The sequence below is a fragment of the Dermacentor albipictus genome, chromosome 2 (assembly GCF_038994185.2).
Source record: "Dermacentor albipictus isolate Rhodes 1998 colony chromosome 2, USDA_Dalb.pri_finalv2, whole genome shotgun sequence".
NCBI classification, from domain to species: domain Eukaryota; kingdom Metazoa; phylum Arthropoda; class Arachnida; order Ixodida; family Ixodidae; genus Dermacentor; species Dermacentor albipictus.
Window position 1 is genome coordinate 48,289,938 of NC_091822.1, and position 144,179 is coordinate 48,434,116.

General features: G+C 44.9%; 1 protein-coding gene and 1 long non-coding RNA gene across 7 annotated transcripts; one reads left to right on the forward strand and one right to left on the reverse strand.

Moving 5' to 3' along the window:
• Positions 1-21,858: 21,858 nt before the first annotated feature.
• LOC135904257 (uncharacterized) lies at positions 21,859-104,218 on the forward strand. Of its 5 annotated transcripts, none has more exons than XM_065434879.2 (4): positions 21,859-22,195; positions 81,726-82,077; positions 101,344-101,581; positions 102,869-104,218. In XM_065434879.2, the coding sequence occupies exons 2-4, from the start codon at positions 81,799-81,801 to the stop codon at positions 102,967-102,969; spliced, it is 618 nt and encodes a 205-aa protein (XP_065290951.1). In that variant the 5' UTR covers positions 21,859-22,195; positions 81,726-81,798; the 3' UTR covers positions 102,970-104,218. The 5 variants fall into 5 exon arrangements, with proteins under 5 accessions (XP_065290951.1, XP_065290950.1, XP_065290952.1 ...); XM_065434878.1 differs by lacking the exon at positions 21,859-22,195 and adding an exon at positions 67,572-67,936; XM_065434880.1 differs by lacking the exon at positions 21,859-22,195 and adding an exon at positions 81,276-81,294.
• Positions 24,194-33,047, reverse strand: LOC135904256 (uncharacterized). 2 transcript variants are annotated; one of them, XR_011511734.1, is made up of 5 exons: positions 32,744-33,047; positions 31,531-31,583; positions 30,280-30,469; positions 28,922-29,206; positions 24,194-24,261 (listed from the first exon to the last, which is right to left on the reverse strand). It is a non-coding gene; the product is annotated as an uncharacterized lncRNA (long non-coding RNA). The 2 variants fall into 2 exon arrangements; XR_010565063.2 differs by lacking the exon at positions 24,194-24,261 and having other exon boundaries at positions 27,363-29,206; positions 32,744-33,044.
• Positions 104,219-144,179: the final 39,961 nt, after the last annotated feature.

The following is a 144,179-nucleotide window of genomic DNA, read 5'->3' on the forward strand; positions in this document are numbered from 1 at the left end:
CTAGGCTGAGTTGCAGTGAACTTTTTTTATATTTTAAAATGCATAATATCAGTAGTATATTATATACTGATACCAGAACTTTTCATGTTTTTCCCTGTTATAGTTTTGATTTTGAAAGGTGGTGCAAAGCAGTAGGAACCTATTGTCATCTGGCAATGTAACGACTATAAAAACTCAAAACTGCAAATGCTCTAGCCGCTGTGCCGAAAGATTTGCTGAGGTCTGCATACCACATAACAAGCTGACTATATCATCTCATTTCGCTGTTACTGAGCTACGCGGTGGCAGCACCATGGAGGCAGTAAACGGAGAACAATTTTGGCTGCTGAAACTACCAGCAACAGTGGGCATGGCGCAACATTTAAAAAACACAAGGAAGCGGCTGGGTCTGGTTGTGGTAAAAAAAAGAGCTTTTTGCATGCAGCAGGATGAGACGTAGATTCTAAGAAAGAAGCCTTTCCTGAAATCGACAACAACTTAGCAGCCTACACCGATGTAAAGCAGTAATGCTCTCTTGTCTTGCAGTGAATTTCAAGCTACTACAGCGAAACGAACTATTTGGAAAGTGTAATGATTGTAATGATATACAACGTCTGTTACAATCCTATGTGCACGATGATACAATGTCACCTGTGCCAATCTTTACCACTGGATGGTCCTTTCCTTTGGTTGCTCACAAGCAAGCCACTACAGGCATTTTAAGTACTTCTAGTATTGAACACGTGGTTAATTAGTGTGGCTGTTTCAACACTTTTGTTGTGCTTGTTCATGTGAAGCATCACAGCACCGGGATGAATGCCTAAAGCTGGCAAGCACTGCATTATTCATTTAGAGAGACACTAAAGAGAAAAAAGATTTTACATGTATTTATTGACAAAATTTCATTCTATAATGCCGAAAATGCCACTCTTGCTCCAAGAAGAGTTTCTGCACCAAAAAATGTGCACAAAGAAAAAATAGGTGGTGAGGTTGCCTTGAAGTTTGCGCACCAGCTTGCCATAACATCGTAAATTTTGACACTGTTAGCTAGGGTCTAGCTAATTTATCAGTAAACGTGGAATACATTCTTCTCTAAAGGAGCCAAACGCTAGAGATCCCCAGTTGGTCAAAATTAATTTGGAGTCCTCCAGTACGGTGTGCCTAGTAATCATATCGTCATTTTGGCATGTGAAACCACAAAATTTAATTTACGGTATTTTACGGATTTTCAGGTACCCTGGCCATCTGTATGATACAGCTGCGAGGGAGCTTGTTCAGCGCTATCCTCAGCTAAGAGATGGCTTTGGTGATGGACATGTTCGTATTGATTCTTTGTCTATGATATTTGCTCGTAAATAACCTTAAATGAACAGATGTGCTTAAGAAGGATATAAATGATGAAACTACCATAAAGCATCGCTAGGAAGATGAATTGGTGTTTTAGTATACACTTTGTGCATAAAAAGTCGATGGCATACAGAAAAGCAGAAAGAGTGCAGTCTACTATATAAGGTAGCAACTAGTTGCCTTGCGTAAACTAAACATTGTTCTCTGTAGTATGTTGTAGATTTTATAGAAAAGGGAGGTTTATAGTATATTGGGTGTTTAAACAACAATGTGCAAGATTCTCAAAACCTCTTCAGTAGTGCTAGAGATAATTTGTTTTTCTTGTAGGCATCAGGAATCAAGTACTAATAATTAAAGGTGCACAAATGCTCAACTTTATGAATACAAGTAATAGTTATCTGTATTAAATTTGCATTCAGTTCTAGTATCCACTATTTAAAGCTATTCAATATTTGTTTGTTTGAGCACAGGCAATTACTGTTAGTCTTGAGTGAGAGAGGTTGGTGCAAGTGAGGACTGTTCCGAATAATGTTGCCACAAGGGAACTGTGGTTCTAGGGCAAAGGCACCAGTTCCTAAGCACATGGACGAGAACAGATAAGTTCTCAATAAATTCCAGTCATTCCATGATGTACAGGCTACATATGAATTTGTTTTGACTTAAAGAAATTTACTTGTTAACTGATCTTATCATATTTGAATTACTTTAAATCAATGTGCAATACTGCTGTATCACATTTTCAATGAAGACAACACTTCACATGCATCCGGCGATGCGTTGTTCCCTTGTTTCATTGTCATGGTGCTCCAGATAACTAAAAGCACTCATTTTTTATTTACAGGCTCCTAGGTTAATCGTAGTTCCAGTTGCAAACAGCATTACATGCATGTATAGAATAATGTAAATAAGTCTCACTATTTTTATCGGACAAACTCAATAACTTTATATTTCACTTTCTTAAAAAAAACATATATTTGATTTGATGTGCAAAGGTCATTCTTCTCAAATCCTACTATCGTATATGTTGATTTTATTGTTAGAACAATGCTACCAGATTTGAATTGATGAATGAATTGAAGATTTTTGGCATAGGCATGCCCTGACCAGGAGTGATTTAAGCTGGCTAGCAATCAAATCAGTGGTATTGGCAGTACAAACATACTAAAGAAGTAAGATGGGTCGCACTCATACTATCTGCATGTTCCTTCTTAACACTATTAAAATGAACCGTTAGCAACCTGCTCAAGCATCAACACTTGCGAGCAATTGCTGTCCATCGATGTGTCAAGTTTGTTGGCCTAAAATCACTTGCACTATTACTGAATATCACAAATAACAGGAATGCTTTTCAGTGATGATAATGATATGCATTGACAAGTTGCTTACTGCGATTGCTGCAGATGTCATGGCAGACAGCATTAAGGTACAAGGGAAAAAACACGCGCAAGAAATTGCCTGCAGGCATTAAAGAAGTGGACGAGCTGCGGGAAAAAGCAAAAAGGCGCAAAGCTTCAAGCACGTGCGAGGAAGACAGCAATACTAAAACGGCCAAGGTCCACGCAAGAAAGGTAACAATACAGTAGAATCTCGATAAACGGAAATCGGTTAAACGGAATCAACGCTTAAACGGAACAAACGCCTCGCAGTTGGTTGGTTTTGTATTAAGGCAATGTAAAAAAAATCCCGTTAATCGGAACTCGAATTTTCAGACCACCGCATAAACGGAACCGAAAATAGACTCGAAACCACAACTTGACGTTCACGCAGAGCCCCATCGTGGTACGCATCACTGTCTCCCCTTCTTTCTCGCACACTGTAACCGCATCGCTTGCTCTCTGTCACGGTGCGCTTGCTGTTGTTAGGCTTCAGCCTTACATCCTCTGTTTAGCGTCGTCTGCGACATTTCGTCGCCAAGTGTTGTAGCAGACATCAGCATTGTAGCTGATGTCTGTCCCCCCCGATGAAAGCGAAGACGACTATGAAGAAGTCGAACACGAGACTGCCGACTCTGATCCTGTGGAGACACCTGCGCAGGCGGAACCGGCAGTCCAAATGCTGAAGAGTTTCTTCCAACGAGAAGAAGGTTCTGAACTGTTTTTGAGCAGCCTGTCTAGTATGAGTGGTGCCATTCAAAGAAAACGGTTGCGAGAGCTCAAACAAGCAAACATAAAGTCCTTTATAACAAGCCAATAAATCGCAGTTCCCACTGATCTCCGCGGAATAAGTGGACTACTGAGATTTTTTTTTTAAATTTTAGTAGTGCTCTGAAAAAAAGTTCATTGCTTACCGCTTTTGTGCAATAAAGTTTGTGCCCATAGCGTACCGTCCTCTTTAATACCTAGATTTTGCATCTGAGATCCGCTTCAGCGGAGACTGCCAATTGCGCGCACGCCTGCCTCGTCGGGACCAAGCAGTCCGGAACGGATTGCGAAATCTTGAACATTCTCTCTCTAAACGAAACTCCTGATAAACGGAACATGTTTTCCCGGTCCCTTGAGGTTCCGTTTAACGAGAGTCCACTGTATTTAAGTTTGTTGCTGTATGTTAATCTTGTAAGACTCTTGGCATAATTTTTGTTCCTTGACTTTGTGCAGACACTCAGTGTCATCTAGCATTTGACAGTGCATGCCTATCATGCAAGTGGCCTGAGCACTGTAGGTTGTGATGAAAAAGAGACAAAGGTCAGCATCAGGATAAAACAAGATGTGCTAAACCTTTACTGTGGACTGCGATCTATTATTCTTTCCCCCATTTCACGTCGCCACAGAGAAGTTTGGTGCTGTCTTTAAGTTAAATCACAATGTATAATGTACCATTACATGTATACAGTATGTCGCTATTATCACGTACTGAGCTTAAAAAAGAAGTATGTGTTATATTATGCTATTAAAACCAAATACGTAGTGTTCACAGCCAAGTTGAGCAGGCGCCAGTAATTACACAACAAAGCTTTCTTTGCAAATCCTCCAGGCCTTTGCTGACCATGGCTACTGCTACTGTCTTGCTGAATAGCTGCATGTATCATGTTGCATAGCATGTGTGAGAGCACATATGTGCAATTTACCAGTTTTAATAGTTAATAGTCAACATTACCTCTGTATTTTGCATCCTACTTCTGTAAAGACACCTCTCCTCACTGTTCTCCCCTCAACAAGTATTGCCTTCATCTTTGTGGAATTGCTGTTGCCTTTTCACAGCATTCACTTACAGGATTGGCTGTTTGAATTTTCGCATAGCTTATGCATGATGTACGGTCCCATTCACTGCTGTATGGAGTGCATGAGCAGATAGCTTCAGTTACATGGTCAACTGGGAGCGGCTACAGAGCTCTGCATAGCCAATGCTTACCCTGCCTAGGGGCTTGCGTTTAAGACACACATGTGTGAGACTGCAAATGTTGCTTTTCAAGAGCGGCGACACTTGATCACCACCTTCATCATGTCAGAACAGGCCACTTGTGTACTCGTGCAACAGTGAACAGTACTGTACAACACATGCATTGTGTGACATTTAAGTTGTGACTTGTGTGGTGCAAAAACAAATGTTTCATGAGATGGCATATTGCATACTATGACAATAACGGAAGTTCTATAAATCGCATTCCATTTTATTGCACTTAACTGCTTTCCGAACGCGTTGCTTCGTATAATTGTAACATGTGCATTGTGTCTGCATGGTGTAAAAAATATTATATTAATGTAGGTAAACATAAATTATTAATTCAGAATTAACCCAATTATGAATGTGTCAATTAAGAAGCTGTTGGCAATTAGAAGTACCATAGAACTATTCGCTTGCTTATTTTTTCTGCTAAGCAAGGACCTGCTACACTTGAAAAATGCCATGTGACTGCACAGCTATCCACGCCAAAAAGCATTGTCCTCAAACATGCTCACATGGAAGGGCTCACAAAAATAAGACGGAGAAATTTCTGTAAGAGCTACCACTTTGTTGCACACTGCATAAACTGCATGGCCTTTTTGTTGGCATGCCATGGAAAGCGTGTGCGCAGTCATCTTTTGGTGTTGTGATACCATTTGCTCAATAACCTGCCTGTAGGCTTGTCTGAAGGTGCTACTTTGTTGGTGCTGGTGGTTGTGCAGCCACATGGTATTCGTGTTCCCCAGGATTTCTTTTCTAGCCAAAAGAAACAAGCAATAAAACAGCATACCTGCTTTACACATCCCATTCAATTTTTTTTAATTGTCTACAACTTCCTGACACCTTCATAACAGGGGATATGTGAAATTTTGCAAGTACACCTTCACATGTATCTCATTTGACCCACACATTATGGAAGTTGTTGCCCTAGATGTGGGATTAAAGCAGGAGCGCACAAGCTGTTGCTACTATCTTATCTGCCATCTCTTTGCTACATCCTTGCTATTTGCAAACCTATCTTTGGCTCAATGGTACCGTAAGCAAGAAGTCAGTCATATGGTTCTTGTCAACCTAAGAGTGTGGAAAATCATACTTTCAGTATTTTGTGTATTTCCTTCAGGACAGTAATTCACATGTTAGATAATTTATCATAAATAAAGAATTCAATGTCGTCAGGTAAATATTTGGGTCGGCTGCTCAACTAGTCTGTCAACAATAAGTACTTGCATTGTTGCACAGACATTGATCCATCTCTTTGAAACCTTAGCACACGAAAGCAGGGACATTCTGCATATTCCCAATTTCCTCATGATTGCATATAGACCGATGATTTTTCAGAAAGTTTAATAAATATATGCTAGGTGTGTATGCCATTAATACCTTTATGTGATGTGTCATGCGTAAGCTGTGCACTTTGCCCATGGAATTTTTCTAATGTTACTTCAGCAGCAATTTGTTAGAACCATATTGTGATTTCAACAAATAACAACATGAAGCAGCTACATTCATTGTGGCAGTTTACTGGTGGCAGCATTTCTTTTCTTGCTTAGGTATCATGTAACCACAAAGCAATTTTAAGATTTAATGGTTTCTGTAAGCAAAGAAATGTGAATACTAGAAGTTTATGTATGCTATAAAGTAAATAAAGCATGCTTTTGCTATCTTGTTGCAAAATGCGCCGAAAGTAGCTGCAGGATGTCACCTACATTCCGTCAGGTTCTCCTTCACTTGTCGACATAGATAATTTCGTATGACATTTATTTTGCGGAGAGGTACCGTATTGTATCAATATTTCCCAGCCTGCCCGCAACTGTTCCCATGTCCAGTGGCTATCACGGTGTCCAGCGGCCGTCACAGTTTTTATCTCTTCAAAATTCACTTGACTATGTTAATGCCACAATCAAACTCACCAATATTAATCTAATTTATTATTGACGAAGCAGATACCGTTTCAATGCCTGTGATGTACTCATGAGTAAAATGAAATCGTGTGCGGCCTGCTCTGTAAGCAGCTATTATTGTTTTGTGGTCCCACAGTATGGCAGAGGCAGCTGCCAGTTGGTTGGCCGGTTGTTATCCCACAGCAAATGCGTTCCCATAGTTCTTGATGTGATGCTGTTTCTGTTTACATGGGCAACTGAAATTTGCATTGTCCATCTCAAGCTAGACCGGCTTGGCACATTTGTTGTGATGTGCCTTTTGAGAGAATTACTACATTTACACGAGATGCAGTATGCTTATGAACATTAATATGATACGCTTCTGTCACATTAGTGTAAACGTGGCTTGTGTAGCTTTGGCTGACAGTTAGGCAGTGCAATCCATATTTCATTGTGTTGTACCTGTTATGTATTTCTTTTTGTGAACCATTATCACTCTGCCATTCATTAGATTGCAATTCATTAGGCTCCTAACATTTCTGTACTGCAAGCAGCATTGCTACACATTTCGTACAGTTCCTTGCAAGAAATGCATGTAAGATATCAGTTGTGCTGCAACAAAGCTGCAAATATACTATTGCAGACAAAAAGATATACTCTAGAAGAATGAATTGTTGGGCTCGTTGGTCTTTCATTGCTGATGATGATGAGGAAAATTAACACAAAGAGACAACTCACACGGGAGGAAAAGATAGAGTAGCACTTGTCTTTGTCTTTTCTTCCTGTGTGAGTGGCCTTTTTGTTGCTGTTAACTTTCTTCTTTGTTATATACAATAGACTTCTGTTATTTTGACTCCAAGTAATTTGACTTTTTGGTTAATTCGATCCCGACTGAAAGTCCCGACTGGTGCCCATATTGATACATGCATATTGCGTTTTTGTGGATGATGCACGCGGGCACCCCGACGAAGACGACAATTGCTCGCTGGCTCTTGCGCTGTTGGCTGAACTGGAAAGTGCTGCAGTTATCCTCTGTAAATATACTTTGTCTCCAATTCCTAATCCTTTGTTCGCGTAACATCTTGGTAAAGGGCGCCGTTCCCTGTCCTCGCCACGGAGCTCCGCAGCGGCTGCACCGTCCTATTTTCTGCCATGGCTCCTGGTGACGAGACCTTGTCTGCTTCTACTCCTGTGACCCCGACAACAATGTATGTTACGGTACCAATTCCCGCGATCCTGGCGATCCTGGCATCCAGTCAAGATAATGTCGACGTTGAGGACCGGCTCAGCCTGTATGAGCGTGTTAGCCAAAACAACCGCTGGGACCCTAACATTATGCTAGCGAATGTCCTCTTCTACTTGTGCGGAACTCCTCATGTCTGGTTCCAGGCACACGAGGACGAGATTTCTAGCTGGGATGCCTTCAAGGAGAGGCTCAGCGACCTCTTTGGAAATCCCACCGGTTGGCAGCTGGCTGCCAGAATAGAGCTTGCTAACCGAGTTCAGTGTTCTACTGAATCGTATCTGTCGTACATACAAGACGTACTCGCTCTTTGCAGGAAAGTGGACGAGAAAATGGCCAAGGTTGACAAAGTCAGCCATGTACTCAAAGGGATCGCGGACGACACATTTAACTTGTTGGTCTTCAACAATGTGTCCACCGTCAAAGTCATTGTCAAGGAATGCCATTGCTTTGAGCACGCCAAAAGCCACCACATCATTCCACAGTTCTTCCTGCTCCCTAACACGGCTGTGATGTAGTCTTCTGTCGACTTTACTGCTTCACCACCCTTAAATGAGCAAGTCACACATATTCTTTGCCGGGAGCTCGAGGCTACAAGTCCTGCACCGTTCCATCCACGGCCACTTGACCCCACCATTGACCTACCAGCCCCAGCAATCTCTCTCATTCAGGCAGTCGTGCAGCAAGAATTTGCAAACCTCAGTTTTCCTGCTGCCTGCTCTGTCTCCCGACCTGACGGCCGACCTGTGCTGACAGCTACGCCTCACAGCGATCTGTTTTCGCCTCCCAGATACCGCAACCCTGCCGAGTGGAGAACTCCGGACGGCAAGCCCATTTGCTTCCGTTGCCTCCGCATTGGCTCCGTCGCTCGCCACTGCCGCATCTCCTGGACATCACCACATTCGAGCTCCTTTTCCCCGTCTCCTTGCCCATATGCCAACCTGCGCCGTTACTCGCCTAGCCGTATGCCTCGTACCTTGGACGTATCCACCGATGACAGTCATCCTGTTTGCTCGCCGTCTCCTCAGTGCCATCGACCCGCATCGCCCAAACCACGCCGCTGTTTGTCGCTGAACAATTATGGGCCCTCCCAGACAGAAACTGGAAAGCTCCTGAGGGTAGTGCTGCATTATCTTCGTCGTGCTAAAATCCTCCATTGATGCACCCAATGAACCAGGACTTGATGTTCACCTCGACGGTGTCCCTTTGACAGCGTTAATAGATACTGGAGCCCAGGTGTCCATAATGAGTTGTAACCTCCGTCATTGACTGAGAAAGCTTCTCACACTTGCTACTACACGAGCCGTACATGTGGCTGATGGCAGCACTAATGACGTCACTGGTATGTGTACTTCCTGTATAAGTATCGCCGACCGCCACGTTCCGGTTATTTTTACAGTGTTGACCAATTGTCCCCATGACCTAATCCTCGGACTCGACTTTCTTACGGCGCATTCAGCTTTAATCGACTGTTCTGCCGGTACCCTTTGCCTTGAACTTCCTCTACTCGCACATATTTGTGCCGAGCTGCCGAACAACTTTAGTACAATTGCCTTCATCCGCCTGCTGCCTTGACTTTCATCTATTTGCTATCATCCTTTCCTGTGCCTGATGGTGATTATGTCACCACGCCTGTTCCTGATGTCCTTTTTATGCGCAATATCACTGTGCCCCACTTCGTCGTCACCGATGCCGATAGCCGGAGATACCTCCCCGTCGTCAATTCCGGCCTGACAAAGGAAGTTCTACTCCAAGGCATATCGGTTGCAGCACTGCGTGCTGTAGCAGATGACCACGTCACAACATTTTCAGTAGACTTCTGCTCAGATTCTTCACCATGCCCACAGGATGCTATATGCCCTGACGCAACATTTTGTCCGATGATTGCTGCGGACCTATTGCCTGAACAAGCAGCAGCTCTGTGTCAGCTTTTGATTTCCTACCATGACATCTTCGACCTCAACAATCGCCAATTGGGCTGGACTTCAATTGTTAAGCATCACATAAATACTGGTGATGCCAGTCCTATTCATCGCCGGCCATATCGAGTTTCTGCTTCAGAGCGTAAGGTTATCCAAGATGAAGTGAACCAGATGCATGCCAAAGGCATTGTTGAACCTTCGTCAAGCACTCGGTCCTAGCCCGTGGTGCTTGTTAAAAAGAAAAATGGCACATGGTGTGTCTGTGTAGATTATCGTCATCTAAACGGCATTACCGAGAAAGACGTCTACCCCTTGCGTCGCATTGACGACGCCCTCGATTGTCTCCACAGTGCCAACTACTTTTCATTTACAGACCTTTGGTCTGGTTATTGGCAAATTTCTGTGGATAAAAAGACCAAGAGAAGACTGCGTTTGTCACCCCTGATGGTCCCTATCAATTCAAGGTTATGCCGTTCGGTCTATGCAATGCCCCAGCAATGTTCGAATGTTGATGGACTCTTTGCGTCAAGGCTTCAAATGGCCAACATGCCTCTGCTACCTAGACGACATTCTCGTATTTTCGGCTACATTTGAGACACATCTTGAGCGCTTATCCACTGTTCTTCAAGTTTTCCAAAATGCTGGGCTCCAACTAAATTCATCGAAGGGTCACTTTGGTCATTGGCAGATTAGAGTGCTGGGCCACTTTGTCGACGGTTCCAGTGTTCAACCAAACCCGGAGAAAATTTGTGCTGTAGTCTTTTCCTGTACCTCAGTCTGTCAAAGACGTCCGAACTTTTGTAGGACTCTGCTCCTACTTCCGACGCTTCGTTAAAGACTTCGCAGCGATTGCCCGACCACTTACTGATCTTCTAAAGAAGGACGTGCCGTTTACATAGGGCCTCGCTCAAACTGCCGCATTTGCCCACCTCGCCAACATTCTCACCACACCACCTATACTGGCCCACTTTGACCTGCCTTCTCCTACAGAGGTGCGTACCGATGCCAAAGGTCACGGTATCGGAGCTGTCTTAGCCCAGCGCTAACAAAGTCAAGATCGTGTTATCGCCTATGCTAGCAACTTTTTCACAGCAGCAGAGCTCAACTATTCGATTACAGATCATGAATGCCTGGCTCTCATCTGGGCGGTTTCCAAATTTCGCCCGTACTTGTACGGCATGCACTTCTCTGTAGTCACAGATAAGTGCATGCACTCTGTCGGCTTTCCTCACTCAAGGATCTTACCGGCCGGCTTGGTCGCTGGGCTCTGTGGCTGAAAGAATATTTTTATGCAGGAAAGTACAAGTCGGGCTGATTACATCAATACGCAGACTGTTTATCACGCTATCTAGTGGACAAACCACCCGCCGACCCTGACCACGATGCCAACACTTGTTTTTTCTCCGTCTCTGAGCTTCTACACATAGCCGATGAGCAATGTGGTGATGCCACCTTGCGCGCCATCGATGGCTTGGAATCTTCACCTTCTGATTCGTCCCTTCACCTGTTTGCTCTTCGGGATGGTGTATTATACCGCCACAATGTACGCCCCCGACGGTCCTGCCCTACTCGTCATTCCTAAGCACCTCCGGTCAGCTGTTCTCCAAGAACTTCACGATTTACCAACGACAGGTCACCGTGGCGTCTCCCGCACCTATGACCGTATTCACTGATGCTTCTTTTGTCCAAGCCTTGCCCGCTCCGTCCGGAAATAAGCTGCGGCGTGTGAGAAATGCCAGCGCCAAAAAACACCATCGGCCCTCCCTGCTGGGTGTCTTCAGCCGCTCAACATCCCTTCAGAGCCATTCTTTCGCGTTGGCTTGGACTTACTAGGCCCTTTCCCTCTATCACATCTGGCAACAAGTGGGTCACTGTGGCGACAGATTACACCGCGAGCTACGCCATCACCAGAGCACTTCCAACAAGCTGCGCCACAGATGTCACTAATTTTCTTTTACGCGACGTGATTCTGCAGTGTGGTGTTCGACACCAACTGCTCTCTGACCGTGGTCGGACATTTCTTTCTAAAGTCATCGCCGACGTCCTGCAGTCCTGCTCAACCAAGCACAAGCTGACTATGTCTTACCATCCACAGACTAATGGTCTCACGGAGCATCTGAATTGCACCCTAACAGACATGCTTGCAAAGTATGTCTCGTCCGACCATACTGATTGGGACCTTGCCCTACCCTATGTCACTTTTGCATATAATTCTTCGCGTCACGACACTGCCGGTTATTCCCCGTTCTTTCTGTTGTTCGGCTGAAAACCCACATTGCCACTGAACGTATTCCTTCCATCCGCCGCAGCAGAGACCAGTGAGTATGCACTTGATGCCATCACCAGGGCAGCCCAGGCACGCGAAATGGCCTGCGCTCACCTCCTGACCTCCCAAGAGAAGCAACAGCGTTAGTACGATTGCCAACACAGAGATTTTCCCCGACGAAGACGAGCGCTCGCTGGCTCTCGAGCTGTCGGCTGAACTGGCGAGCGCTGCAGTTATCCTCTGTAAATGTACTTTATATACAGCCACCAGTTCCTAATCCTTCGTTCGTGTAACAATATATTTCTATGGGACAAATGTTTCAGTGTTCCAATGCTGAAATTAGCCTTTGCTAGATGATTATAACTTGGCTGGTCATCTTCCACGTGTCTGACCCCAATGGACACCACAGTAATAATTCCAACTGTGGAAGCTTCTATCTTGGTGGTGTTTAGGGTACAGCGAATGCGTCTATTATGTGATCTCCTGTCGGAAACACCTATTTTCGGCCTGTCCCAGAAAGATTTTAAAGTGAGAAAGGTAGCTCACAGTAAATTATTACAGTATTACTTGGTTCTATCGTATGCCTCTTTTCTTTTTTTCCACACACGCACACAAAAAGATTTGCTCGAAAATTGCTTGGGCAGTGCAGTCCAATACAAATCCAAACCATGTTCAGAGCAACATGTTAGAGCTAGCCTAGCTTGTGTCATCACCATTGGCATCAGAAAATGGGAAACAGGGATAGTGACAGAGCTGTGAGTTTTTGCATACCATGACGACAAGGACACACTGCTTTCAGTGTTACTACAAAAGCACTATAAAGCGATACATTATTTCACATTTTAAGCTAGTGACAACAATTCGCATGATGTGCTCTTAGCATTTCAGAGAAAGCAAGTGTTGAGAAAGCAAGCAAGCAAAAGAAAATGTGAAATCCCGTGCTTTGGCTGAGCATGGTGCTTCAAGCGGCCATGTAATCAACTGAGGGAAGGCACGTGTTCTTGCCAGGAAAAGAGGGCTATCTCGACGCATTTAACTTGAGTTGCTCATGATTCAGACTAAGCCACACACTCCGAACAGGAGCGATGGCAATCTGCTGTCAGTGTATGCGCACTGCCTGTGTTCAAGACTGCCAAGTTCTGCTGCCACTGCTGCGACTGCCACTGCCAAGTTCAAGACTATTTAAATGAGCTGCTCGAACACCTTTGTTTAACTTGTGAACAAGGCTTTCGTGTGGGAGCCGAAATATCTTTGCTTTTAAATTTTACTTTGGCCCTGGGTTTTGTCTACCTTTTCACCACTCTATAGACCGTATGGCAGACATGTTGTAGTTATTCATAGACAGGGATAAAGTGCTGTCTTGAGATTGATAACAACGGGCATTAAGTAAATAATTTTCCATTCCATGAAGGTGAAGCTTGCTGGTTTCACCTTTATTTTCTTGTCAGAATCAGAGGCATGCTACATTTTTCTTGCTGAAAATAGAACTGTTAGGTGCACAGTTGATTTCTGCTTTGCTTAGGAGCTCAATGCCATATTTAATTTAGTTTTCTGCTTTGAACTCAAAAAGTGGGTGCAAGTTTGATTCAGGGACGTGTTTGAGTCAAGGCAAATACTGCCAAAGAAATTAGCTGTGTATTTTGATTTTTCTTCTGCCTCCTATTTAGTTCAACTTGCCAGATAATTCAACCCATTTCATCTTGTCAGGGTCAAATTTTAAAAAAGTTTACTGTATTATGCATTTTGTATCTTCTGAGCTAAGCTGCCTAAAACGTTAGCACTGGGTTAAGCTAGTATACTAGTCTCGAACAATAGTCCTATTTCATTTGCACCACGTAGCCTGCCCATTGTACATGACTTTCAGTCCAGAATGTATCGCAGGTAAACCAATATAGGTCAACCATTATGTATGGAAATATCCATGTGCTGGTGAGAGAAGCTTCAATGATAACTGGAGAGGTTAGCTGAGTGAAAGGCTTGACATGCTACTGCACGTTTAATATATGATAAGAAATGAAAGAAAGAAGACAGATGTAAAACGCTCAAAAATGCACTTGCACACATTCATAAATGTAGGCAACAGTGAGCAACACAAAATGATCAAGGTGTAGTGGAGCTATGTTGCACTAGGACTAAATATGTTTGCCATTACTGACCCCCTTTCAGTAGCAGTCCACATCCTCAAGTTCTAAAAAAAAACAACTGATAGCTTAGAAACTTGGGTAAATAACTTTTTACATAAAACCACTATGTCATATTTTTGTTCACTATTGCATATTTCACAAAAAAACTCTCTTCCACCCAGCCATTTGCCACAGCTGGGCTACAGCTGGGTGGATGACATTTTCCCTTTCATGAACCTTCCACCTTATGGGCCTCTGAAGGAATGATTTTGCTACAGTGTATTTCAGTTGTGGAGGGACTGCAGTTTCTCTAGAACCATACTGTCAGTCTTTTTCATAATTAGAGGCATTGTTTATTGGAGGGATTTGAAGTTTAATTTCATTTAATGTTGAAGTAGCTAGAGAAAACATTCATATATGCTACTATACAGTACACATATAAAAAGCATGCCAATTTCTATAGCTCATAATTTTAACGTATAAAAAGTTAGGCTGCCATTTCCAGCAGTTTTGCATATCATGATATTTGCTAATGACTGATGTTATGAAAAAACATTGCTGCTACTTTGCAGCATAGGACTTGGCTTACTTTGACATGAATGATTCTTCAAGTGCTATTACCTACTTCTGACTTTGCAGTCTTCTTTCTGGAACGGTGCTTTCAATGAAGGGGAAGACGAGAAGAGCACTGAAGCACATATTGAGATAATGAAGAAGGAGATGCGCGTGGCCGGTGGGAATGCAGACAAAATCCGAGAGTCTATGCATCAGACTTTCCGCAAGCGTAGGATTTTCATAGAAATGGAAAAGCCAGCCGTCACAGATTTGCTCCAGATATACCCAGCATTGAGTCTTGAAAGAGAGGTGATTAAGCATTTACCATACCTTCTAAAGCTGTCATTGTGGAATGGCCCTAGTTCTTCATTGTTATTGGTCTCCCATCAGTGTGCTACTGCTGTGTTCATTAGGAAGGTAAAATACCAATGCTAGATAGGAAGACAATATATTTGTTGTTCAGTGTATGTAGCAATACTTAAAAATACTTAAAGATATCTATAGCGGCTCCACAGCCACCGTAGTCCTCCATAAAGAAAGCAACAAAATGCCTATTAAGAAAGGCGTCAGGCAGGGAGATACGATCTCTCCAATGCTATTCACAGCGTGTTTACAGGAGGTATTCAGAGACCTGGATTGGGAAGAATTGGGGATAAAAGTTAATGGAGAATACCTTAGTAACTTGCGACTCGCTGATGACATTGCCTTGCTTAGTAACTCAGGGGACCAATTGCTATGCATGCTGACTGACCTGGAGAGGCAAAGCAGAAAGGTGGGTCTAAAAATTAATCTGCAAAAACTAAAGTAATGTTTAACAGTCTCTGAAGAGAACAGCAGTTTACGATAGGTAGTGAGGCACTGGAAGTGGTAATTTAATACATCTACTTAGGTTAGGTAGTGTACGCGGATCCGGATCATGAGACTGAAATAATCAAAACAATAAGAATGGGCTGGGGTGCGTTTGGCAGGCATTCTCTGATCATGAACAGCAGATTGCCATTATCTCTCAAGAGTAAAGTGTGTAACAGCTGTGTCTTAGCAGTACTTACCTACGGGACAGAAACCTGGAGGCTTACGAAAAGAGTTCTGCTTAAATTGAGGACAACGCAGCGAGCTATGGAAAGAAGAATGATGGGTGCAACATTAAGGGATAAGAAAAGAGCAGATTGGGTGAGGGAACAAATGCGAGTTAATGACATCTTAGTTGAAATCAAGAAAAAGAAATGGGCATGGGCAGGACGTAATGAGGAGGGAAGATAACCGATGGTCATTAAGGGTTACGGACTGGATTCTAAGGGAAGGGAAGCGTAGCAGAGGGCGGCAGAAAGTTAGGTGGGCGGATGAGATTAAAGAGTTTGCAGGGACAACATGGCCACAATTAGTACATTTTTCTCTTTGTTCTCATAATGTCATACCAACTAGCCCCTCACCGTACGCTTCTAGATTAGTACCTGACCGGAGTTCTTGAAGTATGGGAGAGGCCTTTGCCCTATAGTGGGCATAACCAGGCTGATGATGATGTATGTAGCAAGACCTTTTAATGTGAAGACTATGGATTGATGTATTATAGTAATGGGTGAAACATAAGCAGTCTATACTTCAGGTGTCTTGTTAGTGCTGAAGGGTACTTGCATAGGGCTTAGGGCTAAGCTTTAAAATTGATTGTAGCTTATGTGATGCAGCCTAGTGATAGGTGGGAGTTCCTGATCGAGTCACTATTCATCTGGGCCAATATGGAGGCTTCTCCGACTGCTTGTGGAAAATTTTCAAAAAGTTTATAGATAAAGGCTCGACACAGTTGCAAGTAATGAACAGCACCTAACCTATCCTGGAAAGGAAGATATAATTTCTGCCCATTCTCTGAGAGGGCTGAAACTTTAGAGGTTGGTGAAGGAAGTTGTAAAACAAGCCTAAGTTTGTATGCATCCACTGGAGCATGCATCAACATAAGTTTGGTTGGGCATGTCTGGTTCTTAATTTAGACAAAAAAATTATATTTTGGTAACCAAGGACAACGAAGGCAATCTTGGTCAGAAAAGAAAATGTATCTTCATAAAAATAATATAGAAGCACACAGTCAGTTAAAAAAGCATTCTGCAGATTTTGCCAAATCTGCATTTTAGTTAGCTTTCAAAGATGTGTGGTGGCTACTGCTCTAAAATATTTAGTGATAGACAGCAAGTCAATGGCATTGATTCTAACCAATTACCACGTATCATCGCTATGACAGCGAAAAAGAATTGCAAGAATGCAACATTGCACAATATCAGCCTAAGTGCTATATTTTTTTCATCTACAAAAAGCACTTTTCTAAATTTCTCAGTCTGTTGCCATGAAAATTACTCAAATATGATGTAAATTTTTCTCTTGTTGGCACGAAAAATCTACTGGAAGCACTCGAGTCTGGGTAGTAAATTAGTATTACCTTAAAAAAAATTTAAAGAAAGGGCCATCCTTGATTTTCTGTAATATCTTCCAGATTAAATCAATTTTCTTGAGCTAATACTGTTGTCACTCTTTCTATACCTGTCAAGAAGCTGCGCAATGTAATTATGAAAAAATTGAAAAAGAAATTGCAACAGTGTAGTTCATTCATGGTTGTAGTCCTAAGTATATCTGGTGTTGCAGCTGTTCATATTTTTAAAAATTTTTGCAGCTTCTGAACGAGTTCCATCGGCTGACAGGTTTAAATGCAAAGGAAAGAATAAATGCGTTTGTGGAAAAATATGGCCAGAGAATCTTGGCACTGGCACCCAAGAAAAAACGCCCACTGGAAGAAGACCCGGACGACGCTTGTAAGTTGTACACATAACCTTGATGTTGAGTGGCTGAAACGCAAACAAGTTCACAGCCACTCTCACCTTTTCATTCTATGCTATGTGTTACCCTGCAGTTAATGTACTGACAGACCTGTTGGAAAAGTGTTGCATGCAATAAGCGAGTCTTCAGTCTTGCAGTTTTGCTCTGCTACTTCTAAGAACTCTTGTGTAATGCTAGACATAATCACGGATTCAACAGTAGTAGTGTTTACCAGCACTTGTAGCCTTTTTAACACTGCCAAGTGTTCATGCCACATGCAACCCAGATCATGAAGTTACTTAAATATGGTAGTTGTTTTTCTCCAGCTGTATTTTCTACAGAACAGGGGCTTCATTTTAGATATGTGCAGTAAAGTTCAGGAAGGCAATGATGGTGGGTAGAATTCAAAACAGTTTTAGTTTGCATATAATTCGATGATGATGTAGCAAAAAACATCACATCAGGTTTCCTGCATTTGAACACAGTCACAGCAGCTACATTTTGATAGGGGTGAAATGTGAAAACGTTTACATGTTTGTATTGGTGTGCATGTTAAATATGGTCAAAATTAATCGAGTCCCCCAACCCACTGCAGCATGCCAAATAATTGTAACGTAGTTATGCCACATAAAACCCCAGAATATAATTTTTTACCTGTATTTGAACAAAGTGGACAGAACTATGCTTCATTTTTGAAGCCATTAAAGGCTGCAGTGGCAATAAAATTGTGGAGTGCATAAGAAAAAATATCTACGCATAGAGCAGCATCTGTGAAAAAATTTTCTTTGAAATGTAAGGACAAGTTCAGAAAAATGTACATTTCCAATACCAAAAGTTTTAAAAAAATATACGCTGCTATTACCATTTGCCAGAAAGGATCCAAACCCTGAAATGTTGAGAACCAGCAAGGCACTTGGGTATGACAGTGCATGAAAATGTTCGAAATGATGTTCCACCATCTATCTTGTCTCTATCAACTACCAAGTGTCTGTTATCTATGGACTATTCAGTTTGTCATTAAAAAATAAATTATGCAGATTCAATGCACATGTTGGAATCTATGTGAAGTGAAGCTTCGGTAACTAATGAAGAGTGGTTTGGTTTGGCGAGTTTTATGTAGGAATTGCAGTGGGATGAGCCCATTGTGGAGGATTGGCCAAGAATGGGCATATACAGATTGACTAAATCAAGGAAAATAATGCAAATTAAAGAATTCGTTACAAATAATTCACTGTTCCCGTGACAGATAGGTGTTCTTTAGGATACATGTGGGCTGACATTATATGTTCAGGCTTTATGTAGGAATCGAGTTTCTTGTTGCATAAAACAGCATACTTTTTCACCATGCAAGCATTACATAAGCCATTTGCAGGCACTTTCATACAACCTTTGTATTTGTATCCACAAATATACCCGCCGATATAGCAACCGACCCAACAGCCAGGCAGCTATGCCAAACCTGGGAAAGTAGGCAAAGAAGCTTTGCTTAATGAGAACTACTAGCCCAGATGCATTGATGCAAATTCATAGTGCGGAAACAAGACAAGTACAGGAAAATTATAAATTAACAAGGGCAGCACTTGTTATCATTTACATTCTTGTCGTCTTTGTTTCTGCACAGTGAATTTGCATCATATATCTTAACTACCCAGACCACATAGTGCTTTGTTTGTGCATACTACTAGTCATTCCAAAGTGAAAGTGAAATTTCATTGCAATTGGCCTCTGTGTTGGTTGGTAAGTGGCTGTGGTGATAAAAAAAAAAACAAGTTGACAAGGTGTTCATACTTTCCTACTTTAAAGTGCTCATTAAATGTCAGCCGTGGACTTGAGCTTCTTTGTTACCATGCCTCCAGCATTAATTGGCCACAGATATTTGCATGGTGAAGCCAGTGATATTCGAGCAGTCCTAACAGTTGCTGAACTCAATTAAACAAGTCTTGAATGTCGGATACCTTTGTACCATAAAATAACATTTCGTTTGACGAATTTTACCAGCCTTCTGTAGCTTTGTTTCCTTGCCTTTATGTTCCCTCTTTTTTTCAGATTACTATACTGTATCTGTGCTCATGTCCCTGCCTCGTTTGGCCAAGGAAGACCCCAGTGCCATAATTGCACAGCTGGTAGGCACACACTTTCGTAGACGTCTAGCCTCACTTCAACTATTTCTTCATTCACGTCTAACTTAATATGCTTGTAGGTATTCTCCAGCATTCATTGTTCTGACTAGATCTATTTCTACAAAGCACATTTCCATGAAGTCACTATCCTTACACGTCATTCTTTTTTGAACTTTTATTTTGAAAGTACTATCTTTACCTTGGCCAGAAACAAAACTGCTTTTTACAACATGCTTTTAAATGGTATTTGAGCCAACTAATGTAGAAAGCAAAACCTACATTCACAAAAGCATTCTAAGGTAGTTTATTTTCTTTTCAGTACATATTTTAAATGGCAGCTGTCTTAAAGAGGACATTAAAGCTATAACAGCTCCAGTGTGTTGCACGCCTGACATTTGCATCATGTTGAAATCCTTAAATAATGATTTTAGAACACATGTTGCATTGAAATAATTGAAGTTGCTTTCTGCTAACGCACATGCCCTTAGTAGAAATTTTAGACAAACTAGTTTTAATAATTTCACTGCAAAATCTTGTGGCCAAACAGGATGTTTCATGAAATGAGCCCTCTTCCAGGTTGTTTGACATAATTATTGTTGTCCTTTTAATCTTGGCCTCTGTTCTCACCTTTTATGCCCAGGTGCCTGGGGAAAGCCACATGTACCCGAAGATTTTACACTCTGCAGAGCACCCGGCGACGTCCTCAGCTCTTCTTGTTTCGTTTGAGACATTGCAGCTCACAGCTGTGGACGTGGTAGATGGGTTCGACTTGCTTTTGGCAGTGTTCTGGGCTTTTAATGTCCAGTACACGCCAAAGGGAAGGCGAACTTGTCTTCTGTTGGAGGCCCTGATGGGCCTTGGACCCACCGCTGTTGCACCTAGCATCGTGCAGGTAGCAACCTCAGTCATGCGGGAAGCCAGCTAAGTGCCGTATGGCTCAGTATGGTTCTCATTGTCAGGGAGTGACAAACTTTTTGTCAGGGATTGACAGAAATATTTATTTATTTTTGTTCTGTGTTCTGCAATAAAAGAAATATTTGTGGAAATAAATATGATGTTATTTTAGTCCCACAGTTGTTTGGTATCACTTGTGTTCGATTTGTTTAAATGTTCAAGGGAAACTTATTAAAGTTGAAATGTGTCAAAATCTTGCTTAATCTCGTATCTCTTCTAGCACCATGCATGTAATTTTGGCCCTCAGTAAAAATTTTGCCCTTTTAAAAAATTATTTTATGTAGCGATTCTACCACTGTAGTGCGAAGTACCCCACCAAAGCAAGTGTGCTTGGAACTCATTTGTAAAGGTTTAACTAGGCCGGTTATGCAAATAGTGGGGCTCTTTAATGTAATCAATGTGTGCACTGCTGCGACAAGATACTGGCATTCTGGGAGGAGTAACAGCACTCTGTTAAGAGGAGTGACACCACTCTGTTAGGAGGAGTAACAGCACTCTGTTAGGAGGACTAACAGAACTCTGTTAGGAGGAGTAACACCACTCTGTTTGGGGGAATACAAGTACTCTCGGAGGAATAATAAAACCCTGCCTGGGAAGAGTACCGGTACTCTTTTTGATGGAGTGCTACTACTCTGGAAGAGTACCCAGACTCTCTTTGGTAGAGTACTAGTATTCTTCTTGGTGGAGTACTGATACCCTGCATGGAGTACTGCTACCCCCTTCGGGGGAGTACTAATAGTCTTTTTGATAAGAGTACTGCTACTCTCTTTGGGGGAGCACCAGGGCTCTGTTTAACAGGAGTTCCATCACTCTGTTTAGGAGGAGTACTAATACACTGTCCGGGAGAGTTGCTGCACTCTGTCTGAGAGGGAGGTGTTTTACTCTCGAAAAGAGAGTGAAATATGGGACAAGCGAGTACTCCCTCAAAGGGAGTGCCCGGCACTCTCTTAGTTTTTAGAGTGCATACAAGGAAAAAGATGCAGTTTTTCAAAGGGAAAAACTCTTGAAGGTAGGCATCTGTGATTAGTCAATAAAGAAAAAGAAGAAGAAGAAAAAGCAGAATATCAGAAGAGGACCAGAAAGCACGAGGAGTCGGTGGAAAAAATAAAGAAAAGAGGAAGTTAGAAAATAAGAGCGTCCGAATAAAATGAATACTATATATGAAAGAAGTGCAAAAGTGCACGCGGAGCTAGGTGGCCAAAGGGAAAAAAGACACGTAGCCGAATAGAGCGGCCAAGCTACGCTATGGAATGACGAGGGGCAGAAAGAGCTGGATTCGGTCAGGGCGGATGGACCGTGGAGGCGGCGGAAACCCAGTGGAAGCTGCTCTTCAGGTGCCGCGGCCGCGACTAGAGAGCTGAGTGGGCGCTCCACCGGAGACCGCACAGCTACAGGCTGACGGAGCCGTTTCCCAGACTACCTGCGGCTACAATTCACAGGCTAAGAGGAGTCAACCGGGCGATCCAGGCGCGTCGGTCACCCCACTGCCCTTACTCAGTGAGGCGGTCTACTGTGGGCGGATCGTCGGACACAGCGACTTCGAGTGCACGACGCATCGGCGGGCCCAACGACGTGTCGCCGGGAGCAGCGACAACTAGGCGACGCGGCTACTTCGATGGATTTGATGTAAATATTTTGAACTTCATAACACGTCGTGTGTAAGCACATTAGGCAACATTCTCAATTAGCTCGCGTCGTGGATAGTTTGTCGTGTGTTAGGTTCTTTTGCTATTAGGTTTGTAACGCGTGTTTTCTTGATATATGTATTTTTTATGCTAACTTGTCTAACGGAAACGTTTCTTGCGTCGTGTTTACGAGCATGAGACTTTGACAATGAGCCATTGCTTTGCCCTGCATTGCCGCCGCGATCAGCCCACGATTTTCTATCGCCTGCCCCCCCCCCCCTAGTCGCAGAATATCCTTTGTCTGTCTCGGCGTCAACGGGTCCGACAAGGCTATCGCGCTCCACTCTAAAGGCGAAGCCTAAACGCCCTACAGTGTTTTTGACCGATGATTCCGAGTATTTCTTCACAACTAATTTTCCTCTGGACTTCTCTGACTGAAACGAGGCTCAAACCATGTCACCCTGCACTGCCTAATTTGTGGACTTTCCGCGGGGTCCCAAAGCCAATCGACCTACCGACCTACCGAGCACCGACAAGATTTTTAATTTTAAGCACAATCTACCTAGTGCACGGTGCATTTCGGCCAGCGCTGATTGTGTGGAGCTGAATGAGGACGAAAGAGGCTCTCTGTGGACGCGCCTGTCTCCGCGCTGTCACCTCAGTCCTGCCAAGCAGCACTTCAGCAGCAGCCGAAATGTACATGCACACTATGAACATCTACGGAAGACATGTACATGAATTAGACATTCACATTTTCGGAATAAGCCCCCACCCTCGTTCTCTGGTTCGAATAACTGATATCACACACAGGTGTATCTGCCGCTTATTCCGACGTGTCCAGCGACTAAGGCCTAATGAGCTGGTAAAGGGAAGTGGATTCGAAAGTTGTACACACTAAGAAAAAAAAAGAGTACCTCTTACTCTTTTTGGAGAGTCTGGACTCGCCACGTATACGACACACTTTGTGGGAGACACCCGAACTCTCTTTCGGCAGAGAGTCCCGAGACTATCTGTGCTCAATACAAGGTGTTTGCGTGACTCCGCACACAATAGTCATGCACACTCTGTTGTAATAGTCGCCTATACCCTCTCAAAAGGGTTACAAGACTAGTGCTGAGGGAGTCCGTTAACAATTCTAAATGAGTCGAACGACTCAAGATACAGAGTGACATGACCACTGCTGAAGGATTCGTGTAACTATTCTTGATGAGTCTGATGACTCCAGCAGTGTGTCAAGTTACCCTTTGTGCATGGTGCAGGACTCTTGTAAATGGAGTAAAATAACTAATCCATGTAAGTCGTTTGACTCTCGGATGGCAGTGTCGAGCCGCTTTTCAAAATGTGTCACCAACTTTTGCTGTAAGTACACACGACTACGGCTAGCTCTCAAGATGGCTACTGTGAAAAGACAACATATAAGAACCCATAGCAAACTTGCCAAAAAGGACGTGGCAGGTTAGCAACAAAATGTTAACATTTCATCACCCTTTGTTGTCTTTTGGAAAATTCAAATGTATTAATCAGCCCAGAATCACCATGAAAGCAAGACAGTTCTCATTACTATTAAACTGGAATCAATAGCCAACCAAGCAAAACAGTCTTAAATAAACATCCAATATGTAGCCTGCAGGTGCATATGCATGACCCTGCAATGCAACTCAGAACCATAATGAGACCCCAAAATATTATGTAACTCATGTAGAAGTTCAATTCAGCACTGCACAGGTCTCTAATGTCAAAACATTTATAAGTTAAACCTATTTCACTGCTCTTCAAGACGTGTTTTTATTTAGAACTTACGATTTAACATTTTAAGCAAGTAAGCTACACATAACAAATAAAGAAGGCCGCACTTATGTACAAAGGAGATCCAGATAATCAAGTGCAATAAAAACAATATTCCAACTTAGATTACATAATCTATGCGTTATACTATGCTTGCAGAAAACAACTGGTTGGCAATTGATAATCCAATCTAACAGTAAGAACAGCTGTCTTACCTTATGGTACTCTTGTTGGCACTTTTCCCCCACAACTTGTGCGTGTTAGCGTCAGTTGAAAATTGATCTGAAAAATACCACATTAAAAAGTCGTGCATCAATTTTATTGTCATACAACATGCAACAGTGTATAAAAGCTTCACAACAGATAATATTACAAAAATAAATAGAGCAAAATTTATACTGATTGTTTATTTATGTTGACAAACATACTTTTCAAGACGAAGTATAATAGCTGACAGACAATTTCGCAGATTTCAATAACCACTAATACAAAACTTGCCATAATGCAAACACGCTGACAAAATATGTAGCACAGGTAGCTGTATTTTGTTACGGCAAAGATAGCACATGAATAATGAGGACAAGGGAGGTAGCAGAACACATAAACTATACCCAGCTGCATGCATGCAGCTGTAACAATACACATGGTGCACCAAGGTCCAAAAGAAACAAAGAGGAAGATGTGAGGAAGGCTTCTTTTACTCATCACAAGCTATCCTGTAAGAGCAGACAGATTATGCACTGGCTGTAATGTACCCTCAGCACATACGTAAATAAGTTCCATTAGGTGCCACATTTACAAATCACTCATACAATGTTCTTGTGATTGTCCTTATTCCGATTTTTAACTTGGAAAGCATGACTGAGTTATGCAATGCTTCCCTATGGCTTCGCACATATGCAGAAAGAAGTGTTTCTATAAACACGGGAGATCATGGAAGGATGACTGACACATACTTTTATTTCTTTTGTCTTGGTCTTTATGATTATCTACCACAGTAGTCTTTTGTAGAGTGAAACACATTCAGATAATACACTGTGGGCAACAAAGTGTGAATACCTGTTCTTGATTTCTACCTTTCTCAAGTGTCCCGATAAGGTAAGATTGGTGCAAAAAATTGTCTTCCCAATGTATGCGTTCCCACAAAACAGGAGCAGATGATAAGCCACATTAATGGTGCGTGAAATAAAACATCTGTTCTTAACTTACCACTGCCATTCCAATCTGGTGCGATTTTCTGCTTTGTTGTGTACTCTAGCACAGGTGCTACGCAGTTCACTTGGTGCCCAAAGCAACTCTCACACTATAGCAGGATGTCAATTTTGTTTTTCAAATTCTAAGCGAAACTCAGGTTATGGGGGACAATTGTAAACTTATAGTTTTGCTTTGTATCTTCATAATGTTGTAGAGCAGGGTAGAAAGCAAGAACAGATATTTATAATTTGGGTTCCTATTGTGCATTGCATGGATATGTTTCAATGAATGATAAAACTACTTGGTAGATAAGAGAACTAACTTCGAAGTCTACCATATTAGTAACTGGAAATTTTATGTGTAATTGAAATTTTGTGATTCCCAGTGATGAAGAAACAGTTTTGACAAAATGTGCCAAGGCAACTAAGTCACTCATGCTCACAAAGGAAACAAAATAAAAACAACCAAGATTGCAATAAGTTCCAACTTGCAACCTAAAGTGAGACACCTCACATGACTGACTTATGTATTTACTGAGCATAATTTACATCTAGCGCATAATCTGCTTGTACAAGATGACGAACAATTAGTTACTGTTGCTTTCTCTCTGGGGCATTTGGCTCTTCTGAACACATGCACATTGTGTGGCAAAGCTGCGTGATGTAGCTGGGCACAGCTGTTATTCAGCATCAGTCTGTTTTTATGGTCCTGTACTATTATCATTGTAATTTATAATTAGCAATTAGCCTAACTATTGGGTTGATCAGCTTCATTTTAAACAAAACATACTGACAGATTTCCCTGTTTATTGCTAACAAAGTGATGGGTACATCATTTCAGATTTCAAGAAACAGCTGTGGAACAGAACAAATGCTGAAGACAGAAAATCTACAATGACCAGTACCTTCTTTATTAAATGCCATGTACTAGCTCTTTCTGCAATGAATACCATTATTACCAAAAATTGTAGCCTGAAAAAATAATTGGGAAATATTTACAAAAGTGACAGAGATTAGAACTGTATGTTAATTACAAATGTCTTCTTAAACAAGATCACAATAATTGAAGTTTCATTAATTTTAGCAAAACACTGACATCCCATTATTGGAGCTAGTCAGTGCTGAAGGTATTGTTAGTTTGTAGGAGTCCTCAGACTGGCAGCTCTGAAATATTTGTCACCATACTTGGTGGAACATGCTTTGCTCTTTCGGATATTACTTTGCCAATAAGCCTTCTGTAAGCCTTGTAGGATGATCATTATTTTTTGGGTATATGTATATCAGAACTGGTGCTAGTCTGAGTTCTTACAAAGTAGACGTTATTGAGTACTGTAATTCTAATGCCTGCCACAGCTAAAATTTATGTTAGGGAAAATTGTCGCACTGTCATGAAGCAGTTATGTTCAATAATTAGAGGCAGTCACCGTTGAAACACTCAGTACAAAACACAAATATATGGAGTCAAAGTTTAAATGTCCAACAAAGTCACGTCTCAAGTCTACATTTCACAGAACTGTCTTTTTTTCTGTTAGTGTGCCAATACCAATTGCACATTCACAAACATTTTAGTATTGCACTTCTGGTAAATGCAGGAAAATTCACCGTCTTTAACAGACGCCCTTGGGAAGACAGCCCATATTCGCTTCGACAAGAGGACTTGCCTTAAGCTTTGCATCGCTATGTTGTAGGTCACTGTAGCAAGGGGAACGTTTTGCTGATTGAATATTACTCGAAATATTTTTATTATTTGTACTAGAGGTTTCAAAAGAGAGCCAATTGTAGAGTTCTTCATGCAGATTTCATATATTCCATTAGTTTTTGTTTAGCTGCTTCTTGAGTTATGTCCTATACAACGGCAAAATACATAGTGATATTTGCGGGCACTTTCTTGTGTATTAAATTTTCACAAAAAAGCAGTGTGCTGCAGCTAACTCAGCTCCCTGTAGACTGCAAGGTGCCGATATCTATTCAAACAGCACGTAAAGTTACTAGAAGTATGCAAGATTAGTAGGCAGGCAGGCAGGCCTGCTACTAAAATTATTGAGAATACTTCAATAATTTTTTCTCACAAGAGCATGAGAATAACCTTGTGCTTTATAATTGTCCTATACAAATTAAATTTGGCATACATACTCTTCAAGATAAGCAGAATACCAGTATCTAATTGAAATTTCAATCTAACAATTATTTAAAGTGGCCTAATATTTTTTGCATATTTCTAGTAATTGTACAAGCTGTTTGGATAGGTATCGCCACTTTGCGGTATACACCTAGCTAAATAAGATACAGCATGAAACCATTTGCGAAACTTTTACACACAAGTGCCCATAAAAATATATTGCCACTATGTAGGACATAACTAAACACCAGCTACACAAAAACCAATGACAATTCAAATCTACATAAAACTCCCTATGAATAGCAGTACATTCAAATTTCTAGTACAAATTAAAAAAGTTGTTTCGAGGAGCATTTCCCCTTAATAAGTGGGTGTCAGTGTTTCCACCAAAGGGTTACAAAATGCCTTGAGGCATACCATAGGGAGTTTTATAAATAGCACACGCATGCATCTGTCTAAAAAGTCCCATGCCCTGCTTGCATTCCTTAGACATTTTTCTGCATTCTGTTGTATGTCACCGTTTGCATCCCTTAACACTGAGGGCGCAAAACCGAAAACCAGCCTATTATACACTTCATTTTTAGCCTGTAAAGGGGTTGTATGCGAATGGGGGCAGCCAACTCTAGCATGAGAATAAACAAATATTTGTTCTCGCATTAATGAAACCAGTCAAAATATAATCTCGCAAATCTGGAAATGAATGCACAAAGAACCTTGCTGATTGTTACATTAGTGTCCTGAACAAGATCTTCTGATGTTTATAATTCCTAGTTTTATTCACTTTCCTCTAGTAACTGGGCTTTGACCTAGAATACTCAGTGTAGGAGACTAACCCAGGCCTGGAAGCCAATATTTAAATCTGAAATAGACATTCATCCCCCGACCACATGGCACTGCTACGTCATCAGAAGAAACATGCATCCATGGACATATAGTCGGTAAAATTATTTTTACATGATCTGCAGCGTTACTCTTGCACTAACAAATTCCGAAAATTAGGAAATACATCTGCTATTTAAAGCACTGCTGCAAACCCGTGTGTTTGAGAAATGCAATACTCCAAAGGTGTAACACAACCAATGTGTGCATGAAACCTATGCTGCCTTTGACATTCATCAGTGTGGCAAATAAGCACTGAGAAATGCCAAGGGTATCATAGCTTTCATGTCTCAAGCCTTGTATGCGAGTACCAGTATCTTTGCAGTGAAAGAAGTCACATTATTACCAGACTTATGAGGGCAACGAATGTTTCTCTAGTTCAATAGTTTCTTTCTTGTGCTCCTATATCCTTGAGTTTTTAAAAAATAATGGGTGCTTGTAATAAGTACTCTATATTGCTCTTAAATTTATCCTACACCAGAGCCCGTGTAATGTTACATTTCTTGAACACATTGCAGTGCTGTAGATTATCAAAGGAAGAAAAAATGCCGTAAGTTCGTATTTTAGCCTTCCATACAACAAGAATTAATAACCTATCAATTACATCCACAAGTACGAAAGAATTATGAGAAACGGGGCTTAAAGGCAGGTATACCTTAGAATAGCAGGGGCTGATGGTGAGAATTCTAAGAGAAAGGAACTATTAAAAACTAGATACTAAAGACACATGAATTATAACAGAAATATTTACAAAGAATTTGAAGAGACAAATAGAATGTCTGTTCAAATCACTCCACCCCAACATTCATCCATGGTTCGATAAGTGATCACAGCCGGTGATGCTGTTTGGATAGATGGTAGGTGAGGCACAGCTGTGAAATAGGTAGCACATGTAGAGGGGTCACCAAAGTTTGCACAGCAGGTTGCCTTGATCTCCGGACTCCCTCGACCCTGATGCGTTGAGCCTGGTTATACGTCGTTCGCAAGAGGCCTGGCCCGAGTGTGCGGCATGGCTTGGGTAAAATTTCGAGGCAACCTGAAAAACACAGATTCATATATTTAGCACCAAAATATTCTGTACCATAGGGCAAATCTGAAGTTTACCATCTGCACATAGCAGATGATGAAAACAGACACAAGTCACCAGACTCAAGGTATATAAATGTGCAAAAGTGGAAATGAATGTGAAGAGCTGCTTATAGGATGGAATCCATCAATTTGTCTTTTGTGGATCAATAATAGTATCTTAACATAAAGTCAAGTGTACATGACCTTCCCTATTTGTGTAAGTAGGCTATTCCATACCAGCTGTTCCAACCTGGCACACAACCACTTGGAATTTCTTCTTGAAAACTGAGGGCCTTTCAATATAAAACAAATCTCAATTTCACGCAATACTTAAAGCAAAAAAAATTTTTACTGCCATAAACATTGTCAAATTTCGTGTAATGCACCAAAGTATGCATCATAAAATGGCAGCCAAAAATTTGGTTCTTTCATTAAGAGGGCCAAATTTTTAACAACGAAGAGAGGCCTTACACCAAAAACTTGACTGCTTATTAGCCACTGCTCAGCTTATTATGGCTGATTAAAAATGGACAAAATGGCTTAACTTTATTTTCACAAAAGTGACCTACAGCAAAAGCTGCAAATTTATGCAATCCATGTGTTTAGGACTTGTGCTGTGTGCAAGAATGGTATCAGAAAGATACATTATGCAGCAGTGCACAGAGGAGGATGAACTTGGAAAAGAAGACAGTTTTGGTGTACGTTTATCGGCCTACTTACCATTGAGGCAGCCCTAGTAAATTTATGCAAAATACCATGTACGAGAGTACATTGCATTCTTTTTAAATTGGTAAAGCTTTATCAAAGTAGTTTTTGTGTTAAGCAAAAAAAATTGTGCAAGTGGTCTCTTGCAGTTTGAAAATTTGCATCGCATTTCGTCTAATACACATAGCCTCTTGGCGGCTAAGACAAAATGCATGGACTTGAGCATCCCTGCACAGATAGCAGAGAGTCTAATCTGCTTCGAAGTTACGTCTTTCATCGCTGAGTGACTACAAGCCAGTTCACTCAAAAAGACGTCGCTTAATTACAGGTATTTACCTGAATCTTTCTGTCCGCTGTCAGCCTGCTGGCATCATCACTAAGGCTGCCAACTCCCTAGTGGACATAGTCGGGACATGGTGGCGGCAGGATGCAGTGGCAGAAGCCACCAAAGGCTCCCAACTACCTAGTGGACGTAGTCAGGACAGGGTGGTGGGAGGACACAGGGGTAGGAGCCGCCAGAGTGTACCTGCAACAAATTTGCACAAATGTTCTTAGTCCTACCATGACATGATTTACAATAAAACTGAGCTGTCTGTGTAACATGGCTACCAATACAAATAAAGGTAAACAGTTAGGTCGTACGACACAACTAGAAGCCCGACAAAAAAAGAAACGGTACTTCTGTTTATGAAAATCCAAACAATGAAACAAAAAATGTGTAACCGGTTTGTGCATGGAAGCTCGGTTGAAACCTGAGCTCATACCATCAAGTGATCTGCTAGACAACTGCAAGCCTGCCACCTAAATATTTCATTGTAAATTATTTTTACATGCATTATGTTAAGCTGCATTAATACAAGTTCAAAATCTCTTAATATAAGTAAATCACCAAGCTAATTCAATTAACAAATTCCAGTGGTCGTTAATGCAACAAAGCGCAAGCTCGGAATAAAGCTGGCTAAACTGGGCAATGAAAAATAACAATGTGGTTCTCTACATCTTGTTTTCCTGGCTTTCGCTTTAGCACTGGAATATACAAGAATTTTGACATTCCTCATATTTGACCCTGCTAATTTTTATGCCATAATGCATAATACTTCAGCAAGAGGAATAATGCTTTCTTTCAACCGTAAATAGTGATAGAACAAGAAAATTCATTGGAGCCAACGTTTTGAGAAGAAAAATCTCCTCTTTGTCGAAATATTGGCTCCAGTGGTCCTCGTTCTACGGCTCTTCATCAGTTCAAGTCTCTTGTCTTCCTGTGTACCTCTGTACTTTCAATGTTATGTCAATGAAACTGTAATAACGGATCATTAGTAAATGTAGCTGATGAGGAACTTGGGTTTGTTGGTAGATAACGACAGAGTAACTGCGCAACATAAAGATACGGACAAAGGAGGCTTGTTTGTGTTGTCTCCTCCAGCCATATCTCTCCTTTGGGTGATTACTCTGTCTCAATGTAAAACTGTTACCCTTTGCACAATAATAGTACAATGCATAAAGACAGGAAAGTAGACATAAAAATTACAACAAATAGCATCATATGCTAATGAGATATGCAAAAGTGCCTGCTACGATTTGTCTCACCCATAACGTGCTGGTAAGATGGTGACTTCTCGCTGTTGCCATTTCTTGAATACCTAAAATAAAATACATTTCAAAATTATAAAAATACACAGGACAACAGCAGTAGCCGAGGACATAATGCATTGTTTAGTACAAAAAGGTAAACTAATCTCCGATACACGGCAGACGAAATTTCCTTTATTATGTTAGTAGAAAAATACAACACACTTCATTTCATTCAATACTGTCAGCGTTTCTTGCTACAAGAAAAAAGGTATTTCTGCATGGAAGCAGCAAAATATTAAATGGCCTACTTTTACAAAATATGTTGCAGCGACTAAGCCAACTACAGCTGTATATACTTAAAATTGTTGTATGCACATTACAATAGCCAAGACAGGATAAACTTGGGTTCATATGCAGCTTACTGGAAGGTACAACTTTGCAATCAACTCATTTCTGCTGGGCAAATATACGCACTAACATAAAACTACACATAAAAGGACCTTTTTTTTCATAAACCACCGGACTCAATATAAAAAATCCAGTAGCAACAGTACAATTTCACCACATAACACAGCCAGGTTTTGTAAGCGTAGTAGGATTTACTATATAAATGTTGCAGCATATTCATGCTTTTAAATTTTTACAACCGTGAAAATAAAGATTACGTAAAAATAATACATTATATATAGGCTTAGATTGTGAGCTAATGTGTTTTCTACTTACAGCCAAATGCACAAAAAATTTGTTCTCTTTCAGCGCTTTGAAAGCGCTGTCTGCTCGCTTGTGCATGCAGCCGCTTAACCGCTCTTAAAATATCTGTGCTGCCACATCGCCTGACACTACCATACAGCATTGTAGCGCTTTTATTATTCGCGGCAATATACCTAAAGCACTAGTACATCTTCAGAATGCACAAGCTGCCCTTTCGATTACCTGTCTTCGCCATGCGAAAGTCACACTGGTGCTAGTATTGTATCTACACTTCAAGTTACGCAGTACTTGATATTCTACGGATTTTTCGATGCGACATGCCACTCGTCACTACAGTCGTTAAGAACGGTGTTTCTCCTGAAGCTTCCGTCTGCCAGTAGTATTTCCGCCTACATACGCGCACGCATGCCTAAGAAACGTCTGAACTGCCAAGAGAAACATGGCGCAAAATGTAGCCGTACCGGAAGGGCCGAGTACGCGCCGTTTGTAAACTCGGAACAAAAGCTGATATGCTTACCTGAGACGTTAAGAGAAATATGGCACAGGTCACTCCCCGCTGGTAGTCGGTCGTATGCATCTGGTCGTCTCTGTCCGTTGCGATCTCCCATATCACAATGAAAGATGCAGTGCAAACCGCAGCACTTCGGGCGCTTGTGACGGTCCGGCGATGTCGGCAAAGACGAAATCGGCGATACGCTGCTGCTGGCGGCGGTCCCCGCGTCGCAATCGCACAGCACAGACAGAAGCTCCCACCGTAACTTGCCACAACGCTTGGTTGCAGTCGCCCTTAACGCAGCGATTTCAGAACCACTCAACGACAACGTACTCGCGCGTGATGAAGCACAAGTTCAAAATGGCGTCATGCTATTGACGGCTTCGGCTTTGGATCATTTTGTATCTGCACAACTGGGCAAAACAGTTGCACTAGTTTCGGTTTTGTTTCCTTGCGTTGAAATAAAAACTGTTTTGCTCACTGATAATTTTATGTCACTTAAGTAATGTTTACGAATGAAACAGCCATGAATTTAACACGCGTCTTGAAATACCCGCTACGTTCACTTGGCAGAAGCAAAATTTTCTCGTCCGAGTGTGGTTGTGTTTTAAATATCTATCGCTGGGCTGTCGGAGCGTGCTCGAAGTGTGAAGACGCGGCGTAATTGTCCTTAATTTGCTTAGCTATAACGGTGCGGCTGCCCTTGATTTATGTCGAGTGCAGTTTGCTCTGATGTAAGGTAGAACTACAAAGCTGCCCATGTTACTGAATGATCTAGTGCACCTGAAGCTGCCAGAACTCCGGTATTTCCTCCGCAAGTTCTTGCGACTGTGTGCCGCTGTCACCAAATGCGAGCGTATAGTCATTTGGCGGAGATTTAGCAACACATTTTCTAGAACTATCGTTCACCGCTCTATCACGACATGGCGAAGCAGCGTGGTTCTTCCTTAGTAAAATTTTCTATGTATTGCGAATTTTGCGATAGCAATTATATGGACACAACCGCCGAAATATATCTGTCGGTGTTGCCGTGAGCTTACGTATAAAGTGCGATAAGATCCTATCCTGCTCCGTTAGCTGTGCGCATTAAAGGAAGTGTACGAGGGCGAGCCGAGATGTATAGTGCCTGGATGGGTGCCCCAAGTATCTATAGGTGGTCACGTGATAAAACGCGCGCAAGCCGGGGAAAGGAGGCGCTGGTTTAGCACGCTTCTCCTCTGGCCGTTGCTCTAGCCCGGTCTGGCGCCACTCTCGCTCTGTCTTGGAGATAATTTCCGATGGGTGCAAAGCGGGGAGGGGGGGGGGAGGGGAAAGGCGCTTCTATATCGCCATATCAAGTTTCGGAGACGCTTTGAAGGACGAGGCAGCAGAAGCGTTCTGTCCGCTCTGTTCGCGCCCTTCATCACGCCGACGCTGTGGCAGCGAGTGTTCGCGGTCATTGAGTGAAATCTGTTCATGTTTGCACGTGCGCGCGTGACCCCGTGCTTGCTAATTTACGGAGTAAGCGATTGTTTACTACAGTTTATTCAGGCGATGAAGCTACGAACCTTGGTTCGTGCAGTGGTTCATGCAGCATTGGGGGGAAACTGCTATATTTTTGTTTTTAAATTTCTGGGGGGTTCAAAAGCAGTGCTGCGTACGCTAATGTTTGTTTCTGGTCGCGGAACGCAACGCACTGCGGTAGCCCAGTGGCTTTGGTGTTGCGCTGCTGCGCTCGAGGTCACGGGTCCAATCGCAACCGCAGCAGTCGCATTCCAATGGGGGCAGAATGCGAAAACGCGCGTATACTGTGCATTCCGTGCACGTTAAATAACCCGAGCTGCTGAAAATAAATCTGCAGTTTTCCATTACCGTGCGCCTCATAACAAGATCTTGATTTTGGAACCTAAATCCTCAAAATTTAACTTTACGTAGCGCAATTACATTTACAATCGACACTGTTGAGTGCGCCTACTGAACTTGTTATCTCGTTGCTGTGCTCTCAGTAGCCAATGCTATATTTTTTAGATTTACTTATGGTCAGAATCCATTGTGACAAATCCGGGTCTTCCTTAGCATAGGAAGCCAGCTATCGCTTAAGCGTGTGAGATATTAACAAACATGTTCAAGGAAAATCGATATTTAGAGTTCGATGTAATTGCAGAACATGACAAGCTTGACGAAAAAATGATACACCGCATGTCGGTAACATGTCGGTAACATCATTTCAGCATCAAACAAAACACTCGGTTTTCTAAAACGACACCTTCGTCTTGCCCCACCACATGTTAAATTGCTCGCGTATAAATCACTTATAAGACCCAAATTAGAATATGCATCCCCCATCTGGAGCCCACATCAAGCATATCTAATCACCGCATTGGAAGCTGTGCAGAACGTGCTGCCCGATTTATTCATTCCTCATACTCATATGACGTGAGTGTTTCATCCTTGAAAGCTACATCCGGACTGTCACCCCTCTCTTTTCGTCGTCGCATTGCTAGCCTCACCTTTTATCACAAATTCTTTTATTCTCCTCTCGATCAAGCACGTATATCGCCGCCGCATCACGCATATCTCACCGCACCAGTCATCCCCTTCAAGTTGCCCGCCCACTATCACGTACTACTACGTTTTCAGCTTCGTTAGTTCTTCGAGCAGCCATGGACTGGAACGGCCTACCCCATGACATCGTCGCCATCGCTTCAACACCTGCTTTTCAAGAACGCGTAGCAGATCACCTTCAATGTTAAATCACCATCGCTGTTTGTTTTCTTCACTACAAATGTAATCCCACCCCTTATGTAACACCCCCTGAAATGGGAGCCTTTAAGGAATAAAACTGAACTGAACTGATTACAACCAGGACTAGGAACCCGAGGGCCTGCCTAAAACAGAAGACGTTATCTGGTATTTCTTCTCCTGCATTTTAATCTTTCTCTCGCCAGACTCATCTCGAATATCAGAGGAGTCGCAATCTTGCACGACGACTCTTCGCGTCTTATTAAGAGTCAAACGACCCACACACAAATGTTGACTCTTGTTTTGTGACTCTACCCGCGCGAAAATGGGTCTTCGTAAGAAAAAAAGAGTCAAGTTGCTGTGACTCACTTTTTACTCTCTTTTTTCTTAGAGTGTAGGAAGTGCGAGAAGTTCTGGATCATCGGAGTTCATATTTCATAGGTATCGAATGTCATCACAGAGGGTGACCAGGTGGAATGAGGCGGATGGGCGAAAGCTTAGACGATGGATGATGGATCTGAAGTTTTCATCGCTGAGCTGTTCGTTGCGTATGTAACTCGAGTCCATGGATGAGATATGCCTTCCATGCTACGTCAGCATAATAAGTAAGGCCCACTGCCTGCTTGTGCGTGTCATCTTGCTGACTAATTTTGAATAACTTTTTTTTCTCATTCGCGAAGCGGAACGAGGCTCTAGAAAAAAGTGAAATCAATTTGCTTTAGAAGATCGAGCCAGCTCTACACAGAAGTTGGGCATATGTAAAAAATTCTAGCCACCAATATTTTTGTACAACAAAATTAATGAAATTGTTGGAACGAGAAAAAAAAAGTTGAAATACATAACACAGGCTAATTACATGCTTACTAATTAATATATTTGTTTAGACTAACTACGCGTAACTGTTACGGTGCTCACATATATGATGCAGCAAATACACCGCAAAATTTATCATTATGGCGCAATAAAAACTTCTTAATTTTTTTTGCTTTAGTTCATCGTTACATTGTGTGTACGAGAAAACTGGATTCTCCATAGTTCACATAACCTAGAGAGATATAGATGCGTATTATGAAGCATCAAAACGACTGACACCATCCAAAAGAAGTATTAAAAAAGGATTCAATCTAAAAACATCTTTCGGCTTCCTTATGGTAGCATTGTTCACGATGGGATGAAGGAAGGTTCACGGAAGCTCCGTCCCGCCCAGACTGGCTTCCGTCGAACCCTCCACTTCAGATGTGTATTATGTGCGAATGTTTCGAGCTATTTTAGCATGTCATGGGGGTTTTGTTTGCCTTGATAATAATATTTTGCTAAAGTGAATGAGTAAAGGTTTGAACTGGAATGCGGTTTAGCAATTTTTAAAAAGTCAGCGTTGGTTTCACACCAGCTGTATGACGCAGTGCTTTATGTTGCAGCACACGCATTCGAGTTGGAAGAGTTAGCTTAGCTCTGCCCCATACAAGACTGAGTAATTAACGTGAAATAAGGATAGGGTATAAAAAACGTGTAGTCTGACAGTGAATGGCAAAAAAAAAAATTGAACTTATCCAATATACCGACCGAACTTCATTTCAGTGTAATGGCGCGGTTCAGTTGAGTCCACCTATGACATACCTGTTCGAAAATGAACGCCAAGTATTTTAAGTGAGTATACTACTTCTATGGAAGATTGACCAATTGTCCAAGCATGAGTGAACGTGGCGGTATTATGTGTATAATGTCTGAATTTTGCGAGCTATTCTGACCCGGTATGGGGTTTTTGTGTGCCTTAATAATAATACTTAGCTCAACTCAATTAATTAATGTGTGAACTTACATGCGGTTCAGCCATTTAAAAAATTTAGGGCCAGTACTCATATAATTTTCTTGCACAAGAGCTGGACGTAACAGCTAATTTCAGCCAAACCTGATGCTGTACATACCCTTAGCAAAGGCAGCTAGCCATTGGCAAAGGGGACTTATGAATGAAAAACATTGTGAATTTGGCCTCAGATGTATGTGCGTTGGTTTTACACCAGCTGTAGGACGCAGTGCTTTATTTTGCATCAAATGCATTTTAGTTAGAAGACATAGCAAAGTTCTGCCCCGTAAGAGACAGAGTAATTAGGGTGAGATAAAATATGGTACTATATATGTGTGGCTTCAAAGCTGAAGGCAAAACAATTTGAACTTATCAAATAGCTGACGGATCTTGATGTCTGTGTAATGGCAATCTTTACTCGAGTCCACCCATGACATACCTGTTTAAAAATGGACGCCAAGTGTTTTAACTTTGTCTGCTACTTATATGGAAGATTGACCGATTCTAAATGTGTGAGTCGACGTGGCTGCTTATTTTCCGACTACAAAACAATATTATTTCTTTTGATACACTTAATCTCTAAACCATTATTCTGCTCTAGACCTATATATTTGGGACTCGTTGTAATAATCTTTATATGAATTGGCTGAAGTGTGTCAGTGCGATATACCAAAAGTGTTCTCAGAGTAAATTATGTATTGTGCATCAGGAGTCAACATTTCAATGCCGTTGCTGTAGAAGTAGAAGTTAAAGAGTAGTGGTCCTGAAGTATGTTCTTGTGGTACCCCGGTAAGTATTGACCATAGACAAGATAAATATCATTCGACATACATTGCTTGCCTTTTATTGCCTAAATACTCTTTTGTTAGGGGAAGAAGTATACCACATATACCTCACAATTCAGGCTTAATCAATAAGGTAAACTAGCTCTGGTGGTCAAAGGCCTTGGAAAAGTCAAGGTGTTTATCTCCAACATATTCTTTTTGGATAGCTTGCAGAATTTCCATGCGCCAAAAGTACATGCTCCGTATATTGGCTCTTTCGGAAAGGCAACCGTTTAAGGTGAAATGAGGGAAAGCTCAATTAGAAAATTCTGAATACCTGTGGTCTGTTTTAATGCTTTCGCAAATCCCGGTAGAGTGGAAATTGGATGGTGATCTGTCAAACCATTCTTAAGCATTCCTTTAAATAACACAGTTATTCTCGATATTTTCATCTTGTTTTAAAATGCGCCAATTGAAAGCGCTTGGTTGTAAGTGTTAGCTGAGGAGACATGGCATCACTCAGCAGCTTGATGGACGTTATTTGACTGCCGTCAATGTCACACACAAGATGGTTGTTACATAATACGAATACATTCCAGATCTCACTACACCAAATGAGCTCTAAGTGCCCACTATTCACATTCCTTGGCACTCTTTTCGAAGTCTCAAGGAAGTTAGCTAAGTAAGATTCTTTCCATAACTGTGCAACATGGGCAAGAGCAAAGTAGCCCAGATTGTCCGCTTCCGTGCGCTTTTGCCTTTGTTGCGAGATCTACGTCGTGCCAGAAATATATAAATGATAAAACCAGTCACTGCTTAGTCTCATCTAATGCTGTGTACAAACTATTGACGGTGGTTTGATGATATTATTCAGGTCAACTGCATCTTTTGGCGCTTGAAAGCCCAGAGAAAAGTCATCGAGACGGGCACGTGTTCCGATTTCCCCGTAGCAGATGTCACTACAGCATTAACTTTGGTAGCAGTTCGCGAAATATTCTAAGAGGCTTGACTGCATTATTATTAGAATTTACATTCTAGTACGATCTGGGATGACATTATGCCAAAATCTTTCTCTTGGCATGTCTCGGACCAGGACGTATTTTTCTTCAACTGCGAGGCTTTTCTTTCTAGGAACCCGTTAAGGTTTCCTTTGTAGCGATTTGCTGCCTTTAGGCGGATGCCTGATTTTTCTTTTATTTGTTACTTCTGTCCACCTTCCGTGTTTCTGCAGAACTATTACGTCATGTCTACCGCAGTTTCTCAGAGCTGCGGGTCAAATGCGCATAGAGCTTAACGTATAACGTATCGCAATAAAATTCCACATGCAACGAAAATCTCTATTACCAGATGTAAGTATGGAACGACTACATAAATTGCTGCGCGCTGCAGGGCTATTTGCATGAGCACGTTTAGAAATGAACAGTCCAAAGGCAGCATACGATGACATATCGGCAAGACAACGATTTCCATGTTTGCGCTGCCCTTTCTACACCTGTTCTCGCACAAACTAATATAACTTCAGCTCCTTATTCTGCATCAGTTGGCTTGTTACTTAAGCTATTGAAAATACGAAAAATTCATTGTTGCAGGTGTTGATGGCGTACCAAAACACGCATTTAATTTATTGTATGACCATTTATCACGTATCCGAGCATATTACTTTGCGGGTGCGCGTGTAAAGAAATAATGAGTACTTTTGAGGACAGTGTGAGTGCCTGCGCAAAAGATTGACTGTTGTAAATAAATAAATAAATAAATAAATAAATAAGATCCTGAGGCTTCCGAAGCACCACTCACCTGGCGAAGAAAAGTGATTGGTTTGTGGCCTTGCGCTTGTGGATTGCTGAGGTCACACCTAATGAGATAGGGAAATCCTTGCTGTGTATACCCTAATCAATTAAGAGAGAAAAGCAAGAAAGATATTGCTGAGACAAAATCTGCTGGTAAATATGCAAGTTATTTGCAATGAGTGAAATAATATTTGAGTGTTAGCTCTAATCGGTATTTCTAGACAAATTTCTTTAACTTCTGAATAGAGATTGCATCCAACCATTATTTCCCGCTAATGCAGGAGTGTCTTCCAGTGCACAATTTGAGAGGTCAATATCAGAGGATGACCTTGTTACCTAAAGGCGCATTAGAGCTTCTATTTCACATTGAGACAAAAGCAAATGAAAAGATCTTGTGCTTACATTTTGCAACAAAGCTTCCAAGTTGTTTGATAAGTCCAACATGTGACTTAACGCCTCGTATCCTTTGTATACATGCGCGTGGTCATAGATTTCGTCCATTTCCACCCTCCTTCTGGTCAGCTTGCGTGTGCAAGTAAGGCAAGAGCGCAAATGGTACAATGGCCACTAACAACAGCCCGTACTTATCTACTTATTTAGCGTTGATCAAAGCGTCCGCAAAACAAACCTTCATATGCCTACGCCAGATGTGGCATCCTAAGCTTGATGCTTTACGTGTGATAAGCCTCTGTATATTTGCGATAACGGGACAGGTTTCAGGGGCTGCGGGACTTTTGTTGTGGTTGGGCACTACATAATGAAACAGTTGAATGACTGCGTGTTTGATGTGCCACTCATAATAATTGATTTAAATGCTGCGAATTCTTTTCTGCAGATCCGTAAGTAAAATAAAATTTATTTCCACACTCTTGCGCCTTGCTCCACATAGCACTCAACCTAGGCTCAGGACAGTCGATGACAGCGCCTCCCTTCGACTAAAGTGTCTCCTACGCCTAATAAAATTCCAGAGTAAGGGCTAAGTGAAAATGTGACAAACTGCCCTCGGCGTCTACTAGAGTGTATAACAGTGATGTTGCGCTATTAAAGCAGATCATCATTGCATTGAGCAAATACGCCGGAGTGTTGCTTAATATTGCAGTTTCTTCTTGAGCCATTCTCACCCGAACTGACCTGGAGGCTCAATTAAGCCTCTTCGGCAAGGCCCCGTGCTTGGTGGTGAGCGCTGGAGTCCTGGAATGAGGACCCACCCTCTGGCCCCCATAACCCTATTTTTACTAAGTACTTTGTCTCACTCTTCAAGGGATAGGGTGCGCTGATCTCCACTAGACGGATTACTAGCGTAGATATGTATCTGGCAAATACGTTTTGCGGAAGCCCGCAAGGTGTAGAAAAGTTTACTCTTTCGTTACCGAGCCTATATACATACACTAATTTGATCGACAGTTTTTCTACATGGTGGCGAACATTTCCGTTAGATTATCCCTACTAGCAATACCGTAAACCATATTTAATGACAACTAAACTTTAACTGTTGCTCATATTTCCTTAATTTTGGCATATTACGAAGTCTGAAAAAAGAAACCTCCGACTAAAAGCACCGCCCAAACTAGCCTTCAATCTTAAGAAAAAAAGTGTCTGTATGATTGCTATCGCAATAAAAAGGCTACGCAAAATTTGCACTATGGTCACCTCGGTTGTAAAATGTTTGAAGGACTTCAACAATTTACACACAGAAGGTTCTGTCGGACTGCCTAACTTTTCCGACTGACGTCTAGGCTGTTATAACGCTGATTCACCGCCTGTTCCAGTGCCCATATTGATTAGTGTGCCATATTGTGCAACACTCCACATTAACGTGGAATGTACTGTACAGAATCTGAACAAAACACATAGGTGCTTCAGCGCCACTTGAAGCCGCACTAGACTAGATTGCTTGCACGGAAAAGCCGATCGAACGCATTATGTAATATCATGGCTATTCTGCATGCTCGTTGACGTTAAAGCATTGCTTCGGGTGCGTAAAGACCAGGTGCTTGCTGCAATGAGCCAAAACAAATGGCCCCGGCAAAATAAGAACTTAGGCGTTTTCACACTTGCGAAGGCACTGTTTTCCAGCGTAGCTTACGTATCACTATGGCTATCACTGATGAATATAAATCTGCATATTATTATTTTACGTGGTCAAACTTACAAAGCTGCAAAGTAAGAGCCAAGCGCACATCTGGTAAGCCATTTCTTTTTACTCTCAGTACTTATACTAAAATAGCAAATTATTACTTTCTTTCTGGTTCCTTGAAGTGTTTCGTTGAAGGCGTAAATATGCCGGTCTTTACTGCAGTGCGCAAGCCACATTTTTGCTAGAAATCGAAGGAAACGTACAATTTACGTTGTTTCTTAAATAACGAATTATGGCGCCATTCTGTGTGCCCTGTAGAAGGCTGAAAGGACTACAACTCCGTGTTGCCCACTGTTGGGTCATGACGTACTGAAATCAAGACCCCAAAAAGTGTAGCTGCAGTGACTGTGAGAAAAAAAAATGTGAGGTTGTGCAATTTTACATTTAATATGTGACCTGAAACACCTGCATGTCACCATTGCTTTGTGTACTGTCGAAGGTCCACATGTTTATCCCTATGACTTCGTTTATAACGCCATCATTTCTGCCCTTGTTACTTTATTCTTTTTCACCAGACGCACAGTTGCTAAATGTTGGGTCTTGTACGTAGTGACTTGCATCTTTGCCCTTCTAATATGTGAGGAGCACCCGCGCTAAAGCTTTCTCTTAATGTTTACGGCGTCTGCAAAAGGGCCCTGTTAATTGCTTACCGCTGAGAACAAAAGAAGCCAAGCATTAAACATGGAAATGTTCGGAAACCTTTACAGAGCCAAGGCGTCACCTCCCTTCCCTCCCCCCCCTCCCATATCTGCCCCTGGCCCCTAAAAGAAAAAAAGACGAATTCGTGACGTTGCGCTGACTCACCGGGGCTGTGGTTCGGCGCGAATTAATAAAAAAACTTAGTAAACCTCGACGTTCCTTTCTTCCTCCCATATTCATCCAATTATCGCGAAATTAACTGCAATATAGTGTTGAAAAAGCACAAAAAAGCGGAAACTCATTTAGCGTATCTAGTGTTCCTTTATTGCTACTGCATATCAGTTTTGAGTTGGACTTGCTTACTACGAAATAAGTTGTCTACTAGAAATGAGTTGTCTACTACGAAATCCAATATGATGATAAATTTATTTTTTTTAGAAAAAATGGCTATTTATTTGGTTACAAGTGCTCCGAGTGATGAATATACGAAGATTTTGTTTTATCAGCTAAAATGTTTATCAGTAGCCGACCTATACAAATCTACCTGAATTAATCATTACTTAAAACATGGAGAGGGCAAGCAACACAGTTTTTTAAGACACTTACGTTTCTAACAGAACGACTGCCGTTTTAGTACTACACGAAAAAAAAAAACATTATTGGTCCGTACCACGCATACTCAGAACCTATGGCTGCCACATGCCCAAATGTATATTAGCAACTAACTTAAACAATCTCCACTGCCAACTTTTAACCAGATTCTTAGATCAGGCATGTTATCTTCAAAGGTGATCGGAAAAGTCATTTTTCATGCGTTAGATGCTTCTACCTATAATTCTAAAGCTAAAACATTGCAGCATTACCTGGAAGTGCTGTTATGTTCATTTCGCTCAAAGTTATAGTTAGAATTCAAAGTACTGTAGATATTGCTTGTTAATCAATAAAACTTACTTGATCGCTATGTGGAAATGTGACGCGTCCTTTCCATTCTACTTAATTGTATGTCGCAAAGTGGATGCAAGCATGCGCAAATAAGGCGCAGAGCTCGTCAAGTCTTCATGGGTGTTTCTCTATGCTCCAAGCATATGCCATTTCTGTACGTATGCAGAAATAAATTTAGTTTAACTTGATATGATTTAGTTGTAAGTTGGTTTAAATGGTGCGGGTTTTGTCTTTCGGAATTTATGGTTCACGAGTATGATTTAACATCGGTGGGTTGCACGTGTAGGCCCGCCGACAATTCTTTGGAAATGCAAGGCGCACTCGAAGGCTTCTCGTAGTGGGTCTTGCATTGCTTACTCATATCTGTACACATCACACCGCGATAAGTCAGCATAGATAGTACAGTCTACGTCAAGAGAGCGTTGTACGAGCGGTAAAAGCTTGGCCGCTGCCGCATTGGACAGGTTTGGTAAGAGTTCCGAGTCCTCCGTGGTGTCGAGACCTGTGACGCGAACGGCCTCGAATTGTGGAGTGATAGCGTGGTCATAGAGGGAGGCCCAGTCAGGTTTGTAGATTTGGGAGGGCTAGTAGGAGGAGGCCAAATGTGAAGGATGAAGCTATGGAAGACGTTCTCGAACGCTTCTTTGTCTTAAAGAAATGAGGCGCATGTCTAGGATTACGTGCTTTCGGGCTAAGCTATGGCTGTCGGCATCTTTGAGCTGTTCAGAGGTGTGCGGTAGCCTATAAGTGTTTGCGGGAGGAACCATTTGGTACTGAAGTGGGATTGATAACGTCGGAGAGTTCGCCCACAAAGATATGGGATACGAGCCCGAGGTTATGAAAAAAGAAAAATTCGCCTGATTTTAAGATAAACGTTATGTCCGCATGTCACAATATCGTGTAGACTGCCGGTAATCCAATGCTTCTTGTTGAACATGCCGAGTTATTGACAACCTTGATAATTAATTATGTAGAGGAGATGGTATGATGCACCATTCACTCCCCGTACCACATTGTGCTGGATATTCCAAAGGAAAAGTAGCACTTCAGCATCAGCGATGTCGCCGTCTAAGGATGTCACGCGACCATGGGAACTATCCACATACTATCAGCGGGGTTCAGCAGCAATTCAACGCCGTTTCATCTGTTCCTGTATGGCCCATTTGTCAAGCTTTGTGTTCTGCAGAAGCGTGTGGATAACTTTAGTGGTGTACTGCTTGGTTTAAATCCGATGCATGTGAGTACGTAGGAGTGACTAATCAGGTCTTTGAATTTCTCAGTGCCTGTTCGAGACCATCGCAGCAGGTGTTCCAATTCTGGAAGGTGTTGGTGGAGGGAGGGTTGACTATTGTTGTGGCTTAGGTTGCGCAATTATAGGGATTGACCGTGGAGATTGTGGCTGGCATTGGTGCCTTGGGCACGGTAGTTTAATATCTCTCAATGTAGCGAAGATGGCGGTGATGAAATGCTCGAGTTCTTGCGTGGTTCGATCCCAGCTCGATACTGGCCTCGGCGGCCGCATTTCCATGGCACTGAAATGCAAATAGTACTGGTATACTCAGATATAGGTGCACGTCAAAGAACTACAGCTGGTCAAATTATACCAGAGCCCCCTCTATACCACGTGATAATCAGATCGTCTTTTTAGTACGCAAGAGCCTAGAATTTATATTTAACTCGCTAGCCTAGCATTCATAGAAGATCTATCTATCTATCTATCTATCTATCTATCTATCTATCTATCTATCTATCTATCTATCTATCTATCTATCTATCTATCTATCTATCTATCTATCTATCTATCTATCTATCTATCTATCTATCTATCTATCTATCTATCTATCTATCTATCTATCTATCTATCGTAATGAAGCAGACGCGCCTCTCGTGTTTCCGGTAGCAGCAAGGAGACGACGACGACGGCCCGTGGTGTGATTTGCAAGAGAGCTCGGGGCTCTTCGCTGCTGCTAGCCTGCTGTTTATCTGCTGCTTCTCAGCTTTAATTAAACATCATTACATTTGGTTGGAATCGCTGGAATCCCTAAAGTCACCCTGGAACCCCACAATCGTACGTTACCCACCGACACCATGACTGCTGCGACCTACGTACCGACTGTGCCTATGGCTGCCCCTGTCGCTTGCACCGGCGTTTTCCGTCAGCGCGACCGAGCCGTATTTTGCGGGACCGGAGAAGATGCCGTCGAAGGCTGGCCCTCCTCCTATGAACGTTTAAGCGCTCACAGTCACGCGCACGGCAGACAACAGGCCTACTTGCTTTGCCTGCGGCATTGCTGCTGACGTTGCGCGCTTTTGTAGTTGTAAGATGTCCTCACACCGTGACGCCTTCGACCAGTTTCTTTCCGCGCTACAACATGCCGCCGGGATACACTGCCAAGATGCCGCTGACTCGCCGGTGAAGCACATTGATCGCGACCGTCGTTCAGACAGTCACCGTTTTCCTTCTCCACCTCGACGGTCGCTGTGACCTATGCGTCATCGGCATCCTACTGACGAGGGAAACTGACTAGCGCAGTTCCCTCGAAGCTGCGCTAGTCACTACAGAATGTCACTGACGTACATGTCGAGGGAACATCCGCCCATGCGCTTATCGATACCAGGCCTGCCGTTACCGTCATTCATGAAAATCGTCGTCGCAACCTGAAAAAAGTCACGATTTCTCCATCTGGCATGGTACTCTGCACTGGTAGCGCCCAACGCATTCATCCTACAGCTGTATGCACCGCCCCTGTAGTCAACCAAGACGTTTTGTACATCACCGAACTTTTTGTGTTGCCCTCCTGTTCTCATGCTCTCATCCTCGGGTGGGACTTCTTGTCACGTGATAGTGCCATCACCTTGTTCTCGGGCGCAAGTGGCCCTTTCGCCGCTACGTGACTCGCTATCGGTCGGCGCCGTCCTAAGTGTTCACAAAGTCTTCATTGATCATGATACTGATCTACCTCCGGAGACATCGGTGCTTGTGACCTTGTCGTGAACTGCCGTGCCAGACTCAACTCTGGCGTTTACGGCATCTGACATGCTTGCTCACCGCAAGGGCTTATTTCTTAGGTTCACCGTCCTCACTGTTAGATCTGAATGCGCTTTCATACCCCTCAGTAATCCGCAGTGACCATACTGCGCGGTGAGACCTTAGGATTTGTGCAAGCTGTCACGTGTATTGAAGATTTTGATGCTCACGATGGCGCCTCATTCCGTCTCATCAAAACCGCCTTCAGCAGTTTTCGAGCCCACCATCCCCCCAGACCTTTCGCCGCCTCTCTACTGAACAAATTCGTTTCTTCGTAGGACTGCAACGAACAATCCTTGGGTCACACGACAAGTGTCTCTCATACTATCAACACCGGTTCCCATGCCCCATTGCGACAGCGTGCGTATCGCGTTTCCGCAGAAGAGCACCGAGTTACCATGGAACAAGTGAATGACATGCTGCAGCGCGGTGTCAATCAGCCATCTCAAAGCCTTTGGTCGTCACCTGTCCTTCTAGTGCGCAAAAAAGATTGCACCATTCGGCTTTGTATCGGTTATCGCCGCCTAAACAGGATTACAAGAAAAGACGTCTGTCCACTGCCTTGGATCGACGATGCTCTCGACTGTCTGCAAGGTGCCGAATACTTCTCGGCTTTAGATCTCCACTCTGGCTATTCGCAGATTCCCATGCCTGAGGCTGACCGCCCAAAGACAGCTTTCATCACTCCTGATGGCCTGTACGAGTATAACGCTATGCCTTTCAGGCTTTGCAGTGCTCCCACTACCTTCGAGTGCATGATGAGGCTTGTTTATGCTACGTGGATGTCATCATTGTTTTCTCTAGGATTTTCCGAGACATCTTGCCAGTCTGCAAGACATCCTGACCTGTATCACTTCAGCTGGCCCACAGCTCAATATCGAGAAGTGCCATTTCGTTGCCTGAAAATTAACTGCCTTGGATCATGTAGTCTCGAAAGGCGGAATTCTTCCTGATTCCGACAAGCTCCACGCAGAGGCCGAGTTTCCGAAGCCCACATCTATCAAAGCCCTGCGAAATTTCATAGGTCTGTGCTCTTCGACGCTTCGTGCGGAACTTCACATTTATTATCGCACCCTCGACGAAGCTGCTTACCGCAAGCAAGGGCATTCCCGCATGGTCATCAGCTTGCGATGAAGCCTTTGACAAGTTACGCGAGTCGCTGATTTCCTCGCCGATTCTTCGCCATTGCGACCCAACTGGGCTGACAGAAATTAACACCGACGCCAGTGGTGTCGGCTTTGATGCGGTCTTGGCCCAACGAAAAGCCACGAATGAAGAATACGTGGTGGCTAAGGCCAGCCGTACCTTCAAAAAAGCTGAGATGAATTACTCCGTTACAGAGAAAGAATGCTTAGCCATCACTTGCGCATTGGGCAAGTTTCGTCCTTATCTCTACGGCCGTTCTTTCAGCATCATTACTGATCATCACTGACCGTTTGTTGGCTCTTCTCCTTGAAGAACCGTCGGGCCACCTCGGTCGTAGGGCGCTTCCCCTGCAAGAATATGACATTCGTGTCGTATATCGCTCTGATCGAAAGCATTCCGACCCTGACCTAGTCACACGCTCCCGGATGACACCTGATGTGCCTTCTCTTTCGGTTCCTTCGCCGACATCAGACCCGTCACTACTGACCGCTATTGACATGCCCTCCAAGCAACGCAAGGACACATCGCTTGCCCTGCTGCTCGACTACCTTGCCGCTGCATCGGTCGTTCCTTCAGCGCGGACGCTACGGCGTCAAGCAGCCCACTTTGTCGGGCGAGACAACACCCTCTACTGCCGCAACTATATGCCTGATGGTCGGAAATGGCTTCTGGCTATGCCTCGTAACATGCGATCCGATATGTGAGCGTACTTCCTTGCCCACCCTCAAAGCGCTCAAGCCGGTGCCCTAAATACCTTCACAAGGCTGTGGCAACGTTATTACTGGCGTGGAATGTATCGGTTTGTGCTGCACTAAGTTGCATCGTACACCACCTTCCAACAAAGCAAAACTACCGCACTGCGCCCTACGGGCCCACTACAGCCGCTAAGGTGCCCTGCTTGACCACTCGACCGCGTGAGCATCGACCCTCTATGGGCTGCTCCCGTAAAGCGGATGTGAAAACCACTGTATTAGTGTTAGCATCGATCACCTAAAGCGCTACGCCGAGACCGCGGCTCCTCCGGCCGCCACCGCGCGCGACGTTGCGATGTTCATTCTTCACAACTTTGTCTTTGCGCCTCGGTACTCCTCGAGAACTACTCAGTGATAGGGGTCGCGTCTTCCTGTCAGAAGCGACACAATCTCTCCTTCGCGAGAGCCAGATTATTCACCGGAAGTCGACCACGTAGCACCCCCAAACAAACGGTCTCACGGAGCACTTCAACCGAACACTGGGCGACATCTTGAGTGTGCAAGTCTCGTCCGACCACACCAATCACGACACCGTACTCCTGTTCATTATTTTCGCTTATAATACCGCCGCAGAAGCGATCGCCGGTTTTTCACCTTTTTTCTCTGGTATGGGCATGAGCTTTCGTGTCCTCTGGATACTATCCTGCCCCTACTGACCTGACGCTTCCGAGTGCACAACTATTTCAGAAGTCGCCCGATACGCTGAAGATTGCCGCCAGCTGTTTCTTCGTTGACCAGTGAGGATCAGGAGCGTAAGAAGACGAGACGCGACAGTCAACAGGCCACGCCCATATTCCCTGCTGGTTCCGTGATTTGGATATGCATACCGCCTCACATGCTTGGCCTTTCCTCTAAACTACTTGCGCGGTGCCGCGGTACGTACCGGATCATCAACACCTTCTCTCCTGTGAGCTATATCGTTGTACCCGTCACACAATCACCAGACCTTCGTTATCGAGATCCTGAGACAGTGCATGCTAGCCGTCTAAGCCTTATTTCGACCCCCTCAACTTCTCTGCTAGCTGAATCGCCAGGATAGCTCCGTTTCACACCCGGGGCCAGTGTAATGAGGCAGACGCGCCTCGTGTTTCCGATAGCAGTTCAGAAACAACGCCGACGACCGATGCTGTAATTTGCAAGAGAGCGCGGGCTGTTCTTTGCGGCTAGGGTGATGTTTATCTGCTGCTTCTCACCTTTAAATAAACATCATTACACTGTCTATTCTATCAAAATTATCACTATCATTACACACTAAGGTGCAGCGGCGGCGTAGAGGTAGAGTATCCACCTCGCGTGCAAGAGGACCGTGGTTGCAATCGCGGTGACCCGCAATTTTTCACCGGATTAAAAAAATTAGCGTGTTGATAAAATTGTATAAACAAGCCCGGAGTGCGGCCTGATCCCGGTGACCAGAACCGGTAACGCATTACCTCACCAGAGCTGGATTAGCCACCCTGGTGCAGTACTCGGCCACAACCTCCTATTTGAATACAACAATCAAACACGGGCCCTCAGTCCCCAGCGGCTGCGAAGCAACTTATCATGGCGGCAGTCAGCCTGGTGATGCAGCAGAGGGTGCTGAAAATACGTGGGTCCGAACAGGCCGCCATTGGAATCTGAAGCTGGCAACGTTTAACGCTAGGACCATGCCTAGTGAGGCGAGTTTTGCAGTGCTGTTGGAGGAATTAGAGGGCAGTAAATGGGATATAGTAGGGATCTGTGAAGCTAGGAGGCCAAAAGAAGCATATACAGTGCTAAAAAGCGGACACGTCCTGTGCTACCGGGGCTTAGCGGAGAGACGAGAACTAGGAGTCGGATTCCGGGTTATTAAGGATATAGCTGGTAAAATACAGGAATATTATAGCTTTAACAAGACTGTGGCAGGTTTTGTGAAGCATAATAAGAGGTACAAATTGAAGGTCGTACAGGTCTCAACCCCTACATCCAGGCATGATGACCAGGAAGTCGAAAGCTTCTATAAAGACGTGCAATCGGCGATGGGTAAAAGTCCAAACAAAATACACTATACTGATGGATGACTTCAATGCCAGGGTAGGCAAGAAGCACGCTGGAGACAACTCAGTGGAGGAATATGACATGCTCTAGGAATAGTAGGGGATAGTTATTAGTAGAGTTTGCAGAACAGAATAATACGCGGATAATTAATGCCTTCTTCCGCAAGCGGGATAGCCGAAAGTGGGCATGGAGGAGCCCGAATGGCGAGACTAGAAATGAAATAGACCTGGTACTCTGTTCTAACCCTGGCATCATACAAGATGTGGATGTGCTAGGCAAGGTGCGCTGCAGTGACCATAGGATGGTAAGAACAACAATTAGCCTAGACTTGAGGAGGGAACGGAAGAAACTGGTACATAAGAAGCCGATCACTGTGTTAGCGGTAAGAGGGAAAACAGAGGAATTCCGGATCAAGCTACACAACAGGTATTCGGCTTTCACTCAGGAAGAGGACCTTAGTGTTGAAGCAATGAACGACAATCTTACGGGCATCACTAAGGAGTGTGCAGTAGAAGTCGATGGTAACTCCGTTAGACAGGATACCAGTAAGCTATCGCAGGAGACGAAATATCTGATCACGACACGCCATTGTATGAAAGCCTCTAACCCTACAGCTAGAATATAACTGGCAGAACTTTCGAGGGTTATCAACAAGCATAAGACAGCTGACATGAGAAAGTACAACATGGATAGAATTGAACATGCTCTCAGGAACGGAGGAAGCCTAAAAGCAGTGAAGAAGAAACTAGGAATAGGCAAGAATCAGATTTATACGTTAAGAGACAAAGCCGGCAATGTCATTATTAATATGGATGAGATAGTTCAAGTAGCTGAGGAGATCTATAGAGATTTATACAGTACCAGGGGCACCCACGATGACAATGAAATGGGAAATAGTCCAGAGGAATTTTAAATCCTACAAGTAACGCCGGAAGAAGTAAAGAAAGACTTGGGAGCTATGCATAAGGGGAAGGCAGCTGGGGAGGACCAGGTAACAGCAAATTTGTTGAAGGATGGTGGGCAGGTTGTTCTAGAAAAACTGGCCACCCTGTATACGCAATGCCTCATTACCTCGAGCGTACCGGAATCTTGGAAGAATGCTAACAAATCCTAATCCATAAGAAAGGGGACGGCAAAGACTTGAAAAATTATAGACGGATCAGCTTACTGTCCGTTGCCTACAAAGTGTTTACTAAGGTAATTGTAAATAGAATCAAGGACACTTTAAACTTCTGTCAACCAAAAGACCAGGCGGGATTCCGTTAATGCTACTGAACAATAGACCGTATTCACACTATCAATCAGGTGATAGTGAAATGTGCGGAAGATAACTAGCCCTTATATATAGCTTTCATTGATTATGAGAAAGCGTTTGATTCACTCGAAACCTCAGCAGCCATGAAGGCATTGCGGAATCAGGGTGTCGATGAGCCGTATGCAAAATTAGCGAAATATATCTGTAGCGGCTCCACAGCAACCGTAGTCCTCCATAAAGAAAGGCGTCAGACACGCTGATACGATCTCTCCAACTAAAGTAATGTTTAACCGTCTCGGAAGGGAACAACAGTTTACGATAGGTAGCGAAGCACTGGAAGTGGTATGGGAATGCGTCTACTTAGGGCAGGTAGTGACCACGGAACCGGGTCATGAGACTGCAATAATCAGAAGAATAATAATGGGCTGGTGTGCGTTGGCAGCCATTCTCAAATCATGAACAGCAGGTTGCCACTATCCCTGAAGAGGAAAGTGTATAACAGCTGTGTCTTACCAGTACTCACCTACGGGGCAGAAACCTGGAGGCTTACGAAATGAGTTCTGCTGAAATTGAGGACGACGCAACGAGCTATGGAAATAAGAATGATAGGTGTAACGTTAAGGGATAAGAAAATAGCAGATTGGGTGAGGGAACAAACGCGGGTAAATGACATCTTAGTTGAAATCAAGAAAAAGATATGGGCATGGGCCGGACATGTAATGAGGAGGGAAGATAACCGATGGTCATTAAGTGTGACGGACTGGATCCCAAGGGAAGGGAAGCGTAGTAGGGGGCGGCAGAAAGTTAGATGGGCGGATGACATTAAGACGTTTGCAGGGACAACATGGCGACAATTAGTACATGACCGGGGTAGTTGGAGAAGTATGGGAGAGGCCTTTGCCCTGCAGTGGGCGTAACTAGGCTGATGATGATGATGATGATACGCGAGCGTGTGGTACATAGCCTCGAAGCCCAGCTGTGGCGCGCTGCCGCGGCGAGATGTGAAACGAAAAGTAGACAGCAGTGCCATTCCTTGTATTTCCGGTAGCATTTCATCCAGTTTTACTTTTTTATCACTTTATATTGTTATGGCAGAAAACCGGACATAAGGGTTTTTGCTCGAAACTGACAGAATGATCGTGCTATCGCACCTTCGGGAGTTATCGACAAGAATTGCGATGGTAGCTGAGGCTGCGTTGATGTGTTATATCTGTCTCTCGTGTTCTGTGATTCTGTAAAGGTGCGCCGTACAGATATACAGAGTGTGTTTTTCTTCAACCGCATCAAATCTTTCAGAATTGTCTGTGGCAGATAGGACAACTATAATCCTTGATCTAAATTACTCGATCAGGCGGCCATTACTTCTGCGATAAATCAATATACTAAATAAATAATTACCGCAATTCCTTTAATGGAGCTTTACTTATTAACATTACGGCCACTATTTCTATCAACGAATTATGGTCAATGAGTTCGCAAGGCCTATTCACTGCGAACGAATTCTCAGCACTGCACCAGTTTCGAGATACTCATTTTCAATGTATCCCAGGAAATCCATTGGTGGCCCAGTTACTTTTGTGGTTGAATGAATAAAACACTGTTTCCTTAAAAAGTAGCTGGAACGCAATGCATTTCGCTGGACACATTTAAAATTATTGTTTCGAACCTGGTGCAGTGCGAGAATTGGTTCCTAACTCATCGGCTATTATACATAGATTGAAATAGGGGCCGTAATCATAATTATCAAAGATTTATTGAACGTGATAATGGTAATTATCCATATAAATAATTTGATTTCTCGTAGAAGTAATGGCCGCCTGATCGAGTAATTTAGATCAAGGATTAGAATTGTGCTACCGGCCATAAATAGTTTTTAAAAATTTGGTGCAGCCAAAAAATGCGCTGCATTAAGACCGATCACGAAAGTTCAAAGCGGTCATTTTGCTTATTCCATATAGCAGCACCTTCGATAGGAAGCAGGTTGAATTGCGATAAAATAAAACATAATAAGAGAGTAAGCTACGGTTTAAACCTGCAAGCATGGCAGAGTAAAAAGGCGCTTTTCCACTGCTGTTTAGTAAACATTAAGGCTCTTAGAACACAAATAATATTACGACCTCGCCGGCTCCCTGTCTCTGGATGCAAGAGTAGCTCATGTAATGGACAAACTATTGTACGGTCTATAAGTGAGTGCAAACGAATAATATTAGTGATTATAAAAGGGACAGTTTATGGTACCATTTAACCACGCATCGCTTATGGAAAAGAAATACGCACCCATGTTTTTTAAGATGACCAACAGAGATGCATTGAATAATAAAAGATGTGAGCACTTGTTTTGCTACTAAAAATGTACTCAATGGAGACCACAAGCACAGTTCTTGGCAAGCACCAACATGCCCGACAGAAGATTACCCGACGTCAACTTCTTGTAGTAGTGGTGTCCCTGTAACGGGTCATGTTTCTGATGTACTGTATGAGACACTCCATCCTGGAAGGCAGAGAATCATGTAAAGCTTCAACGATCGCGTTGTCTAACTGTAGACGCACCCATGCATCGTGAATTGCTTCCCAGATTGAATAAGCATCCACGGTACTGAGCCAGCGCCTTGACAAGTTAAACTTCATGAGTCCCCGCACATTCTCACTTATATTGAGATAAGCTCTCATTTGCGGCCATTTAAGCCAGTTGACTCTACAAGCGTCAAGAAGTTTAGACACTCGTCTGGCTTGAAATGAGATTGCGTCCCACACAGTCAGAGCGGTGCTACCAGTTGCTACCACATGCTTGAAATTCTTGTGGCTGTACCGATTGCCCTTAAGTCGCCACGCATTCTTCTGTTGACACATCGAGTTGAGAAGATTCATTCGCCAGAAAACACTACCCTCTTCTAATCGCGGACAGTCCAGCTTCGCTGGTAATTCGCACACCACAGGGGAGCTATCTTGTTTTGGGCTGACAGAAACGGCATTTTGGTGGTGACACGACTGTGCAGACCAACAGAAGTCTTTGTCGGATCGTAGAATAGCTTACACCCAAAGGAATGAACCATCGCAATCTCTTCCCGCTCATGGAGAGCAACTGCTACGGATTTTAAGTCCTCATTTGACGTTGTGGCTCAGGGTTGCCTTCTCTGCGCAGCATCTTTGTTGCGAGCCTTGTTTCGACAGGCTTGAATTACTCTGTTGACAGTTCTAACTGGTATGTGCCGCTTTCAACGAATGACTGTTACGCCAACGCTTTAGCGAGCTGCGCCATGAATGAACGAGTTATGTGCCGCTTTTCAGTGACCCTCTCGCCAACTTGGGCCACTCAGTGCGTGCCACTCAATGTGCGACAAGCGAGAGAATAAACATGTTTATTACATAAACGAAGCTTTGGAGAAGCGCCCTGTTTCGACAACGCCTTGAGCTCGGGCCGCCTCCTAGGTGCTCGCAGTAGCCATTGCTGATCCTCGAGGTAGGAACTGGCAAAAGCTCTCTCCCAAAGATTGTTGGCTTGATAAAGGTTCTGAATATGTAACGGTGCCTATCTGCAACTCCCTACTATGTGCCTGATGTGGGGCATCCGAAAAGGATGTCCCCCATCCGCCACATCCGACCTCCATGGCTCTGACTGGGACTGGCTAATACTCGTAGGGCTAGATATAGTAACCATAAGTACCCCAGTTAGTGGAAGAATTGACAGCCGTCGCCGCAGGAAAGTTGGTTGCGCAACGCACACGCAATGCGGAGTTTGTGGGTTCGCCTCCCATTGGCAACAAGTTGTCTTGTTGTCCATTTTCATTTCCCTTTTCTTGATTATTTTCTACATTCACTTTTAACAACAGTTAATTTCCTCGATGCCATCCATCCATCCTTCGCTTCACTGTCCGTTGTCTGTACGTGGTCCCGATCGTACCAGTTGTGAATGTTGTGACGCTCTTGTGGATCGGGTTGTTTGTTGCAATTTCGCATTCAAGAGGCAGTTGGTCACCTATCCCATTAAATTTCTTTCACTATGCTTGATCATACAAAAGGCGATCGCGTCATTATCGAAAATGTAAAATTGTCTTTTGCAAATACTTGTACGCCTGTCATTGGTAATGTTGAGGTGTCAGGTACTGCCAATGTGCCTTCATCTGATTGCCAGGGTTTCCCAAACACGCCCATCCTTTTGGGTGCATATCTTGGAGCATGTTGACCTAAACAGTGTTCAGATAACTGGCAGCGTACTACAATTGGCCCACGTGACGGTCTTCGAGCATGCAAATGATATCGCTTTGTTTTGCTCAAAGGCAGCATTTGCCATGTTGTATCAGTAGTTGAAAACTATTTTGTACAGAAAGGATAGAAGATAAACCGGGAGAAATGTAGTAGTGTCTGGCTCGGAAATTTGTATGATAAGCCGAAATATTTCATGATATTACTGTGCTCCCGGCTGCCTAGTCAGTACTTTAGACGGCCCCTTCACTGTTATCAAGACACAATGTGGAACGAGCATAGAATATGAGCAAATAAAGAAAGCTAACGGGTGTCAAGTCGGGGTTTGTCTGTGTGGCCAGGTCTGCAATATCTAATATTTTTCTTTTCTCTAAAGTTTCGCACCTAATGAGCATGTTGCATTTATCAGGAGTCAATGTAGAATAACATTTCGGCGTCTTTTCTGTATTTACTTGAGCATCCAGTTGGTACAAAACAAGCTTGTGCAATCTGTTCCGTTAAGGATACGGTACTTGGTCTCTCACATGTTTTGAGATAAGTTCAGTTTTGATTTTTTTTCTTGAAGGTTCAGCAGGACAGATATCTCCTTACTGCGATGCACACACGCTTATGTGTTATTCTCCCAGTGATTGTGGTGTCGTCATGAGGCGCACTGAGTGGTCCTGTCAAAGCATGCCAACTGGCAGTAGTCGTCACCTATCGAATACTGAATGCCCGGTTTTCTATGGTATACTTAAGCACAGTAAATAAAAAGGAGTTCTGCAAGAACATTACTGATACCATGCTTCTTTTACCCATGTATTGCTCAATATGGAGTTGAGGTCAGGGAAAAAATGCACTTACAAGAGTTAAAGTTATGCTAGATATACCATCGATACAATATTTTATTAGCCATATAGTTGCAATCTTTCAAAAAATGGCATTAAGTGAAAGGCTTATTCGTACTTTGGTCGAATGAGTGCTTACATTGAAAGAAACCGGAAGCGGTAGAACATGTTTTGAAAGATTTTTAGGATCCTATTTTTCCTAAGGCATCCTCCAGCGTACCATACAAAACAAGTTGCTTTTAGAGACATATGCAATCAGATATCTACCAGTAGAAAGCACGCGAGGCGTACAATACGACCTCATCATGCTCCTAGGCCTCCACAGTATATTGAAGACGCGTGTGCAAGTGATGCATGCAGATGTCAACGTACGTGCTCTGTGCGAGAACTTCAGCGAGTGTCAGATATGTACGAGAATAAGCTGTTGAGCCAGTGCTGCTAGTCCCAGTGCTTCTTAAAAGTACTTTGTACCAATGGCGGTAGGTAAAGAAGGGCTTCACCGAGCCTTGTTATAGGTATCAAGAGGAGGAACAGGGGCAGAAGAAAGTCGTAGTAGCTTAGCGACTACGAGCATGACCTTCATATAGAAGCCCAACAGACAAGGGCCGAAGCGAAGGATACAAACACTGGCGCTTCACTTTGTCTGTTGGTAATTTCTTCTGAATTCAAATGTGTACCGACATGGTGACGTTTCCGTTTTGTTTTTGCAAGTGTGAGGCATCGCGCCAGGGAGGCAGGGGCAAGATTTCGAAGTGTGTACTTTGAGAGCATCCGTGTTGCGCATTCTTTAAAGAATGTTTTAGGAAGTGTAAGTAGTTGCAAATTTGAGGCCAATTAGTGATGGATGCTGCTACAAAGAATTTTGCTAAAGAAACGCATAAAAATTAGAGCAATAAATTTGAAACTCTTTTCAACGTGCCCATGTGTGCTGCCTCAATTAGATGTAATTGGCAGCAAGGCAACGCTCGAAAAAAGAGGAAAACAAAAAACTAAAATTTGTAGGAGTTTGTAGGAGTTTTTTGTAGGAGTTTTCAATTGACCGTCTCTTACGAGCCAACAAAGTGAAAGGTTGAGCACGTGTGAATACCATTAGAATAGAGCCGAGCTTCATTTATACTTTCGGAGTCGTTATTTGGCAGCGACAGACGTAACCATCGATATCGCCATCATTCCGCTGGCTACGTAGTTTCAATGCTGTGAAAACACGGTGCCCATGAAAACGGTCCTCCGCATTGCGTGCTTCAATAGCCTTTTCTTTTTTTTTGGCAACTATTTCCTTTCGGGGGCGGGAAGCTAAACTTATATTTCTACTTTTGAAGAGAGGGTACGAGATATATCTGAAAATATGGAAGAAATTCACAAACCTGAAATGTAAAACCTGTTTTGATCCACCGAAGAAACTTCCAGCAGAATGACAGCGTACGTCGCTAAAAACGCGAGAGCAAATTAACACACAGTACACATGCGTAAATTTTTTTTCTTTCTTTCTAATTCAGTAAGTCACTTCCTTCCGAATATCAGGGTACAATTTCGCTCACGGGGACAGAAGTTGAAAGGGCATACCACTTTTCTCTTGACACCTTAAACAAATTCAGCTGCAAATAGCAGCACCCTGCTTGTTCGAACAAACGACTTAACCAATTTTTTCTAAAGTTCTCACACACAAAAAAAACTGTCGGAAATTCGTACTTCAGGTAGCGTTACAGTGCCTATGGCTGCGAAACGGGACATTAAAAAGCAAAGATAGTTATAACTACACCTAATGTGACACTTACGCAAATGTCACGGCCATTGCGCTGACTGGCCATGAACCAGCTCCGCGGCTGACGCCGAACGCCTCCATGAAGGAGACGTAGAACAGGCCCGACGTACAAAACATGCCCGCGGCACATAGAATGACAGCGCAGCCAATAACTGCCACACGCCAAGAAGTCTTCGCGTGTTGAGCGTACGCTGTGTCCGGGGTCGGGGCTTATTATTCGTGGGAAGCATCGCATTTCACGGCATTTGTGGTGGTGACACTGCATAGGAAAAGAAAAATCAACACCAATTCTGGTTCTTAAGCGGTATAGAAATAAACGCCTTAATAGTGAGTGGCTGCTCGGTTCTGCGAACGAAACCAAACAAAATTGCTGAACTTAACTGCGCTCAACACGCGCAATGCAAGAGTGCACGGAGAGTCAGAGCACTCAATCTCAATGTAAACAAAGTGCCGAACGAGCACCGTGTTCCACCGTCGGGGCGAGAATTTCCCAACAATGGGGCTCTTTCGCTAAGACTCAGCAGTACCACCTGCCCGACGTTCTCGTGTCTGCAGCTGAATTCCAAACCTTGCGAATGTGCCACGTGCATATCGCACGTCCAACGGTGTGATCGTTGTTTCCGTTTTGCTGCGCCGTACCGCAGACAGAATGCCTGAAGGCGAAGGCAGCTGCCCCAGCATTCAGTCACTGTCAGGGCGAGACGAGACGTGGCATATCGTAAATCCAGCCGCGCACGCTGCCATCGAGCCAGTCTCGCGTCAGCTGTTACAGGAAAATGTCGCCCGAGCGGTCTACAGCGCACGCATGGCGTGTTCTGGACAGCTGTCTTGCTCTCTGTACAACGTATGTTTTGAACGGGTGGGTATTCCGTACGTACGCTTATGAAATGTTGGCACATCCTTCTATTAAACAAATATCAAGTTGTTTAGACTACTTCATTAACAGGAAATATTAAGGATATCATACTTAATACTGAGCAGGGCAGCGCACAGAACGAACAGTAAAAGAAAGGAGGAGACGACACAAACGCTGCACTCACAACTAATATTTATTTTGGAAAACGCAGTCCTAAATAGGTATGACAGCACAAAACCAAGCGATAGAAAGAAAAAAAAAACACTTCATATAAATGGAAAAAAAAGACCTACAAAACCATAGCCTTCCATTTAGGTTCTAATAACGCGTCAAAGTGCATGCAAGCCTTCCAGAAAAGAAAAAGTAGTTATTTATCGTGCACCATGACACAACGCTGGCGTATACAGATGTTCTTATATCCGGCGATGTGAAGGGTCTGGATAACTTCCGTAATTTGCTGATTACTGTGGTGTGGAAGTATTGTGCTGTCATTGAATCACAACAAGCAACCGGACATTGAACTGTGGTCTCTCAATACGGACGCATGCTATTTTGAGGTGACCGCTCGTGTCCCGAAAAACGGGTACTGAGATAACGACCAGTCTGGCCTACGCACACGCGAACACACGTTAGAGTGACCACGGAAAAACTACATTTAAGAAATCGAACCACTGGTTGAATCTGGTTTATTCGACTTTTCTGACAACGGCTTGCTGCCCACCTTTGTACACACACATGAAAGTTCGTTGGGTGCAGAAAAAAAACTCTGATGTCATAACGACCGACTAAATTCTACAATGTGTGTACTTACGGTATTACAGCGCCCTCCTTTATACTGTTTTTCGTTTTGTTTTCCAGTACACTACATATGAAGACCCTTGCGCACCCTGTGAACCAATTTCTGAGTTTTTCTGCGCTGTAGCTGCATTCGTATCCTACAGCTTGTAGCTCGTATTTGCCTGGATTTAAAAATTTGTATTTATTTTTTTTTCTGGACAAGATTAGATCAAAGCAGCGCAAAAAAATCACAATGTTAGGATATCGTTTGATGACTGAGTTGAGCTCCTCGTGCAATAATCCACACTCATATTCCATTGTTACTTCACGATAATAATTGATATTACCGCAATGAAAAATAGACTTGCTTGACGCTAACTTTTTGATGTTATTATTGTTATTCGTACATTTTATGTAGTCTTTATGCCTCATTTTACGCGTACAGCGCAATCTGAGTGCGCAGCATCCTCTTCATTTTGCCCTCACCTCATTTCGTGCGGTTTCATAGGTATTAAACCTGCTATGCCGTGCCTTATGAGGCGTACACCTCCATATGCACCGACATACTTATACCGGCAAATACCAGAAATAGTTTGTGTGGGCTCACGTTTATCCGTGCATATATAGGGTGTCCTAGCTAACTCTAGCTTAAAGATATCTTTATTGATATGCCCAGAGTTGAAGGGTATGCGAATGCCATTTAGCTGGACAGAACCAAGGTAACGTTGTTTGCCGTCACTTGAATGTACTCAAATTATTATTTTCATTATGCCTAATGAAATCATTAGTATTAATTAATCAACTTCTCAAATACAATTACATGAAAAGTTTCAATTAAAGGATCGTAGGGCGACATGAAAAACCCCCATACAGCTTTCTGTTGCTCAATACATGATACATAAAAGTGCTCTCCCAAGCGTGAAAGAAGCCCGTGAATACACGCAAAGTGCCACGAACGGCTATTCGCGGGGCACTTTGGTGATCATTGCATTCGCTATAGACTTTAGAGCAGTAAATTCACTCGTACAAAAAACAGATAAGAAATTGCTAATAAAGAATTTCTCATATAATTTTTAATTACTTTTTAATATAATTTTCAAATGCCGTTTCCAATATTAATTCATTTGACTCGTCCGCCAGCTAGAATGATGTGAAATGAAAGGCAGCAGGGTGAGAGAGACAAATCATCAATTCAACAAATCATAAAACATCAAGTACACGTTCAGGAACTCATTTAAATCGACGCAGCCAACAAGAACAGCAATGTATCAATCCCAGTTAGCTGCAACGCAGAAACACACGCCTGGAATCTTCATTACCAGCACGCACGACGCACGTTCCATCAAAGCTAGAGGCCAAGAAGTATCTACAGAGACGGTGGACGCGGTACCAACAACCCCTCAACAACACCCGGTCATACGGAAGCCCAGAACAACCCGCGCAGCCTCCACGCAAACAGCTATATACTCCAATAACCGGACACAGATACACATGGGTACAAGGACAGACATGGGTGCCTGTCACGAGAAAATAACGCGTAAAAAGACACCACCTGAAGATATTTGCCCCAGAAGACAGCCCGAACCAACCAAAAATGGCTACCACGTACTACGGATGGCCTACGTAACAACAGATCTCGCCCGTTCCTTCAATCCCAAAAAGTCGCCCCCAAACAAATTACAGATTTGCCCTAAAGACTTACACTAGCTGCAATAAGCAGAGTAAAATTCCAAAAAGTCTCCGAGGTAAGGTTAGATGTGCTCTCCGCTCTTTACCCTCCAGGCAATTATTGAAGTGGAATGCTGTCCTAGAAAATCCATTGCTTTCTTTATTTGATATTTTTGAAGAAGACCGCAAGGAACAACTTACGATAATTACTAACAAGCTCCACAGTATAAATTTATCTGAATCGAAAAAAAATACAACTTGGACAATTCGTCAAATATAGGGAAGAAAAATTATTAGATAAATACCAACACAGAAGTATTAGAGCTGCCAATCCAGCCAAGCAAACTAATGTAACCCCTACAGCACATAGCTCCCCCGATAGTGCTACAAGCGAGCATCCGGAGCACTGCCGAAACGCAGTAGATATATTCCAGGGTCTAAGCCTCGATGGAGTTGAATTCCTGAAACGAACTCTAATGTTTTGTCGCAATAACAACACAGTGAACGAATACGAACTCCAGAAAGACGTAAGATAGTTTTCAAGACGCATGCGCATCAGGGAGGTCTATTTAGATGGGCCAAACGTAGTAAAACAGGATAGAAGCTTCCTTAGACCACCTAGCCCATGGATGCCGGAAGCCGAACAGTGGCCAGACGGATTTATATACAATGCTAATGTCAAAGATAGTTCTAGAGCCAGCGCAGCATTGCCGAAAACGCAAAAATTTGTCCCCCGCTCAGCGCCAAATCCTTGAACTCGCGGGAAGAAGTGACATTGTATGAAAACCAGCAGACAAAGGCGGCAGTATCGTAATATAGACTATTGAAAAGCACAAAAATGAGGCCTCCAAACAACTAAGCAACGACACCGCATTTCGGACTTCATCAATATTGCGCAAAGCACAATCGCGCAGCTCCTGTCCAGGGAACAAATCACGCAACCTGAATATCGTTTCATGATGCCCATGACCAAAGAAGCACGTCACTTTTATGTTCTTCCTAAAATACACAAGGTTCTCGTATAAGAAATATTTACAGCCGAAATCCAAGGTACGCCTATGGTATCTAATACAGACACAGCTACCGAGTTACTATCTAAATTCTTAAATCATCACCTGTCCAAACAACCCCGCCACCCTCCCATGTTTTGTTCAAGACACGTCGCACTTCCTTCGAATTATCGACGGCATCAATGCCAACCAAATTCTTTCCTACCGCGATATTCTATTCACTTTGGATGTTCCTGTCCTTAACACTAACATGCCCATGAGTGAAATAATTGGAGCCGTGTCGAAATTCCTTGCAGTCATTGCCAAGGAGCACGCTCCTGAAGTGTACATCCTTAGGTCAGTTTCTGAACTATTTTGAATTCAACTCTCTTCGCTACTTGCAAACTTTCCGCACTAGCATGGGAACACCCTTCGCTACCGCGTACGCAAACATTTTCATGGCATAGCTTAAAGCAGAGCTATTGAAATCCTACCCTTTAAAAACCCACACCTATCTGCGTTACATTGACGACATATTTATAATATGGGAACACGGCATAGGCGCGTTAACCGACTTAATCAGCCATTTCAATCGATTTCATGCGACTATTAAATTTACTGCTCATCACTCTCCTAGTGGAATCAACTTCATCGACACGACGGTCTAGATAGGAAACGGAAAAATTGGAGCACGCTTAAGCTTCACCTTCAAGAGTGGAACGCGATAGCCTTATCGCACCTCGTTCCCACCTCCCACTCATTCACCAATCACGCGGTGAGCTCCGAGCAACGCAGCGTTCGGCGCGGCAACGGAACGTGCGCCTGAGCAAGCGGAACGCACCAAAGAACTCGGTGTCTCGGAGGGAGAAACGATCTACGCGAGTCAAACCTCGTGATTGCACTGACAGCCGGGCCGCTACGCGTCATGAAGGCGGACGCGATCATGGGCTGACGCCGCGATCGGACGGTCCTCTATCTCGCTTTGGAGCACCATGCAGAGGCATGACTCCTCGCCAGCAGCACGGCACACATCGCAAGGGAAGATTTCCCGCCAGACGCGCTACCGCGCGGCGATAACTTCAGAGGCGTCCCGCATCGGACGCTGCACCTGCACCGCAGAGGAGCCGCGTCGCCTAAATATGAGGGTTCGAGTGACGCACGCTGGAAATTGGAAGGGGAGAGAGCGAGAAAACTTAATAAACGCAAGGATATTGGGGCATCCTCGCAGCGGTCCGCGCACGGTACGAATGCGCTCAAACGAGACGAAGGGCAGAAGTAGGCGAGTGGCGCGCCACCTGTCGATGCAGCACCGTACATTGCGAGGAGGAGGTCTTGTGTTTGCCGCAAGATGGTTCTGCGTGTGCGCCAAGCGCAGAAAAAATGTATCGGAAAAGTACTTTGGTACTCGTGTAACGGCGACTTGTGTAATTTACATGCTCATAATTACCGATATACAAAGCAGTATAACTTCCTACGGCACGTTTCTAATGCAACATCGCATTCACTAGAGGCGCTCTTGTCCCTCTTTGAACCATCGAACTCATGGCTGAGTGGTAGCGTCTCCGTCAAACATTCTGGAGACCCTGGTTCGATTCCCACCTAGCCCATCTTGCAAGTTGTTTTTATTTATGAACTGTCTTACGGAATTGCCCTACGGCCAACGCCGCCGACGCCACCGGCTTTTCTGCGGCATAAGCTCCTTAACGCTGTCGCGTTAAAACTGAGAACTACACATTACCAGAAGCCTACAGATAACCAGCAATATTTAGACTACAATAGTCATTACCCGCGATACTGCACGCACAGAATTTCTGTTGGACAAGTGCAACGAATAAGAAGATTCCGCAGCAAAGACAATGATTATCTCCACCACTTAAATTACCTGAAAAGGACGCTAGCAAAAAACTATCCACAAGTTACTCGCGACACAACTTCTGACGTAGCGCCAAGATTGGAGAGACAATCGGAGTTAAATAAGAGAGAGCGTGCACCGGAATCTGAGTGACCGCCAGCCTTTATGAGAAAATATTGTGATGCCTTCGCAAACATAAAAAAATATTCTGCAAAAATACTGCCCAATATTATCAATTAACGATCATCGGTGAAAAATGTTTGCAGATGTACCAAGGGTTATCTATCACCGCTACAGAATCTTTAAAGACGTGCTAGTGCTCACAAAAGTCAGCCGACACCATTCAACCGTAATAAAAGCGTGTTCTCGCCCCAGGTGTAGAAGCTGCAGCACCTTCAAACTGACATTAAAATTAGAAGCACCGCACATGGTTATACACATGAAGTGAAAACGTGCTTTACTTGTACAAGTTTGGATGTGATTTTATGCTTGAATGTTCCTTCTGTAAGCAACAATATGTCAGTGAAACTCCATGATCAATGAGCGTCAGATTAAACGAACATCGCCCGGACATAGCTGAAAAGCTTCCCATAGTCGTCGCTGAGTATATGAACCACCCAGGTCACAACTTTCATGAAACCCGCCGTGGTTGCTCAGTGGCTATGGTGTTGGACTGCTGAGCACGAGGTCGCGGGATTGAATCCCGGCCACGGCGGCCGCATTTCGGTGGTCACGAAATGCGAAAACACCCGTGTACTTAGATTCATGTGCACGTTAAAGAACCTCAAGTTGTCAAAATTTCCGGAGTCCTCCACTACGGCGTACCTCATAATCAGAAAGTGGTTTTGGCACGTAAAGCCCCATGATTTAATTTAAACTTTTATGAACTTAAACTCGAGTTCTTACAGTCAAATTTCCGTTCTGAACGAGACAGAAAGTACAGAGAATCATACGTCATCCATACGTTCAAGACATTGCAACCAATAGACACAAACATTTGAAAGGGAATCTATTCTTTATGCTAAATTTCAAGCTATGGGCAACCACAGTTTTGCTGCTTGGTGGCTTTTTTGTCTCCCTTTCTTTCCTTTTTTGTATTCATATATTTATTCCAATTCAGTAATTTAAAAATTTTTTTCTCACGAACACCCTTTTCTGCCGCTCCTTCTATCATCTCTTTCAGAGACACGATAGCCCACGACTTCCAGCGAAGCAGATAACAGAGATGTGCTGTGCACGCCGTTGACACACGTGACTGACTGTGTGACTAGCCGTGTCGCCAGCGTCGTGCGCAGCACTCCTTTATTCCCAGTTCTATGGCATCGCCGATAAGACATCTGTCTTTCCTGCATCCATCCACCCACCTTGCCCCCGCTCTCCTTCAGAGGAACCCTACATATATATACTGTGCTGCGGAAAGCATATCTCGCCTTGAATAATACAAGTCCACTTGTCGAAACGTTGGCCGCTGCATTTACATTGTTCTCGTTTTGCTCATTGTCTTCAATTTCCATCTACCGCCTTCCCCGTGTTTTCTCAGGTCAGATTTGCTATCTTTTGCAAATGAACTTCAGGAACTACCACACTTGAATACCGGTAGACCTCGAATGAGTAGACTCGGTCCACTTGTATTATTGCATACATTGGTACCATTGTAGGTGCCCTGTTCGAGGCGCTCATAAAAACTAAAACAATTTGACAGGCACTACGTGACAACGTACCGGTAAGAAGCGGCTTCCTAAAATTCAGTAGCGATGAAATCGAAGCAATATTGGCGACATAAATTTGTGACTGGGATTGTCAGTAATTCGATGCAGTGTGAAGGCTCATCCGATAATAACCTTTTCCGTATATATGAACCGCAAGGGACGTGCCCTGGAAATGTAAACCTAGATGCCCCAAATAAAATGGAGTGCAATCAGAACAAACTAATTTTGAAAGAACATAGTGTTCTTTCGAGTGCATATTTAATGTAATGAAATAATAATTACGATAACATCGTCTTGCTTGGCAATCATCACATGAGCAAACTGCCAGTTGACCCAGTTTATTACGCAGAATCAATTGTTGTCTAAATTTCGCTATGTAAAACACAGTGAAATTTGAGTGGCCGCTTGTCAAGTCATGTGACATCAATGGCTAGAAGATTGAGATGCATTGGTGTAGGCGAATTTAGTGAGCCGGGATATTGTGTGCTTCGGGTGACAAGGCGGTATTGTAATTCCATTTCCTTGTCTATTTACCTCTTTGAGATGCGCGCTATATCTATCTATGATTGTGCATACGTGTCATCTGCGATCCCAAAGGGACGCTAAAACAAAAACAAAAAATTAAGTATAGCTATACTAAAATGTTAGACTTCTGCAACAGCGAATTTCCCACTCGTACTAAGAACAGAATGTTTGTAATCGACAAAATGACGGAAATTGGAAATGGATGTGGCGTCACGTATTCCGCATTATGGTATACCTCTCATGTGACGTCAGAACTGGCTGATTCACAGAGAGCGGTATAAGAGAAGGTCACGTTTAGATTACGTAAGCGCGTCCGTTATGGCGCTAGCGGTTCAAGTTGAGAAGAAGCAGCGGGGCCTCCGGCAGCAATTTTTCGCTCAGCAAAGGGACATATTGGCAATCAGACAGCGATGACACGTTTCTAGGCAATTAATTTATTTGTTTCATAACTGCACTATTGGGTCGTCCTTTAAAAAATTACGTGCGCGTCTAGCGAGTAGACAAATTCGAAGGAATTTGAAGCCCGCTCGGAAGGAAGCCCGTTTCTGAAAGCGTACTAGACGCACGTCTCCTCCGCTCCTTCCTAGCCGCATCAGCTTGGCGTGTGGGCTGCGTGCCAGCTGGCGGCCGCGCGCCGCGGCAAAAACGGAACCTCGCAGGCCGCGTCATCAACGTCTGTGCCTGGCTTACGAGCAGCACGCGTGCTGCATGCAACGTCTATAGAGCAGAGCTGCCGACGGCCCGTTGCCTGCCGCGTCGGCTCGGAGATAGCAGCAGGCGAGCAGTGTCGCAAAACACGCGGTGGCGCGCGAGACCGCTAACGCGAAACCTTTGCCATTTTACCATATGCTTCCGGATCAGTGGTCAATTGATTTTGAAATTGTTCGTACGCGGCGCCACGCAAGCAGTTCCGCCCCATATAAGCTGGACGAATGTTAACTATCTTCGGAAATAGATCCTGTATGTTCCAGTAAGGCGCGCTGAAGAGAATGTGCAGCGTCAACGAGTGAGTCCCTGTTGTTGGATTACCCGGAAAGCGCTCGCTATAAGGCAAGGTGAGTATTTATAGCCTCACTTTACTTGTTAGTACTTGCCAGATTGTGGGGATATATGTGACTCTTAAGATATATAATTGGAAATGGAGTTCGGATCCGGGACCTAATACTTGAAATTATTGAAATTTCATATTTTTGTAATTTCCCAATATCTTAAAGTGGCCTTGTTTCACATACTGATAAGATGATGATGTCTGCGGTGCCTGCTGGTTGACCAGCGGATGTAATAGAATGTTCAGTATTTATGTTTGCGATGTGGCACAGGTGGTAGTTTAGCTCTGCAGCACTTATAAAAATCTCTACCAACATTTTTTAGACAGTCTTTAGACTACTGTTACTAAAGGATACCAGCAGTTAATAGAACTTGTTCCAACGGGCTTTAGGCTTCCTAACAAATCCCTAGGAACATCCTAGAAGATATTGTCCACCAACATTATTTTCAATCTTGGTCATAGGCTGTCTGTCAACTTCCTACAAAGTGTCAAGAAGCACTTTCCTTTAGACCTCGTATTAACGTTCATTAAATTGAAGTGTGGTCATAGGCGGCCTGTCAGCTTCGTACCGACTGTTTAGAAACTGTTTTAGTTAGACTTCCTGTTAACATTAATTGACGCATGTTCGCAAATTATCTAGAAACATCCTATCTTTATATTCTTTATATTCTGCTGTTTTAACTTCTTTTGTTTGCATTGTCATGTGTTCACAACTATAGAAAAAGTTATTACACACATATTGAAATCATATGCTGTAAATTTATTCATCAATTGCCCTTAGGCTACCGTATAATTCATTGTCCTTCGCATTTCTTGATGTCATGGACACTACCTGTTGCTGTACACCAATGCTGCCTTGTAGAGGGGGTCATGGGCGTAGTCAAGCTGTCGAAACAGCTTTTAGCTCTTCATCCTTTCCAGGACCCATTATTTGTGGAAAAATTCAATTCAACTCAATTCAATCCTATTGAGAATTTACTAGCCTCTTCTTCAGACACCCTAGCCACATTGCACCAACAATTGGCCACCTACATTGATTAGAAGCATGTTTCTAGACTTTGTCAACATGCTACCAGGCTTCTATTAACAGTCTCTTAGGCCTCATCATGACTCCGTCCTTTATTTAAAACCTCCCACATTCTTCCGAAATTCCGGAAACATTGACCACAATCGGTCACAAAATTTCAGTAAAAACACTCCCTCTCACTCAGCAGCAGCTGTATTTTGCAGCCGTTTGAATGTTAGAGCGGCACCGTTCAGGCACCGTGTTACTCCTAGGTTCGGCTCTTTTTGTTCTTTTTAACAAATATCGTGAGGCAACTGCGCTGACACGTTCTAGCTTAGGGCGTACTATATATATCTCAAAGTGCACTTACCTTATTTTCTTGCTACAAAGCTAATTGGTGGCCTTGCAATATAAGTGCGACTTACCCTGACGGGCCCCTTGGATTCGCCATACAGTTTGGCATAATAGAGCACAACACAAATTATCGTTGTTCACAGGATATTAACAAATAAAGTTCAAGGGTACTCCAAGTGCCCTGGCAATTTCCACACACGTACGCCCACACGTGTACACACACACACACACACACACACGCACGCACGCACGCACGCACGCACACACACACACACACACACACACACACACACACACACACACAAATATATATATATATATACACACGTGTGTGCATACGACTGACCAGCTTAGCCATTCTCCTCGGCGCCTTCAAAGAAGCGCAGGATTGAGGTGCCCAGTGGCTAGTCGCCTTTCCGGTGAGGGAAGCGAGCAGTTTTCCACCATTATCTTACCCCTCCACATTTTAGGCGCTCTCAAAGGCGGCCGAGACGCCTTATATTTAGTCTGATTCACGGCCGGAATGCGCACATGCGATTTCGGAACTACGTGGCCAGAACCGTTTAGAAATCATTCTATATTGAGTTACCTATCGCGATCAGCTAAAGGCATCTATTGCGGACGAATCAAGGACATTTTTTGGGACCTAAGATTCACGAAGCAGGCAGCAGAAATTCTCGAAACGCGCTGCGGAGGCGTGCCAACTGAGATGCATGCGCCACTTTTTATTTCCTCTCATTTTCTTTCTTTTTCCGCACTACATTGAAGTATTGTTCATGTACGCCGAAAATGTATCGTATATCTAGCGGCGTTCATGGCCGCATGCGTACGGGTGATTCCGAAACCACGATGTTGGAACCATTGAGAAACACTACGCCGTGTCAGGTTGGGGATGTGCGATTCCGGAACTACGAGGCCGGATCCGTATAGAAATCGCTCTATCTTGAGATACCCATGGCGATCAGGTAAAGGCATCTCTTGCGGACGAATCAAGGAAATTTTTAGGGACCTAAGATTCACGAAGCAGGCAGCAGAAATTCTCGAAACGCGCTGCGGAGGCGTGCCAACTGAGATGCATGCGCCACTTTTTACTTCCTCTCATTTTCTTTCTTTTTCCGCACTACATTGAAGTAGTGTTCATGTACGCCGAAAATGTATCGTATATCTAGCGGCGTTCATGGCCGCATGCGTACGGGTGATTCCGAAACCACGATGTTGGAACCATTGAGAAACACTACGCCGTGTCAGGTTGGGGATGTGCGATTCCGGAACTACGAGGCCGGATCCGTATAGAAATCGCTCTATCTTGAGATACCCATCGCGATCAGGTAAAGGCATCTCTTGCGGACGAATCAAGGAAATTTTTAGGGACCTAAGATTCACGAAGCAGGCAGCAGAAATTCTCGAAACGCGCTGCGGAGGCGTGCCAACTGAGATGCATGCGCCACTTTTTATTTCCTCTCATTTTCTTTCTTTTTCCGCACTACATTGAAGTATTGTTCATGTACGCCGAAAATGTATCGTATATCTAGCGGCGTTCATGGCCGCATGCGTACGGGTGATTCCGAAACCACGATGTTGGAACCATTGAGAAACACTACGCCGTGTCAGGTTGGGGATGTGCGATTCCGGAACTACGAGGCCGGATCCGTATAGAAATCGCTCTATCTTGAGATACCCATGGCGATCAGGTAAAGGCATCTCTTGCGGACGAATCAAGGAAATTTTTAGGGACCTAAGATTCACGAAGCAGGCAGCAGAAATTCTCGAAACGCGCTGCGGAGGCGTGCCAACTGAGATGCATGCGCCACTTTTTATTTCCTCTCATTTTCTTTCTTTTTCCGCACTACATTGAAGTATTGTTCATGTACGCCGAAAATGTATCGTATATCTAGCGGCGTTCATGGCCGCATGCGTACGGGTGATTCCGAAACCACGATGTTGGAACCATTGAGAAACACTACGCCGTGTCAGGTTGGGGATGTGCGATTCCGGAACTACGAGGCCGGATCCGTATAGAAATCGCTCTATCTTGAGATACCCATCGCGATCAGGTAAAGGCATCTCTTGCGGACGAATCAAGGAAATTTTTAGGGACCTAAGATTCACGAAGCAGGCAGCAGAAATTCTCGAAACGCGCTGCGGAGGCGTGCCAACTGAGATGCATGCGCCACTTTTTATTTCCTCTCATTTTCTTTGTTTTTCCGCACTACATTGAAGTATGGTTCATGTACGCCGAAAATGTATCGTATACCTAGCGGCGTTCATGGCCGCAAGCGTACGGGTGATTCCGAAACCACGATGTTGGAACCATTGAGAAACACTACGCCGTGTCAGGTTGGGGATGTGCGATTCCGGAACTACGAGGCCGGATCCGTATAGAAATCGCTCTATCTTGAGATACCCATGGCGATCAGGTAAATGCATCTCTTGCGGACGAATCAAGGAAATTTTTAGGGACCTAAGATTCACGAAGCAGGCAGCAGAAATTCTCGAAACGCGCTGCGGAGGCGTGCCAACTGAGATGCATGCGCCACTTTTTATTTCCTCTCATTTTCTTTCTTTTTCCGCACTACATTGAAGTATTGTTCATGTACGCCGAAAATGTATCGTATATCTAGCGGCATTCATGGCCGCATGCGTACGGGTGATTCCGAAACCACGATGTTGGAACCATTGAGAAACACTACGCCGTGTCAGGTTGGGGATGTGCGATTCCGGAACTACGAGGCCGGATCCGTATAGAAATCGCTCTATCTTGAGATACCCATCGCGATCAGGTAAAGGCATCTCTTGCGGACGAATCAAGGAAATTTTTAGGGACCTAAGATTCACGAAGCAGGCAGCAGAAATTCTCGAAACGCGCTGCGGAGGCGTGCCAACTGAGATGCATGCGCCACTTTTTATTTCCTCTCATTTTCTTTGTTTTTCCGCACTACATTGAAGTATGGTTCATGTACGCCGAAAATGTATCGTATACCTAGCGGCGTTCATGGCCGCAAGCGTACGGGTGATTCCGAAACCACGATGTTGGAACCATTAAGAAACACTACGCCGTGTCAGGTGGGGATGTGCAATTCCGGAACTACGAGGCCGGATCCGTATAGAAATCGCTCTATCTTGAGATACCCATCGCGATCAGGTAAAGGCATCTCTTGCGGACGAATCAAGGAAATTTTTAGGGACCTAAGATTCACGAAGCACGCAGCAGAAATTCTCGAAACGCGCTGCGGAGGCGTGTCAACTGAGTTGCATGCGCCACTTTTTATTTCCTCTCATTTTCTTTGTTTTTCCGCACTACATTGAAGTATGGTTCATGTACGCCGAAAATGTATCGTATATCTAGCGGCGTTCATGGCCGCAAGCGTACGGGTGATTCCGAAACCACGATGTTGGAACCATTAAGAAACACTACGCCGTGTCAGGTGGGGATGTGCAATTCCGGAACTACGAGGCCGGATCCGTATAGAAATCGCTCTATCTTGAGATACCCATCGCGATCAGGTAAAGGCATCTCTTGCGGACGAATCAAGGAAATTTTTAGGGACCTAAGATTCACGAAGCACGCAGCAGAAATTCTCGAAACGCGCTGCGGAGGCGTGTCAACTGAGTTGCATGCGCCACTTTTTATTTCCTCTCATTTTCTTTGTTTCTCCGCACTACATTGAAGTATCGCTCATGTACGCCGAAAATATATCGTATATCTAGCGGCGTTCATGGCCGCAAGCGTACGCGTGATTCCGAAACCACGATGTTGGAACCATTAAGAAACACTACGCCGTGTCAGGTGGGGATGTGCGATTCCGGAACTACGAAGCCGGATCCGTATAGAAATCGCTCTATCTTGAGATACCCATCGCGATCAGGTAAAGGCATCTCTTGCGGACGAATCAAGGAAATTTTCAGGGACGTAAGATTCACGAAGCAGGCAGCAGGAAGACGAAATACTTCTCTTGCGGATCACATCTCGCCCGTCTCTGTGTTTTTCTGGACTTCTTACTGCACCTATGGGGTCTACCGCCCCCTCCATCGCGGTGATGGATGTACAACACCCCGAGGATCCTCCCGGTTCCCGTTCACCCGGGGACATCGGTTCGAGGAAGCGAGGAAATACGTCGAGTGGTAGCGAGGACACAGAGCTGTACTGCGCATCAGGTGACGAGTCCTCGGAAGACAGCTTTCGACTTGTCCAGTACGGCAAGGCCAAACGAAGAATTATCAACTCATCTTCGGCGTCCAGCTCGAACACTGTGAAAAAAAGTTCCTCAGCGATGGCCTCACTCCATCCTGTTTGTGCCACAGAACGCTACCGACAACCTGCGCGCCCTCAACAGGCAAGCACTCTCCGTGTATCTAGAAAACACCGTGCCAAATGAGATCAAGGATGTTAGGATAAATACTAGGCGAAACATCCTGGCAATCGATGTGATGAACCCGAGTGCACTGACCATACTACAACATGTAACGCAGCGGGGAAACATCAAGGTCCGATCCATCGTGCCAACGAATGGTGCCACAATAACAGGAGTCATCTATGACATTGACAATGAAATATCTAATGCAGACCTCCCAATTCTCATAAAACCAGCAAGTGAACACAACGTGATTGTGCATGTTGGTCGCCTCGGCAACACACGTTGTGTGAGGATAACGTTCAAAGGCGACTGCCTTCCACCCTACGTGAAGGTCGGCCACTTTCGCCACCAGGTTCGACCATTTATTCCAAGACCAATGCAATGCTTCAATTGTCAGAAGATTGGATATGTGAAGGGTGTTTGCAGAAATTCGGCCGTGTGCCCTCGATGTGCCGAACCCCACTCAGAAGACAACTGCAGCGCAATCACGTTCAAGTGTCCTAACTGTCAAGGTGATCACTGCGCCTCTTCCAAAGACTGTCCCCAGATCAAGAAAGAGATCACCATTCTTAAACAAATGGTGAGAGACAGCTCTACCCACAAAGAGGCCGCTGTGAAAGAACGGCGAAGACGACGTCACCGACGAAGGTCTTCACGGCGGAAAACATCAAGCTTTCAGGAAAAGTCCCCTCGTCAAGCATCATCATCAGCGGACGTTTCCAGCACTCCGAACACCAATGTTGGAAGGGAGTAAACTGCCAGATCTCTCTCCACAAAGGAATGGCCGCCACTTCCGCGTACACGACCGCCAGAAGAGCCGCAGAAGAAGCCGCCCCCAGTACAGCAAGGTGCTGTATCCGAGGAGTCGCGGAAAACAGATGAGCAAGTGATAGCACTTATTAGGCCTTTAATGAATGCCATTCGCGTGCTGCTAAGCAACATGCACACACCGTCTGCCAGAAGTGCGCTTCAAGTACTGGACGCTTTGAGTCCGGTGCTTGCAACCCTTGAGTAGATCATGGCTCCACAGCCATGGTCTTTTAGGGAAGAGGTCCGACAAGCAGCTATTTTTCAGTGGAATGCCCGCGGACTCGGAGCGCGCCTTTCGGATTTCCGTCGCTTCGTGTTCGCCAATATGTTTCCCATTATTGTCATTTGCGAGCCGAACTTATCGAACAAAATCAGGCTTTCTGGAAATTAATAATTTATGTCGTCAGTTGTTTATGAAAACAGTAAGGTTTGGTGTTTATTCGCCGTTACCTCACCTACACTCATCAGCCTGTACGACCTAATGGCAGTAATCAATATATATGCCTAAACGAAAGGAAAAAGAATCTGACCTTCACTTTTGTAGGCGCCTACCTATCTCCGTCAAGTCAATTTGATTACAAAAGACTACGAGACATCCTTTCCTCAACTTCCAATCCCTGGGTCATCACTGGAGATTTCAACGCCCATCATACACTCTGGGGAAGTCCGATCATCAACGCAAGAGGCAGAGCTCTGGTATCTTTCGCCTCCAGTAATGAACTTTGGCTGCTGAATGATGGAAGTCCAACGTTCTTACGTGGCTCCACGTACAGCAGCTGTCTTGACTTGGCTTTCGTCTCACGAAGCCTAGTCAGACCTGCAGTGTGGTTTGCAGACATAGAGATGCACGGAAGCGACCATATCCTCACGTACATCAAGATCAGATGATTGACCGCTTCCAAAATACGGGATACGATCCGAAGAGTGGACTGGACTGAATTTCAGTCTATTATGGAAGAACACTGCGACGCGAATCCATCTTTCGACTTGGAAGAGGCAATCAAGAGCGTGGTGCTAGACACTACGCGTACTCCTCGAAACTTAATGATTTTGATGTGGAACTAGAACGACTTCGAGCAATCCGACGACGTGCTGAACGAAGATACCGACGTACGAAAACAATGGACGATCTACGTACCGCCAGGCGCACACAAAAGAAGATACAGCGCCGGTTAGACAAGCTCGAATTGCAACGTTGGGCTGCCTTCTGTGAGTCGCTAGATCCACGCAAGCCTTTATCGCAACTATGGAAAACGGTGCGCGGACTGCGGACACTTCCTGTACAGCGATTCCCATTCAAGGCACTTGCCCTCTCTCAAAAGAGATCGGAGATTGACGTGGCAGATGATTTCTGCGCCAGAATATCCGGCCAACTCACAGCTACCAACATTCCATCGCCTTCGAGCAGCTGTCCGCCACCACGTGATCACCGGTTGGATCTACCATTCTCGATCCACGAACTTAAGGCAGCATTAGCTTTGTGTAACCGCACATCAGTGCCAGGACCTGACGGAATTTCCTACCGAGCTCTGTGTCACCTGGGGGAGCGAGCGAGAGGGGTTCTTCTTGAGGTGTACAATGAATCTTGGAGAAATGGCACGCTACCAACAACCTGGAAGACAAGTCGCCTTGTTCCACTGCTGAAGCCTGGTAAGTCGCCGTTGGAGCTCTCATCATATCGCCCGATCGCTTTGGCGAGCTGTGTGGGCAAAGTAATGGAGAGGATGGTCCTAGGACGCCTGGAGTGGTACTTGGAGTACCACAACACCTACCCAGATGCCATGGCGGGCTTCCGACGCGGTCGATCATCGATGGATAACGTCGTCGACCTGGTGACCTACATTCAACATGAGAAACGCCGTAAGCGTCTCTGCGCATCCTTATTCCTCGACGTTAAAGGGGCGTATGACAACGTTACGCATGAAGCCATCCTCTCTGCTCTCGCAGAGGTAGGAGTGGGTGGTCTGATATTTCAATGGATACGGAGCTATCTATCCATGCGATCCTTCTTTGTAAGCACCGAGGAATGCCATACCTCTCTACATTACAGCTACCGCGGCGTCCCCCAGGGCGGCGTACTTAGCCCCGTGTTATTTAATCTAACACTAATTGCTCTCCTTGAGCACGTGCCAACCACAGTCAGGCTATTAATGTACGCGGATGACATCTGCATATGGACATCTGCAGTAACACGCCTACAGCTGCGAGCGAGAATTCACAAAGCCGCGACACAAACTGCTATCGAGGCCTGGAAATTTCCTCCGAGAAATGCGCACTAGTGCCATTTACGCGCAAACCCATGACAAACTACAGTGTAACGATAAATGGCCAAATAATACGACGGGTCCGATCGTACAAGTTTCTAGGTGTCATAATCGACAGGGACTTGTCATGGAGCCCACACATATCTTACGTGAAAAAACGGTTGACAGGCATCTGCCACCTCTTCAAGTTTTTCGCTGGCAAGACCTGGGGAATGTCGCCTAGTGCCATGTTACAACTGTACAGGGTGCTTTTTCTGGTATTTCTGCGATACAGCTTGCCAGCAATAAACAACACAGGCAAAACGAATCTACGCACAATACAAAGTCTTCAGGGTCATGTGCTCCGGATCTGTCTAGGCCTGCCTCAGAGTGCTTCAACAGTGGCTACGATAGCAATCGCTAGAGACCACCTTGTCAAGACCCACATTGAAATTGAAGTACTCAGGACCCATATAAGGCATCTAGCCAGGACTCCTCGTCAACATTTAGCCTCTCTACCAGCGGACAGGCCACACACATCTTTCAGCCAAACAATAACTGCATATGATGAATCATTGCCAGCTTGTTTCACTCCGGTTGCGAGACCTTCGATCCCTCCATGGTGCCTCGCTCAGCCAAAAATCAACCTCGCAATACCTGGTATCTCGAAATAAGCTGATCTGTCATCACCAGTCCTTAGACAGCTCACGCTACTGTATTTGTACGAGAACTACCGTGACTCTACGCATATTTACACTGATGGATCTGTCCTTCCAAGCAGCTCCGCGGCGGCAATGGTCATACCAGCGAAAGCTACAACAATCAAATTTAAGACGACCCACGCGACAACATCGACGCCAGCAGAGCTCGCAGCGCTCTTTACTGCTCTTCATCACATTGGTGATGAACCGCCACACAAATGGACAATATTCTGCGATTCGAAGGTGGCACTGCAGTCTCTACTGTCACCATTACGGCGCGGACCGCACGAACAACTAATATTCCATATTACAGAGACATTACACCATATAAGTGATGCAGGCCACGAAATAACCTTTCAGTGGCTTCCAAGTCACTGCGGGATTATCGGCAATGAACGGGCGGATCACGCTGCCCGCTCAGCCCATACTGAGGAGCGCCACGTCCCAATTCCTCTTTCTAGAACTGACGCGGCACGGAAGCCCCGCCTACTTGCTCGGCAATGCACTGCGTCGCAATGGAATGAGCCACATTTAAGAAATCCGCGACTGTACTCACTTGATCCAACATTAAGTATTCGAGCGCCATCACAGCTTCGCCGTAGAGAGGCCACGCTTTTATATCGACTTTAGTTGGGCGTAGCCTTTACTAAAAAGCCTATGCCTTCCGCATAGGGATGACCGACACCCCAACCTGTGACCACTGCGGCTATGAAGAATCAATTGGCCATATTTTGTGCACCTGCCCGCAGCACAGTCCACAGAGGGCATGCCTTAGCCACCAACTTGACCAGCTGGACGACCAACCGCTATCCGAAAAAAGAATTCTGCAACATCGAAAGGACCTACCGTCACAGAAGAAGGCCGTGCAAGCGATTTTGCGCTTCTTGCTATCTACCCGCCTTTGTGAACGACTTTAACTGGAACGCCTTTTGTGTGTGTGTCTCCATGTGTGCGCATTCGTTTTTTTGCGTTTTCCTCTCTGTCATCTTTCTAACCCCTATTCCCCATCCCCAGTGTAGGCTAGCAAACCGGAAACTCATATCTGGTTAACCTCCCTGCCTTTCCTCTTCATTCTCTCTCTCTCTCGAAACGCGCTGCGGAGGCGTGCCAACTGAGATGCATGCGCCACTTTTTATTTCCTCTCATTTTCTTTCTTTTTCCACACTACATTGAAGTATTGTTCATGTACGCCGAAAATGTATCGTATATCTAACGGCGTTCATGGCCGCATGCGTACGGGTGATTCCGAAGCCACGATGTTGGAACCATTGAGAAAAACTACGCCGTGTCAGGTGGGGATGTGCGATTCTGGAACTACGAGGCCGGATCCGTTTAGAAATAGCTCTATCTTGGGATACCCATCGCGATCATGTAAAGGCAGCTATTGCGGACGAATCAAGGAAATTTTTAGGGACGTAAGGTTCACGAAGCAGGCAGCAGAAATTCTCGAAACGCGCTGTCGAGGCGTGCCAACTAAGATGCATGCGCCACTTTTTATTTCCTCTCATTTTCTTCTTTTTCCACACTACATTAAAGTATTGTTCAAGTGCGCCGAAAATGTATCGTGCATCTAGCCGCGTTAATGGCCGCATGCATACGGATGATTCCGAAACCATCATGTTGGAACCATTCAGAAATACTACGCCGTGTCAGCTGCGGATGTGAGATTCCGGAACTACGAGGCTGGAACAGTTTAGAGAAGGTGCTCTGTGGGGAGGAAACAGATAGTTTAAATGTGATCACTGAGGCCAGAAATCAGTAAGCCAGTTTAGGCATGAACAGAATAATCGTTTGTGATACCAAATTCTACGACTGTAGCTGTATCACTGGTGATTGTAGAGGGTAGATTAATGTAATTTCAACGCGCAAATGATGAAATAACACTGTTTAATCCTCGACTATTGTAGTAATCAGATAATTCACTTCCAATTTATGTATACTATAATTATAAACGGAAGAGAAATGTAGTTCACATTTTCGAGCAATCTCTCAACCGTAAATTAAGGTATGTCGTTTGTTTGCAGTCGGACGCCTCTAAATTATCACAGTAAATTGAACCAGGCACTAAGTCAGCGTCCGCAGTTAGCTTTCCTCACTTGTCACATTCTCATGCCTACTATTTAGTGCCTAAGTTCACTGTTGGTTCTCCATATGCTTCTCAGACGCTTCTCACTCTCCAGATGTTAATGCTTCCTTGGGTAGCCGTATAACAATGCAGCGTAGCTGACGAGGCACGTCTGTTACGCCCTCGCCCCCCTCCCCCCTCGTATAATGTCCGAAGTACTATTTCCTTTACGCTGCACCCACCCGCCGTGGTTGCTCAGTGACTATGGTGTTGGGCTGCTGAGCACGAGGTCGCGGGATCGAATCCCGGCCACGGCGGCCGCATTTCGATGGGGGCGAAATGCGAAAACACCCGTGTGCTTAGATTTAGGTGCACGTTAAAGAACCCCAGGTGGTCAAAATTTCCGGAGTCCTCCACTACGGCGTGCCTTATAATCAGAAAGTGCTTTTGGCACGTAAAACCCCAAATATTATTATTATTTACGCTGCATGCACGGAGCATGCGCAACGCTTTTCGTGCTGCCATAGAATGAGCTGATAGCACCCGATGTACGTGCTCCCATGTCCACGATGCAAAAGGTCAAGATATTACACGTAGCTCACGAGGTTCGTAGTGAACGAGTAGTCAAGGGTTCAGTTGACCACGACGGCAGTAGTTCGCAGCAAGCTTCAACTCGATATCGCGGTATTCATCACAACAAAGCGCCAGGAAGCGCGGAACATGGAAAAGCAAACAGCGGCTCCGGTGTTGGTCGTCTCTTATACGCTGTTACATTGTTGACGCTTTGGTCTGAAGACTAATTTGCGTGAATTCGCCTAAGTTTCGGTTGTTTTACCGCGTTACCGTCCTTCGCGCATTCCGACAGAAATAGCGCTTGTTGCTTGATGCCTCTGCAAGATATTTCGTTCAGGCTTCAGAAATGTGACTTGGGCACTAACAGCTAAATTTCTGGTTACTTTCGAAGCTCTTTAATGACTGATGCTAGAGGAAGAGATGGGCTTGTTATATGGGAAACGCAGAAAACTCGAGCTAAGCCTCTCTAGCCTTCTGTAGAACGTTTAAATAAGAGAAAAGAGAAGAAAAGGAGCGGAAGGAATGTAAGATGCGCTTGTGATAGTAGCACTACTAAGCCGAGACAACGCAATCGCTGATAGTAGCGCCAAGGTAAATATGCCTGGTAGCGAAGCTTCCCTAGAAGCCCGCACGTTCAAAACATGGTGGTTCATCGGCGGTTCATGGGGCTTAGCGTCATCTGTATGAAGAGGGAACACTTCCGGCGGAAGAAAAAAAACATTGTGAGGTCATATCCGTTAAAAGCAGAAGTGACGTCAATTTGTTATCAAAAACGCGAAATTTCTTTTGGTGGCTTGCCATTAGAGCTGTACATTTAAATATTCCGCAATTCGAATTGATGGGCGTTTCGAGCTTTCAGCGCGGAAAGCGATGCAGAAAAAGGTCGGCCGTACGGGTGTCGAAATCGCACCCCTCAACAGAGCACAGTTTCTTTGGAGGCCGACGAAAGGTTTAGGTGTAGAGTGCCGGTTCTATCGTCGGACACCAAGCCCGTTGGCCCGCGCAGTCGCACTAAAATAAAGTAAGCAATTATTTGGCGGTCATAACACTTCTGAATGAATAGGTTGAGACACGATAAAGCTACCCACGTCACCTAATTCCGACTACCGTCGACAAGCAAAACAGCACAATGTGTGAGAGGGGCGTATGCTAACAGGTGAACTTTACAAGCGCGCCTTTCTGCACACTTCAAAAGCTGCATTGCTCTGCAGGCGATAGCGGCCTCAACACTCCCTCTCACGGTACGCGCTGGACAAAGGTATTTATTGATAATGATAAAATAAAATTTTGGTATTCTTTTCGTTACTCGTCACGCATATAAAGAATGGCTTAGGAATTTCAGTTTCGTTGAATGAATCTAACTGTGCCTCGCTTTATCTAAAAAATCTTTATTCTTTCACAATGTTTGTTCCCTGCAAGTGTAGCCGCGCTTCGATCGCTGCACCCATAACCATCATTGCTGATGTCGGTGGCAATTTGTTCGGAATCGCATTTCGCCCGAAGCTTCGCGTCCTATTTGGATCGACCTTGGTAGCGCGGCTACTATGTTACCTAGACAGACCGCACCACTTCGCCAGCTGACCATGGTTTGTTTGATCAGCGCACGTGTGTTTAGAACTCAGTGTAACGTTCGCCGTCACTTCGGCCACATAAAACAATCCGGGGCTTCTCTGTTGCACCTTTCTGCAGGTACGTGCCAGCTGCGCTAACGAGTGGTCACTGAAGTAGTGCGGGCGCGACGAAGAAGGGGACGGAAACGGTCATGTCGGGGTTTCTGCATTCCGACTGGTGCGAAGTGTACCTATGCAGTACGCCCCTTCAGCAGGGGGCCTCCGTGAATGGCGCTGTCGACGCCCTCTCACTGTTTGCCTCGTCGTCGCGGTCGGTGTGCGGCAACTCCTGGGAGAAGCACTGGCTGCTCGTGTTTGACTACGGCGAAGAGGAGCTGCTCATCTGCGATGCTGACATGGACCATTTGGGAGAGCTCACGGGTCGGACCTCTTGGAAAAAGAGGGCCGCGCTACAAAACTACGAACACAAGGTAAATGTGAGCCGCGAGTATAGTTGAGCTGGAAAGCCACACAATATCATGTCAGAACTGTGTCTTTCTAATAAGAGGGCCAGATACATGGTTGCATGTTTATTAGCACGAACATCATTATTTTGCTTACTCAGCAATGAACCGGAACACTTAAAGTGCCTGTAACCAGGACACATAGAAAATTTCGCTTATGTGCTGGAAGTTGTTACGTGCCCTTTATAGGGAGCCCTCTAGAGCACGAATTTTTCAACCTGGTTCAGTAATAGCCGAGATAGAAATATTTCAGTGCGCCGAACCTATGATTTCAGGAGACGAGCCTAATCGCCAACATAGGCACTCTCTCCACTTGACCCGTCTAGACTCCGCAAGTGAACTTCCTTCCCTGCGTGCTCTCATATCAGAGATCGACGATCGCGTGGCGCATACGTCATGGTTCGCGCCATCTTCATTTTTTTCCTCTCGCTTTTTTGTTGCAGGGTGCACTTTCGCTGACGGTGCCGCGCACAAGCTGTTGCGTTTTGTCTCGTTTCGCGCTGCGCGCGACATTGCGCGCTGTGCACGAGAACATTTGACTAGCGGTATAAGTCACTGCTACGCAAACACTCAGACAGACACACGCGGATAACAGAATATGATTGTGAGCTGGAACATGGTAGAAAATGACATAGTTTCAGTGGTTCCACGCACGACTGCAAAATGTTGGAACAAGCAGACGAAACGGAACTACATCTCTCTTGCTGTGGTGCGAAGGGAAACAAAAACACTTAGACACATTCGGTTTGTGTGTTTAATTATTTCTTTAAACTGTAATTCATCTACTGAAGCAACAGATCACGCAGATATCAGATGTTACCTAGAATACTACTCGAAGTCACTTGACGCTGTTCATAGTGACACGTTATTTCAAGGCACCCGCGAGCGGAAGGGCAAAAGGCATTCGACTTGTGATTTCAGCTCCATCCGCGGCGAGTAGCAATGTAATACTTAGCAGACTCAATCGTTAACGCGCATTGCATGCACTGCGCTTGTCAGCTCAAACTGGTCAGACCTGCAGAAGGACCTTTTATTAGATCAACATTCACCAAAATGTTGAAACAAACATGCTCAAATACGGAAGCCAAGCGCAAAACCAATCACTTCAGTACATACGTATTCTAGTAGCCTTCAGAACAGGTCAAGTTGCAGCGCTTCTTTTTCTTTATTCTGCCACAGTATAAATGATGGAATCATGATTCGGACTGCTTTTTATTGTATACTTAGCGTGTTTAGAATGACAAATATGCTGAATATTTCAACTACATCCTCATGATCATCATCATCAGCCTATATTATGTCCACTGCAGGACGAAAGCCTCTCCCTGCGATCTGCAGTTGCCCCTGTCCTGCGCCAGCCGATTCCAACTATCACCCGCAGATTCCATAATTTCGTCGCACCACCTCGTTTTCTGTCGTCTTCTACTGCGCTTCCCTTCTCTTGATACCCATTCTGTCACCCTAATGGTCCAACGGTTATCTAGTCTACGCATTACATGACCTTACCAGCGGCAATTTTTTTCTCGTCATGTCAATTATACTGTCGTCTTTACGCGTTTGCTCTCTACTCCAAATCGCTCTCTTTCTGTCTCTTAAAGTTATGCCTAGCATTCTTCGTTCCAGCGCTCTTTGCCCAGTCCTCAATTTGTTCTCAAGTGTCGTTGTCAGTCTCCAAGTCTCTGCTCCATAAGTTAGCACCAGTAAAATGCACTGATTGTATACCTTCCTTTTCAATGATAACGGTAAGCTTGCAGTCATGAGCTCGCGATGTCTGTCGTATGCAATCTAACCCATTTTTATTCTTTTGCGAATTTCCTTCTTGTGGTCAGGTTTCCCTGTGATTAGTTGACCTAGGTAAACGCACTTGCGAACATTGTTTAACTGCATGAACAAACGAACCACAAAGACAGCGAGGGACAAGGACGGGCGCAGACTTGCAACTAAAGTTTATTCCACAACGTACACATATAAGTACACACACGACATACACCACTGCGCGTGCGCGAAAAAAGGCAAGGTAAAAGAAAAGTAAAACCTTGTATAAGCGAAACGCGACCTACCTAAGCTGGTCAATAAACCTCATCTCACTGTTATGTAAATAAACTGAGGTGCCACTGACACCTTGTTGTCCCTTCTTTTTAATATGGTACGCCTCGAGTAGCTCTCTGGCTCGGCTATGTCGGCAGCGGCACAAAATCTTTACTTCCTTCATGATCGGCTTGCACGTGCACGCCAGGCAGTGGACAGGCAGGTGCCCATTTGTTTTATTTCTAATAGACAATTCATGGTCACGCAAGCGCACATTCACACACCTTCCTATTTGGCCTATGTAAACTTTGCCGCATGATAGAGGTATCTGATATACTACTCCAACACTGCAATCTACGTGGGAAATGGAGTGCTTAGTTCCGCACCCTTGCAAGTTATTTTTACTTCTTCCTATGCGCGAGCTTAGCCCGGCGAGCTTGCCGGGAGCCGAGAACGCCATCTCAACTCCATACCGTTTCACAACCTTCTTTAAGTTGTGGGAAGTCTTGTGAACATAAGGCACAACTGTCCGTTTCTTATTTTTGCGCTCCCTTGCGTCTTCAGCAACATTGCCTTCCGTCTTTATCTTCTTAAGCACTGCCTCCACTACTGCTGAAATGACTGAATGCGGGAAACCGGCTTCTTCCAGCCTTACAATCTGCTTGTCAAAGCTTTCCTGTATTTTGTGCGTGCAGGACTTCCTTAAGGCTGATATGACGCACTGGGTGGCTATTGCCCGCTTTACCGTTTTTGAATGAGCCGAATCATAGGGCAACAATTTCTTTTGGGATCTTGGGTTATATTTCCAGCACATATGGTCGTCACAGAAGCTTATAGCGTTGTCTAAAAACTGAACATTATTATCCTTTGTTAGCTCAAGGGTGAATGTTAAACCTTTGCCAAGGCGCTGGAAAATGTGTAGTACACCTGCGATGGCGTCGTCATATGTGTAACTGGCTTGCTTTTTTTTGAAAGTACAAGAAAATCGTCAACATAACGGAACACGGTAACAACCAGGTCACGATCGATCCCTTCGTTTACCGCTCTGTCAAATTCCGATAAGTAAATATTGCACAAGATAGGAGCAACGCAAGATCCTATACATATACCTTGTTTCTGCACGTAATAGTCTTCGTTAAACTGAATGAAGGTAGATTGGAGTAAAACTCAAGCAACGCTAAAAACGTATTAACAGTCAAGCCGGTAGAATTCTGAAAAGACACTTCGCCATTAACTTCAAGGTGCCCATTAACTTCAAAGTGCCCATTCGTTTTATTAGAAATAAAACGAATGGGCACCTGCCTGTCCACTGCCTGGCGCGCACGTGCAAGCCGATCATGAAGGAAGTAAAGATTTTGTCCCGCTGCCGAGATAGCCGAGCCAGAGAACTACTCGAGCCGTACCATATTAGAAAGAAGGGACAAGACTGTGTCAGTGACACCTCAGTTTATTTACATAACAGTGAGATGAGGTTTATTGACGAGCGTAGGTAGGTCGCGTTTCGCTTATACAAGGTTTTACTTTTCTTTTACCTTGCCTTTTTTCGCGCACGCGCAGTGGTGTATGTCGGGTGTGTACTTATATGCGTACGTTGTGGAATAAACTTTAGTTGCAAGTCTGCGCCCGTCATTGTCCCTCGCTGTCTTTGTGGTTCGTTTGTTCGCGCAGTTAAACAATGTTCGCTAATATCTACCAACTCGCCCAACAACAAGTTCTAGTAAACGCACTTCTTCACAGACTCTAGAGGCTGACTGGCGATCCTGAATTCTTCTGCCCTTACCCGTTTATTCATCATAATCTTTGTCTTCTGCATAGTAATTTTCAGCACCACTCTTACAGTCTCCGTGTTATGGTCCTCAATCATTTGTTGTAACTCGTCTGCAGTGTTGCTGAATAGAACGATGTCATCGGCAAACTGAAGGCTGCTGAAGTATTTTCCGTCGATTCTTACTCCCATACCTTCCCAATAAGATACCGTGCATATTTCTTCCAAGCACGCAGTGAATAGCATTGAAGAGTTTGTGTCTTCTTGTGTGACTCCTTTATTTATATGTATCTTCCTTGCTACCGTGCATATTAGGAGAGAGCAGGAAATACTTGGCTTTCCGAAGCCTTATATAGTCTCTGAAATGGTTTGGACAAATTTTGTGCATGCGTAGGGCACAGCTGCAAGAAAAAAATTGGCGACGTAATTGAACTGAAGCGTCGCCTATGAAGAGAGCTACGGGCAACTAAAAGTTATCCTCCTCCATAGCCATGATTTTTTCAACTCGTTTGCCGAGTGATCTGGGATAAGCTCCGCCTTCACTGGCTCTGCGTCATCATGTGACGTAGTGTCGTCCACTTCCTGTAGTCTTAGAGCCAACACGCGAAGCTTCTCTAACTTCTGCGCTAGCCGTCTGGCCATTAATCCGCAGCGAGCGCTATCCAAGCAGGTTTCTGTCGCAGCGCCCAGCTTGTCCAGTATTCCGGTGGCCGCAGACGAGTTGGGCGTATAGGCAGGTGGGCTGATCCGTAAACTAAAGCCCCTCCAGATAATCACTACCGCTGTGATGAAGGGGCTTCAGCGTTAACATGAGCGCCTTGCTTGGTGCAGCCCCCTGGTGGTGCAGAGCTTAACCGCCGAAACGCACAGCTCCTATTGCTGTAACCAGGTATAAAACATTTCAAGAATTTAAAAAGACAACGTCTTCCAGATTCGGGACAACCTAAAGATCTCTATTGTTTATTTATTTATTTTAAAAAAATGTCGCTAGCTCCAGCAGGAGTATTGTGTGAGACGGCATTATGCAATGTACATCTACATAAGTGGAAGCATTACCAAAACGAGATAACTAGTACAAGAGAAGTATACTAAGGTACAGAAAACGAGGTGAGGCTACACAGTAGTTACCGGAACGTGATACGCACTATCAAAATAAATGGCGACATACACAATGTAAAGCTGCATCATTTAACACCGTTAAATACTGCAAAAATAATGTAAGGGTACATCTCTTGACATTGCCAAATATAGAAGTTAGCGAGAAGCATGTACATAATTGAAATAAAACTAATGACAGCAACCGGTTACGCAAAAATAGCGATTACTTCGTGACGAAGCTTAACAGGGTCATGAATGTGGACAACATTATCAGGCAGAATATTGCCTATTTCAATTGCTAGTGGAAACGCTGATGAAGGCGTTTGTCTGCCCAAAGATACGTTTCAGGAATTGGTTGTTGCGCAAAACGCGAGACGTTCGTAACGGCTGGGAGAGAGGGAGCGTGGTTTGGTGCTGACGGTTTGTTATTATATGAAATAAGCAGATTAGAGCAATCGTTTTGCGTGATTCTAAGGAGCTTAAGGACAGAGAATATTCAATATTAGTAACACTGCAATGACGGCTGTAGTCCTTGGCGATTAAGCGCACGGCACAATTTTGTACACGTTCAAGAGCGTTGATTATAAACGCTTGATGAGGTGACCTAATTTATGACGCGTATTCAAGTTGAGGACACACAGATGTTAGATATCCAGTGATTTGGTCGAAGTAGGAGTGCCGTCCAGGTTTTGTTTACAGTAGCCGAGAGTGCGTGATGCCTGGGCTCTGATTTTATCTGTGCCAGTTGTGCAAGAAAGTTTGGGTGAAAGATGCACGCCAAGGTACTTGTAAGACGTTGTGCGTACTACGTGGGAGGTATTAAGGATATATTTAGAAGCTGAAGCTGATTTCTTGTGCTTGAAGATCATTAGTTGGCATTTATTGATATTAAGAGATATTTGCCAGGCTGAGCACCAATTAGTCACGATATCCAAGTCTTGGTAGAGAGCAAGATGAGCAGCTGAAGAACAGATTTGACAGTAGATCACGCGATCGTCAGGGAAAAGTCGGATGTTAGAGGAGATACCCACTGGCAGATTATTAATGTAAAATAAGAATAACAATGGACCGAAAACACTACCCTGGGGGACGCCGGAGGTGACGTCTAAGATGAGAAGGAATTAGTAATAGTGTATTTTTTACAGAAAGAAAGAAAATTTTTCATCCAACGTAAAATTAAGGAATCTAAATTAAGGGACAAAAATTTGGACATCACACGACAATGCGGAACGCGATCGAAAGCTTTAGGAAAGTCGATGAGTATGCAGTCGATATCTAGGCTATTATCCGTGTGCATGAGTAAATTATTGGTAAATTCTGCGATTTGTGTACCACATGAGACCTTTTCTAAAACCGCATCGGTTCGGATAAAAAAAAACTATTAGCTTGTAGGTGCTGGGTGATATTTGAAGCAATGGCATGTTCAAGTAATTTGCATGAGACACTCGGTAAAGATATCGGATCATAATCACTTACAATAAATTCCTTTTCTGTTTTGAATGTCGGTATGATTTTCCCGACTCTCCATTCGTGTGGTATTCCACTCGTTGATAATGATTGCTAAAAGATGTGGGCAAGCATGATGCTAGATATTGTGAATATGTATTTAAGGATTTTAGTATTAATGTCATCAATTCCTGCGCATGTTGATACGTTTAGGTTGTTAATCAATGCCGCAATTCTGGTAGTAGTTGTGACTATGGGATCCATGTACCTATAATCGACTTTTTCCATAGATGGGATGCTGGAATATCCTTCCTTTGTAAAATCCCTCGTAAATTATTATTGAATAAAGCAGCGCTGTCCTCTGCTTTAACGTTTCTCCCGTCACCATCCATCAGTGAGATGTCAACGCCAGTGTTTGTGGGAGATATGGATTTCGAAAACTTTCTAGGGTTATCGTTAATAAGGGATTGAAGGAAAGGTGACATATATTTATGTTTGGCGGTGCGAAGAGCATGACAGTACTCTTTTTATACAGCCTGGCATTTCATCCAAGACAGGGTCGTGTCCCTGAGCTTTGCCGTCCTAAAGAGCCGTTTTTTTTTTATTTCTCATTGCGCATAGCGATCTGTGAAACCATGGTTTGGATGAGTTCGTTTTAAACGAAATACGGGGTATGTGCGCATGAACCAAATCAGTTAGTTTTTCCTGGAAAAGAGACCAGCTTTCCGTGTCTGAGCGAAAGGAGTACGATCCAAAGAAGTAATTGTAAAAGGTTTCAAGGACCTCGTTAATAGCATCGAAGTTTGTTGTGGTATAGTTGAAAATATATTTTTGTATAATGTTACGCGAACAGGCAGGTATCCCGAGTACAGCAGACAAAAGCAATTAACTAAACTAAGTGCTGTACTGTAAAGAGGTTACTTTATCGGGCGCAGATGTGACAATAAGATCTAAAGCGTTCACTTGACGTGTGACTTCGTCAACAACTTGAGTGAGAAGTCAAGAGACAGTGGTATGAGAACGAGAGTAATATTTGAGCGGGACGTAAGGTTGGTCCAATCTGCGTCGGGGTAATTGAAGTCGCCAAGAAAGTTTATTGTAGCTTATAGAAAGTTGATTTATGTCGGATAGAGGCAAAGTTATTTGAAAGATCGGAAACAAAGGAAAGAGAATTATCTGTCGGCCGGTAGAACGCACCGAAGAGAGATGAAAAAGCAGATGATGCAATGCAGATCCATAGAGTTTTCGTTGGGCTGCCGATTTCAACAGGGAAACTGGAAAAGTGTTTGTTTACAGCGATTACCACGCCTCCGGCTCTACTACTGTCTCGGTCTTTCCGATATGATATACAGTATTCATTTGTGTCAACCAGTGCTTCAGAGTTCGCAATATCTGTGTAAAGCCGGGTTTCTCTTAGCAGTAGAATGTCGCAGTCACTGTTATCTAAACAGCAACACAGTTCGATCCGCTTTCTAATGAGGCTTCCTTCATTAGTAAATGATACGGATAACTTTGTTATTGCGTCTACGCGTCCGGTTAGGGGTTTAACGGATGGGCGTTGTTTAGATGGCCGGCGCTAGCTATCGGGGTAATTGCCTTACTGTATCGGTTGCGGCACCTTACATATACACTGAATTCTTCATTCGCATTTGGTCAACAGGGAGGTTGCATGTAGCGTATTTTGATCTCGCAAACCCCACTTGCCACACGTGTTTGCAAGAGAAAAACTCGCGTATGTCGTATAGGCTATCTTTTAGCTCGAAACCCTTTTCTATTACCCGCTGTTTATTTGTAAAAAATGCAAACCTTAAGAAGACATCTCTGCATTTTCGGTCGTGATATCGATCCAAGCGGTTGATTTGGGGTGACACTAATGAGATGTCAATGTATTCCGAGCATAAATAGATTACATGGCCTTCAGACATGGACCAAGTCTCTGATGGGTTATCGGGAATTCCAAAGAATAACAAATTTTAACATCGTAGTCTGTTTTCGGCATCGTCACAACCTTTTTCGACTGATCTCAGTTTGCCAAAAATATTATGCGCACTATCTGCTCATTCGAACAGTGTAGCTAAAGGGTTCGTTTTTAAGGCAACGGCGACCGCTTCTATGGCGCGTACTCTAGCCGAGAGCTGTTTAAGTTCCACGTCAACGGAAGCTTGCCAGTGCTTAAGCGCTTCTAAGTCTTTCGAAATGGCGTTTAAACGCGAGAGCGTTAAGGAGCCAGTGTAGCATAAAATCCGGCGTTCCACATCGGATATTCTGAGATTCTCGAAGAGGAGATGTTGATCGGAGATCCTAGAACAACGTATACCCAGGCGTTCCTTATGATGCAAGGAATTGACTGAACTAATTGAATTTTTCAAGCTGAAATATGTAGAAGAATTGTAAACTACGACTTGCATACAATCCAGTAGAAAAAGACAACAGGAAATCCTGTCGCAAGTACAGAAATTTCTGTCGCGACTACAGAAATTTTTGTTGTACGACGGAAGTTCCTGACGTTTCTGTAGCTGCGACAGACATTTCTAACGTTACAACAGAAATTCTGATGTCGCAGCAGAAACGTTCTGTCGCGATGACAAGAGTTCTGAAGTCGCAACACCATCTTTTTATCGTGACCTAGACTCTGACGTTACGACAGCAATTCTGACGTTGCAAAACAAACATTCGGTCGCGACGGCCAAGAATTCTGAAGTCGCAACAGAAACGTTCTGTCGCGACAACAAGAGTTTATGAAGTCGCAACAACTTTCTAACGTAACAGTGATTCTGACGTTGCAACAGGAAATCTTTGTCGGGGCTACACATTTTCTGTCGTGGCGTTAGAAATGTGCCACTTTCTGTGGCAGTGACATAAGTTCCGATGCCACAACAGAAGAGCTTTCCGTCGCGATGCTTTAAGATTGTAAGTTTCGCATTGGTGGCGTACACTGCACTTTTCTCTTGCGTGGTATTCAATCGTGCTTCTCTGAAGGCGGTAATTCTGATAGCACCAACACAGGTATTATAGTCGCTATGGCGAATTACCATAAATGTGCCGTGACGATGAGGCACCAGAAGCGCCCTGGCGGCCTCCTCAAAATCGGCTGCTGCTCAATATCATACCATCTGCGGGAATGACAGCGTATCCGTTTTGTTTTATTTGGTAGGACGCGGCACACAAGCCTGTGTACTTACATGTGCCGTTACGCTGACACATTAGTTAATCTCCCAGAAGCGTTGCATAAGCTTAAGCAAAAAAAGAAGTTTTGGGTTGTTCCACAAAGTTGCTTGAAAAGCTGTCTCCCTCGGGTCTGCCATGAGAAGCCAGTATGCTGTCAGAATGAACACAAATCCACGAACGTTTATGTAGCTATTTTGCATTGAACACACGAATTATATGCGGGTTCAAAAGTGTAAAGAGCGAGAGACAACTATCGAAATAAGCAGTAACAACCCTAACAGAGTCCCCGGTCACCGTTGTCTATTTCTGAATTTCTTATTTAATATGGACATCGTACAGTAAAATTGATGTTCTAGCACCTGATAACGTACCTGGCGATGATGACAACACTTGTGCTCCTCTAGAGATGCGGCAGTTGACGCGCTGTAGTGAAAGCGCACCTTAGCTCTTAAAATGTAAATGTCAACATCAACGCAGGCAGAGACTCTTACTGTTGATATAGCCGAGATGTACGCTTACAGCCACGTTCGGTGCGTTGCAATGGTGAGATGCTGGGTTCAGGATCCTCAGGTCCCGAGTTCGAATCCCCAGCCGGAAAGTTCTTTTTTATCAATTATATATTTTTCTTTTCTGTACTAACACATTTTCATAGCATTAAAGAGGTCTCTGTCAATTTTAATTAAGTACTGATCAAGAACTACAGTACTTTCGACTACAGGACGTCACACTGCTGCACGTCACACTACAGACAACAGAACGATAGAAACAACGTCCCAAATTACGACAGACTGAAATTTCCTCTTGTGGTTTTCTAGTGAGAACCTACAAACTTGATAGCTCTCGGATTGTAATTGGACTATAGGGGAAAACATAATTCTGTTACGCAAAAACTCGAAAGAAACCCCCTCACAAGCACGAACCGGGCTCGGAGTCCGTCATTTCGCGCGCCGGCGCGATTTGTCTTGGCGACCACGGAGCGGCGTGCCCGCTTCCTCGCGTTAACTGCAGGTGGCGCTCGCCTCCGCCGCATCGTAACCGCATCGCGGCCCACGCAAGAGACCGCGGTTCCATCACAAAGCTCGGCTTCGTGCACAGCGTTCGCGGCAAGCGTTTCTAGGTAAATATCATGGTTACATACGCTCCAGTTGCCGGGAAGCGTGAAAAGCAGTCAGGGATCTTGAAGGCGAAGCTTAAGCGTCCTCCAAATTTTTGACCAGTGGTTGAACAATCTCTAAAATCTTCAAAAGTGTTGAACTCGTGTATGGTCCGGGGTTAGTTTCAACGTAGCCTGAGAGGATTGGAAGTAATTTACATAAATAATACGTAAGAGGATGTTTGGATCGATCAAAAATCGTTCGGCGTGTAGTGACGACCGCAAACGTGTAGGGACTGGCGCCGATCGGATACCGAGAGAACGATACGCTGCAGCCACTACGCTGGCATGTTGCTTTGCAGAGGGACACTATGTCGCAGAATGAAATGCCGCAGATAGCTCGATTTGCCGCCCCACAAGTTAACAAGGCCGTTTCATCGTGCTCGCAAAAAGAAAGCTTGAGGGCAACATGAACCGCGCAGTTCGTGCCAACACGGAGAACGTTGTAACACAAGCAGACCACACTTGGTGTGTGTCGGAAGTGCTTGAGTGTAATAATAAATTGTCTTTCTGTATTCTCTTCCTGTTACCTTTTCGTAAGAACATATTAACCAACTTTCCAGCTATTACGAACCACATATGTTAAAAATAAAGTTGGAACAATTATCGATGACGCGACCTGTGTAGCCAAGAACATAGCTCGCCCTATTGACGTCGCTTGGGCTAATTACGGCAGTTGGGAGGGGGTGGCTGAAACTCAGGAAACATGTTATTTCCTGCAGCTACATAGCAACCTGATTACCCGTCGCTGCGTATTGCTTCGAATGAATTGCGCTACGAACAGGTACGGCGCACATATTTTCTGGTGAGGCAATAAATTATTTAGCTTCTGCGTACGTTCTATAGGCAGCAGAATGCCAGGAAATTTGGTTTACGGAGCACAATACTGAAACGTAGGTGATCTGTAATTGGAGCTTCCGCAGTACGATTTAAAAGAAAAAAAAGTAGAGCCCGACAATACTGCGTTCACGTGTTCTTGTGAGGGCATGTGTTTGGTAGGGCGTACTTGAGATGTTTCGTTAACTACCAAAAATACAATTATTTCGTGTAGTAAGCAATGACCACCGATACCTATTACTACGTCACCATTTGCCAAAAACATTAAGCAAAACACTATATTTGAGGCGTTGTGCTCTTGAAATCAGCTCTGCAGTTTCGGATGCTCCTACCGTTTAGGATCGGCCCCATTTCACTCTTGCATTTTTATTGCGGGGTACTATATAGGAGAGCATGATGATACTATCACTATGGTTGAAGATTGGGCAAGTTGGTATTGCATTCTAAAACTGGTACAACGCAACATGGAAAGCAAGAAACAAGCCGAGCAGGCCAGATAAAGGAACAGAGGGCTGACTTCCAACTGGTTTATTGGCAAGTTCCACGAATTATCTCGCCGGCTCGTATTGTTTCTTCCTTTCTATGTTGCGCTTTACCAGCTTTAGAATGATGATACGAACGGCTCTTAATGGCGTAAGAGTTTTTAGGCGATCACTCTGGAAATCTGTAAATAGGACTGTCTGTCCGTTCGTAAAGCTTAACACGAGGCGCTCCATAAAGTAAAACAGAACAAATTCGCAAGGACAAACGTTGGCAGTGGTGAGTTTTGGACCTACGACCGCCTAGCTCAGAAGCGCAGTGTCTTACCCACTGGGCAAAACACACATGCTTCCAGAAGGTGAATAGATCGAAGCATATGAGTGTTATAATCATTATAAAGTGTTTGTTTCTCGTTGTCACAATAATCAACACTTTTATTATTTCGCCCCTCAAACTTATAATGATTGGAACTACTTCCCCACCTCTATTGTATATATTACGGACCCCAGTGACTTTGAAAATGCTCTTGAATAGGTTGCTTAACTTTGCTTTCTATTTTTTTTATATGTATGCTTTACACTCCCTTATGTAACGCCCTGTGGGCCCTGAAGGTATTAAAATAAATAAATAAGAAATAAATAAATCAATGAATGTGTTGTACCTGCGGTATAAAACAAATGTCACGCGACAACAGTTTTTATTACGGCTTTGTTGAAATATTTGGTGACGGTGGAATAAAAGCAATCTCTAGAATGACATCTCTAGTCGACCTAGAGCCTTGTAGATGTCAGGAAAATTTCGGTTTTGCCATAATTTACTGCTAAACGCACCGCATCCCCAATGCGTCCGGTGGCCCCGGGATGTGCTTTCCGTTCGGGCATTCCTTCAGCTACCGAAATGCCACTGATCTCTGATGGCTTATGCCCTTTGCCGCGCGCAACACAGGCAAATAAGCAGTCAGTCAGTTAATAAGGAGCGACGAGGCGCTTATGGGTGTCATCACGGTTGATAATGGCTTGACGCAGATGGATAAGGTGCTAAAGAGCGATAGGGCTTACAAATGACGGAGCAATTCTGATAAGGCTGATAACGACCGACAAGGGTTGAAAACGGTCGGGTCACGTCCGATAGGGTTGAATAGGACCGATAAGGGTTGATAAAGGTCGTCTCATGTCAGATAACGTTGACAAGAACTGAAAAGGGTTGATAAAAATAGGAGCGATTGCGATAAGGTTGATAACAACCATTATGGCTAATGTGTCGAATCGAGTGCGATAATGTTCATAACAAATCATGAGAGTTGATAAGGGTCGCATCGAGTTCATTGAATGTCGATAACGACCGAAAAAAATTGATAAGCTGTTTGTACTGGTCAGATCAAGTTTGATAATGACACCGGGCTGCGTGTAGACGAAGAGGTGGCCCAATTCTTAGGCATACTGAGACAGCTCCAGTGGAGTGTTTTTTTATATCTTTTATTTTTTTATTGCGATAGCAACTATATGGATGGTCCAAGGGAATCTTCGCCATCAGGTCAGATGAACGACGTGGTTAGTCCGCCTATGAGAGAGAGTCTGTTCCCAAATCCGACGCCTACCTAGCGACTACCCGCCGTGGTTGCTCAGTGGCTATGGTGTTGGGCTGCTGAGCACGAGGTCGCGGGATCGAATCCCGGCCACGGCGGCCGCATTTCGATGGGGGCGAAATGCGAAAACACCCGTGTGCTTAGATTTAGGTGCACGTTAAAGAACCCCAGGAGGTCAAAATTTCCGGAGTCCTCCACTACGGCGTGCCTCATAATCAGAAAGTGGTTTTGGCACGTAAAACCCCAAATATTATTATTATTATTACCTAGCGACACCCTATGTATCACCGTGACGTCGCTCACTCTCACTTCCGCGTTCCCTAGGCATGTCTCGGTCTTCTCGCTCTTCACGTCATCCTTCTCCGTCACCGTTCTTCTGTACTTCATCACCCCTGCGTCCTGCCTAGAATTCTCTGCAGCCATTCGGAGAACTAGAAGCTGCACTTTTCGGAGGAGGAACTGTTTGCGCTCGAACTGTCATAATTTCTCGTGCTGGCCCAGCAATGTTACTCGCTGTTTTTATGGGAGGTGTTTCTGTGGACGCGCTTATAGACTCTGTGCTGCCACCTCTGTTATTCGTCGTGAACTGTGCTTTCGTCTCCGCAAAGTGCTGTTTATGTTGGCCCCCTCTCATTTGGCGCTAATGACAATCCGACTTATCCTACCAGAGAGTGTACCACTCGTGTCCTCATCGACGGAATTCGCCATCATATCTAGCTTACTGTGCTTCCGTCGTGCTCTCATCCGATCATCTTAAGGTGCGATTTCTTGCATGCTGCGTAGGCTGTCGTTTTGTGCGAACAACCACTTATACATATTAGGGACACCAAGCTCTCTGATAAACAATATAGACGGCGACTCAGTCGCTTCCCCTATCTATACTGCATTTGTTGAAAAATCGCTATCGCCTCTTGTTTAGTGCATTTTTGACGCAGCTGCGACAGTCTGACCACCTAGAACACGACAGGAGAACCACTTCTGCCGGAGGGATCCAGTGCGTTCATCCTTATCGACGCCGCACCAGTATGTGTCGTCACTGCTTCACTTGTTTCGTCCCCCGCACAGGTAGATGTACGCCCACAGAAGGTTCACCCAGTGCTGCCACAGTCACTTTGAGCTCAGATCTCAGCTGAACGCATACTGATGCCTTGCTGAGAAAATTAAAGAAACATCAAACTTACTTTACCGTTTGTTCGGATGGCTTGGGTCAAACAACGGTGGCCCCTCATCGCATCAAAACAGGCGGATCCCGTCTCATTCGCCACTGCCCTTACCGTGTATCGGCTTCTAAAGGCAAGGTTATTGAAGACCAAGTCAACAGCATGCTCGCTCGGAACGTTAGACGGCCTTCCGCAAGCCCTTTGTAGACTCCTTCTGTTCTAGTTAAAAAAAAGGACCGCACGGTGCGCTTTTGCGTCGATTATAAAGCGCTAAAGAAAATTACCTGTAAGAACGTCTATCGTATGCCTCGTATTGACGATTCTTTGGCTGCCTTACAAGATGCCGAATACTTCGCGAGCCTCGACTTACGCTCTGGCTATTGGCAGATCCCAGTACATGAGCCCAAGGAAGAAACGACGGCGTTTGCAACAATGGCCTTTTCGAATTCATTGTTATGCCTTCTTTCTGTGCTGTGCGCCAGCTACCTTTGAACGAATGATCGATACCGTACTGCGCTGCTACCAACAGAAAACCTGCCTTTGTTACCTGGGCCACATTGTCATCTTTTTGTCTAGCTTCTCCCAGCACCTGAAATGTTTAGACGACGTTCTCGCGTGTCTAGCCAAGGCATACATACTAAGAAGTGTGGACTTGCGTGCCACAGCATCAAACTATTAGGTCACGTCGTCAGCAAGCACAGTTTTGAGCCAGATTGCGACAAAGTTCCTACCGTACTGCATTTCCCAAAACTAACCCTACGTAAAGACGTTTGTAGCTTTCTCGATTTAGCGTCGTACTGACGCTACTTTGTCCGTGACTTCTCTACTATCGCAGCTCCTCTCCACACTTGAATGTTCTGGCCATGACCGCACCCTTTTATATACGTAGTTCTTTTATCCCTTTTTCTACCTCTACCACGTGACCAGCTTCCCATAAATCACACCCACACATACACAAACATCTTTGTGCTTATGTACATACTGTATAGTCAGGGGATTTTTTCCCTTGGCCAAATTTCCCTGGCCCGCTTGGACGGACTACCGCCTGAAGACATGAACATGCACGACTCATGTTCCGTGACAGCTGGCGGTAGCCATGACACAAGCATGCAAGGTGACACTAAGTACCCTATGCAAGTCATCTGTTGGATCGCTCAGAATGAACCGCGCACTTGTTCTCGTAAAACATTCAAGGATGTGTGCGACTGGCTGAAGTATTATCAAAGGATAAGCGGTCACAATTGGTGGAACTCACGGCCCAACTTGCATATGTCTTTTTCGTTCTCACCGGAATTGCACTTCTCTGGTTAGAACATAACTAGAGCATGATGACCACGTGAGAAAGGTGCGTGGAGAAAATCAGAAGCTGCTTGGGTGACTCAATTTCAAAAGAAAAAAGAAAGACTGAGGATATGCTTTCGCGAAGAGCACAGTTCCCCCGGAGAAACATGCAGAACCAGTTTATCTCGCCTCTCGTCACCATACTCCTACGCTAACAAAGACGACTTCGACGACTATCTCGCCAGCATTACTGAGTTTCCTGACGTCACTAAATTTCAATGTTTAAATATCCGCCAGATTGCACGCCCTGTGGGAATCAATGTTATGCGAATCACAGGACAGCACTTTGCCAGTTATCCAGATGGTCAATGTCATTAGTTGCCGGCGACGCTTCCTGCAGACGTTTTGCAGCCAGTGAAACAAAATTCTTTACCATTTGAAAATGTTAGTGTGGACTTGCTAGGCCCCTTTCGGAAACGTCATGCTGATCGTGCTTGGATTGCATCTGTCGTCTGTCGAGTAGTTGACGCGCTATGGTCAGATGGTGGCACTCGCCTCTGCTACCACTGCCGATGTGTTGTGCCTTCTTACTAGCACAACTTTCTCTTGTAATACTTACTGCTTGAATTTACCTATAACCCACTCACCTCCGTAAAGCCTTCACAGGCCTTGAGGGTAAAATAAATGAAATGAAATGAAACATGTCTCATAGCGTCTCCGCCAATGGCAACAATTGGGATGTTGTAGTATCCTATAGTCATGTACGCCTGGCAGAAGCCCGCAAAAGCAAGCAAAAGGAACCGCCAAACTGGTTGCGTGGCACGCTTTCGTGTTTTTCAGGCTTTCGTTAATGCTTGGGAAAAATATATATATGTAGCCCGTATTGGGCTACAGAAACATAGACGGGAATTTTCGCTGATAGCCTCCAATTTTATTATTGACAATTATGCTGTGAATGTAATTGATAGGTTGATTAACTAATAATAAATGATGTAATTCGGCCAGATGCACAAACAGTTTCGCTTGCTGCAACAGACGGCATGTAAAAACACCTCCATTCTGTACTTATGTCACACTCGCATAATTTGACATTTTGGCGCAAGTTACGTAGGACACTCTGATATTGCCCAAAGGGAATATTTAATAGGTTCGCGTATTGTCTAATGAAAGACTGTGAAGGCCACGGAACTGTCTTTTTTTTTTTGCTAACTGTCCGACCGTGACACGGCCTTCGCCAGAAGAAACGATGGGGATGCTAAACAGGCAGTTTTATCGGCTCGCATCTAGGTGTCATCAATATGGCAGGTCATTCGATAAAAAATAGGCGACAGCAGCATTACAGTGACAATGAGGAAAGATGATAACGGTAACATGGCAATGCGGCATGGCAGGCACTTACAAACGTGTTGCCTACCTTTAGATGGTGAATGCCAAGTCTCTTTTTAGCACTTTTAGCAACTTATGATCTGTTTCTGATCTGTTAGCGCTATTCTGTTAGCAGTTGATCTGCGCACAGCAATGCGCACAGGAAATTGGTTATATGAGCCGTTCAGGAGAGCGTGCATGGCTGTCATCGGTCAGATAGAAAGGCACGAAGAGAGGTGGATGACCACTCGACAAAGAACTCCACTTTTCGGTAGGAGCCGAGCTATATAGCAAGAATGGTGCCATATAAATTTCATGTCGGACCGTTTATGTACGGCGTCAGGTACAGCAAAAAAGACCGCGAGTGCAGCAGTTGTGCAAGCTGGCGGGAAGCAGGAACTCGCCTTCCGCGAAGCCATTGCCATGCTCCCGGCCGACTGACGCGCCATTGTCACGCTGGTGAGCGGGAGCGTTAGATATAGAACACGCAATCATCTTTGCATACCAGAAGCACTAATCCCTGATTGCGTTCTTTTGTACTCTCTACGCATTCTTGCTCAATAGGGGTGGGCAACTGTTGTATGTTCGAAATATTGATCGGAAAGTAACCACTGACAATTATTATTCCTGTTTTCTAGGAAACTATCCGCTGTTTTCGGCTGTCGAAACTGACAAAATATTTCGCAACAACTGGCCAGTAAAATATGGTCATTTCTTTTTCACCGTTTGCTAAATAGAGCATGGCAAGTAATCGGCAGTATAACAAAGACGAACGCATTCGGAGCAATGCAGAAACAATATGTATAATTACACTTTCGGTTTAGGTTTTGCGGCAGAATCCGACATGGAAGCCTGTGAATTGTGCTTGTTTCCTGTCATGTAGTGTATGTCACAGTCTAGTTATGTAGCATTTCTATCATTTAAGCTACGACATGTGACGCTTTCGTTGCAACGGGCACTTTTCATATCTTTTACCGCACATAAGTAATCCAGCGGATTTTTTTCTTCTCTTACCACCACATCTCGCTGTATTCGGGAAGCCATATTTTTGTGCTTTTGGAAAGTTTGATTCCATGCCGCAGCAATTTATTTCTGGAAAGTTGTTTGCAGCATGGTTTTAAAGATGTTGAAAGAATATTCGTGCTGTTTTTAATAACAATGAGTGGTGTTGTGTTTAAAACCGATCCTTCGAAGCTGATCTTTAGTTTTGTTGTACTAGTCAGTACAGACGTCCTGCCGAATTTCAGCGAAATAAGTGTCGCTACAGTAATGCACATGGCGTTTGAATATTCCCTACTTTATACTTGGCCTGGTATTCGAAAAACATTCATAAGTGCACCCATCTACCTTTTACACATTTTATCGTTTTTCTGTACGCCTGACGGTTTTCACCCTCTGTCCTGGGATGGCGCAAAAAAATTAATATCCGAGGACGCCTAAGAAGCACTTATGGTTTGTGAATGCGAGAGCATTAATCTCCAATTGAACACCGCTGAGCAGTATCATTAGTTATGAACTGCTCTCAGGCAAACCAGCGTGTTGAGAGGCTTGGAGCGTTTTGATTTGGCCTTACCAAGGCGTACTTCGCACACAGGTGAGAGCTTGCGCGTACAAGGAACACGCGTATAACGCAGGATTCTTAAAGCGAGGGTGATTCGGCATCGTTGCGATGCCCGTTCCCGTCACGCAACACCTAGTGCGCCACTGCCAGAGCTGCTGTACCCTGGCGTCGCGGCCAATGGGAACCTAGCCGAGGAGTGGTCGTGACGTGGCATCACAGCTAACTAAAACTTATCTGTCGTTTCGCTCATTGAGCCATTTGATGCATTCGCATAAAATAAGCCACAACAACTTCTTTCTCTTGCAGAAGTACCTTGCAAAGCGGCGCATTCCAAGAGCACGCATTGAGCAGTACATGAGGAAGATGTGCGACTCCGGCCGATACCATCTAACGGACAACAACTGCCAGAAGTGGGCCCAAGACCTTCTGCGTGAACTAGACATAGCGCTTCCTGCTGACGAACTGGATGCCCGCACTGTCGTCAACAGCTACATACAGCCAGCGGCCCTTGCTGGTGCTGTGGTCTTGGGCGCCGGCCTTCTAGGTGCGCTCATATTCGGTGGTGGTGCCCGTAGGAACAGACGGGAGTAAACGGGGTACCGCGTAACAGCAGTGAACGTTAAAGGATGTGTAGCAGGACATTGACGGCTCAAAATTTTCTAACGCACAAGCTTGTGTGAATGTCGCAGCGTGTTCTTAAAAATAACGTCCCACAACACGAAAGACAGTTCCACAACGACTCTGCGACTCGCACGCCGACATTCCTGCGTAATAGATAGGAGTGTGAGGCACGTTGAAATTTCGCTATAGTGACTTGAGAATATCACCTATTCTCAACTATGTACCTATGTGCTCTTGAGCCGTCTTTTCTCGCCTAAAGTCGCAGAACTTCTATTTGAAAACTGTTGCCCAACACTCTGTGTTGCCTGCCCCATATCAAGGCGCACGTAAAAGGTTTCTTGAGGTATTGCGTGAGGTTGTCCGGAACACCTGAAGAGTATTAAATCGCTGTTTAAAACACCAACGTGCACGTTATAGTGCACTGTTATTGCGATACGGCAATATTGCACTACTCCACTTCAAGATAAGAGCCTCGTGGATTTACAGGGTTTCCTTTCAGACGCATTCAATCATCTGCAGAAATTTTAAGCGCTACTATTGATGACTAAATGTGAATGCTACATGTAGCTGCAATAAAAAGTTTTCGTACTTCGTGAAATATTTTTTTAGACATAGGTATGTGCTAAAGTGGTCACATTTGCTTGACGTGTAGTAATCGCTTCAAGTTGGGGCAGAGATCCAAGCTTTATAGTGCCGTTGCCGTGGTTTGCAACTGCTCCAGCCAGAGTTGTAGAGACGGCAGAGCTGCCTATACTGTTCAAGTGTTTAAGTGTACTTTTGTGTGATGTCTGTAATCACCTGTGTGCTTATTTAAACATGATGCAAAGAAGTTGATTTGCAAACATCTCCGAAGACAAATTAAATGCTACGGTATATAACGGTATGGTAATATATGTTTACTTCAGTCAATTTTCTGCAACGTGTTGATGCTATTGACGTCCTAGTCTTTGTAATCCGCAATAGAATTCTGCTTATATTTGCGCCTGTAGCCAGGAAAAAGATAGTAACATTCTTTCTCCACAGTGGCGCAAACGGATGGTACGCGCCTAGCCCTTTGCTTATTCATGTCCTACCTTTACACGCTGTTTAGAAAAATGAGCAAATAACAGTCCGGATACAAAGTAGAACCACGGCAATGTCAGCTGGCATACCATTTAGGTAAAACGGGAATTTCATCACGAGCGCCAATGTCTCCTCTGGTGCTTCGTAGGCCAAACTCCCAGAGGAAAAGACAGAAAGAACCAAGCATGGTTCCATGGCAACGGTTTTGTTGATGCACGAGGGGGAAGCGCCATCCAGTTTGTCTGCTAGGCGCTCGACGAACCAACGACTTTCTCTGAGGCACCAGCGGAAACCAACACCACTTGTATTTATTTTTTCAGATTGTTTTACACTTTTAGATTTGTTTTCGACACCCTTCGGCTTCTAATTTTCTTTTCTTACTCGCAACGCATATGTGTGAAAACTTGTCTTTTTCTGTTCAGGATGCTCGAGCCAGCATGCCATGTCGCGCGCCTATTTTGTTTCGGTAAAACAAAAGTAGGCAAGAAATGTGGTTTATTCCCTGTTTTTATTAGTCACCTATGGAACAGCAAACCATCGAACACACAACACAATAGCGTAGAGCTGAGTGCCTCATTGGCCCGTACAGATGGCCCCTTTCTATAATGTGATCATACATCTTTCGGCTGCCTACAATTACTGATCATTCCTCAGATTTGCTAAATGGTGTGAAACATGGCAAATGAATATTAACTTCCGTAAGACTGTCGTTATGTCCTTCTCTAATAAAGCTAACCCGTTCCTTTTCAGCTACGGATTTAATGATAATTTAATTCAATGGGTTTCTGAATATAAATATCTTGGTCTCACGCTCACCACTAACCTGTCCTGGTCAAAGCACATTGATTCCATTACGACTAAAGCTCTACAAAAACTCGGTTATTTACGTCGTACTCTGTCTAATTCTCCGCGCGACACTAAATTACTGTTATATAAAACTATTGTTCGCCCTATACTTGAGTATGGTAGTATCGTTTGGAATCCCTACAAGCAGTACGAAATAGACAGAGTTGAGGCCATACAAAGGAAAGCGATCAGATTTGTCTACCGACGTTATGACCACCAGTTCTCGCCATCGTCAGTCATGTCTTCACTCAACCTGACATCTCTCGCCGAACAGCGACACGTTCATTCCTTAAAATTTTTTCATGGCATTATTCACTCATCTTGTCGCCTCTCCAGTAATGAATATATCACCTTTGCAAAAATCTCTTCTAGTAGGAGACATCACGCGCTTAACATTACACCATTTTTTGCACGCACTAATACTTTTAAGTATAGCTTTTTCCCTAAAACAATTGAAGCCTGGAATTCGCTACCAGGAACCAACTGTTCTCTCCCATTAAATGAATTCTTGTCTGTACTCCCTCAACACTGCGCCTAAACTTTCTTTGTTGCCTATTGTATTTCTTTCATGTATTGTATTATCCACTCCTGCTATAGCCCCAGCAGGGGCTGCAGTATGTGTAAATAAATAAATAAAATAGACAGAAACTTGCTACAGAGCCATGTTTGTTTGCTGCGTACAAGACAACTCTGCCAAAGCATTCTTCTTCGCAACATTAATTCGTGAATAATACAAAGTTGATCAAGAGCTGCAGATCCATATTTTTCGCATACCAGTAAAAAAAAACATTTTTGTTCCATACAACCGGTATATTTGCTGGTCAGAAAAAGACGAAGCACATGTCATACCTTGTCCATTTTCTGCATAACCCTCCTTGCGCTGATTTGCCGATAAACATTCAGCCAATTATATTTAGAATGTCTATTGCCTTTCTTTATATGTGGTTTTGTTTCACAATACATGTCGAACCAGAAAACCTTTATTCAGATCTGTAACATTGCGAACAAGGTACCAATACAAGATTTCTCGCGAGCATATTGCAGATGTTTCTTAAAAAGTTGTAATGCATTTCGTTTGTTCTGTCGTCATCTAGGCATAAATATCACAGTTCCAAGACAGCACCAAACAGCGCTAAGTTTTCTTTGTTGAGAAGCAGTGAATTCAGCAGAAGCGCGTATCAACCAGCGGTTGATCGTCAGTAGTGGCTGGGCAAGGACAGAGTGGTGCTTAAGAGTATTATTGAGCGCCAAGCTTCGGGACAAGGAGAAATAGTTTTTATAAGCAACGGGTCGGCTGTACTCAATGCATCAGGGCAATCAGCTCAGTAGAATTTTCTTTTGGATGGTTTTCAAGACCTTCCTCTAATATGCAGAATGTACATTATCCACTTTCGTTAACACAGTCTATAGGCTCAGTTTCGTTAAAATTGGTTGAACCTGTTGATACAACAGGTGTTAGATCTGTTACGAGTTTCATCATTAGCTGGAGGTCACCCATCGTGCTAAATTCGGTGTCGACATAAGAGGGAGGCGAAAGCATTTCAACTTTTCTAGAATACTCATTTCTGGTGCAGCATGCTTTCTTTCCTTATAAAAAATTATTAATGACTTTGCCGAAAGGAGTTCTCTCTCTCTGCTTTGCCATTTTTGCCATATTAGTGAAACCACCGTAGTCAAGACTGTCGAGCAACATTATTACTTGCACACTGAAGTAAGATCAAGAAGATTACAGCATCCCAAATTTCATGTACGGTAGCTATGTAATAATCTTACAAGAGGAGAGTGCAAGTGTCGGAGCAATGATTGTTTCTATAAAGAATACGCTGCACGAAGCTTATACATCTATTGAAATATGCCGAAATATTTCTTAAAGGTAGGCGAATCAGGAGACCGCCCTAAGAACTATCGGAATTACAAAAAGAATAAAATATCAGCAAGAAAATTTTTCCTAATCTTCAAGCTTCTGAAGCTTTCTTCTGGTAGCAGATTTCCTCTCACGCTGATTCATGATATCCGGTTTGACGTCATTTATGCGCAGCATAAGCCACCCATAACAGAACTACTGCAGGAGGTCTATGCGACACTTATTAGAGTACAATATTTCTTATAGTAGACTGATGTTTAGCTTATAATTCAGTACAGTGGAAACACCGCACAATTGCAGGACCACGCCAACGTGCTCAATAAAATATTTCTCCATGTCCTTCCCTTCCTCTTGCGATAATGGCGCGTCAACTGGCACTGCAAGAGTTGGTAAAACTGTGAGCTTATGTGATACATTAACTTCTCTAGGGTTTCCCTCGTGGTAATCTTTCCGCAGCTAACTTCGCTGACTTGCGATACTATCGCGAATCATTGATCAATCGCTTGATGACGCGTGCGGTCTCTGGTGAGTGTGTTTTCCCTTTTCGGCCTCGGTTGTGCGGTGCAGAACCAGTAAAGAGACTTGCATCCTTAGAACGTTTTGATGGACTGGTCGTCATACTTTCGGCAAATTTGCACGTTGTGTGAAGGAACGCTACAGACAGGCACACAGGACAAGCGCAGCACCCTATGCTAGAGTGTCACATTCCCATTTAAAGTGAATTCCATTGGCAACACTTGCATGCCATAAAGCATTGCTTAACATTTGTGGAAACACGATATGAAGAGCCCCTTCATTATCAAATTTCGAGTGCATGTGACAAAAAATGAAACTGTTCACGTGAACTAATATTTACCAATAAGATGCAGCTTAAGTTACTATGGCTTCCTTCGCACATTGAACCTCGACATATTAAATAGGCGTTCCAGGCATTTGGTCAGGTGAGGTCTCTGGAAAAAGAAGTATGGACGTTCAATCCTATGGAGCACTGAGTGAAAACAAACCGGGAGATTTCCTTGGTGTTCAAGGATACTGTCAGCATAAGCTAAATACCACACATTATTTAATTTATGGATATGAGTACCTGATGCTTGTCCACAGCAGGCCTCCGCGGTGCCTTGGTTCCAAGTGTGCGGGACTCGTCCGTCGACAATGAAGAACGCCGAGACGCTTGCAGTGCCACCGATTTTGTCACTCGGCGGATGCGAGTGGATCGACTTACGCCAATGAGCTTCGTTTTTGGCAATATAGGGCAGAAGAGCCATGACTGGATGCTACAGAGGTAATAGAGGTGGTATCTTGTACGAAGAATAGGAGCCCCCAAAGCCAATTTCGAGTAACCACAGCAGCTCAAGTAACACTAAAGAAACTATAGGCGAGGATAACTCAGTTTGCCCACATGTCCTAGGAAACCTAAATAGGGCCCACTGGAAATGGCAAGGAAGAAGAGGCGATGGACAGCAATGAGGCAAAGAGACGCCCTGCACCGTGCAACGACGAAACAACAAAAAGTGCCGTGCAGGCACCCGAGAAAGTGCCTTCTAGTGCTTAGCGAATTCGCTTCCCTTTTGATGACGTGCGGCACCGGTTTTGTCAGCGTAGCCAGGACAGTGTCACAAAGTCCAAAGACAGCAAGACCACGGATTTACCTGTGGCGAAGTGCGATGAATTAACAAAAGCTTTAGGTGAGCGAAATGGCTACCCCATTCACCCTCCCCTTATGTGCAGCTATACTCAACGTGCGTGAGCTGCGGAAAATAAGGTGTGAGCAGCCGTTACTCCAAGTGATTATACAACATGAAATTGATGCTGGTGCACTGCAAGAGACCAAGCTTTCGTCTGCTTGTGATATCAACCTTGCGCGGCAAGCTTCTCAACCAGATTACGAGATGAGGGTTAGCGAAGTATGTGGTGCTTCCGCTCGATGCTTTTTGTTGGTTAGAAAGCAGTTAAATCACTTTTCCTTGTCGCTAGGTGTTGACGGGGAAGGCAGCTTTTTATGCTGTGTTCTATGTTTCTTTGCCATAATTGGCGGTTTATTTGCGTTTATGCACCCTCAAAAGTTAGTGAAAGGAAGGCTTTCTTCCTCTCTTTTGCTCCACTCCTAGGTTCAGCGAGAGCTTTGTTAGTGTTGGGAGACTTCTACTATGTTTCTGATTCAAAATATCACTCATAACTAAGGAATCGTTATGATGGAAGAGCTACTTTGCTACAGCAATTGACGCATGAACAGAATCTAAGAGACATGGGTGCCGACATGCCTTGCTGGGTGCTGTTTACGCGCTTTCAAGGCGTCTCTCATGCTCGAATTGGTGTTGTGTACGTTTCGACGAATTTCTCGTCTCACATTCACAGCTATGCCATGAAGCCTGCATTTTTCGCAGACCACTGTTCAGTAGCTGTTTCGGGAGCTAACCCAATGTTTCGCAAGTTTTCCCCAAACTGAGAATTGTGCGAACTTAACGTACGACTCTTACGAGAGCAATGTTTTGTAAAAGAAGTGATAGAATTACAACTAGAGATGTCACACTGTCGACCGCTTCCACTATTTGCCGAATGGGAAATTATCAAAGAAAGAGTAAAAAAACGAGGCGATTCCTCTTTCATGTGAGCTGTCTCAAAGAAAAGAAAGTTGAAAACCATCAACTTTGTGATCTACTTAATTGGCTGCACGCAATCGAAAGCCAAGAACCAGTGTTTTGTTGCGATAAGATAAATGCAGTTCGCGCACAAATGCAGAAATATGAGACGGAAGTGTAAAAGGAGCCGTGGTACGTTCACGCACAACTCATATCAAGATGAGGAGCCCACAAAACGGCCTCTCGGTGATGAAAAAGCGGTACATGTTTTACAAGAAGATATTACAATTAGGGTCTGGTGGTTCCACATACGCGCGAACGTCCCAAATAATGACCGTATTTGAAGCTCATCTTAAGAGGAAGCTTTAGCTCTGGCCCAACTCCGACGCGGCCTATTCAAATACATGTAAAAAGGCAAAAACGTTTTTCAGAGATAACCCCTGGACCGATTTTAATGAAGTTTATTGAACTTGAGGAAGAAGGTTAAATTCTAGTGACTGTTGGAAGCGGAAATTTCATTTAGGGCTTGAATTTTGTTGAAAAGTTTTTAAAAAATTCAGAGGTTTGAAAAAAATAGAAGCACGAAGCTTACAAACTAATAGCTCTGCAACAAGAACAGATGTCGCGGTTCTGTAAACGGCATCCATTAAATCATTTAAAGCGGACAAATTTGATATGTCATTTTACATTTTATATGAAATTGTTACGTTGTTTACGAGGGTTCTGCACAAGTTGTAATTACGTATTGATCAATTTTTTGAGGTTTATGTGTAAAATGTCAAATTTGTCCGCTTTAGATGTGCTATCAGATACAATTCACAGAATCGCGATATAATATTTTCTTGCTGAGTTACGGAGTTGTAAACTTGATAGTCTCGTTTTCTGAAAATTTGCGATTTTTGCCAACTTTTAATGACAAATTGACAACCTACATCGAAAATTCGAAACGAACAGTCACTATAGTCGGATAAAACTTTAGAAAAAAGGGGAGGCCCCGCCCAGATGACCGAAGTGCGACAGCCGATTGCCTCCGCGACTAAAATAGTCCCGCTCGAAACATCGTGCTCCCGAAGCGCGTAATTCTCGGTATAAATAAAGACTTTTGCATTTTGATGACTGGCTTATTAGGGCTCTCATGTGCTACAGCACATGCGGGATAGCGGCGGAAAAATAACCCCGTGCCTTTCACAACGCTCCCGTCGTCTGCTCTTTAGCTTCATTGCAAGTGACAAAAATAGAAAGAGCAGCTTTGCAACACTTTTGCGCTTGTTCACTTGTACACGGCGTATCTACTACTCGTTTCTCAAGCTTAAAATGAATCAGTTGCTATTGAAAAAGATCTTATATAAATCAATGCTTTATCGCAACCATTACAAACCTGGAGCGAGAATACGGTCGAGGCAGGAAGGTGCAAAAATGCCTCATTCCTCGTTTTAAATAAGTACTCTTGGTTTTGAATAGCATAAAATTTATATTTTTTTTGTTTTGTGTTTTCACAATTTCACAGCACGCATTCTACCGCTTGCGCGTGCAGTGAGTACTGGTGGACAGCAATCAATCGACGGTGCCACACAACGCTCGAACACCGTCGCTGGACGCTCGGCTATCTCACTGCTGACAATAGAGAGGTTTAGCTTGTCCGGTATTCCGGTAAAGCGCAGGCGGACGGGGCATTGGGACAGCAACACAATTATGCCAGTGCCGAAAATTTACACCAGCAGTGAAGAAGAATACGCTCGGTTAATGCAATATTAACTGTTTCGGTTTGTTTGAGCACTGCGCCACCAGGTGGCTGACCATGCAGACCACTCGACCGCTCACGCTTACGCCTCCGCCCCAAAGCCCCGGACGTCCGCCTGTGTTTTACCGGAATACCTGAAAAGCTAAACCTCTCTATTGATGGTTTACGCTAAGTTGACGGCGACAAATCTTTGCGTTGAAGGCTTCTTCTGCCCATAGTTTATGTCGCGCGCATTTTTCTGATTTCTGCTGAGAATGGTTGTGCTCCATCACTTCGCCCCATCCGACGAAAAACGCAGCGACACAGTATACGAACACACCCGCCGCCACCGTAGACACCAGTCTTTGGAAAACTTTCTCGCCGTAACTTCACTCGGGAGCGAAATAAAACAACATGGAGCAAGCACGCAGTATGTGTGTTCGCAGCGATCGCCGCGGGATCCTATTTACAGGCAAAGCGTAGCGCAGCGCCAGCGATGCTCGCTGCAATGTTCCTTTACCGGATCACGGCTCAGAATAAATGCACGCGGCACAAATGGCGCATCGTAAGCTCGCAGTAATATTTCCGGCATGATAGACCATCACAAACAGTTCTGGAATTTGCTCTGACGAGGGGCTGAAGCACACAGCTGACGCGACCTCGCCCAGTTCGAAGCGCGGGCGGCCATCTTCTCGAGGCGGGGTCACCGGCAGCCTGGCTCATGACGTTTGTCCAGAGCGCGCGCCCATTGGCGGATGCTCGTGTGCCTCCGCCTCGGAGGAGTAAACGCCCCCTTTCTCTGAAGTTGTATCCGACTATAGATCTTAAGTTTTAGAGCGCAGCTCTTTGGCGTCCGTTCCTGGGTTTCGCGTCGGCGTTGTCGTCGGCCTCGTAACCTGCTCCGCCGCCGCGCATGCGCGCTGTCGGCTCTCCGGGCGAGGGAGGATGATGGAAGGGAGGAGGAGAGACTGTGGAGGAGGGCTGGCTACACAAATGGCTCTTTGGCGTCCGTTCCTGGGTTTCGCGTCGTCGTCGGCGTTGTCGTCGGCCTCGTAACCAGCTCCGCCCCCCTTTCATCCCCCCAGCGCTAGCAGCGACCGACTGATACCGCTTTCGTGAGTCCGCTACCGCACTCACGAAAGACGTCGTGCACTTCCTGCAACTCGCATTACCCGTCCATCGATCCAAACCGATGTTAGTAGTGGGGGACTTTAATGTTGACATAAAGACAAACAGCAATTTCCTAACACTTATGCGGGAGAACATCCCGTTCCTCTCGCTCGTAACGCGTCCCACGGCTGTGACAACCTCGCGAGGCACTTGTATAGATCTCGTCTTTGAGAATCAAGCATTGGTGTACCAAGTCGAACATATATCAATCTATTTCTCCGACCACAAAGCTTCCTTCATGACTGTCAAGAACTGTTAGTGGAGTCTTTGTTAAAGGAATACGTGTGAAAAATAAACAAAAAATTCTGTGATAGCGCATACATGTGTTGCTCGATTTCTTTGCCTCAATCTATCGAAAAGGTGAAACAGCTTATTTGCTGCGCTCAAATTTCGCATTAGGAAGTAACGTAATCGTCGGTAATTTTTTTCTTTTAACTACAACAAACCCCGTCAAATTTGGTGCAGTGGTTGCCGACAAAAACCAATTCTACTTTTACATGTATTTAGATGGGAGCACCCGAGCTAAAGCTACCTCTTAAACATATTTTCGCTGCAGTTAGGCCTCAGAACGGTTACGAAGAAGAAAACTGATGAATTTATTTTCCTTGTGCCACAAATGCAAGAAGATTATTGATTCAGCGCTGATGGCCTAAACCCTCGAGAAGAAATAGTTTGCCTTCAAACCTCTGCAGAAAAAACAAAACGCCTGGCCCTGAAGGCGCTAGTGCAAAATTTGATATAACATTTCAGAAATTCCTGTGCCCTTTTCCTGAGCAGCTCTTCAAGGAAGCCTATGAACATGCTGAGCTTCCTCTGTCTTTCTATCAGGGCCACACAGCCTTAATCTCAAAGAGCACTGATAATGAAGTAATAAAGCGAGTAAACGTATATATGGCGACATTGTAATATAGCGTCGACTACAAAAAATTCCCAATAGTACCGACAGATACGTTGTAGACATAAATAGCTAAATTAGTAGGTGCCCATCAAACATGCGGAATTCGAGGACGCTCTACACAGACAAATGTTCATATCGCACGTTCAGTCCTTGAGTGCATAGAGGGTAGTATGAACCAAGTTATTCTTCTCCAGAGTGACCTCGCCAAAGCCTTTAATTATGTTCAGCACAAGCTTTGTTCCCACTACTGCAACACCTTTAGTTAGGAGAGGTATTACACAATCGTATAAGTCTTTGTTATAAACATTGTACAACAAAGTTAATTGTCAGCCGTACCCTCTCAGGTTTCAGGCACAGTCATCTGTTCCGCAGGGTTTTCCACTATCGCCTGTTCTATTCGCTATATACTTGGAACTGCTTTACTTAAGCGTGCTTTGCGACTCAAGCATTCACGGGTACAGGTAAGCAGAGAGAAAATTAAAGTGCTAGCTCATCTGGATGACATTTCATTTCCTTTTTTTACTTGGATTGGCCCGGTATTACCGAGACAATAAACACTACCCTGCGCTTCTGTTAAACTGCAGGAGCTACGGTAAATTTTAATAAAAGCAGGGGCTTTTTGGCTTGGCGTGCGGGCGCTGACTCCCGCTATATTTTCGAATATTTTTTCTAATCAGTCTTCACTGCGGTATCTTGATGCGCCTCTCAATAACTTTCGTAACAGTAGACCTTATTGGACGTCCTCGATAACCACTATCTGTCGAAAGGTAACAACCTGGCAGGGACGTGACCTCTCCATTTTCGCGATAGCTCAGGAATGCAAAATATTTCTTGCTTCTAAGCTTCTTCATATTCTCCAGGTCTTGCATTGCTCTCACATTCATCTCCCGGCACTTCATAGAACATTCCCAAGCTTTATTTGGAATTCATCCTGGTAAGCCATGAGAAGAGACATCATGTTTCTACCACTTGAGAGAGGAGGCCTCATACCGCTGACAAACGGACACTCTAAAGTCTTTTAGGTAAGGGGACATCTACCGGAAGGGCATTCAAGCGCAGTTACACACGAACAAGTAGTATCTGCCTTAAGGCAAAGCTCCTTTGCGCGAAAGGGGATCGCGCATCTACTTTTTGAGCGGAAAAGGAGTTACTCTCGTACACAGCGCGCACAACTCGTCAATAGAAGGAAACTTGCCACACAACTACAGTGCCACATAAGTGTTTTTTACCTTAAGGAAATGTTTAAATTCTTAGCGGTGGTGGAATTTGTCGAACAGTGAAGATTTACTCTAGCTATGGTCTCAAACGCTCGCACACGTCGCTAGTGCCGCCATGTTGAATTATGGCAGTGTTATTTCCTGCGTCGTCATAGTGTGTTAGCATCGTTCGTTGCGCACGTAGGCTCACCTTCCGTGGCTGGCGGCTCGACGGGACACTGCTGATGAAGTCATCATGAAGCATGCACATGATGAGTGGACGTTTGATGTTTTCCTGTTTCGCCTTGGCTGCGTTTATCTCATCTTCAAGAGATACGAGAACGACAAGCATCATAGCTGCCTCAACTCTTCCTTCATCACTAGCGTTTCGCTGGGCCATGATGCAAATGCTCAGTTCTGTCACGCGATCACAATTGTGCCAATAACACTTTGAATTAAACGCGTTACGCACGAAGCATGGGACAACAAGGACGTGAAAAAGAACGACAGAAACGTGGCCACTGCCAGAATAAACAGTATGCACAGCTATTCAAGTACACTGTAGCATAGCAAAACACCAACTGTACATAGTTACTGGACCAATTTAAATTGCTGCTAAGAGCGCAAAATCACAAATAAACTAAACTAATATGCGCATGGTAAGCCATCAACAACGAAAAGAAATGTTTTAGGGTTCTACGGTAGCTAAGTCTAATCCAAATACGCATTTTCATAAAGAGTTTTCTCTCTGGCTGCTTTAGCAAGCAGCGCTATTTTCCTTTCGGCGTTCATTGAGGAACTACCTAAGGGAGTTAGTGTGTTGCCCTGCGTCATCGGCGTAACTCCTTTCTGCAAGGGGTCCTTCAGAGGGGCAAAAGTGGTTTACTGCAAAAGACTTTAGTTTTGCCACTGTGTCAAGGGTAATAGCCTTGGGCATTCTTTTGTGCGACAATTGGTCATGCGATTAGTTTACCTTAAAAACGTCAGTCATCCATTCGTTCTCGGAGTTATTCTAACACATCTTGCTTCACACTTTCCTTTCCTTTCATTAAGAAACACTTCGCCCGAGAACTGCCGTTATGGGGCTTTCTAAAAAAAGTCGACACTTTTTCATCTTTAAAAGCAAGATAAATCCTTGAGTGTTTGTTTCACGTTAATACAACGCCGCTACATGTAGCACTTATACATAACGTTTTCCCTGAACTCATGTATCGAAAGCCGTATCTGTCTCGATTTGGTCAAGATGTTTCTTACCGTGTCCGTAGAATATGCATGACGCCAGCAGCGCAACATTTTTCCTTCAGGTGCAGATTTTCAGTTATAACATGGCATCAGGAAAAAAAGATTATTCGTACGGTGGAATACACATTGTAGACTTTGCGATCGATCCGAGACAACAGAGCGTTGCTTCATTCTTTGTCGTAAAACATTTCATTTTTGGGACATTTTACAGTGGTCTATCAAGAATGACCTTCGTCTCACGTCTTATGGTAACCGACTCCTTCCTTTCAAAAAAACAGCTAGCAATACGCCATATGTTTTGTTTGTTATGAGGACTATATTGTCACGTGGTAGTGGCGTTAAACAAAACAGTAACAATACTGTGAATTACAAAACTAACCTTTATTGGGCGAACCTGTGCCCACATAAACAGATTACAGTTAAAGCACAATGACAGCGGCGAACACAGTCGGCGATCGTCGAAAATTTTATCAGTGGTTCAAGCGCGTCGGCTCTTAAGCCCGGATTACATGGAGCGTTTTTGAGGCCATGCAAGACTTCCCAGCATTCACTATCCTAAGCCAGCTGCGTGAGTTCCTGGACGTAGTGAATTTCTCCCGACGCTTTCTCCCGCACTGCGCTCAGCTTCCTCACCCATTGATCGACCTTCTTCGCACGACCAAGGGCTCCTCATCAGCGATTTCCTGGTCTCCCGAAGGTGAAGCTGCTTTCAGGGTTGCTATACAAGCGGTCGCCGATTCAGTGCTCCTCATCCACCCGAGAACCAACGTCCCTACTCACATCATGGTAAATGCTTCCAGTGTCGCCATTGGTGCTGTTCTGAAGCAGCGAATCGACTCCGAGTCGCATTCACTGGGCTTTTTCTTTCGGAAGCTCCAGCATGCCGAGACTCGCTACAGTGTATTCTTTTTATGCGAAGCATATTACGAGAGCTCAACCCAGCTCCTCAGGCGCGGCGGTGTCGCCATGAAATCACGTGACACCGTGACGTCACGACAGAGGAGAAGTGGCTTTGGCTCAACTCTTGCGAGACGGGCTGGGTGGGAATCGAACCAGGGTCTCCGGAGTGTGGGACGGAGACGCTACCACTGAGCCACGAGTACGATGCTTCAAAGCGGTACAAAAGCGCCTCTAGTGAATGCGGTGTTGCCTTAGAAACGAGCTGTTTCTAAGGCGTGCGTCTCTTGCTCAGGCGCACATTTCGTTGCCGCGCCGAACGCTGCTTTGCTCGACGCTCACCGCGTCCAATGCGGGGCGCGTAGTCGCTGCCCTGTAGCCCATTGTCCTACACCCCTTGGCGGGTCGACGGGAACGCTGTCGCGTTCCACTCTTGAAGGCGAAGAAGTAATGCATGAGTTGTTTCTTCGTCTAGCCGAACCAAATATAGCCAAGCAACAGCAGTTCACCAGGCTAAACAGTGGTTCAACAACTAAAATAAAGGCTAGTATGCTTCGCATCCTGGGCTTAACCTTACCTAAGCCACAGCCATTTTTTTGTAACGAGCTGCTCGCTATATACTCCTCCAATAAGCACTTTTAGGATTTGTTGGTGGGCCAGCCATTTTATGCTCTTACAGATCATAAGCCTTGTAGTTATATTTATTTATTTATTTATTCATTAAGAAACGCTTGTGTAGTGTGAATAACTAGACATCACATATCGGGGAGCGCGGTTCTCAGCGGATTCAGGGGCGGTAGTTAATGCTGGGCTAGATAGGTCCCAAATAGAGCAAGCATATACTAATGTTCATCTAACTAGAATTGTACAATATGTACTCGTTAATGGAAGGCAATGGATCAAAAATTTCGACGTTGAAATCCAGGCATGCGATTAGTGTCGTTAATTACATTTTCAACGTCAGTGTTCCATGAGAGCGGGTTACATGCGTGCAAAGATAGCGGTACCTAGTAACTCAAACTAAAGCGGAGTTATTATGAGTATCAGATGACGATTACGGGTATAAGTATAAGATTGTTGGCACAGATAAGGCTCTCAGTCAAAAAAGCACTAAACGAAAATATAATTAGGCACATTGCAGCAGTCAACATTAGGAACAGTATAGCCATTGCTATCGAGCAGATGAATCGTGTTAGAGTTGATATTACAAACTACGTTCCAAGACTGCCGAGGGTCATCTTAAATTCGGAACAATTATGGGATAAGCCTCTTGCCTGCACATTAGCATTGTTGTATTCGTGATGAGCGCAGTTGTACGCGTGCCATCAGGACTTTTACTCAGCGGAATATTCATTTTGTTTAAGAAGCGCTTCACATTGGTGCTAAAACAAGGAGCTTCAGAAGAAGAAACAAATAATTTTTAGGAATGTTTCAGGATCGACCAAGTAGGCAAATTTTTTTTACGGAGATACCAATTTTCCTAAATGGTGCGACTGTGAACGCTTGGCACAGTGTCAATGATTAAATCTGCAAGTTCGTTATATATGGCAGAGAAATTCGCGCTTTTATAATCTTTAATAGATTTGGCCTGCTTCTTGTGAGATGTAGAGGCCTGAATACTGCATTCAATAAAGCAACCGTCAATAAAATCCGTATCATATGGTGGAGGTGTTGATGTCCATACCGCCTCGCTCTGAAATTCCGGAACCACACTCTTATCGCATATACCACAACCACTATGCCAGACGACACTGGTGAGCCAGGGATTTGCCAGTAGTCAGACTTGATATTCATCTACGTGAAGTATTTAGCGTTGCAGAGCCAATCCAATGAGCCTTGTACCTGTGGATGGGGGGTATACGTCCTTCTTCGTGATTTTGTTCAGCCAACGATAATCAACGCAGAAACGTAGGGTTCCATCCTTTCCCTTCACCAAGGCTAAGGGAGATGCCCATGGGCTTTTCGACGGCTGGACAGTGTCGTCGCACAGCATTTCGTCGACGTATTGCCTTATAGCTTCACGTTCTAGCGTCGAAACTCGGTAAGGGCTCTGGTGGGGTGAGCGAGCGCATTCTACCGTTAGTATGCGATACTTTAAAACTGCTGTTTCTCGGATCCTTGATGACATCGAAACGCAGTCATTGTAATGGCGGAGAAGACTTCCGAGCTGTTCCTGCTTAGTCACGGGCAGACACGAATTTATCTCGAAGTCAGGTTCGGGAACTATGATCGTCGGGGTAGATGTGGCAGAATTCGAGAGGACAAACGCATTGATGGTTTCTTCAGATTCATCGATATATGCGCTCCTCGTGCCCTTGTTTATGTGCTTTAACTCTTGCCAGAAGTTTGTCAGCATCACTGTTGCTTTACATCCGTGCAGTCTAGTAATCCCTCATGCGACGCAAACTTCACAATCGAGCAGTAGACGTTGGTCACCCTCGATGATGCCTTCTACGTCTGCGGGTGTTTCGCTGCCAAGGCAAATTAGAATTCTTGAGGGAGGCGGGGTGGTGACTTGGTCCTCAAGCACACTCAAGGCACGCTGACTGGAAGGCCTCTCCGTCGGTACCACTTGGTCTGTGGACAGCATTATCGACTTCTACCTCAGGTCGATGATGGTACCGTGTTGGTCCATAAAGTCCATGCCGAGAATTAAGTCTCGCAAGCACTGTCTGCGGACCGAGCGTTGCAGGGTTGGTCCGTTCGTGAACTGTCATTCTTGCCCTGCAGATTCCTGTCGGTGTTATTAGGTGTGATCCGAATGTTTAAATTTGAGGGCCAGGCAATATAGTCTTGACTTGCTTAAACTTTGCGGCGAAGAAACCACTGATGACGTGGTAGTCGACTCCTGTGTCCACTAAGGCGGTGACTGCATAGCCGTCGAAAAGCACGTCGAGGTTCGTTCTTTGTGTTGCGTTGCAGTTAGGTCTTGGCTTCGGGTCATGGCTGCATCGCATTATGGTGTGGCTCGTGCGTGGTTTCGTCAGGTCTTTGGTCGGTGCATTGTTTGCTTCCAGACTTCGTCGGGATGGCGGCCTGTCATTGTGATGCCATCGAGGTGTCTACGTCGGCGGCGGAGGATCGTCAATTCGACGAACATAACCATCTCGCTGTCCCAGCTTGAGGTAAGTAGATCGGCAGTAGATGTGGCGGGCTTCTCCGCAAGGATACCAGAACGGATGGTGGTCGGGGGCTTGCTAAACGTCAGTTTTACTTGGAATGCTACGCAGGGCGGTGGGTTGGCGTGCTGGCGGCGGCGGTGATGGACGACGGAACTGTCGCATTGCCGGGCCCTGGCACGCGTGCAGCGGGAGAACGTGTATTTGGGGTACGGCGGCGTGCGTCATCGCTACCACCAGAGGCTGCGGCGATCGAGGCACTCCGAGTGATTATTGGAGCTGCTCGCGTACGACGTCGGCAAGCGAAGCCACTTGAGGGTCCGATGAGGGGAACATCTTCTGAAGCTATTCCCGTGCGACCGCTCTGATAGTCTCGAGCAGGTCGTCGGTTGCCAGTGCCTGAACCCTGGCGTAATTTGTATAGTTCGTGCGATAGTTGAATTGCCGGTCCCGCATTTCCACTGCCTTCTCAATGCTAGTGGCCTCGCGAAGGAACTCGTCGACCGTCTCCGGTGTGCTTCGTATCAAAGAACAATGATAGCGGCCAACAGAGTCGGCAGTCGTCCAAAATCTGATCTGCCGGTCAAGCACATCAGGTTTTATACATGAGCCATTGAAGGTCCCAGGGTAATGGTTGGTGGCCGCGTGTATTCTAGAAAGTTTTACACAATTCGCGCCGCACATGCAGTCAGATTACGCAAGCTTCGGGGACAAGTGAAAAAACAACTATCGATAACATTGGAGAAACTTCCGACACATGCGCACTCATCCCGCGCTGAGAGACATTTGTTAGGCGGTGAAAAACGGTCACTCGAAAAAGATGAACTAGTAGATGTGTCAAAATCTGCAGCCATGGAAGGCGAAATATGAATGAGGGAGATAGGACTAGGGAAATTCTCCAAGGCATTGAATATGATGCTTTCCAGATGCTCCTGGCCAAGAATGGTACCACGCTCGCAACTGTCGTCAGCTACTGCGAAAGCTTTGGCGAATTACGCAGGCAATGAGAGCTCTTCCGCCACACTGCTCCTCCAGTTGCATCCCTAGCGAGTTTGGCGGATGCTCCGGGACATACTGATAATGGCTCTCTGTTCATCATCGTCATCATTATCATCATCATCATCAGCCTGATTACGCCCATTGCAGGGCAAAGGCCTCTCCCATACTTCTCCAACTACCCCGGTCATGTACTAATTGTGGCCATGTTGTCCCTGCGGACTTCCTAATCTCATCCCCCCACCTAACTTTCTGCCGCCCCCTGCTACGCTTCCCTTCCCTTGGAATCCAGTTCGTAACACTTAATGACCATCGCTTATCATCCCTCCTCATTACATGTCTGGCCCATGCCCATTTCATTTTCTTGATTTCAGCTAAGATATCATTAACTCGCGTTTCTTCCCTCACCCAGTCTGCTCTTTTCTTATCCCTTAACGTTACACCTATCATTCTTCTTTCCATAGCTCTTTGCGTCGTCCTCAATTTAAGTAGAACCCTTTTTGTAAGCCTCCAGATACCTGCCCCGTAAGTGACTACTGGTAAGACACAGCTGTTATATACTTTTCTCGTGAGGAATAATGGCAACCTGCTGTTCATTATCTGAGAATGCCTGCCAAACGCACCCCAGCCCGTTCTTATTCTTCTGATTATTTCAGTCTCATGATCCGGATCCGCAGTCACTACCTGTCTGTCCTAATTAGATGTATTCCCTTGCCACTTCCAGCGCCTCGCTACCTATCGTAGACTGCTGTTCTCTTCCGAGACTGGTAAACATTACTTTAGTTTTCTGAAGCTTAATTTTTAGACCCACTCTTCTGCTTTGACTCTCCAGGTCAGAGAGCATGCATTGCATTTGGTCCCCTGAGTTACTAAGCAAGGCAATATCATCAGCGAATCGCAAGTTACTAAGGTATTCTCCATTAACTCTTATCCCCAATTCTTCCCAATCCATGTCTCTGAATAACTCCTGTAAACACGCTGTGAATAGCATTGGAGAGATCGTATCTCCCTGCCTGACGCCTTTCTTTATTGAGATTTTGTTCCTTTTTTATAGAGGACTACTGTAGCTGTGGAACCGCTATAGATATCTTTCAGTATTTTTATATACGGCTCGTCTACACCCTGATCCCGCAATACCTCCATCACTGCTGAGGTTTCGACTGAATAAAATGCTTTCTCGTAATCAATGAAACCTGTATATAAGAGTTGGTTATATTCGCACATTTCTCTATCACCTGATTGATAGCGTGAATATGGTCTATTGTTGAGTAGCTTTTCCGAGTCCTGCTTTGTCCTTTGGTTGACGGAAGTCTAAGGTGTTCCTGATTCTATTTGCAATTACCGTAGTAAATATTTTGTAGGCAACGAACAGTAAGCTGATCGGTCTCTAATTTTTCAAGCCTTTGGCATCCCCTTTCTTATGGATTTTAATTAAGTTAGCGTTTTTCCAAGATACAGGTACGCTCAAAGTCATGAAGCATTGCGTATACAGGGTGAACAGTTTTTCTAGAACAATCTGCCTACCATCCTTTAAAAAATCTACTGTTACCTGATCCTCCCCAGCTGCCTTCCCCCTTTGCATAGCTCCCAAGGCTTTCTTTACTTCTTCCCGCGTTACTTGTGGGATTTCAAATTTCTCTAGACTATTCTCTCTTCCATTATCGCCATGGTTGCCACTGGTACTGCATAAATCTCTATAGAACTCATCAGCCACTTGAACGATTTCTTCCATATTAGTAATGATATTGCCGGCTTTGTCTCTTAACGCATACATTTGATTTTTGCCTATTTCTAGCGTCTCCTTGACTGCTTTTAGGCTTCCTTCGTTCCTTAGAGCATGTTCAATTCTATCCTGATTATACTTCCTTATTTCAACTGTCTTACGCTTGTCGAATAACTTGGAAAATTCTGCCAGTTCTATTCTAGCTGTAGGGTTAGAGGCTTTCATACATTGGCGATTCTTGATCAGATCTTTCGTCTCCTGCGATAGCTTACTGGTATCCTGTCTAACGGAGTGGCCACCGACTTCTATTGCAGATTTTTTAGTGATGCCCATAATATTATCGCTCATATCTTCAACACTAAAGTCTTCTTCCTGTGTTAAAGCCGAATACCGGTTCTATAGCTTGATCCAGAATTCCTCTATTGGCCCTCTTACCGCTAACTCATTGATCGGCTTCTTATGTACCAGTTTCTTTCGTTCCCTCCTCAAGTCTAGGCTAATTCGAGTTCTTACCATCCTATGGTCACTGCAGCGCACCTCGCCGAGCACGTCCACATCTTGTATGATGCCAGGGTTAGCGCAGAGTAAAAGGTCTATTTCATTTCTAGTCTTATCATTCGGGCTTCTCCACGTCCACTTTCGGCTATCCCGCTTGCGGAAGAAGGTATTCATTATCCGCATATTATTCTGTTCCGCAAACTCTACCAATAACCCTCCCCTGCTATTCATAATGCCTATGCCATATTCCCGCACTGCCTTGTCTCCAGCCTGCTTCTTGCGCACCTTGGCACAGAGGTCGCCTATCAGTATAGTGTATTTTGTTTTCACTCTACCCATTGCCGATTCCTCGTCTTCATAGAAGATTTCGACTTAGTGATCGTCATGACTGGATGCAGGGGCGTACACCTGTACGACCTTCAATTTGTGCCTCTCATTAAGGTTCAAAACAAGACCTGCCACTCTCTCGTTAATGTTATAGAATTCCTGTACATTACCGGCTATATTCTTATTAATCAGCAATCTGACTCCTAGATTTCGCCTCTCCGCTAAGCCCCGGTAGCACAGGACGTGCCCGGTCTTTACCACAGTATATGCTTCTTTTGGCCTCCTAACTTCACTGAGCCATATTATATCCCATTTACTGCCCTCTAATTCCTCCTATAGCACTGCCACACTCGCCTTACTAGGTAACGTTCTAGCGTTAAACGTTGCCAGATTCAGATTCCAATGGCGGCCTGTCCGGATGCAGGGATTCTTAGCACCCTCTGCTGCGTCGCAGGTCTGACCGCCGCTGTGGTCAGTTTTTTATTTTTTTTTTATTCAGAATACCCCTAAAGGCCCTCTCGCAGGAGGGTATTACATAGGGGGTGGTGGTGCAGTAACGCATACAGATGTAATAAGTGAGTAGTAAGCTGAAAACAAAAATTGGGAACTAATAAACAATAACCACAAGAGATAATAATACAAAAAGAATAAGATTATTGTGCTAGTAAAAAATAATCAGAAGTGTACAAGAAGAATACGTATCACAAACACACGAAAAATGGAGGGTAATTTGAGTCATAGAAAGCACTCAGACCATTAATGTACAACGAATCAGTAAACAATACAAAACGTAAACTTAAAAGAAAAAGGCAAAACATCGCAATAAAAATAGGAACAATAACCAAAACAATATGCATGTTACATAGAGGACAAGAAGATCTTTTAACATCATTCTTAACAAAAAAAAAATGGGGGTGGGACATGACACAAGAAAGGTTTAGGCACTTTCATTAAGGATTAGAAGTTTCTGAAATTCATTTATGTCGGTGACGGTTGCGATGTGTGATGGCAAGCTATTCCACTCGGTTATGGTGCGCGGGATGAATGATCTGGCATAAGTTAGTGTGCGACACGTGAAGCGTTCGATTTTAAAAGGGTGATCACGGCGGGGAAAGATGGCAGGGGGTGGCCTAAAGAAGTCCTCGCGAAGTGATGCATGATGGTAAAGCTTATGAAGAAGTGATAAGCGAGCGATTTTGCGCCGACATGATAATACTTGCAGTTCAGCACGATTCTTCAATGAAGTGACGCTGGTGTGACGTGAATAATCCGAAAAAATAAAACGCACAGCACGGTTCTGCAGGGCTTCGATGTTTTTAATATTGTAGACTTGATCGGGATCCCAAATGGCTGAGGCATATTCTATTTTAGGACGGATTAAAGTGATATAAGCCTGTTTACGTAAGTGCGATGGGGTATGTTTCATGTTACGTTTAAGAAACCCAAGTGAGCGGTTTGCTGAAGCTAGGGTGACGTTAATATGGTTATTCCAGGACAGGTCAGACTGAAAGTTAACTCCAAGATATTTGTACGTGGTCGTAAGTTCCACTGAAGTATTATTTAGCAAGTAAGAGGTAGGAATTCGAGAAGCTTTTTTAGAGAAAGACATCACTTTAGTTTTTGAAGGATTTAGTGTCATTAGCCAAGTTGTGCACCATGAAGTTAAGGAGTCAAGGTCAGATTGTAGCGATTGGCGGTCAGCTTCAGAAGAGATGTTGCGGTAAATAACACAATCATCAGCGAATAGCCTAACTTTAGATTTGAGGGACGAGGGTAAGTCATTTATATAAATTAGGAAAAGCAATGGACCTAGTACACTTCCTTGAGGAACACCGGATGAGACTGGGACGAAAGGAGAGTCAAAGTTGTTGACGGACGTGAACTGTTGTCTATTAGAGAGGAAGGCTTGCACCCATGCCAGAACAAGTGGGTGAATATTAAGATGTCTAAGTTTTAGTAAGAGCCGGTGGTGAGGAACTCGATCGAACGCTTTTGAGAAGTCAAGGAATATGGCGTCAATTTGGATGCCGGCGTCCAATGATGAGTGTAAATCCTGAGTAAATCCTGCAAGTTGTGTTTCACATGAGAAGCCCTTGCGAAAACCGTGCTGGTATTTGAAGATGATATTGTGTTGCTCTAAATATGTAATTACTTGTGAGTGTATAATGTGTTCCAAGAGTTTACAGATGGTACTAGTTAAAGATATAGGTCTGTAGTTAAGTGGAGACGAGCGATCCCCTGATTTAAATATGGGCACTACTTTTGCTATTAGCCAGTCCTGAGGAATTGTGCCTGACGACATTGATAGAGAGAAGATGGCTGCCAAGCAACGATAGATACCAGAAGAAATATGTTTAAGTATTTTGTTGTTGAAGCCATTATGATCAGATGCAGATGACGTTTTTAATTTTCCAAGTAGAGATAAAATACCAGCTTCATCAATAATTATTTCAGTCATATTAATACCGGAAACAACATCAATGCTAGGGCATGTAGTAATATCCTCAAGAGTAAAAACTGTTGAGAATGAGTCATTTAATAACTTAGCACATTCTGATTCAGTAACAGGAGAACCATTGGTATTAGCAAGAGTTACATCGGGGTGGTTGCTGGGATTTATTGTGCGCCAAAAGCGCCGAGGGTTATTTATTAGCAAAGATGGCAAATCACGACTGAAAAAGCGACGACGAGTAGTTTTTAAAAGTTGTTGATATTCCTTGTCACACTTTTTATAGCGACACCATGAAGCTGATAGTCTGTTTTTGTCTGCCATTCTAAAAAGTCGCTTCTTTTTATTATTAAGTCGACGTAATTGCTGATTGAACCATGGAGAAATGTTGCTTGTTTTGATAGTCATAACTGGAATGTATTTGTTAATTAAGTTTGAGAGAGTATGTTTAAAAAGGTTCCAGTTATCTTCAATGGAACGTGACAAGTAGGCGTCTAAAAAATGGTCCGTGAAATGGGATAATTCGATACACATTGCATCAAAATTGGCTCGCTTATAGCACCTTATACACTTTTCTGCAACTGTCTTTTGGTTAAGTGAACAAGTTAAGCTTCCAGTAATTATGTCATGATCAGAAAGACCATCGAGATGGGCTATGTCAGTAAACAGGTCAGGTCGAGAAGTTAAAATTAGGTCAAGAATATTTGCGCATGTGCTCGAGCAACGTGTAGGTTTTTCGATAAGCTGGCACAACGAAAAATCAAGGCAAGAATCAAGAAATTCCTGTGCCTGAGTATCGTTGGCTGAAACAGATAGTGTAGACCATTGAATATTTGGATAGTTGAAGTCTCCGAAGATTAAAAGAACGGCATTTGGAAACCTCCCGCATATGTCAACAACAACGCGATGAAATTCCCCTTCGAAGGTCGCATTCATGTCCGGGGGGCGATAAAAAATACCAACAATGAGGTCAGTGGAACCAAGCTTCAGGGACACAAATACGCTTTCAAGAAATGAGTTGACAAAGATAGGTATAGCAAAGAAATCTTTAGAAATTCCAATAAGCACACCCCCGCCTCTTCGATCCTTTCTATCGCAGCGAAAAAAGTTAAAATCTACTTGACTGACAAGAATGTTATTATCGGAAACAGTATCGTTGAGCCACGTTTCTGTTAGTGCGATGATGGAAGGCGAACTTGAGTCGATAATAGAAGATAGTTGAATACTTTTAGGCAGAACACTTCTGATATTAGTGTAGAAGAAAGATACCTTTCCATCTGAACGAGATGGGGTGGTTACATGTGCTTGACGCTTAGAAGGGGCACGTCACGTAGGTGGAGTCATTGCTGAGCGTGCGTCTGTGCGGGTTACACACACCGCGCAATTAGAAGTTGTGTCCCAAGTGTAGGTGACGTTATTTAGGCACAGCCTGTCAAAAATAAGACGTACACGATCACCCTCCTTCCTTAGTGTTTTCGAAAACTGCAACAACTTCCTGCGTTTGTCCCGCACAGCCTCCGAATAGTCCCGTGCGACACTGAAGGGCGTATTCTTTAGTTTGAAGCCTTTGCTCAGAATAGTTTCGACTTCTTTGTCATTAAAAAGTTTAGCGATGATGGGGCGCTTTTTATCTGAGGAGAAACGACCTATGCGGTGAGCCCTGGCCAGTGACGAAATCGAAAAGTCAAGTCGGTTCCTGCAGAAGTCACGTACAAGACGTTCGGACGATTCCCATGTTTCAAATTGTTCCCCGTCGTCAATTCCATAGAATATTACGTTTGACCTTCGGGAACGATTTTCCAAGTCGTCAATTTTAGCTTGAAGGTCTGAGAGGTCTGATGAAGGTCTGATATTGTCCCGGCGTGACCGGTTTTCCACCTCATCGGATTTTGAAGCGAGTTTAGCGATAGATTCCCTAAGTGAGACTATTTCGGAGTTAAGTTTGTCATACATTGTACTACAGTCAACAGCTCCTGTAGAAGATTCGAGCGAAGATACACGTGTTTCAAGGGCTTCGAAGCGGGAATTAAAAGATTCCTTGATATCGGCAATGTCAAGTGCAATTTGTTTCTGACCAGCCAACAATTGAGCGAGAAGATTAGCCGTCTCTGGAGGGGAACTAGTAGAGCACTGACTGCTACTTGAAGTGGTGTTATGAGCCTCGCTTGACTTTGATGTACTTGCCGAAGGCACACCTCTAGGTCCAGGGTTAAGTTCAATATCCCCACTCAAGAGAAGGCTATCGTAACAGTGCAAAATTCGAAAGCAGCAAGTAACAACACTGTTCGGGCAGGACAGCAGCAGCAAAAAGCGGTCATCAGAACGGTAGCTATATGCACCTTGGATATAACATACCTGCGTGAAAAACAAGCAGCGTTTAAGCAACATTCCGGCGTCGCTGCTGCACTGCCCACTGAAGGAAGGTGCCGTTGCAAAGTCCTTTATATGGTCCGGTGTAGATGTCGCTGACCACTGCTTAGCGGTGATTGGTAGAACGACGGTGACAACAGCCAGAAACGAATCACGTGGGAGGCCGTCGGCAAAGCCAAGGGGCATGCCAGGGCTATCACCAACAGGAGTGATAGGGCTGTCCATGGGCACACCATCGACCGCATCCACGTGCCGGTGAAAAGGAAGCGCGGAAGATAAGGCAGCGTCCCCGCAGAGGAATCCATGGAAGCATCCCAAGAACTGCGTGAAAAACAAGCAGCGTTTAAGCAACATTCCGGCGTCGCTGCTGCACTGCCCACTGAAGGAAGGTGCCGTTGCAAAGTCCTTTATATGGTCCGGTGTAGATGTCGCTGACCACTGCTTAGCGGTGATTGGTAGAACGACGGTGACAACAGCCAGAAACGAATCACGTGGGAGGCCGTCGGCAAAGCCAAGGGGCATGCCAGGGCTATCACCAACAGGAGTGATAGGGCTGTCCATGGGCACACCATCGACCGCATCCACGTGCCGGTGAAAAGGAAGCGCGGAAGATAAGGCAGCGTCCCCGCAGAGGAATCCATGGAAGCATCCCAAGAACTGCGTGAAAAACAAGCAGCGTTTAAGCAACATTCCGGCGTCGCTGCTGCACTGCAACTGCTGCGGACCTCAGTCCGCAGCAGTTGCTTCGCAGCTGCTGCGGACTGAGGTCCGGGGTTTGATTGTTGTGTTCATATGGTGTTCATATGCTCTGGGGAAGGAGTGCATTGGCGGTTCTGGTCTCCGGGATCAGACCGAACTCCAGGCCTGTTTGTGCAATTTTATCAACACGCGGATTTTTATATCCGGTGGAAAATTGCACGGCACCGAGATTTGAACCACGGTCCTCTTGAACGCGAGGCGGTTGCTCTACCTCTACGCCACCGCTACACCCTGCACGTCGGGCTCTTTTGCCTTACGTGAAAGCCTTCATTCGTGAAGAGGTTGTGTGCCAGGTCTCCCTGCCGTCCCTCACCCAGGATCCTGGTCAACCATTGTCTTCGGCGCAGTAGCAGGCCTACCGCGCGCAGGTTGCAGTGGTTCTCCCACCGTTCCACCACCAAGCTCATATTACCGCACCGTTCGCTTACGAGGTAGTCGCGTCACGTCCTAGACTGACGACGCTTCTCTACTCGATGCCACAGCTACGCTGCTCGATGTCACGGCTTCCGGCTCTACTCTTAGTGTTTCGAATGCCCCGTGATTTCTTCTGGCCGCAATATCTCTGACGCATGCTAGACAGCCAGTCAGTATGTTTCGCTTCTGGTTTCTCGGGCCATTCGGCAGGCTTTTAATGCAATAGCTTTGAGGAGCCGATTGAAGAAATGTTTATTTCGACAAGCCTAATGAGAAAAATACATGTGCACGTCCTGTGCAAAAAAAAACATCAAAAACAATGTCACATTACATCAGCAGCTAGGGCCCATTACGATGAAACAAGAAACGTTGAGGCTACATAAAACTCTGACGGGTGTTTTTAACTGCCGGGAGTTAAGTTGTCAGTAAGGTAACAGCTGCGCAGTAATGCACCCACTGCGGAGTTTTATTAACTGTACCGACCATTTGCGCAGGAACTCCTCTTCATTTAGGTAGATCAGGTCCACGCAAGCCTGTTCATACATACGTTTGCCTATGCAGCGTAGTAACCGGTACATCGTTCCCTTTGGCCTTCCCTGTATTGCTGCAGCACCTCTTTGTCGCCAAAACACGAATGCTGCCTCGAACCACGAGACCACGTCGAAGAGTCTTCGCGTTTGCGTTCCCGGATCCATGCGTACACCGAACACGCGCCGTAGTAAGCACAAAAATGTTTTCGCAGAAGTGGAATCTAAGAGGTCATGCCGCAACGTTTATTTCTGTCCGCACTGAGGGCGGCGGTTATTGGAAGATATTCCCTAACCTGCAGTGCGCTTCCGCGTAGGCAAAACGCATCAACCTCGTCTCCACCCGAAGTCGCGCACCTCGGCAGGCACGGCCGATGTGGCTAGCCTGCACCAGTTGACGCTCCTACAACGCTGCCAAGGCTGCCAACGCTGCTTTCTGTGTCAAGTGCACTATTGCTAGTAATTCGCACACCTCCGTTGCCGGAGTCAACTACAACTACATCTGGTAATGTTGATCTAATTGAATAAAGGCTGCTGCATACATATCTATAGAATTGCGGGGCGTGTTTCGCCATAGGAACTGTTCACATTCCTGATAAAAAGACCTTCCTGGACGTGCCTGGGAAATAGTCGGCAAGTTTCCTGCTTGGATATTCAGGATTGTTTATGAGGTAGTATAATCTACGCCATGCGTGGACGGAGCTTATTGCTCTGATAAACGGGATGCTAAGTCCACCCATGCTCATTGGAAGCTGAAGTGGACGTGCCATTTGTAGCAAGCCCATGTGAAGCCTTGCGTGGTGGGCGCGCTATGCGTGCGACGTTGTAAAAGGTAATTGAATGCTGGATTTCATTATGTAGCTGCGGTCGGTAAGCAGCAACGAGAACTTTCATGCAACTGACAGCTTTATTTCTGCTTTGTTACGCAGGTCTGACCCCATCTGCTGAGCCACTGCATCAGACATAAGGAAAGCTACTCCCATGACTTTAATCGCTGCTACCCACTCAACTTCTCCATCAAGGACAGATGTAGAGTTGCCAGAAGTTATCGCTTTACTTTTGTTTTTATTCAGAAGGGCTCCGGATAATTGAGAGTAATCGTTAAACAAACGTAAGCAGGTAAAGTAGCTATCTTCGTTTCTTAACAGAGGGACATAGCGTCTGCACATGCATATACCTTTATCTCTCCTTGGCTTGGCAAGGGAAAGCCACGCATCGCTGGGCAAAGTAAATGCGGCGCAGCAAAGGGTCAATACAGAACTAGCAGGTGAGGACTCAGTGAACTCGGAGGCCTAAGGCCGCGTTTGAGCGGAAAAGAATCGCTTAGACAACCGTTGATGAGCAGCTTGGCCGATAAGCCCGAGTACAAGAGGCCATTCTTATCAAGAATTCGGCAGGGAATCCGAACGTTTCCAGCACGCCAAATAGATACCGATGCTCAACGTGATTTAAAGCTTTCGTGTGGTTCAGCGAAACAAAGCATCCTGGAATTTGTGTCCTAGAAGCGAAGGTAAAAATATCGCTTGTCAATGCTAGAGATGAAAAAATTGATCGGGCTGGTACGCTACACATCTGCGTCTGGCTGATCATGTATGCAAGAACACTACTCATTATGTTCTCTCGCATTGATGAGACTATCTTGCAGTCCACGTTTAACCGCGTAATCGGCCGCCAAGACGGTGGGTCGGAGGCCTGGCCGCCTAACCTAGGGAGGAAGACGATCCGGCTATAGCGGAAATAATCTGGCCGAATGCCATCTGATATGAACATATTAGCCATGGATAAAAGCGATTCTTTGACGGCATCAGAAGACCGCGGCTAAGACTGGATTGGGGTGCCATCTGGGCCGTGTGCAGCGGAGGCATTCATTTGTTTTAATAATGCTCGAAGCTTTTCAAGTGTCGCTGGCTCGCACAGGTGCTGTACGGTGTTGTCTTATACTTCGGGCAGGGGTCGACAGATTTCCCGAATTATCTCACGATAATCATTCCTGCACCAACTACCTTCATCGGCAGTAAACACCTCGCTGACATGCTGTTTAATGACTGCGCAAATATCTGACGAGCGGTCACTGCGGGTGCTATCCGGAAGCGTGACATGAGGCATTCGGGTAGAGCCTTTTTGCTCTGTCGAACATGATCGTATGTACCAGAGAACCACCGGGTAGGACAGAGGATTACCCTGCGTGGCAGCCTGACTGGCAGCTCTAGACGATAGTCTGAGTAAAGTTCTGTACTTGGCTTTCAGCAAGCCGAGATAGCCTTGCATTGCAAGCGTAATCATGTCTGCTGTGCGTACGATTCGCATCAGCCTTAGTACATCATTTAATTCGCGAATGATTCGCGTTTTTTGATCGAGTCCTCCTCGGGTGAGTAGCGGGCGCGACGCCATCTTCAAGTCGTCCCAAGAGCTTTAAACTCTATGTCCCGCTCGCACAAAGCTACTAATGCAGCGCCTATAGCAGCGATGCTCTCAGTATCTGTAAGCAGACTGCCGTCCATTCGCCAAAAATCGTATTTCATAGTGGTTTCGCCGAGATCCAGACGTAGGGACAAAGGGTGATGATCGGAAATGCGGAGTGTACCCGTGGGAAAGGCAAGAACTTTGCTGCTTTCGAGATAGCAGTTAAGTTCAGGGGGAAAAGAAATTTGTCTAGCTTTCTTGCTGACTGGTCTTTTTCCTAAGTTGGTACGAATACGTCACCGTGCAACTGCACCCACTCATATTAGAGATGAAACTGTTGTTGAAGACGGCGTAACACCCGTATGGCTCGATAGTGACGGAACCGTCCGGGTCCCAGAATGTCGCGGCCGTCGTTTAGGCAAGAGTTGAAATCACCAACTGTGAATATCGGGCAAGGCTCGAACGCATATGTGTCAAGTCAGTCGAAAACTTCTGTTGAATTCGACTGGCATGCGAGTGCATATATCACTAGTGCCCTAACCCGTCTCGCGCTCATCAGAAAATCGACTGATAACGTGCGGCCGTCTAAACCGTACATACAGTGCGCTCCCTTACTCAAACGAGGGTTTAAAAACACCTCGCCTACGCCACAAGACACAGCGTTTGTCAGGCAAAAGAAGGCATCAACAGCAAAACTAGCCTTAAATTTTGACATATCGAGGCATGAACAGAAATTATACTCTTGCAACAAAAGCAAGTCGACGCCCCGTGCTCGTGCAAACTGCAGCACCTCGTTCGGTTCGACGACGAACTGGAACTCTTGAACATTCTACGAGAGGAAATGCACCATCTGCATGGCAAGCGCCGAACGTCGCCATGTTTACAGGCCTAATTAAAGGGTGCCGCGCACGCTGGAACCTCATGCGCGCAACATTTTCGGGCGTTTTCATTTGCTCTCTTTATGCCAGCTGCTCCCGCCCATTTCTTTCTCGTGCGCTCTCTTTATCTCCTGCTTATTATGGTCAATTGCTTCTGCCATGAGGGGTAGGTCGGCAGCTTGACTCACTGGATCCTTTAACGACGAGTCCGTTCTTCGCGGTATACGAAATCCGCTGGCTTGAGCAAGTAGTCTCTCGTGTGGTGCCCGGTGTCCGCATCTGCCGGAGCTGGGGGCGGTGGCCACGGTCTTCCGGATAACACAGCCACGCGGTGAGCTCTCCGCCTGGCACGCCGTCTTCGTGCGCTGCCAAATCCGCTGACCCGTCGATCAGGAGTTGTAGGCAAGAGGCTGTGTCCCTTGAGCTTGCCTCGGTTGCGCTGACTTCGGTAGTCTTCTTCTCAAAAGAGGGAAGTGATGGAAACTGGTCATCTTCCTAGCAGCCTGAAGCCTCCTAGGAAGACAAGGGTTCCGAACTTTGGTTGCGGCATGGTTCTTCAGGCGAAGCCTGTAGATCGGGGTACCGGTCACCTTGAGTTGTTCTTTTGGGAGCTTATCATGCTGTTGTTGGTCGCCGTCTTCTCCTTCACTACTGACAGGGGTGTTAGTGTTTCAGGCAACCGCGGCATAGCGTCTGGGCAAGAAGCAGTACGCGGTGACGTGGTTCCCAGCACAGCGGCGACAAAGGGACGTGCACTTGACTGTCTCGTGACCAAAGACTTCGCACCTTTCGCAATGTGGTGTCCGCATGCCTTTCCTAGGTGTCCTTCAGTCTGGCACCATGAGCACACCTTCCAAATTCATCGGTAGTCGAACATCATTAGATGGCCTTGTACTGATATAAAACTTGCCATTGGCTTCGCTATTTCCATGCGAATGACCCTTGCGCAGGTAGTGATCTTGTGTTTTGCTTTTAACTGTGATTCTTGAATTCCAAGAACTGTTCCATTCGGTGAGAGAACTGTCGCATGTGTGGCGCCTCCCATGCACGGCGGGACACGGAAGCCGGAAATGTAGAGCACTCGTGGTCCGACTTCGGCGACTGGGACCGAGGCGCCATACAGAACGAAGGAGGCACGGGACGATAGTTTGGCAGTGGCTTCTGCAAAAGCGACAGCTGCGCTGAACTTCACTTCTCCCATGTGTTGCAGGATCTTAAAGTCCTGATCCTACCGTTTCTTAGATGGCGCCGATTATTTCATCAATGCTGCTGCTCGTTGGCGCGCTGAAGGTGAAGCAGTGCACTTTAGGTGGCCGTTTACGGAACGACATCCTGGTTGAGTTAGATGGCTAGGTGTAGCTCTGGTTATAACGGCGGTACGCGCGGCGCCTGGGCGTTGTTCATGTTGCTAGATCGCGCGAAAGCCACCTCATCGTGCGCGAGCTTATCACTGGACAAAACTTTCGTCGCAGAAAATCAGGTATCGGTGTCGAATGTCTTTTCGGCAAAACAATTTTTGAACCACCCATACCGAGGCTTTCCATATGCCGCGAGAAACGGACTGCACTAATACACATTCTGAAGATAACATGCGTGGAATGATCGTAAACTACGAATTACACACAACTTACCGACACGGTAACTCTCGGATAGTAATTTGAATATATGAGAAAACATAATTTTGTTACGAAAAAACTCAAACAATCCCCTTTTACAGCTTTTCTACCATGCATAGACCGTAGACAGCGACTGCCAATCGCGTCCGCCGGCACGTCAATATCTCTGAGTCCACGGAGTGGCGCGCCCGCTTGCTTTATGCACTTCCAGATTGCGCTTGCCTCCGCCGCGTCGCCGCCGATGCAAGAGGCCGCATCTCTACCAGAAAGCCCGCCTTGTTGCATAGCCTTCGCCGCGAGCATTTCCCGGTAAACATTGAGGTTACATAGGCTACAGTTGCTGGAAAGCATGAGAAGCAGTCAGAGCTCTTGGAATGCTATGGCGTTCCACACTTGAAAGCGAAGCTTAAGCGCCCTCCAAATGTTTTGTCACCGCCGCCATCCGCATTCGGACGTCATCACTGGATCGCATGTAACTGCAGCCCACTGCGATGCCGATTAGAACCAACCGCCGAACTTTCGAAACGCTCGTGAAAACAGCAGCCGTGCTTCTCCATTACCGTGTCAACGCTCGGTATCGCCGCTGCGTCGTCGCCCTCCTTCAAACGAGAGAAACTGAGGGTTGCAGTTCCGGAGGCGCAAGCTGCAAGCTTTTCGAAGTGCCGAAGGCCTGCAGAACTGCCGCAAAATGTTATATGAGTCGAAGGAGTCGCTATGTTTGCCTTAGTCGATACGAGCGCAGCAGTTCTTGTTATATGTGAGAAGCTATGCTGACGACTCTGTGAGGTCATGACGGCTCTTACTGGCATTGTACTTCACACGACCACCACTCAGCCCAACCAATCGTCTGCTGCTTCCACTGCAAGACTGATTACATAGACTATTCTCTATAACATCGAGTTTGTTCTGCTGCCTTCCTTCTCTCACAGTGTAACGTAGGGTGGGACTTCTGTCGCATGATAGTGCTGTAATTGACTGCACCCATGCTTCGTGTCCAGTCGCGTTGTGTGTCCTCTTACACACTGCACCGTATATTGTGGCCGCTAAAAGAAGAGATTGTTGGCACCACCAATGCGGGTCCCTACAGAAGATGCGGTGCTCGTCGATTTGTCGTGTTTACCTGTGCTGATGCTTCTGTCCTGTTCACGCCGCTATCACTGTTAGTACTGCTCACACTTTTGCCGCTTCCATTTCCCATTCTAAACGTTAGCTCTGGTGCCGCCACTATGCTCCTTCATGGCTAGTCTGCCTGTTGTACCTATGTCATTGATGTTCTTCAGCCACTGGAACTTCCTGGTTCCTCTTCTGCCGTACCACTCAAGGTCACTTCTTTTGCATTGAAATTGTAAATTGTGTTCTACTAGAGCAGCGTTTTCTTCCCATTGTGTCTATTAGCTGGAAGTGCCTTTATTGTTGCTTCATTTTGCCTTTTTTGTCCGTAACAGACGTATTTCCTTGTATTGTTATGCACTTGTTAGAGTTTCAAAACTGAAACAAATGAAACTAATGCTGAGTGTACCACCTGCTTTATGCCCACTCCTGTGAAAGACCGAATGGTATTGACAGTATTGTGAAATAAATACATAACGTCTCCTTCCACTGTCCATCTGTTGGTGCCGAAGTCTTTAGTTCTTCTGTTGATGCCGACCTTTCCGCAGAGCACCGCGAGCAGCTTCTTTTTCTACGTGGCCAGTTCCGCACTTCCTGCGATTGTACCTCGCAGACCTTCGGTCGTCCTGGCCAATATTGACACTGGATCACCACGTCCGCTACGGCAACGCCCGTGTGCTGTCTCGGCAGCAGAACGGCGGCTAACCATTGACCAGGTGGTAGGCATGCTACAACCTGCCGTCATTCAGCCGTCCCGTAGTCTGTGGTCGTCCCTAGTATTTAGTGCTCGTGAGAAAAAAAGGTCGCTATATTCAATTCTGCGTTGATTGCCGTCGCCTCAGTAAAATACATTGAAGAAAGTCCATCCCTTCCCCGTATTGACGATGCCCTTGATTTTTTTTCCATCATTTGAATAATTTTTGCCGTTAAACGTGTGGTGTGGCTACTGACAAGTTCCTGTAGGCGCATCTAACCATCCTAAGACTGCATTCGTAACGCCTGACGGGTTCTATGAATTTGCCGTCATGCTGTTTGGTCCCTACAATGCGCTTGCCACTATTGAGCACATGTTGAACAACACCCTTCGAGGTTTAAAGCGAAACGTCTGCCCATGCTATAAGAATAAATAACATCGTTGTATTTTCTCTGAATCTTCCGACTTAAGAATAAATAACATCGTTGTATTTTCTCTGAATCTTCCGACTCTTCTTACCCGTCTCCACGAGACTGTGGCGTGAGACGAAACGTCTGGCCTTCAGCTTACCAAGACGTGTTGCTATGCTGCTCGCAAATTGACTCCATGCTTGCGCCAACTTCCTGAAACCAACGTCACTTTTATGCGGCTCTGTTCCTACATCCGTCGTTTTCTGCGCAATTTCGCCACCATCATTGCACCTTTGACGAAGCTTCTAAGCGCTGGCACCGACATCTCCACTTGGTCCTTTGAATGTTATGTCGCCTTCCAGACTCTCCGACACCTGTTAAAATCTCCTCCCATTCGCTATCACTACGTTCCCTAGGCCCCTGAGAAAGTACCTACACATGCCAGTGGTGTCGGCCTTTGTGCAGTACTATGCAGACTATGTTGTCGCCAACGCGAGTCGCCCACTCGCAAAGGGCGAGACCAAGTATTCTGTGACTGAATAAGAGTGTCTGGTCATCGTGTGGGCTCCAATGAAATTGCGACCTTACCTCTATGGCCGTCCTCGCTACCTAATCACGGACCATCACGCTCTGTGCCGGTTGACGTTCCTGAAGGATCCCTCTGGCCGTCTACTCCGCTCTGCACTTTGGCTGCAAGGGTATGACATACAAGTACTGTACAGCACTGGCCGGAAGCACACTGACACGGATGCCCTTTCTCGATTTGCGCTACTATATGATGCTTCGTCGGTCTCGGCGCTCGACTTCGATTCTATGTCCTCGAAGCAGCTCAAGGATTCATGAATTGTTAGCGTCATTAACTTCTTGTCCACCCCAACTGCCACCTTGTCTTCCCTAGCGCGCTGCCGTCAAGCAGCTAATTTTCCTGGGCTCGAAAACTTGTTCTATTGCCGGAATTAAGCGCCTGCCGTCCAAGTGGCTCTTGGTAGCACCGCGTCACATGTACGTGTGCTGCCGACCCACAGAGTAGCCAACACACAGAGTGCTCATGCCAGAGCGTTGAAGAAATATGCGAGGTTGCGCCGGTGCGTTTACTGGCGTGAACTGTACACCTTGGTTCGCAAATACGTTCGTAGTTGCGCCGCTTCCAAGTGATGCAAGGCGCCTCCTAAGCTTTCGGCCGGCACACTACAACCTCTACATTGCCCAGAACTTGCTTTCCACTGCTCGACATTGACATTATGGTCCACTTCCGCCTATTACCTTGGGGAACAGATTAATCATTGTTGTTGCCGACTACGTCACCCACTCTCTGAGACAGCAGCCCCTCCTGCTGCTACAGCACGTGAGGTTGGTTTCATCGTTCTACGCAATTTCATGCTTCGACGCGGTGCCCGTCGTGAAATTCTCAGGGCTTGTGTGCTTGCCTAACTTTTCTAAGCCCTCGTTATCGAGCGTACGTAACTCACCGCACATTGACGGCCGACCACTCACAAACTAGCGGGTTAACTGCATTCTTCAATCGCAGTATTGGCGAAATACTCACTACGCACGTCGCGTCCAACCATTTTATTTGCGACATGGTTTACCCTATTGCACCATGCGCTTATAACCCTGCAACGCAAGCGGCTACTGGATTCTCACCATTTTTTTTTCTATTATATGGAAGAGTACCATCGTGCACGTTGTACAATGTAGTACTATACCATCCCCATGCCTCCGAATGGCGGCCCATTTCAGAACTCGCCAAGTACTCAGAATAGTGTAGGGAACTTGCCCGCACTTTGACAACGCAATATCAAGCACACACGACAATGGCTTAACCACTACAACATTCCGCACAGGCTCTGTTGCTAGGCTATGAATTCCGTACAACGTCCCGGGCCTTTCGTGGAAACCTTTGGCCCAGTGTCCTGGACCCTAACGCATCATCGACCGTACGTCTCCAGTGAACTATACGGTCGGGCCTCTCAAGCCATTAGAAGACATGCACCATCATGGCCGGAACAGCGTACACGTCAGCTATCTCAAACCATACTACTATGGTTAAAACACGTTGCCATGCTAGTTAGTTAGAATCCATGGTAGAGTCTATAAGCACGACAGAACGAGGACGTAGGAAGAAACAGATGCACAGTTTCTGTGTATCTATTTCTTTCTGCGTCCTCGTTCTGTCGCGCTTGTACACTCTACCATGGATGCGTACTAATATCCCGTTATCGTACCTTCACCATAAATCGCCAGGACGGCTCCTTTTCTCTTTCAGGGCCATTTCAATGAATAACAGCTTGACAATCTCTCCTGCGGTTATCCACCGAAGAATGAGAGGGCGCACGCAATGGCGCTGCAGCTGGCGCTTGCGTTTACCTGGGTCTGCTCAGCTGGTCTGCGCTGGACCCTACGTGGCTGTGCCTACGGCTTTCTAGTAACCGTCAATAATACCAGTAGCCTTACCAATATTATCGCAAAACAGAAACAATTGGCAGCTGAATGCTTAAAAAGTAAATAACAAAGCAAGTCACAGACAATACAACACCGTAGAGAAGAAAATAGAGGCACTTCCAACAAAGGTCTGTGAAACTACTGAACTGCTAGATGTTGTGCAGCAGGAGAAAGACAGACACGGCAGAAATTGCTGTATTAGAAAGAAGGAACCAAGCTAGTAGTAGAACAATGAAACAAAGCACGCTATAGAAGAGCGTAAGCAGGTGTCTAGGCATCATTCTGAAGCCAAAAAGTCGGAATTACACACAAAGAACAAGTGCTTCTTAAATGGAACAAGCACCGAGAAAACAAAACAGTGGTGACTTAGCTCATGACAGAAAAAAAAACATACAAGTGAAATATGGGTGCATAACATTCGTAAAAGTGACAGAAACGCACCAAAGTGATTCTGCAACCATGTAATAACACGCGGAGCTCCAACCAGAAATCCGTGAACGGTTACAAGGGATGAAGTCGGTAACGTCTTCGAAAGTGGCTGTGCACTGCGGCACATCAGCGATGTCAATACCGATAACGTCGGCAAGAAACAACGCGCAGACCCTGATCAAACAGATCCCAGAATAACCTAGAACTCTCATAGATGAAAGCTTATCGTAAGAAACCTTTACTGGAACGCAGCAAACGAAAATGTCCCTAACAATATGGCTCCAGGGCCCGTTGAAGTGCCGATACATCTAAAAAGCTGCGCTCAAAGAGGGCGACCCTGCCTAATAGTGCCATAGAGCAAGAAATTAAAACAAAAAAATTCGGTTACACAGGCGATGTTTATACAGTGCTAACTCCCAGGTCCTCTGCCATAGAGGAATCCCATATAAGACAGTAGGATTCCAAACCCATTAGGGCATAGCGGGCAAGATTGGCGAATTGTGCAGCATCATAGAGAGGGTAGCAGCAGTCGTAACCAAACAATCAGAGGTAGTGATAAAGGTAGTACAAGCCTACCCTCCAACATGTAGTCATGATAATAATGAATTATAAAGTTTTATGACGATGTTGTATAAGCGATGAGAAAAGTGCAAACTCAGTATACTGTAGTATTGGGCGACTTCAATGCAAATGTGGGGGAAAATCCGACTGGTGAACTAGTTGGCAACTACGGCGTCGATTTTAGGATAGCTAAAGGAGTGATGCTGGTACAATTTGCGGAAAGGCATAAGCTACGAATAATAAAAACCATCTTGAGGAACCGTAGCAACAAAAAGTGCAGCTGTGGAGCTGGAAAAGCCTTAATGGTGAAACAAGAAATGAAATAGATTCCATACTTCTTGCCCATCCCAGTATAATGAAGGGTGTTCAATTGTCAGTTGAGTAAAATGCAGTGATCATAGGTCGGTGCAGTATGGGATTCACCTCAATTTGACGAAAGAAAGAGTAAAATTGGACAGGAAGAAACAGGTCAACCTAGACGCTGTGGGGGTAAAAGCAGACCAATTCAGCCTGCTAATTGAAGAACAAATATGCAGCCCTAGAACAGAGAGACGAAGGTGACATTGAGGTAATTAATGAAACCGCAGCTAGGCTGACTTAAGAGACAGCAACTGAAGGGGGACGTAAGGCACCAGGGCGATCAGTAGGCAAGTTCTCCCATGAAAGGGACCTAGGGTGCTATGCAGGATGCGCCTAGTTTCTCGTTCACCCGAGTTTTGCCCGAGTTTGCTCGACGGCAGTCAGTGAACGGAGATAGCGCGGAACGGGCCGAAGGTGCAGGCAAAAAAATATGTAGACAAAAAGTCGCGTATGACAACATGAGCGCACCCTGCGCGGCACGCTGCTTCCACGTTTCAAGCGCAGAAGGCTGCACAATGAAACGGGCCAGCGCCGCGTATTGTTATCAACGGATTATCGCAACTTAGCGATACCGTGACTGCCCCGCTGTCTGTCAGCACACTTGCCGTGAGCCGTTTGCCACGCCTTTCCCGGGCTCGTCAAGGGCGTGCCTCATCTTTCGGGCGCTATCTATCTATCCTCCATCGAATGCGAACGGGGTACATGCGGCGCATTCTTGCACCTACACTTTCACTCAAACGAATACGTTAAAATACGACAAATAAAATAACGCACATTTTTATTTCTTTAGGTATCTGTTTTTCGTTTTCAATGCTAGAAATTTGTGATGACAAACGGAGATCGAGCAAATTATTAAATTTTGCACTTCTTGCCGTGAGTGGCGACAGGGAGGCGAAAGCTTAGAAGCGGTACATTGAAGCGGGTCGCACGCACGAGGGCGTTCATACGGTTATAAGTCGCCTAGGGGCGCTGCAGTGCTATTCTCAATAAAGTCGGTCGTGATCCAGGGAGGGTCATGGCCACTCTTTCTCTATTAGGGGAATAGAAACGCAGCGCCGCGGTACGGCTGTTCATCGCAGGCGCTTCACTGGGCTATTAAGGCCCCCGTTTCACCAACTAAAAACGACACAACAGCTGTCGCTGTAAAATGGCGGTATGTTATTTTAGAGTGCGTAGTGACGCAGTTCAGTGAAAATGTACCAGTTTATCTTTGTGCGCGAAGCCTCTGCGATACATTGCGAAACGTGCGTGCTTCCCCAGCGACAGAATTCATCGGTTGTCATCGCTTGCCCAGTGAAGGCGCCTCTGAGCGCATGTACGCAGTATATGAGTGTGTTGTGCAGTCGAAGGTGCTTGCGGATTACCTCTGCTGGAGCCAGCAGCGATCGCAGATGGATATCGTAACGACACCGCAGCACTCGCATTTTGGCAGGTGAGGGCTCTTGTGTGCAGTTATGAAATCAGATTTCGAACGGAGAGAGGTATTGGAACTGTTGAGTGCGCAGTGCTTGTGATGAAGAAATGCCATTGCACTGGGCCTAGAAGAGCGAGCGATTCTCGGACGCTGATCGTGTTTACGACGTTGTGGCTCCGTTTCATCACCGATGACAGAGCAGCCATCTGAAACGACTGCTGCAATAAGCACTCCTCAGCATCGTCGTCCCCCTCGACGCCTTGCAAGCACCTACAGTGACGTGCCGATAATTATTTACTGTGCGCTACGCGCCGCAATGCAGGCAATGAAACCGTGTTGTGCGGTCATCTCAGCCCGAGAAGATGTATGCCAGCGACAGTCAACGCTTTGTTTTCGATAGTGGTGCTCAGTACATCACCGATGACAGTGCGTTGTGCGTGTTTTATGTCGGCGGTCAAGATTGTTGATGCCTCTCAGCTCGACACCGCGTCGCTGCTGCCAGAAGACAAGTTGGGCGTGGCCCAACTGTAGTGGGTGCGCGCGCAATAGTTACATGCCTCGCGCGGGGCGTGACCTCTGGTTTTGATTGACAGGCGAACTCGTGCTAAACTCGTACATCGCGAAACCCCCTCCGAGTTCAACTCGGGAACATGGCGGCGGCAGCAGCAGCCTGTTTCATTGCATCCAGCGGCAGCAAGCGTCAGTATGACCGTCCGGACCCGTTCACCTGCATGACCGACGGGGAGTTTCAGCGTCATTTTCGCCTGTCGAAGACATCAGTGTGCTGGCTGTATGACGAGCTAGGCGAAGACTCTCGTCTGCGGAGGCAGCGTGGCGGGCTTCATTCGCTCACCGTCGTAGAGCAAGTCATCTGTGCCCTCCGTTTCTACGGGACTGGGAGTTTTCAGGGAAGCGTCGGCGCCGAGCGTTACATCGGACGCCATCAAACTACTGTTAGCCACTGTGTCAGAGATGTGTCTGACGCGCTTATCGATGCGGCAGTGCGTAAGCGGTGGCTAGCTTTCCAGAATACTGCGGCGGAGCGGGCATATATAAAAGAATGCTTCCCACTTCGTGGGAACATTACGAACGTAGTCGGGTGTGTCGACGGAACGTACGTAGGAATTAAGGCGCCTTCAATGTCAGCGTTACTGTGATTAACAGACTTTTTCGCTGATTGATCACTTTTTGTCGATTGTTCTACTTATCTGTCAGGGTGCCTTCCAAATGGCTCACTTTCTTGGGAAAGGGGTTAAGTATAAATAGATAAATGGATATCACTAATTGTGTGAAGTAACCTATGAATCCTAATCTCATAATGAACTTGGCGTTCTTCATTGTTGAAGTTACTAAGTATGCACAATGCTGAATTTTGGTCATGCGTAATCTATCGGCCGCACTATGAAACAGCGAGGCATTGCACAATTTGTTGCAGCGCGAGATGTGGATGTTGCGCCAAGCCGGTTGTGCCTATTCATTTGTGGCGAAATGAAAATGCATTCAGAATCTTAGTGTGTTGGCTTGCATGAAGAAAATACTTCAGATTGTTTGCTCTGTTCACTGTCGATGCATGTGCCAGAGGTTCAGTGCATCTTCTTTTTTTGGGGGGGAGGCGGCGTTATTCTGGATGGATAAATTGTATATCTTCGTCTCATAATGGGGCTCTAATTCTTAAGCATTAGAACAATGCACATAGAATGCTCTGCAGAACTCTCTGTACGTGAAGATGTCATGAACCACCAAGGCATTATTACATATCGGGTGAAATGTGGTGCAGATGCCAATGAAAAGTGTGTCTTTAACCTACCATGATAAAAATAAAACTTGCAGAGCAAATAGACCATTTGTACAGCTTTAGAGCAATGATTACACAAAACGTGATATGCCCAAACGAGTAAACACTTGCCGCATTGCCAAAGTAGGCTGAGCGACATGCAGCATATATTGGCATTGAACATGTCTCGTAACTGTTATTTTTATTGTAAGCCCTCGCTGTCACACCTTTCCCTCCAGCACTCCCTTTACTGAAACGTGGCACTGTCTTTCCATTGGTGTCATGATGATAATGGTAACGGCAGCAGCAAGGCTGGTTAATGCTTGCCTCTTTGATTCCTGTGAGTTTAGTGGTAAAGAATATGGCACGTTCATACATACAGCTGCGCTGCAAAATTTAACATTTGTGATTTTTCGGAGAACTAATTTGTGTTGGGAAATTTCAAAAATGTGCACCATTGTGGCCTAATAACTAGAGCATTGGTGAGGTTGAAGACGGTGTATTGGTATAGAAGCTTGAAGTTTAATCGCACAACAATTCGACGGGACACAAAGAGAAATACACACAGCAGAATGCTTTGCTGTGTGTGTTACACTTCTTTGTGTGCCGCTGAATTGTTGTGCGATCCAACTTAAGATAGAGCATTGGGCTTCTTTGGTGCAGGACCGAGGAAGTGTGAGCTATTCGACAACATGCCAGTGCCTTGCCACACACTTATGGAAGTCGGAAGGTTTGCAAACAAAGCTTTGCTTTCAAATCCACCTGCTCATGTAATAAAAGGGCTGATTGAAAGAACCATCACAAAAAAATAATGGTGAAATCAATGGCCTGTGAAAAGTGTAATTTGTATATAGACACTGTTGACATAATAGGTGCCATACCGGTGCCATAATAGGTGCCATACCGGCCTCAAAATTGTACTGGACAGAGCAGTTTGTTTCCTATGTGAAGCTCGACCTGCCATTACATGCTGTGCAAATAACCAAGCTCAGTTTGTTTTGACGTGCTACACAACATTCAGTGTAATCTGTTTTTGATTCTAAAGAAGTTCCAAACACCACCTCTTTTTCAAGGACGTCATGGGAATATTTGGCGAGACCTTTTTCAGCCCCTCATAATGTAAGTCTGGTCAGCCAGCTTTGCTTGGATGCCTTTATAGATTTCTGCTCCTGATCATTGTGTGCTATCAAATTGCAGAAGTCTATGCAACTGGTGCAAGGCATTACGTGTTTCTATAGTCGGATACAACTTTAGGAGGCTGCGGAATCTGCACTTTAAGGCAGGTGAACACAAGCCTGTACCAATGGGCACGCACTCGAGACTGATATCGTGCCGCCAGACAGACTAATATTGTTCTTTGGAGAGGGACTATTTGTTTAGACGTGTAGGCAATCGGCTGCTGCGCTTTGGTCATCTGGGTGGGGCCTCTCCTGTCTTCTGAAGTTTTATCCGACTGTAAAGGATGCTGCTTTTCATACAACACAAAAGGACAAAGTGTACAATTATTTGGCCTATGAAATGGATACATCAGAAGTGTGCTATGCAAGGGCTTAAGATGTGTGAAATATGGTACATGCAATTATAAGACAATGTTAAAGAATATGTGGTATCGAACATGCATGTAATGGCACATTTGAATCGGGGAGTGTTGCAGTCATACGCACAGTCTATAGGTGATAGCACTATTAGGCTCCTGCTGTTTCCTTTCTTCATTGTGAATTACACACACCGTTCATCTTGTGGCTAATGAACACGCACTGTATTCTTGCCCATA

Coding starts and splice junctions, on each gene's coding strand:
- LOC135904257 (XM_065434879.2), top strand. CDS start 81,799: ATGTCGGGGTTTCTGCATTCCGACTGGTGCGAAGTGTACCTATGCAGT. Junction 82,078..101,343: donor TACAAAACTACGAACACAAG/GTAAATGTGAGC, acceptor TTTCTCTTGCAG/AAGTACCTTGCAAAGCGGCG. Junction 101,582..102,868: donor CTTGGGCGCCGGCCTTCTAG/GTGCGCTCATAT, acceptor GGTGCTTCGTAG/GCCAAACTCCCAGAGGAAAA.